The following is a 142687-nucleotide window of genomic DNA, read 5'->3' as shown; positions in this document are numbered from 1 at the left end:
CACATTCATCATCATAACAAAATCGGTTTGAGACCAGATACAAGTTGAGTTACTTAAGGCTGCTATGTTGCACTTTGCCCTGTGAACTAAAACTAGCAAGGTGTAGGTGACAGTTTATAGAGGAAAATGAAATTTTATGCCATAACAGCAATGAATCATTGAGATCTGAGCTTCCTGTTCTTAAAACAGAGAAGATCAGAGTGCAGAGGGGTAAGCAAGGACTTCCAGAAATCTGCAGCAGTAGGAAGGGGCACCAGGCCCGGATCAGGGGCTCGGAGATCTGTCCAAGGGCAAGCAGGATCAGGAGCAGGGGGGAGGCTGGCCTCTGGGGAGAAAGGGAGCCGCCGCCTCCCTTCCCGGGCAGGTGCACCTGCTGCCTGTCCAGCCAGAGGCAGACCCCAGGGGCAGAGGTGAGAGAGCTCTGCTGGTGAGAGATGCAGCCAGGGGCTGGTGAAAGGCAGTAGCAATGGGGTTTATTCCGTGCTAGTGCAGTGGGAGGGAGGTTTTAGTAACATTTCGCTCAGTCCCAGACACAGCCACGCTAGGACTCCTAGCCAGGTGGCAGGGTATGTGTTCAGGGGATAGAGAAGTACAAGGCGAGGGGTCCTTGTTGAGGGCAGGTCGGGGGCCTGGAAGCCAGGGCTGAGGGCTGAGAAATGCTGTCAGGCGGCCAGGCTGGGGGCAGGTTTCTCCAGCTGACTCGGTACAGTTCTTGGTAAAACCACGCCAGGGAGCCGGAGGGAGAAGAGGGCCCGGAGGAACCTGACTGGGGATTGGTCAAGGGGAGTCCCTTGGTCCTCTGGTCAGGACTGACCAGGGAGCCAAGAAACACTCAGCACCCTGTCCCGCTGCAGGTGTGGTCTCCGCCTGGGGCTTGCTGTGGCTCCAGCCCCTGCTCCTGGGCCCCTCTGAGCAAGTGCTCCCCGTCCCCCAGGCAAGGCCTGGATTGCAGCCTCGGCCCAGGCCTCCTTGCTGGGCTCCAATCAGGGGCTCTTGGCCCAGTGAGGGGCACAGCGGGTACTATGGGGCCAGACAGACCCTGCTGCCCTGAGACCCCCTGGGGTCTACTCCCTCTCCCGTGCTGCTGTCTCTCTCCCCGGGACCCTCATCTGAGCCTGGACTACTGCTCTCCCCGACCATGCCACCTCCCAGGATTCTCTGCTAGAGAGGCTTCTGGGTCTCTCCCCAGGAGCCCTGTCTGCTGGGCACACTGGAGACTGCACTGACCTCCACGAGGAGGAGCAAGGTCCTCCTACAGTCCTGATGCCCTGGAAGACAGGGGCAGCCTGGGAAGAGGCCAGGCTGGGAGGAGTGGGGGTGAGTGACTTGGACCTCAGCTCCCAGAGAACGTTGCTGACTCGGGCGTGATGGCTCCCACAGGGGTCCCTGCCGTGGTCTGTTGGGGAGAGGGACCCAGTCCTGGGGGCAGCTCGGGTGGCCAGGGCAGCTCAGGTGTGCTGGAACGTCCTCTAGGAAGTTGTGGGTCTGCCCGAGGTTTAGTTGCCAGTGGGAAGGATGGATTTGCGTAGCTCCAGCTCCTGGTCCCTGCTGATGAGGGCACGGAGCCTCCAAGGGGGCTGTGAAATGCGTCCGGGTGCACAGAGGGCTGCAGGCAATGTTCAGAAACCCGGATGCTGTTTCTTGTCACTGATGTACTGAACCACTGTTGGCTGACAGCTGCCCACCAGGGAGAGGATGCCTGTGGGCGTCTGCCCGCGGTGCCGTTGAAATGCAGGGAGAACTTGTTTTTGAGAACCTTGCCCTCCTGCGTGCAGGCAGAACTCCCTGGACGCGCTCAGAGGCGCCCTGTTTGTGCCGGTCTGCCTTGACATGGCTCCCGGGCCGTGGGTTCTCTGCCCACTGTGGAGCCCCCCGGGCTGTACTTTCCTTTCTGGTCTGGAAGGGATGTGCATTGGTCCTGCTGGGCCCCTGTGCGACCCGTGCCGGCGTCCGGAATGGCCGCTTTGCTGCGCCCTGACCGTCGGCCTGAGTCGCCCGCTCACTTCCGAGCTGAGCCTCTGCCGCTTTGGCTTTGAGGGGCACGCGCTCGCTCTCTTCTGCGACAGGAAGCGCTGCCGGGGACCATGCGTTGTCCAACACAGGAACCTCCGTCCTTCCAGCTGGAGCCCTCGCGCTCCCGTCTCCTTTTCTGCCCGCTGTGTGCAGCCCGGCTGGTGCAGCCTGGGGACCTGCTCAGAGTGTGCGTGAGAGGGTTGTGTGTAGGCGTCTGTGTGCCTCCTCAGAGTCTCAGAGGCCCTGACCCCTCCACGGCCGGGGCCCGGGCGCGTCCTTCCCTGGGCTGCTGTAGAGCTGGGCGCGGTGCAGGGCGGTCCTGCGCAGTGACCGGCACTGGGGGCAAAGCTCGTTTCCTGCCATGCTCCCCGGGGAGGAGAGTCGGCCGTCTGCGTCCTCCTTCTCCTCCTCCGTCACCCCAAGCCCCTTCCATTCCCGGGCACTTCATGGAGAAACGCCTGTGTTCCGTGCTCCGGGCACACCCTCAGCGCTTCTTCACGGTTCATTTAATTCCATAAACTCGAACACGGGGGTCTGCTCTCCTTCTGTGCTGGCTGAGTTTTGGGGGGGTTTGAGAGGGACTGCGGGGTGTATCTCGCTCTCCTGCTGTGGTCTGTGTGCCTTCCACACGGCAGGCTTTCCCACAGGGAGCGTTCTGTCGGTGCTGCTGCTGTTCTGTAGGGAGTGTGGGAAGTGTAGGCTTCGCTGGAGTTGTTTTGTGTCCGGTAGAACTTTCCGGGCAGCTGGGGGTGCCCCCCACCCTCTGTGTCCGGGGGTGGGCCCTGGCAATGTGGCTGCTGCAGCGGAACTTGGGGAGGCAGCCTAGTGCCCCCCCAAGATGTCCACGTTCTAATGCCTGGACATGCAAGCAGGAACCTCCGCTTGTGCCGGGGGACGAGGGTAGCAGAGGGGATTCCCGTCGCTGATGAGCAGGTCTGAGCCATGTGAGCCAGACGGCAGCAGAGGAGAGCGGGTGAGGCCTGGAGGAACTCTGGAGATGGAGGAGTGGCCATGGCCACGCAACAAGGGATGTGACCGGCCCCTAAGGGCTGGAAATGCAGATTCTCTCTCGTGCCCTCTAGATGGAAGCAGTCCTGCCAGTGATCGCCCTGCGACGGGACAGGCATGGCACTTCCGGCCTCCAGATCTGTAAGCTAGTGCATCTGCACTATTTTAGGCCAACCCGTGACGATGACTCACTCAGCAGCAGCACGGGACGCGTTGCATTTCACTGTAAATATTTGAATGGGAGGCCCCGCGTGGCTCGTGGCTCCTGCAGGGCGTGGGAGGCAGCCGGGCACAGGAAGTGGGGGCCGTGCCACTGAGTTTCCTGTCACCCTTGTGTCGGCTCTCTCTCTCATCCAGCACTTCCTGCCCTGCGGAGAAGCAGAGAAGCTGACTTCCTGGTGGGTGGGACGGAGCCTAGAACTTGCTGTCCGCCACCGTTACCTCTGCCTGCCCCTGAGCCTTCCATCCAGGGCCTTGGGTCAGCCCTGGCCGGGGTCACAGGGGCCGACGTGCACAGGGGCGTCCTTCCCAGGGATGCAGCGCACCATGGGAAAGCCTTCGGGGTGAACCTGAGGATGCACCTGAGGCTGACGGGTGCCCGAGGGCTGGCCTTCCTGGAAGTGAATCACACAGGATACAATAACACCTGGAGAGGTGGCCAGGGAGCACAGTCAGCACCGTGGGCGGTGGGTGCAGAGCCGTGCTGAAGGGCCGGGGCCCTGCCTCCACCTGAGTGAGCGGAGCTGGAGTCACCAGGTCCGGGAGCATCCAGGTTTGCCTGGGAGGCAGGTGCCACACAGTTCCCACGGCCGCCTCTTGATGTGCCCTTCCAACAAAGTCCTGCTAAGGCTGAACGGAGAGGCTGTTGTTTTGTCTTTCCATTGAAATGTGATTAAGTGATGAAATATCCTGTCTCCCCCGAAGTAGCTCATACCAAATGCTTTATTTAACGGACGTCCACGTTACCTGATGCTAAAAGCAATGGCTACAAAGCGCGTTGTGGAAAAGGTGTAAACCAGGTGATGACACACAGCGGGGAGTCTGTTCAGCAGGAGCAGGGAAGCGACCAGCTGGTTAGCGGTCCACTGCGGTAACCACCATTGTTCCTGCCAGAAACGTTGGGAAGCCACTTGGGGGCCTGCGATGTCCCGGGGCCAGGTCAGCCAGGGCCACCAGCCCGAGTTCAAGGGCTCAGTCTTGGCTTGAGGCCTCGCCTGTGGCTGTGAAAGGCAGGTGGTGATTGGGTGCTGTGTGGGAGTGGCCCCTGTGGCTCCCGGGGCGGCACAGCCGGACGCGGGCAGAGACGAGGGTGGTGAGCTGGGAGGGAGCTACGGCAGCGCCGAGGAGGTGGTGGTGGTGCTGGAGTCTCGTCAGCACACAGGCAGGTGCTGGGTGCGTGGTTTGCGGAGCGAGGAGAAGCCACGCCCTCGCGTGGCGTGAACGATGCCATGGAGCAGGTGCTGTGGACAGGCTGTCTGCAACCCAGCTCCTCTCCACCTTCCTAGGGAACTTCCGAAAGAGGAATTGCTGAGGTCACAGAGAAGGGTGGGCTCTGAGCGTCCCGCGCACTGCGGTTCAACACCGAGAGGCTCAGAGTGAGGGGGCAGTTCTGACGCCGGTCCTGGGCTGCTGCCATCTCCCAGGTGGAGGGCGGGAGGTGGAGCCGCCCCCAGTGCCTGCGCAGCACCTGTGGCTCAGCCAGAGTCTAGGGAGCAGAGCAGCAGGCATGCCTCCTACCCCGGTCCCGCTCCAAGAGAAGGCGGAGAAAGGCAGCACCTGACCCCGCACTCAGCCGTGTCCCACCTGCCAGGGGAGGAGTGAGGTGGGGCAGTAGGTGAGGACACATAGGTCCTCGCGGAAGCTAGGGTGACAGGGAGAGAGCTGCTCCCCCATGAAGGGAGAGGAGCTTGAAGCCCACAGCCAATCTGGTATCTTCAGAGGCGAGGGAAAGCCTCCAAGACCTCAGACTCAAGGGACGCACCTCCCAAGAAGGGAAGAGGGAAAGGGGTCACTTCAGGGTGGAGACACCTGTCTGCGCCCCTGACCCCTGACCAGGAAGACCCTGTGGACTTCACAGCCCCAGGTACCAAGGGCTGAGGACGGCACCACTCTGCTGTCCCTCCCAGAAACCCCTCCCCTTGCACCCTTGGGTGTTGGGGGCGGGGAACACCCTGCAGGTGTCAGGCCCTGGAGGACCAGGAAGACAGAGAAACCCCCCAGAGCCGGGGAGGCCTGGGAGGCCGGCTGGGTTCCCAGGCATGGGAGACGGAGTGGGAGCTCAGCTCGGGGGAGGGGCATTGATGGCAAAGCTGACGAATCTTAGAAGTCTGCAGCTTGGTTAGCAACGGTGTGCTGGGGTTGACTGTGAGAAACTGACAGGTGCCCCCTGGCCACCTCAGGTGCTAGTCACGGAGACAGTGGGTGAGGGGCGCACTCTCTACTCTTCGTGGCTTTTCTGGGAATCTGCAATTAAACCCCAGTGAAACGTTTCGCACAAAAAAGCATCCAGCGTAGAAAACACGTAGCAGCAAGCCTGCAATGCAGCAAGCGCTGAGTCTCCGCTGTCTTTGTAAGAACACGCGATGATGTGCAGCCCTCACTTGGGGCTGGCTGCTGACTGGCGTGGGGGGGCCCCCTGTGTGTGTCGGGGGCAGGCCATGCTGAGGCGTGCGGGGAGGAAATAACCCGGAAGGAGAGGGGATTCTCTAGGAGTTGGGTGGAGATGTGGCCCATTTACATTTCAGCAAGATGGCTTTGGCCGGCGCCTCCACTCACTTGGCTAATCCTCCACCTGCAGCACCAGTACTCCAGGTTCTAGCCCCGGTTGGGGCACTGGTTCTAGTCCTGGTTGCTCCTCTTCCAGTCCAGCTCTCTGCTGTGGCCTGGGAGTGCAGTGGAGGATGGCCCAAGTGCTTGGACTCCTGCACCCCCATGGGAGACCAAGAAGAAGCACCTGGCTCCTGGCTTTGGATCAGCGCAGCGCGCCGGCCGTAGCGACCATTTGGGGAGTGAACCAACGGAAGGAAGACCTTTCTCTCTGTCTCTCTCTCTCACTGTCTAACTCTGCCTGTCAAGAAAAAAATAAAAAGATGGCTTTGGTGTCCATTTACAGGGGAAGCGAGGCCTGGCATCTGTCTGAGGCCAGTGCATGAATTAAAGCCACACATTACAAACATCTGATCTAAAGCTGTGACCGTGACATTGGGACCAAAGGCGGAAAAGCCGAGGGAGGCAGCTGCCAGGACCTGGAAACCCACTCAGTGTGGGAGAGGGCTGAGTTGAAGCGGACGGTCGTCCACCTAGTGCACAGGGACAGCTGGGCTGCCTCCGGCCTGCGGGACAGCAGGGCACACTGCCACGTGGGGTGGGTGGGATCAGCGTTCCTGATGTCAGGAATATTCACAGGCGGAGGGCAAAGGGAGGCCTCGCTGTTCAAGCGACAGCCGTGCCTCGGTGGGCTGTACGTGGACGGGGAGCATAGACCCTAAAGCTTGGGTTTCCTTGCTCTGAGAGCCTGCAGGGAACAGAAGAGAGAGCGCTGTTCTCGAGTGAGGCTGGGGGCAGGGGGAGTGGTGCTCGGGAGGTGCCGGGGGAGAAGACCCGAGAGGAGAGGCCGCGCACACGGCCCACGCTGGCGGTCCTCACTTTCAGGCCCCTGGCCAGGACAGCTTAGTCAGCAGGGAGTGCTGGGAGGGGGGACAGGTGGCTCTCCGGCCCCCAGCCCGTGGGCCCGCGCGAGCACAGCTTTCACTCGCTTGTTCTCTTCTGGCGCGTTACCCCTTAGCCTGATGCCAGTGGATCAGGGCTGGGCTTTCGCAGGTCCAAGGTCACCCCCTGTCACTCAGGCTCCTGTTGGCTTTGACAAAGCCAGTGGAGGGGAGGGGGTGCGTAGAGGGCACGGGCGGTGGCCGGTGGCCTTGAGGCTGCCTCTGCAGTGGGCAGACGTGGTGCGGAAGCCATCAGAGGTCCCCAGAGCCCAGTCCCTGAGCACGGTCTGGACGAAAGGACAGTGCTGGCCGGAACCCATGCTGGAGTGGAGGCGAGGCTCATGGAAGTGCAGGACGGGCTCGTGGGTGAGCCTCTGCACAGAGCTGCAGCTGTGGGCCTTGGGCCCGGAGAACAGAACAGCAGGCCACTAAGTGTAACCACCCGAATCCAGCACCAGGGCCCTGGGCCAGCAGAGCAGGCAGCGTCGCTCCTTCACAGACAGTCCCAGCAGCCGCTCAGGGTGCTGCTGATTCCGCACCGTGGGCTGCTGATGTGTTTGCAACAGCATCCAGGAAGAACTCGGGTCGAGCCCTGGGAGGAGGGCGAAGCCTGCCCTGGGACGCAGCTGTGAGGAGCTGTAGGAGGCACGGGGAAGAGGCATGGCTGACAGCGACAGATTTCCAAGCGGATGGTAACGACGGCACCTGATGTCGGGTGTAGTTTGGTTCAGTGAATTTGGTCCCCATCACGGCGGCACTGGACCGGTATTGCTGCAGCCGGTTGAGCATTGCTGATGACCGGGAAGCCATCTGGGTCAGGCGCTGGGGTGCTGGGCGCGCCCTCCGTCAGTGTGCTCCAGTCCAGTCCCAAGCTGTGCAAGCGCATTTGCCTGCGTGAAGTGAGCCGGGTTTCCAGGGAGCTCACGGCTGCAGAGCGTGCATGGCTACGGGGAGCATGTGGCCTACTTTCTGCCGTTTAAATGTGTCTTCGCCTTCTCTTGCACTCATAGATAAGGAGCTGGGAAGCTCCCGGTGTTGAAATTGCCCAGTACACCATTTCTGCCTGTTTTGGGCCCCATCTCAGGTCACCCCCTGTTGTCACTGCGCAGCCCACACTGTGGAGAGCGGCCACAGACGCACAAGGCATTTCTGTTCTCTTTGCCAAGTAGCCACTCGGAGAAGCCTGGTGTAGCCCTGTGACGGTTGTGTAAGTACCCAGTCTAATTCACCTTCCACAAAGGATTCAGTGAGGTAGTTAAATGAGCTCTCAGCCAGAGCAGAATAATCCAAAATGGGAAAAAAGAATCCACTTTTTTTTTTCTGGGCGTCCCCCGTAGTGGCAGAAGACACCCAGCTGGATGGCCACGGGGCCTGCTTCCTTCTGCCCAGTTGCAGGACCCGGGTCTGCATCCAGCTGGGGATGGCAGGGAACGGGGCAGGTACATGCATCTGGGCACCAGCACCAGGAAAACCACCCTTCCCGGGAGGTGCAAGCACACACGTGGTGCACGCCTGCCGGCCGCGTCTGGAGGCTGCAGATGCTGAGCCAGCTGAGGCACAACCTGGCCCCGTCTTTCCTCCACTGACGGCCAGGCCAGTGGAGGACGCCACCCGGCCAGGAAGACACAGCCTGGCTGCGTGGAGCTGGGCAGAAGACCCGTCAGGTGGGTTGGCTCTCCAGTGGCACCCCTGCCCCATGTCAAAGGCTGGGGCACCCACCTGAGCCCTTGCAGGCTCCCACCCCGAGCCAGCTTCATTCCCCATTCCCAGGAGGAGGAGGTAGTGCAAGGCCTCCCTGCTGCGCTGGTTAGCTGTGGGCAGACAACGGCTTCCTGTCCTCTCTGTACCTCCCCTGCCCCAGTGCCTCTTGTGCACGTCACAGGCAAGGCATCAGGTGTGACTGGGTAGTGTCACACGCAGAGACACTGAAGTTACGTGACCGTGGCTGCTCAGGCTGTAAGATACACGCATGCACGCCACGCCGACCCAGGTTCTCCACCCTCCAGGCCGGCATCCCACATCGGAGTGCTGGTCAGAGTCCAGGCTGCCCTGCTTCCAGTGCATCTCCCTGGTGATGTGCCTGAGAAGGCAGCAGAGGATGGCCCACGTGCTTGGCCCCTGCCATCCACATTGGAGACCAGGGTGGAGCTCTGGGCTCCTGTCGTCAGCCTGGACCAGCAGTGAGTGTTGCAGCCATAACACTCTCTCTCTCTTCATCCTCCCACAAATAAATACATCTTTTGTTTGAAAAGGACCCACTGTGCTGCCTCCTGCAGGAAGCCCCTGGAGGGGAGTCCCTGGTGCCCCGGTCAGTCTCCACTGAGAACGCTGGCCTGTCTTCTAGATGACGTGCCAAGGCAGCAGGTGCAGCAGGTGCTGTGTCAGAGCCCGACTCACTTGCCCTTTCTGTCTCCAGCCACCCCTTGCCTGCCTCTGCCTGGCACCAGATCGAAGACACCACACCAGTGTTGAGTGCGTGTCTTTGAGGGGACCAGGGGTGGTGGAGCCTGCCCCCTCCCCACCAGAGGCAGGTGCTTTACTCGAGGGAGACTGGAGTGCTTCCATGTCAGGTAAGGTCAGGTCTAAGGCATGAGATTCAGAAGAAATAGCCCCGGAGCCAGTTAGCACCTCTGCTGTGGCCTTGACGTTAATTTCTTTGTGTGCCCTTGCTGTGTCTTTGTGTTCCCTTCAGAGGGATCAATTATCACTTTCTCCTGTTCCTACGAAGGTCACAGGGACCTGAAGGAAATGAGGGGGCCTGGCCTTGTCTGCTGGGCAGCAGACACCTGTGGCCGAGCAGCAGGGGGCCTTTATGGGAGCGAGGCCAGGGAGAACTACAACTAGATCCCAAACTGTTTTGGGCACACAGTAAGGAGCTCTGGAAAAGTAGCTGACTTTCCTGAACGCCCCCCCGGTTCTGTTTTATTGGGCCTATGCTGGCATTTGAAAGTCAAATACTGGGTCAGAGATAAGGGCCTACATGTGCGAGGAGCCAGCAAGAACATGCGTTGCTAAGTCTCTTCTCAAACTCTTCAGTGAAACTGGCAGAATTCGGAGCAGACATCAGACACGCTCAAGAGCCAGCTTTGCGCCACACCAACACTTTGCTCTGGCTCCGGGAGTAAGGCGTGGTCTAACAATATCTGTTTTAATCCCCTTCGTGGCTTGTCTCTGGTCAAACTTCTCTGTAGGCTGTGAGGACAGGGTTTTCTGATACGGCTCAGCAGGAGGCGGAGCAGGGCTGTGTCCCGCCTTCCCCAGGCCTTCCAGTAGACCACAGCCACGAGGCTGAATAACCTGGCTTACACACGCAGCCCCTCACGTGGCACACTCGTGTAAATGCTCTGGGAAGGGGGGTGACCCTCCCTAATAAACAAGATGGAGGCCTCATCTAACGCCACATAGTACTGATTTTTGGTACCGATGACCTGTACGTTGAACCAAATATTTGTTTTTGACCCAGATTCAAGCAGTTGCCTGTGTCTAGGTTGTGAACTTCCTTTGAAGTGAGTTCACTGGATCCTGACACACTACTGTTAATTACCCAAGAAAATGAGAATTTGCTCACTGCCCCCGGAATCAGCAGAGGTCCCTGGCCAGGGAATGTCCTCCAGATAGTTTTCGACGGCCAGGGTTTAAGATGTGACCCCATAGCAAGTTCCCGTTGTACGGGAAGCCCGAGTGCTGGAGGCTGAGTGCCATCGGGGTGCTCAGAGCGAGACGTGCACGCTCTGTAGAACGCTGCTCTTTTCACATAGAGCATTTCCTGAGTCCCGGATTGTGAGAGAGGGGGCTTCTGGGAGGAGCTGGGCTCGCTTGGGTGGGATCCCGAGGCAGGGACCCATAGAGGCCATGGTGGGAGGAACTGCAGCTGGGGCTCCTTTGACCTAAGCTGCAGGGTCCTCCCCAGGAAGCAGCTGTCCCTTCCCGCTGACGGTGCAGCTGGAGACACAGCGCCAGGGAGCACGTGCCTGTCCCCGAGGGAGTGGCGGGGGCGCGGAAGGCGGTGCTGCAACCCGTCTGAGACGCGGGGAAGCAGCCCAGCGCTGGCGCTCATGGGCCCCCTCTGAAGCTGCTGTTTAGCCCCTTTCATTGTGTGTTTATGTGGTGTTTCATGGGTTACAGATTGTATGTGTATAAAACCCGGATGGGTGATGAAATCTGTCCTTACGCTGAAACACACACCCCTCTGTTTTGAGCAGGGTTACCTCCCAGAAACAGGGGAGCCCTCTGGCACGCGGCCTGCCTCCCTGGGTGAGCTGGGCTGGCCGAGCGTGGCTGAAAGCAGAGCTGGCTCCGCGTCCCAGGCCCGTGTTGTGCTCGCGGGTCCCTTATCGGGCGTCGTCACTTCCGGAGCTTTGTCAGCATGTGCTGGGTTTCCTGACAGCCCACACTTGGGAGGCGGCCAGGACTTCCGGGATGCAGGAGAGTGTCTGATGTGCACACGGGCCCTGCTGGGCACACATCTCCGCCTTGCCCAAGCGGCTTTGTCTTCACTCTTACTGGAACTAATGGATCGACAGCAAGACCTAGACCCTGGTCCAACTTGTGTGCTTGCCCTTGGTGGACCCTGGGTCAGCTCAGCTTTCACATTGACTCTCTCCGCTAATTGGAGGACGGTACGTCCCTTCCCCTCTGACAGCCTCTCTGACGTCTCCTCCCTCTGACTGCCTCTCTGACCACCTGTCTCCCATTGCTCATGCATCCTTGGCTCTTTCCTAAGAACTGGGAGTGAGAAGCAGCCAAGAGGCGGATAACCTCAGCCAGGGAGTGGACTGCGGATGTGGACTGGATTCCTCTGCACGCTGGAGCCATTTTCCACGTGATGGTGCATGTCCTCACGCCAAAGAGCGCAGTTCATTTCATCAGTTCGCTTTCTTGCAGCTGCCTTGGCAGTGGAGGCTGGCAGATGCGAGGGTGCAGATGGCTGCAGGGTGCGTGTGGGTTTCCCTGGGCTCCTGGTGCTGTGGTCTCCATGAGAACATGCCCGGGCCCTGCCAGATGAAGCCCATGGAGCAGCACGGGGTGACCAGTTGTCCCGGCCAAGGCCCTCCCACACCAGCTGACTTGTTAGTCATGTAATTAGTCATGTAGAGTGGAGCCAGCCCGGCCATGGTCAGAACTTCCCAGTAGAATTTATATATATGTATATATATATATTTAAGATTTATTTTGTTTATTTGAAAGAATTACAGAGAGAAGTAGAGACAGAGAGGGAGAGAGATTTTTCCATCTGCCGGTTCACACCCCAAATAGCGGCAGTGGCTGGAGTTGAGTTGATCCGGAGCCAGGAGCCAGGAGCTTCTTCCAGATCTCCCACATAGGTGCAGGGGCCCAAGGACTTGGGCCATTCTCCACTGCCTTCCCAGGCCATAGCGGAGAGCTGGATGGGAAGTGGAGCAGCGGGGACTCGAGCCGGCGCTCATGTGGGATGCCGGGGCTTTAACCCGCTGTGCCCCCCAGCAGCAGTTCTAACTCACTAGCCCACACACTCAGGAGCTAGTCAGCGTCTCCGCCGGACGTCCCTGAGTCTCTGGGATTGTTTCCCACGTGGTGTCAGTGTGTCACTGCTGAACACGTGGAGAGACTGCCGGTGCTCCGTGGGAAAGCTGGAGCCAGTGGCCTGTATGCCCAGTGGGTGAGCGGGCGTTGGTGTTTTCAGCGTGGCCGCTCCCATGGACACCCGCAGGCAGGTGGTTTCTCTGTGTTGGATGTTCCTTCTCAGCTCTCCTGAGCTCAGCGGCCGCGTGGGCTACGCGCATGGCCTCCCCTTCCCTGGCCTCCTCTTCCCCTGGAATCCAGCTGGCTTTGGGCAGTGCAGCCCCGGGGAGCAGGAGGGGAAGGCTGGGAGTGTCCTCCGTGCTCCAGCCCAGCCGCGGCGCCGGGTCTCCTAAGGTGGGTAACCACAGTGATGACCTCTGACTCCCCGGAGGCCCCACGCAGGGCGCCCGCTTCCCCAGGCTCTGGGAAGTCACTTCCGCTGGTCACCGGACTCCGAGGGTCCCAGCGTCCACGTTGGTTTGTCTGGACCTGCTCGTTGCTCTGTAGAGAGCCCCTGCCGCTGCCTCTCTGTATCCAGACCGCGTCAGAGGAACCTGCTTGCTGCCCAGGCTCCCACTCCCAGCAAGGAGTTCAGACTCCGGTGGGTGAACCCGTGCCCCTCCTCTGCCAGCTCCACGCAGAAGGACTTGTTCAGTCTCTGCACGGCATTCAGACCCGGCTCTGGGTGTGCGTTTCTACGTCCTCTTCCCACAGAACACAAGCTCCTTGGGAACTAAGGTCTAATCTGATTTTCCTAATCTGGGCTCCCTCTCTCTGCCTGGAGGAGCACGTGGCCCAGAGCTGACGTAGGTGAATATCAATATACCTCCCTTGATTGAAATCATTTTGTGGAGAACAGATAAAATATTTTTTTCTAACTTCAAACTATACATTCTAGGACCCAGCAGGTTTACATCTCATTGACAAATACAGACACTTAAATGCTGAATTACTAAGAGTGTTTGAATATGCATTGAAAGAGTCATTAAAAGACTCCGTCCGGGTCTCCCTGTGTTGGCGGCAGGTGCTTGAGCCGTGATCTGCTGCCTCCCAGGGTGTGTGCATTAGCTGGAAGCTGCATCAGGAGCGGAGCAGCTGGGAATGGAACCGGCACTCTAACACAGAACGCACACACCCCAAGTGGCGCTTACCCCACTGTGCCCTGAGCCCACCCCGTGGTAAGATTAAGATCCTGGTGTGACCTGGAACATGGATGCACAGTAGCAGGGCAGGACAGCACCTGAGGCTGGCAAGTTGGAAGACGCTTTCCCCTTGAACTTGAAGCCAGATTCTCTCTCCAGAATCCCAAAGCCATGAGGCCCACCGCTTTGGCAGGATACACTTCCTGGGCAAACGTATCTTATGAGCCTGGAAGGTGGGAGAACGCACAGCTGATCCCTGGATGTTCTTCTGCCGATCACAGGCTGCAAACTGGACGTGAGAGGAGAGGGCACGTGGGTCCCAGCGACTCACCCTGTCATTCAGGCAGCCGACACTTCTCTCGGGAAGTGACGATGAAGACCTCCGACTCGGAGTCGGGGCAGGAAGTAACTTCCACCAGAAGAGACAAACAAGGTCTTAACTCTGTCCTTGACATAGAGACAGACGTTGGACACACACTGTCTTGTCTGTACCTGAGTCCCAGCCAGAATTTCCTGCCAAGGGCTCCCTGCCTGCCACTTCTCAGAGATTCCTGGTTCGAGTGTGACATTGCGTGTGGACAGTCTGCTCTCAAACCAGGAGTGCGGTACGCGGCAGTGGGGCACACTGACTGGCCTTAGGCTTCTCTCCAGGGGGCCGTTTTCCTTCCAGAACCAGCTTTAGTGTAGTTGAAGGACTTGTGAGGCACAGAAGGGTTTTGATTCCACGCCTGGGTGTGCGCGGTGGTGAGTTCTCTCGGTGGAAACAGCCTTTGGTGGTTTGCACCCGCCGTGCAGTGGGTAGCGCCACTGCACCCGGGCTTGGTGATTACCTGGTGACTTCATTGGTGTCACACGCCGAGCTCTCACAGGACCTTCCTAGCGGTCTCCTAGATGTGTTCCGTGTCCTGGGGCACCTAGGGAGAAGGGACACGAACCCCAGAGGGTGCATCAGTGCAGGCAAGGGGTCCTTGGTTCCAGTGGAGAGCGGACCCTGCTCGGGGAGCCCGCCAGGAAGAGGGGAAAGGGAAAGGCTACTGGGCACGAGGTCCCTGGGTCTTCGGCTGCTGGACGCTGTGTCCCTCCTCCCTCTCCACCTCTCCGCTCACGCAGGCTTCCTGCACTCTCACCTGGACGGCTCCACGTCCTCCACACCTGGGCTCACTCCGGCTGCTGGAGTCAATGATTTTGATCTGTGCCACTTTTTTTTTTTTTTATTTGACAGAGTTAGACAGTGAGAGAGAGAGACAGAGAGAAAGGTCTTCCTTTGCCATTGGTTCACCCCCCAATGGCCACTATGGCTGGAGCTACGCTGATCCAAAGCCAGAAGCCAGGTGCTTCTCCTGGTCTCCCATGGGGTGCAGGGCCCAAGCACTTGGGTCATCCTCCACTGCACTCCCGGGCCACAGCAGAGAGCTGGACTGGAAGAGGAGCAACCGGGACTAGAACCCAGTGCCCATATGGGATGCCGGCACTGCAAACGGAGGATTAGCCAAGTGAGCCACGGCACAGGCCCGATCTGTTCCACTTTGCCGCAACCACCCGGGGGTTGAGCTGCAATGGCAATACCCAGACTGCAGATTCGAAGGAGAATGCAACGGAGCCATGAATACAAAAGTGCTTTGTCAATGGCAAGTGGCGACTAACACGCAGGGTGTGTGTTCATGAACTTTGCCGTTCAACCAGGCTTTCATTTTCTGTTCATTATTCTGAGACGAGTTCTCCTGAGTGCTCACGATGCAGTGTGTGTTCTCTGCACAGCAGGAGTGTAAGTTCCGACTGAAGGACTCGGTAAATTAAGTGACTGGATCCCCATTGCAGGCGAGAAGCTGTTCCAGCACTTTCACTAGGATCCTGAATTAATTAATAAACCTAAGCCTCATCAGGGTCCCATTTAATCCCCTCCATGAGATGGCATAGATCATCTGCCTACCCTGGGGCCTTTGCATGACTCCCTTGTGAGGGACACCCAATTCCTCTCCCTTCTTGGGGATGTCCCAGTTCTGCCCTTTTCTTTTTTTAAAGATTTTGTTTATTTATTTGAGAGGTAGAGTTACAGGCAGTGACAGGGAGAGGTAGAGACAGAGAGAAAGGCCTTCCTTCCATTGTTTCACTCCCCAAATGGCTGCAACGGCCAGAGCTATGCTGATCTGAAGCCAGGAGCCAGGTGCTTCTTTCTGGTCTCCCATGTAGGTGCAGGGACCCAAGAACTTGGGCCATCTTCCACTGCTTTCCCAGGCCACAGCAGAGAGCTGGACTGGAAGAGGAGCAGCCAGGACTAGAACCGATGCCCATATGGGATGCCGGCACCACAGGCAGAGGATTAACCCACTGTGCCGCAGCACCTGCTCTTCTGCCCTTTTCTTACCTACTGTGGGTCCTCATGTCTGCTCTGTCCAGTGGTGGCCTCTTCTCCCATGGGATCTTCTCAGAGGGTCCTCAGGCAGAAGCAAAGCAGAACCCCCAAAGCTAAACGGCAGGCAGGCAAAAGAAGGATTTAGCATCTTCCATCATCAGGAAACACAAACCGCAGCTACAACGAGGGGTGGGCATTTGGCACAGTGGCTGAGACACCTTAGGATGCCCGTGTCCCAGCTCTGCTCCTGAGCCAGCCCCCTGCTCCTGCACACGCTGAAGCAGTGGGCTGAGGGCTCACAGGGTTGGGTCCCTGTCACCCGTGTGGGAGACCCAGGCTGAGTTCTTGGCTCCTGACTTTGGTCTCGTCCAGCCCTGGCTGTTGCCAATATTTGGGGGTGAACCAGCAAATTACAGGCACCTCTCTATTTTTCTGCGTCTCAAACAAAACAATTAAATAAACTAGCAAATGAAAACTACAATAAAGCAACTACATACTCACTAGAATAACAAAGTTTCAAAGACCACGAAAAGAAACTGTTGATGAAAACACAGAGCAACAAAACCCCTCAGACTTTGATGATGAGGGGAAAGTGGCTCAACTACTTTAGCAGCAGTTCTGGTTATTTTCTCATGAAACTAAACATCCCATGCCACTCATAGCTGGGTACCTATCCAAGGGACAAGAAGATTCACAAAAACACCTGCACGAGAAAGCTCATCACAGCTTTGTTCAAAAGAAACAAATCCTGGAAATGATGTATGTGGCCGTCACCAGAGGAAGGAATCCACAGTGTCTGGAACGTTCACACGTTGGGATCCTACTCAGCAAACACGAAACGCCATTGGCACAATGCAACAACACAGGTTGATCGCAAACGACACTGCCCAGAGCGGAACGAGGCTCACACAAGACTGTGTGCCCTGTGAGTGTCTACAGCAGACAAGCCAGTCTGTGCTGGAGAAGTCAGAACAGGAGCTGCACCTGCGGGCATGCGGGTGACGGTAGACCGAGGAGCAACATAGGGCCTTCTGGGGTGATGGGGAGGTTCTGTAGCACTGGGGGCTTGGATTACAAAGTGCATCCTCTCATCAGAACTCACCAAATGGGAGCAGCTTTGTGCCCTAGTGGGCTAAGCTACCACCAGCGGTGCCAGAATTCTGTATGGGCAAACAGTTTGATTGGCTGCTCCACTTTGGATACAGTGCCCTGCTAATGCGTCTGGGAAAGCAGTGGAAGATGGCCCAAGTGCTCGGGCCCCTGCACATGTGGGACACCTGCAAGAAGCTCCTGGCTTCTGGTTTTGGTCTGGCCCGGCCCTGCCTGTTGCAGCCATTTGGAGAGTGAACCAGCAGACGGAAGATCTCTCTCGCTCTCTTCCCCTACCTTGTGCCCTCATAACTCTGCCTTTCAAATAAATAAGATAAACCTTTAGAAAACAAAACCCACTGAATGTAGCTTAGCCTTGTGTATTTTATTATGTGTAAATTTACGTCAAAGTAAAAAGCGTGTACACACGTAAGCCCAGTTAGTGCTGTAGATGAGGATTTTAGCGGGAAAGGTGTTGACAGCTGCATCACCAAGGTGTTGATGGCCGTAGAGAGGGGCAGATGGGTTGCCGGCTGGAAATGAGGCAAAGCAAGTAGAGCAAAAGGTTAGCATGGACTCCAGATGGCCGGTTTATGAGCATTCGTGGTAACATCCAACCTTGCTGTCTGTTTGAAAATTTCGGTGATAAAATGCTGGGACGCAGAATCCCACAGCAATCTTCCTCCCCTACTTTTGAGCTGTTTCGTGTCTCTCTACTTCCCCTTCGCTCCCAGCGTGTGGTGCCTTGGACACTGCAACCGTAAACCACGAGGAGCTACAAAATGTGGCCCAGAGGCTCACAGCGACCCTGCGACCTTCCCAGGACACCTGCAAGGTCAAAGTCATCTGCCTACTAATACCAGCATGCAAGTTGTGTTTAAAAACTCATTCTTTGCACGAGTGTTTTTGAAGGCTGCATGATTTGTGAGACCTCTGAAGATTCAATCCAGAAGCGGCTTGCAAATCACCATGCCATTTATTGAGCCAGGCCAAAGGGGTTTTTATGTGAATACAAGTTGCATCTTCTGACCATTTTTTGTTGTTTTAGATAATGTAATTTAAAAGAATTATTTAAGTTATACAAGTTTTGTATATTTCATATATATGCAGATGTAGGAACATAGTGGGACTACCCCCCCCCCCCGACACACACACACACTCTGACTCTTCCTCCTCCTCCCTCTCGGATTCCTGTTCTTGATTTTTACAGTGATCTGTTTCAGTTTACTTAATGATCGTATAGTTAGCCCTACTCTAAGTGAGGAGTTCAACAGATAGTCTGAGGAGGAAGAGAACAAGACAGAACAGAACCTTGTTCCTCAGTGGAGGAGACTAGGGCTGAACCATCATCCATTCTCGAAATGTCTATTTCACTCCAATGTGTTACATTTCTAATATGTTACATTACTTTTATTGGATCAGGGAAAACCTGATATTTCTTTTTGGGGCTGGCTTATTTCATTGAGTATAATGGTTTCCAGTTGTAACCATCTTGCTGCAAAAGAGAGGATTTCATTTTTTTAATAGCTGAGTAGTACTCCATAGCGTATGTACACCATAATTTTTTTATCCAGTCACCAGTTGACATCTGGGTTGATTCCATATCTTAGCTATTGTAAATTGTGCTGCTGTGAACATGGGGGTACAGATAATTCTTTCATATGCTGATTTCTGTTAGTTTGGGTAAATTCCCAGGCGTGGGATGAGTGGGTCAGCTGGCAGGTCTATATTCAGGTATCTGAGGCATCTCCACACTGTCTTCCACAGTGGCTGCAGCAGTTTACATTCCCACCAGCAGTGGATCAGGGTGCCTTTTCTCCCACATTCTCGCCAGCATTTGTCATTTGCTGATTTCTGTATGGGAGCCATTTATCTAACTGGAGGGGGCAGAACCTGCTTGTGGTTTTGATTTGCATTCCCCCAATGGCCAGTGATCCTGAGCATTTTCACAAGTGTCTGTTGGCCATTTGAATTTTTTCTCTTGAAAAATGCCTGTTTAAGTCATTGGCCCATTTCTTCAGTGGATTATTCGTTTTGTTGTCATTGAGTTTGTTGGGCTCTTTATATATTCTGGATACTAACCCTTTATCAATTGTGTAGCTTGCAAATATTTTCTCCTGGTCTGTCGGTTGTCTTCACTTCGCTATGTGTTTCTTTTGCAGTGCGGAAGCTCCCCAGCCTGATTCAATCCCATCTGTTGATTCTGGCTTTGATTACCTGTGCTTCCGGGCTCCTTTCCAAGAAGTCCTAGCCTATGCCAGTGTCTTGCAGAGTTTCCTTCATGTTCTCTGTTGATGTGATGGTATCGGGTCCAATCTCTTTAACAAATGGTATCGAGGAAGCTGGATCTCCATGCGCAGAAGTATGAAACTAGACTCCTACTTGTACCTTACACAAAAATCCACTCAAGGGGCCGGCGCTGTTCTGTAGCAGGTAAAGCTGCCGCCTGCAGTGCTGGCATCCCATGTGGGCGTTGGTTTGAGTCCTGGCTGCTCCACTTCTGATCCAGCTCTGCTATGGCCTGGGATAGCAGTGGAAGATGGCCCAAGTGCTTGGGGCCCTGCACCCACGTGGGAGACCTGGAAGAAGCTCCTGGCTCCTGGCTTCAGGTTTGTTCAGCTCTGGCTGTTGCAGTCATTTTGGGAGTAAACCAGCTGATGGAAGACTTCTGTCTTTCTCTCTCTCTGCCTCTGCCTCTCTGTAACTCTGCCTTTCAGATAAATAAATCTTTAAAAAATCCACTCAAAATGAAAATATGATTTTTAAAATAGTATTTTATGTTAGCATGTGATAGTCTTACGTTGCAGTTTTTAAATGTATAAATACGTATGCTTTACAAGTTAAATAAGTTTATTGTTAGGAACTAAATAAACTTAAAATGCCATAGTTTTAGTTATTGAAGTGGTAAATTCTTAGCAGTAGTGGTTAAAGACCGAGGTTAGCTTTGAACGCAGGCGTTTTCTCGTTGAAGTTTAGCTCAGTTGTATGTGCATGGCTGAATTCAGGGGCCCTCAGCATGTGCTAAGGGGACAACAAGTCCCAGTGTGGATCTGAGAACCCCTGCGGTTCCCACTTGTCCCACAAGGAGGACTCCCGAGGAGGCTCCGGGCGTCTGGGGTGGAGCCCGGCTCCCTTCTGAAACTCTGTGGTGTCAGGTGCCTTCTGCCGGAAAGCATACACTGGGCCCGCCCTCTCCCTGACTGTGAAAGGCCCACAGCATCCGCGGGCCGGGAGGACCCAGAACATAGTGGGCACCGCATCAGTATTTGCCAAAAACACCGCAAAGCGCCTATCGGAATCTGCACAGGCGCCTTTCTCTGTGCTGGCAGCGGCTGGGGTGGGGAGATGGTTTGCTGTGTCCCCTGAGGCGCTGGGTGTGGCCAGGTTGGGAGCTGGAGGGACCTTTCCGAGGTGGGACTTGGAGCAGCGTCGCTGCGTCAGCGGGGACACGGCCCTTAGGAGGGGCTGAGGCAGTCTCCAGGGAGCCGGAGTTCCTTCTTGCAAGGGTGAGCTGTGCTGGCAGAGGGCGCCTGAGCCTTTGTCAGCAGTGGCTTCCTGTCTCGCCTGGTCTCCCCCTCACACGTTCCCACAGCCAGCGCTGCCCCAGCATGTGGTAGGGTCAGGGGGCCCTCGCCAGAGCAGGTGCCGTGCTGTTTGGACTTCCAGCCTCCACGCCTGTGAGCCCAATAAGCGCCTTCTCTTTGTCGGTGTCCCGGTCTCAGGCATTTTGTTAGAGGAGCAGAACCTGCCCAGTATTTCCTTGTGGATCCCAGCCTTCTCCCCGAAGCTCTCCTCCCTGCAGACCCCCTGGGCCCCCTTGTGTTTTCTCCACGTCATTCCCTCGCTCTGCTGAGGTCGCGGAGTCCATCTGCTGGCTCAGCCCCCAGAAACAGCAGATCTGCTACGAGCGAGGATGGGATGAGTGGCAGACACTTGCTCGGCGCCCCCGCTCTATCCAGCTGGAAGTTGAGTCATGGAAAATCCCAGGGAGGCTTCTGGGAATACTCCCCCGGGGGCGTGGATTAAACAGAGCCCACTTGAAACAATTTGCCCGAAAGAGGTTCAGAGAACCGTCCTTAATAAAGAAAGAAGAGTGACTTTCAATTAGTGTGTCAAGTGTTTGTAAGTAAATAGATGCTTCCAGACACTTCAAGGCCCTTGAGACAGTATGTTCCTGCAAGTCATTTTAGTATTTGCTGAAAATATTGTGTCTAATACAGATGGCTCTGTCGACGCTCCTCGAATGGAGCATGAGATTAAACCGGAGTTTTAGCTTTGACTCAACCAGTGCGTTCAGATGAACACAAAGGTTCTCACCGTGGAAGGATGGCACGGAAACTACACGTGCACCTTGCAGGGTGATAACGGTGCCTCGTGCAAGGAGCGTACCTGAGGATGCTCGCTCGTTGGTGTGAAGGCAAAGCTGTATCGGGCTCATTCAGAATCAGAGCAGGTGCCTCAAATGTGTGTTCCACCAGCCGGGAAAGTGAGGGAGAGGGCGGGGCTACGGCGTCACGTCCCTTTCTTCAGCTCTGTAAACAACAGAGCTTTCCTGAGAAACGGTGGGTTATGGGAATGCATCTGGCCTCCCGTGACCGCGGTGCAGAATTGCCTATTAATATGCTCATGCTATGGTGGCAAATTCACTGAGAATCTTTAATCCCAGACAGAGCTGGCAAAAATAAATTACAGACCGAACATGCATTAATACAAATTGCTTTCATTTACCACGCATTAGCTGCAGAATGAAAAGATACCCAAGAAAGCAAAATATTTTCAGGTCTGTCTCTGGGTGCAGTTATCTGGGCCCGTTTGACAAAGTGCGGGAGCGAACGTGAAGCCACTGCGGAGATATCCCGCGAAGGGATGCCCGGCGCTACTGCTCAGCGTCAGGGGTGCCTGCCGGCCTCAGGGCTTTTCTGCTGATTTTTCTCAGAAATTATTTCAGCCGCTAGAGATCCGTGTGTTGCACGGCGCGCTTTCCCTCCCCTCTGCTCTGCTTGCTGAAATCTAGGGTCTCCGTGTAGTTACTCAGGCTGTATTCACTTTCTTGTAAGGTTAAGTAATAAGGCACCCTGCCCCTTGCCTTCTGTCGTGGTGACACACCCTCTTCCTTTTTAGATGCTGGGAATCACTCTGCTTATCCTGAGCATGACTTCCGTGATGGGAATTTTTGCCACACACCCACCCCCCCACCCCCGCCGTCCCAGCGTTCTGTGGTTTGGACTCCGCCCCCAGGCAGGCCTCCAAGGGCGTTTTTGCAAGTTGTTCTCTGCTCAGCAGCCTCCACTCCCACCACCCACTGCTGCCTGGACCTTCCACAAGGGCACCTGTCTCTGTCCCAACCTCAGCCAAGCACTCCCAGGGAGCTGCTCCTTCTCTGTCGGAGTCAAGGTCAGCCTTGCAGACTTGCCTTCCTGCCTCAGCGGGAGACAGCCCAAGCCTGGTGTGCAGGGCGGCAGGCGTTGCCACTGTGCAGACGGTGCGCACGTGGCCTGCTGCCCATGGCCCTGCCCGCTTTCTCCCGGAGCTTCCGACCTTCCTCTGCCTTGCCGCCTGCGAGCCTTTGAGTCCTGAGGGGTCGGTAGAGCAGGTTTGCCGCCTAACTTTCACTTGGTACTTGCCCTGGCCCCAGTGAGCCCGTGCATTCTGGCTCATCCAATTCTGACCTTGGACCTCGGTTAATTTAATCCCAGTCCTCTCTCAATTCCCGGACTCCTTACCTTGCCTCTCCAACGCCACCCTCTCTTGTTTCATCTCATTCCATTCCCTCGAACACTGCTGAGGGTCTCCCCCTTTCACGAGGGTCTCCCCCTTCCATCCCAAATTGCCCTCCAGTAGGAAACAGGTTTCTATCACATAGTCCTGGTCCTTGTGTGTTCTGTTACCAAACACCGTAGATGGATGGGAATTTATTTCTCAGGCACTAGAGACTGGGGCAGGCAGGATCCTGGGACTGGCAGTCGTACGTCTGGGGAGGACCACTTTCCGGCTCAGACATGGTGAAGGGGCGAGCGCCCTCGCTCCGCTCTCTCCAGCCGTAATCTCATTAGAAGGGCTCTGCCCTGGTGACCGAACCATTTCCTGAAGGCACCACCTGCTAATCCCATGGCTCTGAGGGTCAGGGTTCAGCATAGGGATTCGGGGGACACTAACACTCGGCCCATAGCGATATGTGGTCCCTCTCCCTCTCTATCGCTCTCTCCTTAGCCTTCTCCTCATCTCTCTCCCTCTCTGTCCCCTACACACTCCTCTAGCCTTGAACACCTCTGGCAAACATGAATTGCTCCTTTATGTTTTCTACAGTTCAATGTTTTCAAATTGCGCTTTGGTCCGTGGAGGAGAGCAGGGAGGCTGGTAGAACTGGACATGATGAGAGATATGCAACATATGGTGTGCTGTTTGCAAGTGACTTTGTAAAACGATAAAGTGATGATAATAAATACCACCAGCTGTTTATTCTTTAGAAGTAAATTATAACCTGTGCTCCTTCCATTTGGCTTACATCTCCTTTATTCATAGTCGAGACCAGGAGATGTTATTGTGTTTTGCTAACAATTTTCCCCATGAGTTACTCCACTCCTCAATCCATTCCATCCCCCCTAATTAAATTCCCGTCAGCCAATATGTATTGATCACCCTTCTGTGGATCTCACTGCGGCCAGCACAGCACGCTGGGCAGGGCAGTGTCTGCCCCCGCAGCGCAGAGACGAGAGGGGACGGGGAAGTTGGGCGCCAGGGATGCACCGCAGGGAGACGCTGTCCATAGGCCGGGTCCAGCTGTGCTGTGGGCTGGGCCTCTGGCCCCCGAGGTGATGGGCAGGCACTAGACGGGGCGGAGCCTTCGTGGATGGCCTCTGTGCTCTAACGAAGGAAGCCCAGTCCTTGCACCCCGTGAGGCTGCTGGAGGTGACGCCCTTCGGAACCAGCAGTGGTCCTCAGTGTACTCTGCGCAGGCCCCTGGTCTTGGACTCCCGGCTTCAGTGCGTGAAAAACAAATGATGGTTGTTCGCAAGCCACCGGGCGGCTGGGGGCAGTTTGTGACAGCCTCCAGAGGGGCTGTGGACCAGCCACCATTGGATGTGTCCAGGTGTCCTTGGGAGGGGGCAGAGTGTCAGCAGGGCCCCCGTTCCCAAGAGAACACCTTTGCCTACCCTCTGCCTTCCAGCCCACTGCTAGGCCTCCCTGGATCCTTAAGCATTTTATTCAGGTGTGGAAGGAGGGGAGAGAGCGCGCAGGCTCACATCTGCTGGTTCACGCCCCCAAGGACAACGGCCAGCACTTGGCCAGGGAAGCAGGAGTTAGGAACTCAAGCCAGGTGGCCCTGTGGGTGACAGGAGTGCAGTTACTTGAGCTGCACTGTTAGGTGGCTGCAGTCGGGAACTGGAGCGGGGTATTGAACAAATCCGGGTGCTGTGATATGGGACAAGAGCATCATGGCCGGCGCCGCGGCTCACTAGGCTAATCCTCCGCCTGCGATGCTGGCACACCAGGTTCTAGTCCCGGTCGGGGTACCGGATTCTGTCCCGGTTGCTCCTCTTCCAGGCCAGCTCTCTGCTGTGGCCCGGGAGTGCAGTGGAGGATGGCCCAAGTGCTTGGGCCCTGCACCCACATGGGAGACCAGGAGAAGCACCTGGCTCCTGACTGCGGATCGGTGCAGCGCGCTGGCCGTGGCGGCCATTTTGGGGGTGAACCAATGGAAAAGGAAGACCTTTCTCTCTGTCTCTCTCTCTCACTAACTTTGCCTGTCCAAAAAAAAAAAAAAAAGAGCTTATCTTAACCCACTGCGAGTCCCCCATCCCCCTCCTGTTTCCACTCATCTGTTATTAACAGCAGCTCAATTGCCCACTTGGTCCTTTCATGTCCCAGTCTCTCTGCAGCTATATAAACACACCCTTAATTTTGCTGCCCAGTTCGGGATGCTAGGCCACTTACTTTCCCATGGATGAGAGGTGAATTCTCTGTTTGCTTGTGGGAATGTAAAGGAAGCAGCATTTAATAACAGGCCATGGGGGGCACACTACAACAGTTCCCCATCACATCTGCAGCCAGTTAGCACAAAGTCGGTGATTTACAACAACACTCATGGTCTCGCAGCTCTGGGGGCCAGGAGTCTCGCCGGACTCCAGGCCGGGGCTGACAGTGGCGTCCCTTCTGGAAGCCGAGGGAGATCTGCCCCCTGGCCCTCCCGGCTCCTGCACACGGCCTCCATGTCCGGGCTCATGGCCGGGGCTGGCAGAGCCAAGCCCCTCCTGGAAGCCTGTGGGGAGCAACCCGGACTAGACTAAGTTACTGGAATTAAGACTTATTCTATGCATCTGCTCTCCCACAATATGGCGCTGAGAAGGGAGAAACAGCTTCTACACAGCTGCCTCCAGTTCAACCAATAAACTGTAGGACCTGCTCCTGATTGGAGGAGAGCAGCGTACTCGGCGTGTGGGTAGCAGAGTTGGGATTGGTGGAAGAGGACTATAAAGGAGGAGAGAGACAATATGCACCAGGAACATCTAAGGGGAACATCTGAGGGAACACCTGTGCAGCCCCCGAGAGAGCCGGCCGGTGGTGTGCCGCTCCCCTGCGGAAGTGGGGAAAGTGGCAGGGGGAACCGCCCTTCCACGGAGGTGGAGGGACGGCAGCCAACCCGGGAAGAACCAGCAGCAAACCCGGGGAGGGCCGAGCAGACGAAAGAACAGCGCAGGGTCCTGTGTCGTTCCTCCGCAAAGAGGGGGAGCGACAGAAGCCGAGGGAGATCTGCCCCCTGGCCCTCCCGGCTCCTGCACACGGCCTCCACGCCCGGGCTCATGGCCTTCCCTCTGCAGCTGCAAGGCCAGCAGTGTAGCATCTGCTCACCTCTGCTGCCTCCAGCTTCGCTCCTGACTCTGTCTCCCACTTACAAATACATTTTGGATTGGATTGGCTCATTGACTAATTCAAGTTAGTGTCCCTACTTTCATGTTACCTAATTAGCAAGCTTCATTCCATCTGGTACCGTAATTCCCCCTACCATAGTCACAAGTGGTCACGAGTGGGATTAGGCTGTGGACATCTGGGGTGGAGGTGGGAGGCATGGAGGGCTCCCGGCTCTGCTACTTAGCATGAAAGTCCCTTCTGTCTGAATGCCCTGCGTGTGGTCTGGTTTAAACACTGTTATAGGTCTGCTTCCCATGCAGGTGTAACAGCCTCACGCAGATCACTTATCTTCCGAGAGCAACCAGGAACTCTTGAGAAAAACTTTCTGATTTAAGTGCATCACAGAAGTATTTAGGTAGCTGGAAATTATAATGTGAAGGCAATTTTACAGGTGTATGGAAGATGGAAAATGGAATTAAAATGTGTATTTTGGTACAAAAACATATCCATGCATTTTTTCATAATGCACATAAATCATGAACTTCTTAAAAGGCTCTTCATTGTTGTCAATGCTTTTTATACCAAAATAAGCATATCTTTTTAATTCCATATTCCACAAACCTCTTACAGTCCCATCATGTTGTAATGTTAATAGTGATGTTATTTGTAAGATCCTCAAACTGGAGAAAGCAGCACAGTGGATAAATAGATTGTATTGTATTCATAACAGAGGATACCACAGAGCAACACAAATGAATAGTGGACTGCTACACGCCAGGAAAGGCCTGACGTCTCAGATACGGCATTGCGTGAAGAAGCCAATTATATGAAGTTAAAGCCACGCGCCACTGACCTATGGTGATAGGAGGGGGGACGGTGGCGTGGCCCCTGTCGAGGGGGGGGGCGTGGGGGCACTTCCAGAACGCTAGGAGGCTTGGTTTCTTCATCAAGGTACCAGCTGAAAAATCCCTGATTTCTGTGACTTTTTTTTTTTTAGAAAAGTCCTATAGTGTTCTGATATACTTACGGCAGTGGTATTGAAATACAGATAAGTAAGTGCATGTCGGAATATTCAGGATAGGAGTAGGGAGTGAGCATTTGGACTAACAGGATGCCAGCTAAGAAGCCTGCATCTGCGTTTAAGTGTTGGCTCCGGATTCCGATTCCAATTTTCTACTAATGCAGGTGATGGCCCAAGGTGCAGGGTCCCTGCCTCCCACGTGAAAGACCTGGAGGACTGAGTTCCCAGCCGTCAGCAAATCCAGTTCTGCCCTGGCTCGGAACCAGGGTTCTGCCCTGGGTCTGGGCTTCTGAAGAGCAGGATCCAATCACAGGGATTTCACTCTGAAAATCACAAGACAGCTCCAGCCCTGGGCTGATGACAAGAACTCCAACCCAGAATGACTCTGTCTGCTCTGGGGGTAAACCGGGTTGCCTGAGCTTCATTGTGCTCTGCTTCCACAAAGTCAGTCTCTCGTAGATTCTTTGTGCTCTTAAAAGTCACACAACAACAGTTGCTTGTCCTCCGCGAGGCTAATGCAATTGTACTAATCAAGACGAATGCGGAGACTCCCTCCTTGCTGAACACACGCGGCTCCACCAACTGCAATAAACACGCAGGTCCATTAACTCACAGCCATTTCTTCTAGGAAAAAGCAAAAGGAAAACTCTAGAGGAAATTGATTTTGTCAACTGCAGCATCAGTGTTTCTCTTGAGTGCAGCTGTGTGACAACAACTAGAACTTTGTTTTGTTTCTGGTGCTGTTGCTATTAGCATCCATCATTTTTCCAGACAGCGAAACTTCCGCTTTGAGTTCTGACTTTGAATCCCAGCCCGTGAGAAGGCGCCCTGGAGGCACAATCTGAGTCTAACTGATTGGTCGCTCCTGTGAAATGCGGCAGCTGCCTCTGTGGGAGTGTCTGTTCTCACGTCTCGGACCGTGGTGGGCACGGAGGGCCTTCTGCTGGCCACACGGAGTCACAGGCAGATCTTCCGAAGGCCAGACGCCTTTCTTTGTGTCTCTGTTCCTGACTCGAGTTCATTGGGAAAGTGAGTTTTAAAAACAGGACTTTACAGACTGACTCAAAAGGAACAATCCAAGGACTTGTCAGTTCCATGCAACACGCGTTGAGCGGCTGCCTCCTGTGGCCAGGAAGTGCACTGCAGCGGCCGCGGTGAATCAGAGGCGGGCATCGCGGCACGGGACACAGAAAGGTGCAGGCTTTGCAGGACTGGGCAAGCTTTACGTGGTGAATGGTCCTGTGCACACACATGCACACACACATGCACACACATACATGTACATATACACACACACACACACACATGCAGGCACACACAGAATGAGCCAGCCAAGGCGCCACCACATCATGAGTGAGCCACTTGCCACCTTGGAATGTCCCCTTCTGAAAATGACCTTTGCTTTTCCTAAATCAAATAACAGTCTTCTCTTACGGCTCCCCAGGCAGAGACACACGCGTGTGTGTCTGCACACGCAGACTCACTGGAGTCTTCACAGACAGCAGACACACAGTGCGCACAGCAGGCACGTGTACACGCATGCACGCACATGGTCCATCAGTCACACAGAGTCACAGTGCGTTCAGGTGGCCAGTGATGAGGAAGCACTTAGGGCTGACGCCGCTCCCTGTTGTAACATGAAATTGTTTGCCTCTTTCTCTGTTTATAGCAGTTAAGAAGCAGTTGTGTTGAATCAGGAAGGATTACTTATCAAAACCAAGGTCGCATATTCTGTTTTATAAGATTTATTTATTTATTTGGAACTCAGTGTTACACAGAGAGGGAAAAGGGAGACAGAGAGGAGGAGGGGGAGGGGGAGAGGTAGAGGAAGAAGGAGAGAGAGAGGGAGGGAGGGAAGGGAGAAGGGAGGAAGGGAGGGAGAGAGGTCTTCCATCTGCTGGTTCACTCCCCAATTGGCTGATCCAAAGCCAGGAGCCAGGAGCTTCTTCCTGGTCTCCCACGCGGGTGCAGGGGCCCAAGCACTTGGGCCATCTTCTACTGCTTTCCCAGGCCACAGCAGAGAGCTGGATCAGAAGTGGAGCAGCCGGGACTAGAACTGGCGCCCATCTGGATGCTGGCACTGCAGGCCAGGGCGTTACCCCGCTGCGCCACAGCACTGGCACAGTCACATATTCTTATCTGTGTAACGTGTTTATGAACGTACCATAACTTGAAGAGTCTTCCGTCCTAAATAGACCCCATAATCTAGGTATTCTCACAGACATCATTGGGCTCTAATTGATCCTAGAGAAGTGGAGAGTAGCTGTTGTGTGGTCCTCTTTGAGGACGCCGTGGTAATGCGCCTCCAATGGAATCCTGTGGACTGAGTAGAGTGAGCAGAAACGCATTTGCTCACAAGTCTGGAGTCGCGGAGCTCAACGTGGTGGGTCCAGCTTCTGGGGCAGATCTTCCTTTTCTCTTCTTAAAAAAGAATTTATTTATTTGAAAGGCAGAGTTGAGAGAGAGAGACATATCTTCCAGCCACTGCTTTACTCCTCAAAGTGGCCACAACAGCCTGGGCTGATCCAGGCCAAAGCCAGGAGCCCAGAGCTCCATCCCTGTCTCCCACGGGGGCGCAGGGGCCCACGCACTCGGGCCATCTTCTGTTGGTTTCCCAGGTGCGTTCGCAGGGAGCTGGATCAGAAGTGGAGCAGCGGCACTAGATCTGGAGTTCTTGTGGGATGCTGGCATGAGCACTGCAGGAGACGGCTTAATCCACCGTGCCACAGCGTTGGCCCTCCACCCAGCAGATTAGCAAAGTCCAGCAAACACAGGAGCTTCTGTTAGAGACAGACAGGGGCAAGAGTCCTCTGAAACGCCACACCCCGTCCACACCTGCCCCCTGCACTGTTCCTGCCACTCCTGGTGGAGATCAGCATTGCTGTAGCTTTTTGAAGTCTGAGAGCATGACATATCCTTTCAAACAGTGCTTCAAGAGTCTCTCCCATTACAGTAAAAGCACCCTGGGTACAAAATTATCTGCACAGTAGTACTGTGACACATTTCTAGAGTATCTCAGACCTGGACGTATTCCACTGTATGTTCGTGGCAGGTGTTTTCTGCCCCTCCGTCCACGGATGGATGGCTCGCTGGTCCCTGGTCTCGGTTACTGTGCGCAGCACAGCAGTGACTATGGGAATGGACAACCATGTTAATTAGCCAGAACTGTGATTGTGAGATTGTGATTGTGAGATTTGTGATAATCATTTCGCAGTGCACAGGAGCGTAGGACTCACAACGCACTCCTTAAATTCGTCCAGTGTCTTCCAGCAAGGTAAACTTCCTTCTCGTTCCCATTTCGTCCCAGGCCGGACTTATTCTGGACCCACGTGTCTTGGAGGTTCTGAGTTGCTTTAAGCACATATAGTGGAAAAAATGGAATTAGCTTTTAGAATGTTTCAGGTTGTCAAGGAAACAGACAAAAGCTTTCTCACTGAGCCAGGGTTCCAGCTTCTGGACAAACAGGCCTCCCAGCCGTGGCCACGAAGGGGAATTCTCTGAGGCTCTGCTGGGGTAGCAGTGGGCAGGGAGTGGGGACAGGACAAGGAGGAATGGGTCTTAGTGCCTTCAAGTCGGAGATGCTGCTGTCTCAATTTACGGTTGACACGATATTTACATCCAAGTGAAAAGCACAATAACCTGGCTGGAATTCCCAGGCCAGCATCCCAAAAGAATAGAGCCTAGAGCCCTGCATGTTGTGAAAGCTGCCTTTTATTTGGAAAGAAGCCTTTGGAGATGGATGGAGTAAGAAGGTTCCAGGGGAAGAACACAGCTGTGAATATGTCACCGAGAGCGACAGCGGACGGGAGAAGGACCTGGCCGTGCGGTTGCTTTGCCGTGAAGCTAAGCTGGATGCCTCGTGTTTGTTTCCGCGAGACTGAAGAATTAGATTCTAGAGTCCTGCCTGTGGAGTTCTCAGGCGAACATCTGACTGTGCAACAGAGGAGCAATGTAGCTGACTCTTGGAAGTGAGTACATTTCTTTTCAAGACACTCACGTCAAAGGCATCAGTCTCTCCCACCTGATTTTAACTGACTGCCTAGCGGCATGAGCCGGGGGGTGAGTGCCACCCAGAGGAGGGCAGGTGGCAGGTGTGACATTTCCGAGGGCTCTCGGCTTGGTTTAATAACAGGTGTTTTGCTTTTGCTTATTATTTAAGTTTGACTTTTTAAAAATATATAACAAATTATCAAATTACTATCAAAAATATTTTTAAAATATTTTTTAAATATTTGTTTATTCAAAAGGCAGAGTGATGGAGAGAGAGAGAGACAGACAGACAGACAGGACTGAGCCAGGCCAAGCCAGGGCCCAGGAACTCCATCTTGATCTCCCACATGAGTAGCAGGGGCCCAAGCACTCAGGCCATCGTCTGCTGCCTCCCGTGCCTATCAGCAGGGAGCTGGGTTGGAAGCAGCAGCCGGGCTTGAGGCGCACTCTGATATGGGCTGCCTGCTGCACCACCACACCCGTCCTCAGAGCTTTCTTAAGGAGAAGCTCCCTTGCCCAAAGCATGCCCAAGGCCCCGCCTCCCTGACCCAGGCAGGAACGCACCTGGTGACCTTGCCTGCTCTTCAGCTCTGTCCTTTTCAAACCCGTCTTCCATCACCGTGCAGGTGCGCGTGCCCCCGCCCCGTTCCCTGCACCTGCCGACAGGTCTTTGCTGTCACTGGGTGATGATCACCCACATTGGGAGAAAACGGAAATGAGCTCTGACCAGTGAAGGGGTCCTTTGTCCCCTGGCTGGTGTGTGGTCTGCCCCTGTACACTTGCCAAAGGGAACACGTGGGGAATTCTAAGCCAGCAAAGCGGAGTGAATTCTCCGTAAGGGAATGAGACATCGAGCTACTCCAACGCCCGGGGAAGGGCCTTTCCTGCAGCCTCTGCCCCGCTGGCAGCCGCGCCTGGGGCAGGTTTGGGAGAGTGAGCACCCCCTCGAGCCCTCCCTCTCGCAGTCTTTCCTTAGCTGGCGCCTTGCTACCTGTCTGGTGGCATCAAAGCAGTGTCCAGGTGTCCAGCCAGGCTTCCCTGGTCTGGACCTCGTGCTGCAGATGAGGGGACACTCCCCCGCCCTCCTCTTTGGTTGAACTCCTCCGTCCTTGTGCTAGAAGCCTACTGCATTGCCGTCACTGCGCCTGGCTTCTTACTGGGGTCTGTCTTATGGGCCTTTGACATGCTTTGACATGTGTGTGGCTGTATGTCCAATCGCGGGGACCGTTCCGACAGGGAGCCCAGCAGGGTGCTGTGGGGGTGGGCAGTGACAGGCCACAGAAGCAGGGAGGGAGGGAAGCAGTCAGGGGCCAAGGCAGGCCAGGGCCTCCAGAAGCTGTCCCCGGTGTCCTGTGACCAGTGTTAGCCCTGTTAAGAGGCAGGGCCCCGTGGATCTCCACGGCCCCCAGAGGCTGATACTGCATTTCTGACGCCCGTTGCCCCAAGACAACACATTTGCATTGTCCTAAGCCACTGGGTGCCGGGTGATTTGTGAGCGAAGTCCCAGGAAGCAGGAAGAACGTCACTCACGGGAGGGCGCGGCCGCCTGCACTTGGACACCCGGGCGTGCGCCCAAGGAGGTGCCGCTGCCTTCTAAACCCAGGTCGCCTGCTGCAGCGCCCGGGGGGGCCCTGCACCCTGCAGATGTTTCCCTCCCAGAATCTCTGCCCCTCCCCCTCCCGTCAGCACTGTCACCTGGTGAGGCTCACGTTCAGCCTCTGTCTCCCTACACAAGGACTGTGCCTGCCACAGCGTGTGATCTGATCTCCGCTCGCCGCGGACCACAGCCCCACCCCCCTTCCTGAGGCAAGGAAGGCGGGAGCTCCGTGTTGGGGTTGAGGAGGCAGCCGTCACCTGTTCAGGTCACAGAAACCTGAGACGTGGAACACGCAGGTGCTCTCTGATGAAGTCGTCTTGCTGCCTTCGCAGCTCCTCTCAGAACGCGCACAGCTCGCCCTTCCCTGGGCAACCTCCCCTCACGACCGCCACGCGTGGGGAAGACGCATCGCGAGGCTCTTGGGACCCAAAGCACTGACACAGAGCTTTTGCCCTTCCCGTATGCGGCCCCGTCTATCTCATGTCAGGTAGGTGGTCGGCGTTTGGGACATGGAGAGTAGCGGTCCTTCCGGGTCTTCCACGTGCAGATCCCAGGACGCGCACAGCTGTGTCACTGCGCACCTCTGCCCCATCCCCTGGGTCTCCGAGGCAGAAGCCACTGCTCAGAAGGTCCAAGACGAGGCCTGCAGGGAGGGCAGGAGGGTCTGAACCTGTTGCTGGCTGTGCAGGTGGGGCGGGGGTGAGCCGAGGAGCCCAGAACACAGACCACCTCTAGGACCCAGGCGACCCTCAGCTGACGGCCAGCGAGGGCCCGGAGCCCTCCGTTCTGTCCCAGGGAGCTGACTGCTGTCATCGAGGCAGGGGACAGAAAATGGATCCTCCCTGGGAGTCCCCAGGAAGGCACGGCCCTGCCGGCATTCTGCTTTTAGCCTGGGAGTCGAGTGACACATCTGACTTGGGTGTCTTCAGTCCCTGGGTTGGCAGTTTGCCACAGGACGCAGACCCTGGGGCGTGGTTCAGCGCCTCGCCCGTGGGCCACGCGGCGCAGATAGACGCAGGCCAGGGCTTCACATTCCAGGCACGGTGTTCCCATCGGAGGCGTTCAGAAGGCTTGGATTCAGGGCTTTGTCACAGCTGTTTGCTAACACAAAACCGAAGTTGCTGGGAATGGGATCTTTGGGTAAACCCTCCTGCCGCGGCCGACTGACCGTGCGATGAGCAGCAGCGTCCACTCGGCCGGGATGAACAGCTCCCCGGCCTCACTGTCGCCTTCTGCCATTTCCCGATGTCACTGCGACTCTTCAATAAACGCGCTGCTTCAGGACAGCGACGCAGCCAGTGTAGCTGCCACGCCTCGCGTCGTGCCGCGGGGCTGGGTGTCTGGAAAGCATTCTTCTCTCTCTTCCTCAGCCACAGTTCTCTGAATTGCTAAATTGCTGCGATTTTTCAGGCCCAGCAGGGCGTCCAGGGCTGACTGAGCGTCTGGCATGCACTCCTGATTTCCTGTGTAATCCGCCCGCCTGCCGGTGCCCGTGTTCCCACGCTCTGTACCCGTTGTCTGGCACACGGCAGGCTACCTGGCTCCATAGAGACACCATGCACTTCTCTGGCTGGGAAAGCAATTACCTTCAGGGACAATCAAGGCCCGCTGCAGAGAGCCTGGGAGCAGGCAGTCAGGAGGGAGTCCCCCCCAAAGACCTGACACAGCCAGAGGTGCTGCTCATGCGCTCAGCTGTGGCTCCCCTCGCCGGCCCGGGGTACCCTGCCCTTTCTCGCTGACAGCAGCTCCCTCCTTCACTCCCTTCTTCCCTTCCCCTGTAATCCTACAAGCGTCCCGGCACCTTTTGACCTAAACTGGCCACACACTCACAGTGATGCCATTTGAAAACCATTGGCTGGAGCCGGCGCCGGGGCTCACTTGGCTAATCCTCTACCTGTGGCGCTGGCATCCCATATGGGCACCGGGTTTTAGTCCCAGTTGCTCCTCTGTGGGGAGCAACTGAGACTAGACTAAGTTACTGGAATTAAGACTTATTCTATGCATCTGCTCTCCCACAATATGGTGCTGGGAGAAAGAGACCAAACAACCTCTACGCAGCTGCCTCATCAGTTTGATAAGCTGCAGGAGCTGATCCTGCTCCTGATTGGAGGAGAGCAGCGTGCTCGGCATGTGGGCAGCAGAGTTGGGATTGGTGGAAGAGGACTATAAAGGAGAGAGACAACATGCACCAGGAACATCTGGGGGAACATCCTGAAGGAACATCTGAGCAGCCCCCGAGAGAGCCAGCCGGCGGTGTGCCGCTTCTCTGCGGAAGCGGGGAAAGTGGCAGGGGGAGCCGCCCCTCCACGGAGGTGGAGGGGTCGGCAGCCAACCCGGGAAGGACCAGCAGCAAACCCGGGAAGGGCCGAGCAGACGAAAGAACAGCGCAGGGTCTAGTGTCGTTCCTCCGCGAATGGGGGAGCGACACTCCTCTTCCAGGCCAGCTCTCTGCTGTGGCCCGGGAGGGCAGTGGAGGATGGCCCAAGTGCTTGGGCGCCTGCACCTGCATCAGAGACCAGGAAGAAGTACCTGATTTCTGGCTTCGGATCGGCACAGCTCTGGCTCTGGCGGCCATTTAGGGGGTGAACCAGCAGAAGGAAGACCTTTCTCTCTGTCTCTCTCTCTCTCTCACTGTCTATAACTCTACCTGTCAAAAAAATTAAAAAAAAAAAAAGCCATTGGCTTGAGCGTTGCCTCACTGAAAGATGGAAGTCCCCACAGCTGTGACTAGTGGCACCGCCAGAGCCGTCCTCTGGCCTGATGAAGAGCAGTCTCAGTTGCGTGGTGATTTCTTGCTGGTGTGCTCAGGGCACCCTGAGGGACACTGTGTCCATTTCCTGAGCCTCCCCAGGGCAGACGCTCACTTCTGCCCCCTGCTGGCTGGGCTTGGACCCCTCACTCAAAGGCTGGGTCTCCAGCCAGTGGCCTCTGCTGCCCCGCCCAGCACTGCGATCTCGGTGCCAACCGGGGAGACCAGGGAAACCGTTCGTGAAGCTTCCAGTGGTGTTGGAGGGCCAGGGTCGCTGCTCCACACACTTTGCACGTGGTGTCCTGCCGGCTGCGCCCACGTCCCAGCCCCCCACTGTGATGCCAGCCAAGTGGACTGCAGTTTTCTGTCCCACCTTCTGTCCTCCTTAGAGTGCAGGCCTACACTCAGTAGCTCAATAATAATGTGGGCCGTGCCTTGTCCCACCTAGATTGTGCCATGGTTCTGAGAATCTGGGCTCTCCCCCGGGGGCGGTGTCATTGTGAGTGACCCCAGGCTCTCCCTGTCTGTGAACAAATGGACTTCTGCCTCAGTGGGGGTCGTGCCTGCCTCCCAGGAGAGTCATTCTCACAGGGAGAACAGTTCCCACTCCGCACCCCTCAAATGGCTCTCGTTTGCAAGCTCCCTCAGTATGGGACACATGGCAACCTCTGCTGGGCCAGGGTGACCAGGAACCCAGAACTCCCTCCTAGTCGCCCACGTGAGTAGCAGGGGTCCAAGCACTTGAGCCGTCACCTGTTGCCTCCAAGGGTAGCTGAGCAAGAAGCTGGATTAGAAGTGGAGCAGCTGGGACATGAACCAGCACTTGAATTTTCTTAGCTGTAACCAGAATCGTCAAAATGCTTCGCAGAATTTGGTGTGTTGGGTAAGGCTGGGCTTTCACGGGTCAGAGCCCCAGGGACAGGCGTGTGCTCGCTTCTGCATCGAGTTGAAACTGGCATGCGACACACAGCAGTTACTCAGTGATCTTTTCAAATGAATTCTTATGAAATATTAGACCAAACTGTCAAATGCAGATAATGGAGTATTTTGATCCTCATGGGTATTTGTCTGATTTCATTCTTCGCCTTGGTTTTCATTATTTATTGAGTCATATGTCACTCATAAGGATAGCGACTCATTCTGAGAAATATGTCTGGGTGATTTTATGATCAATGTGTACTTACATAAACCAAATACGTGCACACCCTTCCAAATATAAATGAATGGTATTGTCTACTGCTTCTCTCTATATGTAAATGGTATAGCCTATTGCCTGTCTCTGTGTCTTTCTATACATACATACGACTATATGGTATAGCCTGTCGCTTCTCTCTCTATATATATATGTGTGTGTGTGTGTGTGTATACACATACATGTATATGTATATATATGTATGTATGTGTATATATATGTATGTGTATACACACACACACGGTATAGCCCATGCCTCTGTGTACATCCATGCATACATACTGTTGCTTCTCTCTCTCTCTCTATATATATATATGTGTGTGTGTGTATATATGTATGTATATGTATGTATATATATATACACACATACACACACACATGGTACAGCCCATGCCTCTCTGTGTATATCCATGCATACATATGGTATAGCCTGTTGCTTCTCTCTCTCTCTCTGTATATATATATATGTGTGTGTGTGTATATGTATATATATGTATGTATGTATATATACACACATACACACACACGTGGTACAGCCCATGCCTCTCTGTGTGCATCCATGCATACATATGGTATAGCCTGTTGCTTCTCTCTCTCTCTATATATATATATATATGCGTGTGTGTGTGTGTGTATGTATATATATATACACACACATACACACACACACACGTGGTACAGCCCATGCCTCTCTGTGTGCATCCATGCATACATATGGTATAGCCTGTTGCTTCTCTCTCTCTCTATATATATATATGTGTGTGTGTGTGTGTATGTATATATATACACACACATACACACACACACACGTGGTACAGCCCATGCCTCTCTGTGTGCATCCATGCATATGGTATAGCCTGTTGCTTCTCCCTACATATTTAAATGGTACAGCCTAGTGCTCCTAGGACCATGCTGAAGCAAAGGACACAAGGTTAGGTCAAGTGCAGAAAAAATGATAGCAATCAAGGGTGCAGCTGCTGCTGGCCCTGCCTGGCAGACTGAAACAGTGAACGTTTTTGGAGTGAGTGCAGGGGTACACTCTAAAATAACGGTAAGAAGGGCAGCATAGCACAGAGAGAAATCACGGCCCACTTGTTCATTCTGGTCCTCAGAGGTTTCCTTGTACGCAGCAGCGCAGTCAGGGGCGTAAGCAGCCTCACCACACACAGGAGGAATGAGTTGAGCTACGGCCTTGTGACAGCCACGACGCTGCTAGGTGATGGGGCCTTCGGCATCCCATATGGGCGCTGATTCCAGTCCTGGCCACTCCTCTTCTGATCCAGCTCTCTGCTATGGCCTGGGAAAGCAGTAGAAGATGACCCAAGTCCTTGGGCCCCTGCACCCACATGGGAGACCTGGAAGAAGCTCCTGACTCCGGATCAGCACAGCTCCAGCCATTGCGGCCATTTGGGGGGTGAACCTGCGGAAGGAAGACCTTTCTCTCTCTCCCTCTCATTGTCAGTAACTCTGCCTCTCAAATAAATAAATCTTTAAAAAAAATTAGTAGACTTGCTTGTTTAGGGCCATTTGAGGTTTACCAAAAGTCAGTGAGGAGGTAAACAGAGAGCCCCCTCGCCTGCCGCCCCTCGCTGTCTGTTCAGATGAGTCGTTAGGGGTGAGCAGTCAGCCAGCTTCCTGCCTTCGCAAGGTTACACAGATCCCCGTTTTCAGTAATGACAATGTTAGACAGCTTCCCTCGTTCTAAAAGTCATCATTTTGAGGATTGCATCAGATACCTGAACAGCGAGTGCATTTCATTGCAATCAAATTGCAGGACATAAAAATGACCACATACCATGAAGACAGCATACCGGGCAGCACAGGATGGCCCTGGGCTGTGACAAAGGCTGCAGGTGCCACGTGGTGCCCGGCACTGAAAATCCATCCACCATGTTTGTATCAAAGATGTAACAGTAAAAGAACAGGAGTCTGTGTGTTGTCAGAGCCCCCCCCCCCCAGCGCCCACATACCCAAATCATGGCTCGCAAAAACGGGGCGCTCGGCCAGAAGTGGCTCCAGCTGCCCCAGGTGCTTAGATTCTGTTAGTCGTCTCACATTAGCTTCCCCGTAAGATTTCATGTCACTCTTGGGGGTCCTGGCTCACAAGGAATCAGGCACCAGGGCCAGGCCATGTGGTGCAGTGCGTTCAGCCGCTGCCTGGGATGCTCATGTCCCACATCCAAGTGCCTGGGACCAAGTCCCAGCTCTGCCTCTGGCTCAGCTCCCTGCTAAGGCACCTCGGAGGTAGCAGATGATGGCGCCAGTGCCTGAGCCCCTGCCTCTCGTGTGAGGGACCCTGATAAAATTCCTGCCTCCGGGCCTCACACTGGCCCAGTCCCTGCTGCTGCAGGCATTGGGAACGTGAACAAATGGATGGAAGATCTCTCTCTGTCTTTCCCCCTTTCTTGTCACTCTGCTTTTCAAATAATCGGATAAATCTTTAAAAAAAGAAACCGGGCATCATGAGAGCCTCTCCGGCGACTCTCAATGTCCCATTTTTGAGGCCTCAAGAACTGCTGATAGCGATTACTGTCCGAGGAGGACTTCATTGCTCTGGTGGAAGCCGGGCCTGGTTTGCTGACACGGCCTCCCGTCACTTCCCAGGCAGACACCAACTGCACTTGACGCACGGAGGCTGCCTGCACCATTCACCTGTAGCATTCTGTCAGCACCCATAACCTCGTTTCTCCTTCTGTCCTCGCGGGTGTAGACGTGTCACATGCTGTTCTGTCTTCAGCAGGGTTTCCTCCGATGGAGGGAGAAAGGGACTACCTATATATGGATGAATCTACTCAAAACAATTCTAGTTTCCTAACATAATGGGAAGACGGTTGCCAAGACTTGCATTAGAAGCAGTGTCACTGGGTACTGAATCTCCGCTCACCAAGTCCCAGTTTAGTCACCGGACACCATCCTGGGAGTCCCTTGGCAGCTGAGGGCACCCGGTGGCCTGATTCTGGAGTCCTGGCCTGCATGCCCAGTTCTTGGGGAACCCCAGGGTGTTGCTTCCACTTGGCTCCCTGAAAGTGCGAGGCCGTCTGGCTGCATCGGGACCTCCCACCCCCAGAACGGCTGCATTTCACTGCAAGTCCCCCTTCCTCTCACTGCCTGCCTAGGTGGGGGTGGGCTCCGCAGCTGGCACCAGACTGGGGCTCAGCACAGTCAGGATTCTGACTTCACTGATGTTTCCCCCTCACAGTGAGCCAGCCCTCACAGAGGCCACACCCGTTTCTACAGCTCCCAGATGGTCGGTCATGGCCACTGCCTCTGAGTGAGCTGGCTTCAGCCGGGGGGCGCGCAGTGTGCCCAGCCTGAGAGGAGCGGTGATGAGACGGGCAGGGAGACATCACCAGCACTGGGATCGTGAGGGTCACGTGTGGAGCTGGAGCTGGGGTGAGGGCCGCGAGAGCCGTCCGCCCTCTGTGCCCCAGGGATTGGGGAGGGGCTCCTACAGGAGCTGAGCCCAGGAAGGAAATGCCTTCTCCCTTCCTCTCGCTGTCCAGTCCCCTCCCAGCGTTGTCATCCACAGACCCTAACCGGGAGTGCACGGGCAAGGGCAGGAGGTGTTTTCTTTATTCTTTTTTTTAATATTTATTTATTTATTTGAAAGTCAGTTACACAGAGAGAGGAGAGGCAGAGAGAGAGAGAGAGAGAGAGAGAGAGAGGTCTTCCATCTGCTGGTTCACTCCCTAATTGGCCGCAATGGCTGGAGTTGAGCCCATCTGAAGCCAGGAGGCAGGGGCTTCTTCCGGGTCTCCCATGTGGGTGCAGGGACCCAAGGACTTGGGCCATGTTGTACTGCTATCCTGGGCCATAGCAGAGAGCTGGATCAGAAGAGGAGTGACCGGGTCTCGAACCAGCACCCATATGGGCCGCCAGCACTGCAGGCAGAGGCTTTATCTGCTACACCACAGCGCCAGCCCCAGGAGGTGTTTTCAGTCTTAGCCCCAACCTCGCCTGGTCAGGAGCTGAAAGACAACAGAAGCTGAACAGTGCCCTTCCCCGCTGTAGGCTCCTCAGCCCCAGGCACACCTACCCTGTCACTGGCAGACCCCTGGCTCAGCAAACACAGCAGACGTGAAGGTGAGCTCATTGCCAAGGGCACGGTCAGCGCCCTGGAAGTCATGCGCTTCCTTCCTGCCCATCGTGACCTTTCAGGAACATTCTGTCACCCCACGATGGGGTTGTGAGGTTCATCACCACCCATAGCTCCTATGCAAAACGCAGAAGAGGATGGAGGAGGGCGAGCCCAGATGTGCGAGTCCTAGAACAGAAACGCGCGTGGCCGCCCCACCCCATTTCTCCAGCTGTGATTCCTGTCTTCTGCCATGATCCACCAGCCTGCCCCACGCTTGCTCAGGGTTCTTGTCCTGATGAGTTAGGGTGACTCAAACTGTGATTTTTTTAGGTGACCCAAACCTGTATGTCTTAAGTGACTCCATCTTTCCAAGTGGGCAGCTATGGTTTTCCATGTGCATTTACCACGGGGCATGAGGATACTTGAATGAACCATTGACACACTGGGCTGTAATGTGGACTTCGTCCCCACACTGTTGTGTAGCAGTGTCAGGCAGGATGGCAGGCACAGCCTATGTGTGCGAGAGGGGGCAAAGGAAAAGAGTTGGGAAACTTGTGTGGGAAAGAACGTAGGAGTCCCTCGGAGCCTGCCTTGACCACAGCTCACCATTTACATTGAGAAGTCCTGTCCACGTCTGGTAACCTTGGAGGGCGGTTCCTGCTCGGGCCATCCAGGGGGCTTCTTCCTGGCCTGGCACCAAAGGGGCTGTTGGGTCTGTTAAGTGTGTGATAAAGCCCGGGAGTAATTCTGCAGACCCAGAATGCCCTTTGCCCAGGAACACCCCCAGAGCAGAGGCAGGGGGCAGGGAGATGGTGGGAGACTGTGCACCCTGACAGTGAACCCCAGCCTCAACGCAGACTCTGTTCTCGGCGCTTGGCTGAGATGCCCGCTTGGCCTGGCAGGTGCATTTGTTCAGTGAACATCGCTAGGTTGCTTAGTGCCAATCTCCGCCTGCCGTCTGAAATCCTCTTCTTCCGGGAAGACGAGGGCCTCCTCCTGACGTCTGTGGTCACGGCGGCATCGCCGGATCCGGGTGAGGAGCGCGCACTGCAGCGAATGCGGAACAGGAGACGTCGCCACGGTCACGGCCTCCCCTCGGCCTCCCCTCGGCCTCCCCTCGGCCTCAGTGCCGTCCTTGCTGTGTGGCTTGAAGCGGTGGCTTCCGGGAAGCTGGTTTTGTGCTGGCTGGACTGGGCGTGGATTTGCCCAAGCCTGTGCTTGCCGGGAGTGTGTTTCTGGGTCCTCACTGTGGGTGAGCTCACCTGTCCCCTGAAGGCCCCATAGTACAAAGCAGCAGAGAGCAGGGAAGCTGCTCTCCCGGCCTGTCTCCCGCGTGCACCTCTGTCTCTCGGGCCTTGGGCCCAGCTGAAGGGAAGGCGCTCTGTGGCCTTGGGCCTCTTGTCTTCCAGGCTGGAACCCACACGCCCGGCTCCCCTGGTTCTCAGATCCACATCCTGGGACTCGTGTGGGCCAATGCCGTGTAGCGAATCTCTCTCCTCTCTCCACACACCAACATGTGCACACACACACAGACACAGGGACTCCATTGGTTCTGATTCTCTGGAGAACCTCAGCTAACAGGAACCAAGGTCCAGGATTGGGATTAGGGCCGGTAAAGGAAACATTTGCGTTAGGGCACTAAGTATACCTCAATCAAGACCAACAGCATTCCAGTGCAACATTCTAAAAAATAAAGTCAATGCAAGAAACCCATGTTGAGCAAAATATCAACATTTTAACTAAAGATCCATCATAAACCACGTTGTGTTGGAGCCCAGCGAAAGGAGAAGTATGTGTCCATCCACGCACAATTTCTCATGCTCCATTTTCATTGCTCTTTTCATCACAACATTAAAGTAGCTCAGAATTATTTAAAAATTAAAAGTAGATGTGTTCAAATGCGCAACATAAAGTTTTAATGTCTTGTTTCCCCCAGAAGCAGAGTTAATGGTGATGTCGTCTCCTGGGCTTTGGTGCAAGCGAAGTTTTCCGTAATTGTTTCCAAGCCAGCTTTGATCACCTGGCTTCCAACGGGGAGAATCACAGCTGGGCAATCCACGTCTCCAGTGACGACCCTGAAGGTTAATCACCCTCATTTACCCATGCTGTCTTAACTTAAACCTCTGCTCGTTAGAGATCGAGTATGAAACTCTAGATAATATTTACATTTCACACATGCTGCCAACTTTTCTCCTGTCATCTGCCTGTGGGTTCCAGATGAGAGCCAGGGAGCTCCCAGAGGCACGAGTGCACTGCTGCGTGGCTTTCTCAGGAGCCAGGACAGTCACGGAGGCGTGGGGTCGGAGCGTGGCACAGTCTCGTGGTGTTGGGCCTTCCACATACCCGCAGATGTTTCTGCTGACGGAATTTCAAGGCAGAAGGCGAAGTCTGATTGAAGTCCACGTCTTCTCCAGGGAGGACAAGGCATTGCTCCTTTCCTGAAGAAGGGGTTCCTTGTGACCACCTGAGCACCGGCCCGTGTGTGTCCCCTCCAGGCTGGGTGGCTCTGTCAGGGCACAGGGCTTGACAGGGCGGGATCAGCAGTGACGGGAGCCAGTCTCTCCACCTAGAGAAGTCCATGAGCCCATGCTGCCTCACAGCAGGTGCCGTGGCGTGGGCAAGGATGACGGCAGACAACTGACAGACCAGGTCATCCTGCCCTCCTTGGTTCGACAACATCCTGTGCAGGGGTCGCCTCTGCAGGCACTCGCAGATGCACAAACACGTCCACAGCCTCTGCTATCCAGGGATCCCTGTGTGCCTGTCCCCACTCTTTCAACCTTTTCCCCCCAAATCCCTGCCCATGCAGCCACCCCAGTGTCCACAGCCGTGAGTTGGGTTAGAGCTGTTTCTGCTGTGTCCTTTAGTCCAGGAAAAGTCAAAAACAAGCCGTGCTGCTTGGCGCCTGGCCCCCAGGGCGTTCCCCTCCCCTGTCACTGACGAGCATGATGCCGAGGTGTTGCACCTCCCGGCCTCTGACGGAGGCCAGCGTTTTGTAAAAATCGTCCGTATTTCAGCCCTGGCTGCTCTTTTTCTTCTTCAGCTGTCTAATCCCAGGGACCTCTAACCGTGGCCCGGGGTGTGAGCCGAGGGAAAGGCGGTAAGAGAAGGAGTGAGTCCCGGAGACTCCGCCCCACGGTCATGCTATTTGCTTGTTCTTTGGGGATGGGTCCAGCCCTTTATCTTCCGTGCACTGCCTCTTGATAATGGGTGTGCTGCGGCTCGCACTCTGTCTTATGGATTGCTGACGATGAGCGTTCAACAGCAAGATAGGAGATGTGTCTCTAACGTGGCATGTTTATCCAGTGTTTTCTTCCAGAAACCTTCAGCTCTGTGTGGCGATTCCTTTGTTGTGGGGTAGCATTGTCTCTGTTAGGCAGCCTTACTGCCTTTATCTCACCACGAGAGGTCCAAGACATCAACCTTTTTATTTTTAAAGATTTGTTTCTTTATTTGAAAGGCAGAGTTACAGGGCAGAACGGGGTAGGGTGGGGTGTCGGTCTTTCATCTGCTGGCTCACTCCCCACATGGCTGCAGCTGGAGCTGAGTCGGTCCAAAGCCAGGAGCCAGGAGCCTCTTCCAGGTCTCCCACGTGGACAGCGGGAGCCGAGCACTTGGGCCAGCTTCCGCTGCCTTCCCAGGGATGTTAGCAGGGAGCTGCATCGGAGGTGGAGCAGCCGAACTCAAACTGGTACACACCCGGAATGCCGGCGGTGTAGGCCGAGCTTTACTCACTATGCCAAATGTTGGCCTGGTCCAAGACATTTTCAACCCTCATGTAGTGATTTCTCCTCACTATCAATGGTTTACAATGCCAGTTCCCTGGGCCAGAGCTGTGGCACAGTGGGTAAAGCCACTGCTTGTGGCACTGGCATCCCTTACGGGTGCCAGTTCGAGTTTCAGCGGCTCCACTTCTGGTCCAGCTCTCTGCTGTGGCCTGGGAAAGCAGCAGAGGATGGCCCGAGTGCTTGGGGCCCTGCACCCACGTGGGAGACCCGGATGAAGCGCCTGGCTCCTGGCTTTGGCCTGTTTCAGCTCTGCTGTTGTGGCCATTTGGGGAGTGAACTGGTGGATGGATCTCTCTGTCTTTCCCTCTCTCTGTAACTCAGCCTTTCAAATAAATAAAAAGTCTTTTAAAAATGCCAGTTCCCTAGTCATTTATCACTTAATGCACTCATTAAATTGTGCATTTGTTTGCCGTCTGACTTTGCAGATCAAAACACAAATGATATTTTCCTTCTACACGGAAATGAACGAGTAATGGAGCACAAATAAATAATGAAATAATATAGTGCGCATACATGATTAATGCAAAAAGACTTTGCAAAGCAAAATGCACCAACAAGGTGATATTATTAAAGCAAAACATTTTACCGCAGAATAAAAGTTGCTTTCGTGGGATTCGGTGCAGGAAGGGGTAAGGGTCTCTCATCGCTGCACTGTTTGGCGGAAAGTGACGAAATGAGTGAGACTGGCCCTCCGCTGAATTTGCAACAGTGTGGCGGCCTCTCTTCTGGGTAGCTGATGTCCCAGCACACGTGAGGCATGTGCAGAGCGATGGACAAAACAGCACCTGAAAGGAAGAGAAGAGAGAAAGGTCATGTGGGTGTTAACGTGCAGTGCGCGGGTGCCCCTCTGCACCCATGGGTTCTGCATCCATGGATTCAATCAAACTTGCATCAAAAATGTTCCAAAAAAGAGTGTGTGCACTGAGCATGGGCATACCCACAAGGAGGAAAGACGCAGAGAATTCTCTGGACTACCTCGTAAAAAGACCCTGGTCCCGTTCTCAAGGGCTCTGCCCTCATGGTGCAGTCACCTCCCTGAGGACTCACTTCCTGCCGCCATCACCTTGCAGGGCAGTTTGATGTATGAATCTTGCAAGTGTGCAACATTGCCTCCGTAACATCGCACCAGTGAGTGGGTGGTGTGTGTGTGTGTGTGTGCATGCGTGTGTGTGTGTGTGCTTTGACTACTCCCCTACGATACGCACTGTCAGATACCCTGGCTCATCTTGTGTAATTTCTGCCCAGGCCAAAAATCAGCCATTTTTCCCCCAAAGAATCACTGTTCCTTTCATTGCAGAATAGTAGTAGAAACCAATATGTGAGTTTTTGATGTACTCTCTGCTCCAAGGTTGGTTTGTTTCTATATCCTATCAGCTGACAGATCAGGCAAATACACAGATGTGTATACCAGCCATGTATATGCATATATCCATGAATACTTCTGTATTTTGCCATACATCTGTGTTAAGCTCAATGCAGTTTTTTAAAGATTTATTTATTTGTTTGAAAGTCAGAGTTACACAGAGAGAGAAGGAGAGGCAGAGAGAGAGAGAGAGAGAGAGAGAGAGAGAGAGAGGTCTTCCATCCGCTGGCTCACTCCACAGATGGCCATATTGGCTGGAGCTCTGCCATTCTGAAGGCAAGAGCCAGGAGCTCCCATGCAGGTGCAGGGGCCCAAGGACTTGGGCTGTCTTCTGCTGCTTAGAGAGCTGGGTTGGAAGTGAGGCAGCCAGGACTTGAACCAGTGCCCATATGGGATGCTGGCACTGCAGGCAGCAGCTTTACCCACTATGCCACAGCGCCGGCCCCTCAATGCAGTTTTATATTGATGTCCTCAAGTCTAACCTATTACCCGATGGATCGTGACTTCTTCCTCTTGCTTATTTGCAAACTCTAAGCATCAGTGAGGAATTGGCTCCCAACATTCACTTACTTAGTTGTCCACTTTCAGCTCATGGCATCAGAATGGCTAACCATGACCCCAAGCAGCAGCTTTATTAATGGAATACAGCTCTTGAGTTTCTTGCACCCTTGGTCTTCGAGAATCTACGCCTCCTCAAGTCACTGAGATCAGCACTCCCCCTGTACCCTTCAGTGAGGCGATGTCTGACATTGCAGTATGGTTATATTCTCATCACAGACTGAAATCCTTCCCAGGACCCCCCAGACTCCAAAATGATTCCTTTTTTTTAAGTTTGCATGCATTAAAATTTACTCTTTGTGCAGTAAAATTCTGAGTTTTGATAGACGCATTAGCTTCATTGATCTTAAGCATCAGGCGTGCTTCACTGACTGCTCCCTCCTCCTGAACCCCCAGAAGTCTCTGCTCTTCTTATCATTACTACGAGGTCGCCTTTTCCACGTTGTCATGGATGGACCTCAAGTTGTCTTTCTCAGAGTCTCATGCTTGGAGTCAGATGGCTTCTTCCACTAGGAAAGATGCGGTTAAGATTCATCTGGCTTCGTGGCTCACTCTTGTCACTGATTAATATTCCATTGTATAGATGTGCCCATTTACTGACCTATCCGTCTATTATAGGGCATCTTATCCCATCTAGGTTTCGGCAATTATGAATGAGACCACTATAAATATGTTGAGGTGTGTGTGTGGGCCTAAGTCTTCCGGTTTGTTGGTTAAATACCCAGGGGTATGATTTCTGGGTTGTATGCAGAGACTATGTTGAATTTGCAGCAAATTGACTTTCACGGTGGCACTCCCACCCGGACTGGTGAGAGCTGCCGTTACCACCGCTACCACGCATCATTGCCGCAGTTAGTACCGTGAGCTTTTTGGATTTTCACCAATCTGATAGGTGAATGGTGGCTCTGGCGATTTCTAGATGTAGATTTCTTTGAGAGAGAGACTGATCACTTAGTTCCTTCTTGATGTCAAAACCCTCTCATCAGTTCTTCTTCAAGCACCATTACCTGCATCAATACCCCACACCAGCCACTCCATCACCAACCACACAAAATAAGCCTTGGAGAGCTTTTATAGCTCTTGATTTCATTAGCTCCAAAGAGCAAGAAGATCGCTGATGCATTTGCATAAAAGATGTGTTGGAGCAGTACAAGGTGAAGGTCGATGTCAGCGACCGGCAGTGGGAGTAACAGGGCTGTCCAGCCCTGCTATGGCAAGTGGGCAACTACAGCCACGGTGGGTCCTGCTGCCAGCAGACTGCCCTGGAGTGGCCCCTGTTACCCTTCTTAGAGTGGGAAATTGCTGAACTACGGAAAAAAGAAGTAACGTGCCAGCAATATGGAAACGGGTACCCAGTGGGTTCTCTGGGCAATAAATTCTGAATGTCTCAGAACCTCTGGCTGCTCTATAATCTATATTTCAGCACTGCTTTGAAAGCCTCAGGTGTGATGGGAAGGTCTGTAGTGCCCCGTGCGCGAGTGCAAACATGCATCTGAATAGTTTCATTTTCCAGATTTTTAGGATTCAAAACCGGGCTGTTCTGTCTGAAGTCAAGTGTTTCTTGTAGGGTCTTGTCAACCAGAATGACAGGGAGCTCACAGGGCCACAGTCTGCCCTGTGATTTCTTTGCCCACCATTTCCACTTATTACACAATTCATTGACTTGAAATTGTCGAAAGAGAACAGTTTGACAGCTATCTCGTCGCTCAGTGCTGCAGCCTGTGTCTTGCGATAGCTGCATTTATGAGGGTGATATTCCACTTCCGGTGCCAGTCCCTGCACTGCCGTGGTAAGGCTGCGCAGCGTCCTGCCTCAGACCTAAGGGAATTCCAGCGTCAGCATCGGTGCTCATCCGCGGGTCTGTGAGATGCTGGGACAGCTTATCTGGAGCGGAGGTCAGGTTCGGATCTGCTCAGATCCCTGCCGTGTACTTACAGGCATTAGTGATTTTCTTCAGCTTGTCAATGACAGCAGTTTTCTGTGGGTTTGCAGCGGAATGAACTCTCCATGGGGCAGGAGGAAACACCCTTGCTTGGCAAGGAGCTCTGAACTGAGACGGAACCTGTTGAGTAACACTTGTGAATGTCAGCCTTGCAGGCTGCTCCACAGGTGGCACGATGATGGGCACTGCGCTGGCCCAAGTGTCTTGACGTCTGTTATCTCACTGCAACATAACACTTTATACAGCAGGGACTCGGTCCCTTCTACAAACGAGGAAGGCCAGAGTAGTGTTTTGATGCCTGGGTCGCGGGAACAAAGCTTGATGGTAGAGTTGCAGTTGATCACGCGCCTGTGCTGTCCCCACTCCACACCTGTTTTTTTTTTTTTTCCCTAGAAAACCACTTGCAGAGAACTCACCTTCACAGGGGGGATAGTAGAAGGACAGGGACAATCCAGCCGGTTCATCTGGGAACATCTAGGACACAGCAGTCCTGTTTCCTGAGTGCCTGGATCTGAGTAGGACCTCCTGCTGCAGACAGAATCCCTTGATTCTGTGTGGCTGCTGTTGACCATCCCGCCCTGGAGCTCTCCGGGGTCTGCGATCCTGCGGCTGAAACGTTTGTGGATGAACAGAGCTGCCGCCTGCCCATGCAAGCTGACGCCGATGTTACTCACCACAGCAGTATCAAAGGAGCACAGAGCCCTCCAGAAATGACTCTAGGTTTCCAAATTCAGCTAGTGCAGCAAAGCTGGGTGTGGATTTCAAACGGGAATACTTTTCCCCAGGAGATGCTTGCTACGGCAAACAGCAGTGAACTCTGTGGCGCCCAGACACTCACGCATTCATCCACGTTCCTCACGTTGACCTTTGGGAGAAGTTGTGTCCAAAGTCTCCCTCTGCCGCTGCACAGCTTGGCGTCTGGAAGAGCAATCTACTGGGAGTTGGATGCTCGTCCTCCTTAGAGCAGTCTAAGCCACAAGGTTCAGACTCAGCATTTCTGAGCTCTGATTGTGTTGGCTCATTAACATCTGCGTTGCTTGTTTAAATGTTTTATAATGGTTCCTCACATAAATAGATGCAAATTCTGAGTCATGTCTTTAAGGAAGGGCAATTGCATTGCTTATCACTTGTAAACCCAAACAATGGCTTGGCTCCTGTAGGTTTTGTGAAAATCTTTCACCCAGTGCTTCCTGTCATTTCTCAGTCCTGTGGCATTGAATGGCTGAATGCTTCTCCCATGTGCTGGGATACAGTGGGAAGACTTCAGAGAGCCACGGGCTCAGGCAGATGCCCAAGGAGGACCCACAGCTGCCAACCACAGGAGGACCCCAGGCCAGGGGGTACATTGGCAGCAGATTTAATGGGAGTTCACCAATGAAGGGTGCCATGGCGAGGCTGTGGGAGGTAACCGAGGAGGTGGCGTTGCAGGGCTCTGAGTCAGACACGGATGGAGAGTGGCGAGTCCCCAGGTTTCACTGTGGGCGTGCTGGCTGAGCAGGCGCTGTACGGCAGGTTACCCTTGGGGGACTTCAGAGGTAAAAACCTAGACTCAGAGGCTCGGTTAAGAAGATTTGGCACATGGTGTTAACAAAACAAAACAAAAAAACCCTGGACTTAAGAGAGACCCTGTTCAATAGGAAAAGAGGAAACGTTGGTATGGGGAGGGCGCTCCAGCCGTCAGATCTGCACAGGGCTCCGGGGTCACGGGAACACAGGGGTTTTAGTTCATGGGGAGGAGTGACCATGTCTCCCCTTGGGGCTTCCTCCCCTTTCTCCAGTGGGGCTGGTAGGGAGGGCGGTGCACTGGCTCAACATCGGAGGTCGGAGGACTGGGAGAAGGAGCGGTGTCTGGACAGGCGGGCACTTTGTTCAGATTGGTCAGCAGGTGCAGTTTGGCTAATCACGTGTTTCGTCCTGAGTGGTCAGCAGGTGCAGCCAGTTTGCTTCATCATGTGGGAAGCAAGTAACATAAATGTGGAGGTCCCCTTGTGGCCTTTTGTAGGTAAACTAGGGAGATATCCGTGAGTCGTATCTCAGTCATGTGGGGGAGAGGGGTTCTGTGTAGCAGACTGTTTCCAGAAACAGGGGGAAGGGGGAGCCCCTGTAACCATCACCATTGTGCAGGAAATAGCGTTGTCAGAGTGCCCACAGCCTCCTGTCATTCCAAACCGCAGGTGTACGTCAGCAGTGAACCCTGGCAGGCAGACTGAATTGTTTTCCCATTCAAATCCCTGATGGTCTTGCTAGCTAGAGTTGTGCGGATGGATATTTGCTGTGGGGGAGGAATGGCACAGGCTAGGATGGGGCAGCCCTGTCCCGAAGCAATGGGCAGAACTGGGCACCCCAGGGACCCGCTGGCACGGGGCTCCCCAGCCCCCTCTCAGGGCTGGACCCTCGGGAGAGCTTTCTGTGGCCGTTCCCTGTACTGGTACGCAGGGAGCACACTGCGTTAATATGCCTCAGTGGCAGTGTGGCTTGCTGGAAGCGGCACGTATTTCTAGATTGAAGACCAGTGTCTGTTTTCCCACCCCAACGTCCCCGTCTGTATGAAAGCAGAGACCGCACCTGTGGTAACAGGAGCATCAGGAGGAGGTGCTGCTTTGTCTGGGAAAGCGTGCTCTCTGCCCGTCGGGACTGTCTACACTGCAGAGTGGGTAAATGGTAGAAAATTGACAGGACGCTGATATATGTATGGAAATGAGCATTCTCCTGAGAATTTCAAATGAGCGTGAAATAGATGTGTTTTCTACTTAGTTATAAATAGAATATTTTCCTGTTGAGACTTCTTCCTGCTGTTATAATGCATACCTCTGCTACTCAAATGTTAACGGGCTGGCCATTTTTTTTGAAATAAGTGATACGGGCTGTGCATGAATCTCTGCTTTCCCTATGTGAGTGTTCCCCTTGCCATCAGGTTTAGAAGTGAGGCAACATCGGGCTCTCCGGCTGTGTCAGAGAAGGCCTGCTGTGCACAGCCTCGCCTTTCGCATTTTTAGGACTTTTGCGAACATAGGATTAGAATTTTTCCTTAATTTTGTGGCAGTATGCACTGTTCACACCACATATTTCTATTTGTGGAAAAGCCTATGGCTGCCCAAAATCTACACTGCTTACCAGTTCTGTGCTCAGAGTTGGGAATCAGCAAGGGCTGCTGTTTGGCCTGGTGGTTAGGATGCGGGGGTCTGACACTGGAGGACCTGGGTTGGGCCTGGTGGTTAGGATGCGGGGGTCTGACACTGGAGGACCTGGGTTGGGCCTGGTGGTTAGGATGCGGGGGTCTAACATTGGAGGACCTGGGTTGGGCCTGGTGGTTAGGATGCGGGGGTCTGACACTGGAGGACCTGGGTTGGATACCTGGTTCTGGCTCCTCCAGCTTCCTGCTGATGAAGACTCTGGGAACAGCACTGAACGCTCAAACCCTTGGGTTTCTCCCTCCCACGTGAGGGATCCAACTTCCAGCTCTGACCCAGTCCAGGTTACTGCAGCCTCTGGGGAATGAACCAATGGATGGGAACATTTCTCTCTCTCTCTCTCTCTCTCTCAATCCCCCCCCCCCCGAAATTAACAAACAAATAACAGTCATGACAAAGGAATAGTAGTAATGGTAACATTTGGGATAAGAGCAGCATTAAAATCAATATGCACACAGGTACAGTTTTGGAGGTTCACAGTCCGAGATCAGGTGGCACTGTTTGTTTGGGTGCCAGGTGAAGCCAGAGCATGGTGGAGGGATGATCCTATGGTGGGCCAGGAAGCAAGTAGGGAGCTTCACTCCTCAGAAAATCAGCAGGATCCACCCTGGGGGCTCCACCCCCACAACCTGATCCAACCCAATCCCTTCCCAAAGGCTCACCTCCAGATTAAGTAACTGGATCGAGCCTCTACCCTGTAAGTACAGTCGACCAATCCACGACTCGGGACTCGAATGTCTGAGTATGGGAGCCAAGTCCGCTTCAAACTGTAGCAATACCATTGAAAACATGTGTTACACAAACAGTTCCCAAGGTAACAAGAAGTCTGACCTACACTGAGACAGAGTATTGATGGTTCTCAGAAACTCTGAGGCCAGGAATTAACGGAGCGAGCGGTCCTCCCGGCAACACTTCCAGGCACCCAGTGTTGGCTCTGGGTGTGAGGGCACAGGGCAGAGGGACCCTGCTGGAGGCTGGAGCTGACTTCTCAGATCAGCCCACCTTGGCCAAGCAGTCTTCTTCCAACATGAAACTGAGACATACACACAGGTTGGTGTTAGTGGGTGTGGGGAGCAACCCGGACTAGACTAAGTTACTGGAATTAAGACTTATTCTATGCATCTGCTCTCCCACAATATGGCGCTGGGAGAGGAGGAAACAGCTTCTACGCAGCTGCCTCTTGCCAACTTGAGTGATGACCTGCAGGAGCTGATCCTGCTCCTGATTGGAGGAGAGCAGCGTACTCGGCGTGTGGGCAGCCGAGTTGGGATTGGTGGAAGAGGACTATAAAGGAGGAGAGAGACAACATGCACCAGGAACATCTAAGGGGAACATCTATCTGAAGGAACACCCGTGCAGCCCCCAAGAGAGCCGGCCGGCGGTGTGCCGCTCCCCCGCGGAAGTGGGGAAAGTGGCCAGGGGGAACTGCCCTTCCACGGAGGTGGAAGGGACGGTAGCCAACCCGGGAAGAACCAGCAGCAAACCCGGGGAGGGCCGAGCAGACGAAAGAACAGCGCAGGGTCCTGTGTCGTTCTTCCATGAAGAGGGGGAGTGACATAATGGTGCCGTGACTCGGATATGAAGCCTAGGCAGGATTCAGTGTCGCTCCTCCACGAAGACGGGGAGCGATAAGTGGGAGTGACCCCTGACCCCTCCTCAGTGTGAAACATAGGCATTGGTTCTGCGCTCTCTGGTTCTGCTACTATCATTTGGAGCCATGCATCCTTGCACCAAGTAAAAGCTGTGTGTGTGTGAGTGTGTGTGTGTGTGTGTGTGTGTGTGGCGTGTGTGTGAATCCATGCCTTACTTTACTGATGACGGCAGCATCAATCTCTTCCGATCATTTCTTTCTTGTGTCTCTTTTCACATTTGTTTTTTGCTTCGCTCTGTTTTGTGTCTGACGGGTTGACTGTGGAGACCGTCTCCGTTCTGTTACGCTGAGTCATGGTGAGCACCTCACCCAGGTGAAGGTGGGGCTCCTGTCTTTTCCCAGCCAAGCTTCTCAGCAGACGCAGGAAGTTTGATGACTGGCATTTGGATTTCGGGTTGCACAGACCAGCTATTCCCACTTGAGAAAAGATCAGTGTCTTTGGAATTGAAATGAGTTCCAGAGGGCTCCATTGTGCCAGCCTGCCGCACAATGAACTGGGTTTTCCTGAAACAGAGTGGGAATGTGGGGACAAGGCCGCAAAGAATGGAGCCAAGACAAGTCCTGATCAAGGCTCCTTTATTGAACAAATCCAGTAGTATTTAAACATGACCAGTTGTTTACAAGAAGGAGCACAAAAGATTTACATATCAAAAAGGCTTTTAAGGTTACAATAAAACACTTAGGTGATAAATGCAGGTTTCAGGTGTGACTGATTATCTATATTATCTCTTGTGAGAGGTTTAGGTTCTTCCTGCCTCTTCCTGGAATCTCCCTAGCCTAACTGTCTGTGCCCGGGAAGTCTCCATTCATATGTTTAAGTGTAAACAAAGGGAGTGACTGCCCGTGGCTGCCCACACTCCATGATTCTGGCCCTTGGGGCTTGGGTTTTGGGGTCACCCTTGAAGAGCAATGGGGTGACTTTGTCAACTCAGCCTCCGCTGTAGATGCTAAGTCTTCCCTGCAGAGCTGTGTCTTCATACCTTATTTTTACTATTCCTGTTTCAAGTTAGAAGTGAGAAACTAATCCCATTGTACTCTGATCAAGCCATGAGACAGATACCCTTCAATGTACGATTCTTAATCATTTCTAGTAGTTTTCTTCCATTTCTCTTGCTTACAACCTAGAATTTTAAAAATCAGCTCCATATCCTCACACATACATATATACAAACTTGAACTCCATGTGTATGCTTATTTTTGTAAAGTATTTGCTTATTTGAAAGGCAGAGTGACAGAGAGGGACACACACACACACACACACACACACACGCAGGGGTGGGGGAGAGATCGTCTATCCGCTGGTTCACTTCCCGAATGCTCTCACAACTGGGGCAGAGACAGCCAGACACCGGGAACTCCATCTGGGTCTCCTGTGTGAGCAGCCAGGACTCAAATACACTTGAACCTTGTCAACATCTTTACTCACAGTGTGTATATGCCAAGGCTCCCTGTGAGTCAGGTAAGCTGAACACTGAAGTCATAACATGAAACCCAGGAAGCCCCAGGAAGTGGAGTACTTCAGCTTTTAATTTCATTAGCAGTCTTGAGTGATTTCCCTGTGAAATGACCTCGTAGGTGTGTAGACTGAACAGCAACCCCACCCTACATGAGAGTTCTCCAGGACGTGACATTTTATATTCAACTGAAAATACAATGCCAACTTTATAAATCAAAGCTTTCAAAGTTTTGTCTAGTTAAAGCCTTTAAAAATTAAAGTATGTCTTAAATATTTAAATGGAATACCCAAAGTAAAATAATTTGTGGGAAGCAAATAACCGCTTCACTGTGGAGCTAGAAGTGGGTGTTGGGTCTGGCTGCCCTCCTGGGCGGCCATGAAGAGTGGCCCTTGTACCTTCAGGAGAGCCTGCCGGGCGATGATGGGGGAGCAGAGCTGACTGACGGTCCGTGGCCTCCTCTGCTCTGCTCACACCCAGGGCTGTCCCCACCAGCAGCGGCAAGCACTTGGCTGTCTCCCCTCACGGAGCTCTCTGCGTGGGGCCCTCCCCATGGCCTGGCCAGGCTTCCTCGGATCTGAGTTGAGGTGGGGTCAAGCCTGCCTCGTCTCACAGGTCACAATCCCACAGCATGTGAAGGCCCCTCTTGCCCACTTAGGCCTCTTCCCTCCCCTTCCTCCCAGGCGCCTGGTGGGTTTCCAGTCTCAGGTTTGCACACACACACACACACACACCCAGTGCACTTGCTCAGGTTCCCTGTGAGCTGTATTCGTGCCTTGTTCTCATGGGAATGTTCCCATCACTTAAAGGAGGAGATGCGTCTTCACAAATCAGAGAGAGCAGAGTGTCTGTTTCTGAGTAACGAGAAACAGGAGATAACAAGAACACGGAAATAAGCCCCAGCCTTCCTTTCCGAGATCTACAGGTATTTAGAAAATAAACCAGCACTCCCATGAGTGCCCTCTCTCGCAGTGACTAGAAGGTCTGCTGATTTTGCAGCTCGGGATGGAACCGCACGTGCTCCTGATCTCTACATGCAGCCCAGTCTTTTCTGCACCCCTGGCGCGGACTCCTGCCTGTCCACTTAGATGTCACCTGGACAGCCCAGCCCACACCTCCTAGGCAGCCTTAGTTACCTCCTCCCTTAGCAGCCTCCTGCACCTCAGCTTTGTATGGAGGAGAGTGGCGGCACTGCTCCCCCCTGAGTGGATAGGACCCCCCCATGCTTGCAGACTGTCTCCTCGGTGCTCACGTGTGATCTGTCTCCAGCCCAGTGGAGGTTGCCTCGCACACGTTTTCTCACTCATGCCGTTCTCTTCCTGCTCCCCCTGGGCACTGTGCTCTGGGGCACTGTCCCCTCCTGCCTCACCGTCGCACGGTGTGTGCACAGCCTCGCTCTATTTCAGCCTTCACTGTACAGCCACCCCTGCTGTTCTCCCTCTTGCGCGATGTGGAAAGAGGTCCTGAGAACCCTCAGGTTAGGATCCAGCGTCCCTCCTTCACATATCCTGGATCTTCCAGACCTTGCCCATCAGCGTCTGTCTCCCCAGTCCACCCCATGTTGGGTTCATGGTCCCTCAAACCTTGCCTTGTCACCAGACCCTCGCACCTGCTGTCAGATGTCCTTAACCTACAATACGACCCATACCCCCTCTTTGCCCAACTCCCAGTGCACCCATCAGGACCTACCCTAATCGTCACTTCCTCCAGGATGCACCCTGTACCACCTTGTCACCCTTATCCTTGGGTAGAGATGCCAGTAGTACTTCATGCAGAACTGTGGGTCTGTGTCACATCACCTCACACTTGCCGCCACCGCCTCCCTGCTGGAGTGTCTCCGTGGGGTCTGGGGAGTGCGTTTGTCCACCAGAGCATCCCACGGCCAGCGCTCAATGACTGCAGGTTGGATACAGCAAGGGCGTGGGGCCCAGGAGGCACTGGGCTGCCTCGGGTGTGTGGTGAGCTTAGGCAGATAGATAGACGCTGGGATTTGGCACGCGCGACTTCAGCAGTGTTTGCAGACGCACACGTGACTGCAATGCCATGTGATGTCAGCGGACAGGAGGTTAGCCCCGTAGAATGCTCCTCTTAAAGGACTTCATCTCCGTTTGAACCACTGTGTGCACTTGGGTTTTTCTTTTGGGAAGTCAGTAGCTGTGACAATTAGGACTCGTCTCTGTAATTAGTATGTCAGGGAGATTTTACTGCAGGTTAATTCCACATTAATTGTATGCTTCGCCCCTGCCCTCGACGAGGGAATCGTAGGTTTTCGTCAGCCTCTTTGCTAAGTCTGCTGTGTCTGAGTATTTTCAGCCATGTGCACACCCTGGGGGGAAGGCTACCTGAGATGCTGGCCGGTCACCCCCTTGGGCTAAGCATGTGTGTGCTGTCAGCATAGCATTGGTTTACATTTATGAATATAGGATCTGTAGGAGCACCCCCACACGTAATACGTGTTCAAACATGTTTTTATTCCGTGCCCATAGCACATCCATGTGCTCACAGCTGCATACGGCTCTACTATTGACTCGTGGTGGGAGTTCTGAATCACTTCATCTACACAGAGGCCTGGCTACTCTTGGGAAGATTTAGTCACTTGTCCTCAGTAAACAGGAAGCCCAGTTGGGCGCTAGATGCTGTTGTGAATTTGTTCTGAGAGGAGGAGCGTGGTGGGGTCAAGAGGTGCTGAGTCACCACACAGACCCTGGGAGTCGGGTGAAAGCAGGCCAGAGGCGAGCAGCCCGCAGACTCGTTTATTTCAGTTGGTACAGCAGCTTATATAGCCGAGGCAGCCAATCTGGTCAAGGGGCAGTTTATGCCCCAACCAATCACAGCCTGTTGCCAGGCAGTATCTGAAGCCATCCCATCACCCTGTTGCCAGGCAGGCTCCATTGCCAGGTGGGTTTCTAAGCCATTTCTGAGTAACTGATGCTTGCTTGCCAACGGCCATCTTGGCACGGCCTTCTCATTCCACCATAAGCCTGTTTTTGTTGTTTTTGTTTTTTCATTTTTAAAATCTTTTACTTGTTTAAACTTAATATATTATATATTTTTTGAGATATTTTAAATTTACATTACAGTCAAAGGCTTGATGCTCCACTAAATAAAGAACTCAACAAATAAAAAGTAAAAAGTCTGTAGTTCAGCAGAAAGATAGGCAAGGCCTCTAAGCAGTAATCAAATGAAAAGATGTTCAGCTTCACTCTTAGAAGGTAAACCCTAGAATAGCACAGATCATTAGAACTGCAGCAGTATCCAATGCACTGTAGCACAAAATTCTCGACAATTTGTTAGACAAAGACTGAAAACAAAGTTTGACAAAGCACTATATTTACAGCAAACTGATACACTGAAGCACTTCTTAATTTTATTTTTTAATTTTAGCTCTTACATAGAAGTGAGAACATGTGATATTTGGCGGGCTATTTTAAGCTCCATTTTTCCAAAAAAGCATTTCATTTTAGGTCAACTTAAATGGAAGCCTAACGTGACGCATGGTTATACCTGCATACAATATTAATAACACCTGTCATAATGCACTGAGTGAGGTGTGTGCATGTGCGTGAGGCCTGGCCGCCTGCTTATTTTAATTAATAGACTCCCAGCTGGAAGGCGTCTGGTACCCGTTTTCTCCACTTTCAGGAAACCACGCAGAGCAGGAGGTGGTGCTGCCGGCAGGAGGCAGGGGGTCTTGGCGGGGGTCTCTGGGAGCCAGGTTTTAGGGGCAGCCCTTACCTCCTGCAGTCAGCAGTCATATCCCGGAGCACGGGCGGGGCCTGTGCCTGGATTCTCACTGGCCGAACCCTGCTGAGTGGGTGCAGAGAGAGACCCCCCCACCCCGCCAGACCTCCATGGCCCCACAGCTCTCTCTGCCGGAGTCCTCGGCTACTCCTGTCCACTTCTGCCGTGAGAAATGGTCCCTCTGGGAGACACTCCTCAAGCCACCTCCTTGGCGGGCGTGTCTGCCCGGGCCAGGGCCCTGGCTACAGACACCCAGTGCCCACGACCTCACGGCTCCCACAGAGGAGCCAGGAGGGAGGAAGGCCTTCCATGTCTTTCTGAGAAATGCAGAACAAGGCCAACTTGACCGGGGCCACAGCGCTGGCCGTGGATGGACGCTGGCTGGTGAGGCAGGCCCCTCCCCCGCTCTTTGTTCCCAGCACTCTCCTCTGTGTGACCCACCTTCCACGTTCCGATCAGAGCTGGAAGCTGCCTTCGTGGCTCCTTCATTTAAAAAACAACAACTGTGGATGCCAAGAACGTTCCAACATGATGAACTTACGTTTATTCTCTTATTAGAAAGCACCTCCAGATCACTGACAAAGGGCAGAGCAGTAATTCAGAATTAATGGGGAGCGCCATGGAAATCGGAAGTCTGAGCTACAGCGAGTGTGATTAATTGTTCGAGTCAGGACTGGAATGCAAATCTATGCTAATCAGACCAGCGAGCATGCTCTCGCTGCATTGTTTAATAGGCACCGCAGATGGTGCATCTCCTAAGTGGCTCAGAGCATCCGCAGGTGCTGCAGGCTGTGGAAGTCCAGGGCAGCCCTGCAGAGCTGGGGCCTGCCACGTTGGCTCCTGAGCCAGGCGGGTGGAGGAATGCCCGTATCTGGGGCCTCATTATCGGCTTGGCTCTCCTCGTCCACGAGTTGCTCTGAGAAATGGAAACGATGCGTCTCTCCACAGTGAAGGTTTTAAGAGCAAGCCCTGCCAGCTCTCTGCTGTGGCCCGGGAGTGCAGTGGAGGATGACCCAAGTGCTTGGGCCCTGGACCCCATGAGAGACCAGGAGAAGCACCTGGCTCCTGCCATCGGATCAGCGCGGTGCGCCGGCAGCAGCGGCCATTGGAGGGTGAACCAATGGCAATGGAAGACCTTTCTCTGTCTCTCACTCTCACTGTCCACTCTGCCTGCAAAAAAAAAAAAAAAAAAAAAAAAAAAAGAGTAAGCCCTGAATTAAACTGACGGCATAAAATGCACTTCGGGATGTGCTGAAGGCGCTGCGTCAGGTCAGGAGGCACAGCACAGCACGGCAGGGGAACCGCCTGCACAGCCCTTGATCACCTGCTATGTGCTTGGGAAACGCAGGTGCATTCTGGATAGAGACCCAGGCCGCAAGCAAGTGGCCCCTTCTGGACGGTGCGCTCACTGAGGAGAGAGCCGTAGCGTGCCAGGGGACACATGGGCAGCCCGTGCTGACCTCGCAGTTGTCGTCACCGGCACTGAACGCTGGCACTGGGAGAACTTGCTTCCCCCTCCTGCCCTCGGGCCCTCAGGGTGCCAGCCTCTCGCCCTTGGTTGAGCCAGCCCCTCCAAAATAGGTCCCAGCCCAATCACCATGCCTCTCACAGCCCTGCCTCCGCCAGGAGTCCACCGGGAATGCAGACTGTCGAAAGAGCAAACCAAGGCTCACCTTGAGGGTGCTCCGGGCCAGGGGCAGGCAAGGCTGAGCAGGCCCAGGTCGGGATGGAGCGACCTGGTGAGACCAGCGTGTTTAAGCCCTGGGTGGACTGGGCAAGAGTGGGAGTGGGAGATGCAGAGCTGTCCCTGGTCTCAGGCGGCAGTGGTCAGGGCAGGGACTGAGCCAGTACAGGATGGGGACCGTGCCGGGGCGTCTTGGCCAGCACTGCCCGGTGCTGGATGGTGCCGAAGGTTCACCGTGTACTTTCTCTGGTTAGAATAGAGGTGTTGTGTGTTCTGCCAACTGTGGTTTCCATGGCAACTCTCTGGCCTCTTCGCTTCCCAATCAGCGATACGTGCATGGGAAGGACCCTGAGCTGGGCGCCTCTTTGTAAGGAAAAGGCTTTCCAAGTGGTGAAAACACATTGTGCAGGCGGTTCACCCCGTCCCACCTGCAGAATGCGGGAGAGATTAGAGAAAGCTCACTGAATGCTGGTGGTCCAGCGTTAGCCCCGCCCCCTGCTGGATCTGGACTTCTGAATCCTAAAACAAAGGGTGTCATGGCACTGGGTGTCTGTGGTTGGACGTCCGGCTGCTCCCTGTTTCTGTGCACTAGGTGTTGAGTCAGCCACAGTGTTAAGCCCTTTCTTTAGAAGAGAATGGGCAGATAGTAGTTCAGTATGGTCTTACCCTTCCAAAACTTACTATGCAGCTCTTTAAAGGCAGAGTGACAGAGAAAAGGAGGGAGAAGGAGAGGGAGAGGGGGAGGGGGAGGGGGAGAGGGAGAGGGGGAGAGAGAGAGGGAGAGGGAGAGGGGGAGAGAGAGAGGGAGAGGGGGAGAGGGAGAGGGAGAGGGGGAGAGAGAGGGGGAGGGGGAGAGGGGGAGGGGGAGAAGGAGAGGGAGAGGGGGAGAGAGAGAGGGAGAGGGAGAGGGAGAGGGAGAGGGAGAGGGAGAGGGGGAGAGAGAGAGGGAGAGGGAGAGGGAGAGGGAGAGAGAATGAATCTTGGATCTGCTGGATCTTAAATGATTGTTAACAGCCAGGGCTGGGCCAGGACAAAGCCAGGAGACAAGAACTCCATCCTGGTTTCCCACATGGGCATCAGGGACCAAAGCACTTGGGTGATGTGCCATTGCCTTCCCAGGTGCAACTGGGCCGTGGGCGTGCAGCAAGGCAGACGAGGGAGGCACTGGGCAGGACCCTGGGTTGGCCCTGGGGACTCATTGGCAGTGCGGAGGAGGTAGGTCAGGACACTACCAGCAGGAAGGAGAATTGACAAATACACACACGAGCTTGCACCTGTAAAAGATGGAGGGAACAGCCTGACGGGCAGCTGTGCGGGGGCCAGGCTCCGTCCTGGGTGTGACGCCGACGACGCCATCCCTGGGTGAGGCAGAAGACAGCCTTCTCTTCCAGCCCTACAACTCTTCCTGCTTCCTGCTGGTGATTTCGCCCACACGACTCTTCTCCGAACGAATGATGAGGAAAGCGGTTTGCTTGACGGCATTTCTTAGAAGCGCGACGCGGTGATGGCGTGGAGCAGGCTGCTCCTGGGCACATGCATGTGGCGTGTATTCCTCTGTGCTCAGCCTGATGGGCGGGCAGCTCTCCAGGATGAGATAAGCGTATGGTGACGGCCATTTCCCAGGTTACATCCCACACTCGGCCCAACCATCGCCGTCCCCAAGTAGGACCCTCGCTGGGGCTGTGACCTGAGTGTCCCTCTCCTCCCTGAGGGCCTCTGCTTCCCAGGACCAGGGCGGGGAACCGGGAGCTGTCTCCGCCATGCAGCTGCACGGGGAGACCGCAGGGCAAGAGGGAGAGGAAGGCTCCATGTTTTAAAGGCAGATGAAGGGTGGGCACTTGGCATAGCAGCTAGAATGCCACTTAGGACGCCTGCGTACCTGGGTTCAAGCCTGGCTGTGCACCCAGCCACACCCTGGGAGACAGCAGCTCATGGCTCAAGTAGCCGGGCCTCTGCCACTATGTGGGAGACCCTGATGGAGCTCCTGGCCCATCCTGGCTGTTGCTAGCATTTGGGGAGTGAACCAGTGGATGAGGGATTTCTCTGTCAGTCTTTCTCTCTGCCTTTCAAATAAAGAAATATTTGAACAGGAAGATAGAGGTCAATGGGCTCATATTATATGTCATTTTCTTTTTTTTTAAAGATTTATTTTATTTGTTTGACAGTTACAGAGTGAGGTAGAGCCAGAGAGAGAGAGAGAGAGAGAGAGAGAGGTCTTCTATCCGCTGGTTCACTCCCCAAACGACTGCAACAGCCAGAGCTGAGCTGATCCAAAGCCAGGAGCCAGGAGCTTCCTCCGGGTCTCCCATGTGGGTACAGGTGCCCAAGGACTTGGGCCATCTTCTACTGCCTACCCAGGCCATAGCAGAGAGCTGGATTGGAAGTGGAGCAGCTGGGACTCGAACCGGCTCCCATATGGGATGCTGTCATTGCAGGCCATGGCTTTAACACGCTGCTCCATAGCGCAGGCCCCACATATGCCATTTTCTAAGGGACACCTTTAGCATGTAAGAGAGCAAAGCAAAAATACTGAACATGTGCAAAGTAACAGGACAAGAGAAGCTCTTAAATAGTCGTTGAGAGTAAGTTGTGCAGGAGTGAGGCTGGTTTGAGCCCTGGGCGTTTGGAGGGCGGGGGCTGGGATGGAGCTGCAGAGGTGGCACTGAGCTGTGCTGCAGGGACTGTGTCTCCCTGGGGACGCCGGGGCAGGCCCGATGCAGAGCTGGCGCTGGTGGCTGGGAGCTGCAAACAACGGCACTGCCCTCTGGGGAAGTGCAGTAGGAGCCTCCGGCGCTGGTGGGCAAGAGCTGCAAGGCTGAGACGCAGCGAGGCCAAGCCCAGAGCGTGCACGTGGCCACGTCCCTGCCTTTGGAAAGGCTGTGTCTGCCGAGGGGCAGGTGCGGCGGTGGGGCAGGAGCAAGGGCGGGGGAGCCGAGAAGGAGCACTGCCCAGGTGGAGTGTGAGGGAGGCCTAGTGCAGGGGCAGGATCTCAGCGGCTGAAGAGTGGAGGAAGGGTGCAGGGGCCCATGGGAAGCTGGTGACAGGGCTGGAAGGTGTGACGGGCCAGGCCAGCTCTCACGGGGACGGGCACGGGGCAGGGATGACTGGAGAGAGACAATACCCAGGACAAGGGTATTTGGGATTGATTTCCAGGCCAGCAGGTGCCAACCCTGAGACAGAGGTGAGGGCAGATGACCATCAGTGAAGGAAGTTGGAAATCTACACTTGGGAAAGAGCCTGGGGTGGGGCCTGGGGGCCCAGGGGAGGTCCAGGTCCAGGCCCAGGGGAGGTCCAGGTCCGGGCCCAGGTGGCCCCCACCTGCTGTAAAGAAACAAAGAAGCCTGGGGAAGAGGACCCGGCAGCTGTGGGCAACAGGTGCTGCCACAACCTGGAGTCGCCCACATCCATCCTGGAAGACCTGGGGCTGGTGACAAAGTGTCTCAGGCCCCAGCTCAGTGGAGGCTGGCCCACCTCGCCCCACACCGGGGGGAGGGGAAATGGCCACCCTTGGCCAACAGGGGAGGGCCCCTCCCCCCGCTCCTGTCCCCTGGTGAGGCAGCAGGACCGGGTTCTGCTCTGGGAGCAGGGCAGGTGGCGCTGCAGCGTTTGCTTCCTAAGCGTTGACGGCAGAGGAATGGCTGCAGGGGCTCAGCCCTGACCACAGTCCTCCTCGTCCCTCATCCCTGAGGGCTCCTCAGAGACAGCACTAGGCTCTCCAGCTGGACACTGGACTTGAACAGCTACAGGGCTACAGGATGCCCAAGGATACTTCAACGCTGTGGTCTGGACAGCAGATGTCACCAGTCAGAGCCAGAGAAACCTCCTCCTCTCGTCCTGACGCCCCCCTTAGTGGCTGTCACCTGGGTCAGTTAACTTCTCTGCACCACAATGCCGTTATCTGTAAAAGCAGGTGGAGCAGTCCTTAATTTCACAGTCCTTAAACGGTCAGACAGTCTATTGGTGGAATTCATTACATGAACACATTCAAATAGGAAAATATATGCTTGTGGTTGTCTCAGATCCCGAAACAGCACAGGATAAAAAGTCCCTACTGTTCTTGCAGCGATGACTGGCACAGTAGCCCGGGAAGGGAAGCCCTTGGCGCTGGATGGAGCTGTCTCCTGGAGTCCCACACGAGCGTTCGAGGAGTGTAATGAGACGTGTTTCCATCAGAGTCCCGAGTGAGCCACGCTTTCTGCTCTTGCTGCTAATGGCCATCCCTGACCCGGATGTTAAAAATAAAAACAAATATGAAGTTACAGGAAACAGGCATCTACCAGCCTTGTAGTTAGATGCCTGGAAAAGCTGGGGTGGGTGAAGTGCGCGAGCGAAGCAGCCAGTTGCGGGGATCCGTGAGCAGTGACTTTCCTCTGCACGGTGATAAGCAATTGGGACATTTTACAGCAGAAACTTCACGGTGAGAACTCTGAGGAAAAGCCCCACCAAAGTCAAAGTCAGGAGCCCCTCCCGCAGTGCGTGGGAAATGCCGGTGGCCTCTGCAGCGACTTTGAAGGGGACGTGAATCAAGGCGCATGCGAGATCGGGGAAGGCGTTTGGTCTGCGGCCGTGCCGGGCTCTGAAGTCAGGCGCCACAGTGGCGCTATGCCTGGCAAGGCAGCAGAAGGCGCTTTAGGAAATCAGACGACGGATCACAAAATTTGCAAGGAAAAAAAAGACATCATTATAACACTTGAGGTAAATATGACAATTCAGAACTAAGGAGAAGTGATCGCTCTTCTGGTGAGTGCTGCATATGATGGAAGTGTCATTTCAGTAAAGCAGGAAGTACGTGGACTATGTCGTATCTTGGCGCAACATGACCAATTTGGGAAAAAATGAAGTTTGATGCCCTCTGACTTTATGCTATGCATATAGTTAGTACACGTGGATTAGCCTAACATAAGGGGATGATGACTGTTAGAAGATGTAGAATAGTATTACTAACATAGTACTATATAATAACACATCTTTCCATGCAGGATAGAAAGGAGAGTCCCAAAGGAGACCATTACTGAATTAGGCATCTAAAATTGTAAGTCTCATACTGGAAGTTCCCATAAACAAAATAAGACAAGCAATAGTTTGCAAGGTTGCAGCACACAAAGTGCACAAGGGATGAGTGTTTGTAAGATGTGAAGTGTCCCCAAGTTCCTGTAGGCAGCAGCTCGGTAGATCTGCGTGGATATAGTCACTGATCCTTGAAACAGAAGCACAGGCAACAGACAGGGGGAAGACAGGCTCTTCAACAGCAGTGCTGGAACCAGCGGACATCGCATGCAACAAATTAAATAAATAATAATAAACCCCACCAAAACACTGACATTACCCTTATATCCTTCACCACATTCACTCAAAATAGATCACACATCTAGATGTATAATGCAGAACTACAAAACTGGGACGACAGCATAGGAGAAAATCCACCGGGCAAAATGCATGATCCGTAAATGAAAGAACTGACACACTTAACATTAAACTTGAGACTTTCTACTCTATGAAAGACTCAATGAAGAGACAAAGAAGACAAGCCATAGACTGGGAGGAGGAAATATTTGCAAAGACACATCTGGCAAAGCACCGTTCTCTAAAACAGGCAAAGAAAACCGTGCAGTTCAGCAATAAGGAAATAAACAAAATGGGAGGGCTCAGAGGCCTCGTCAAAGAACTGTATAGACGTGAGCAAGCCTACGCAAGGTGCGCTAGACAGACGGTGCGTCGTCAGGAAATTGCACTGAGAATGGTGGTGGCGCAGCACCGCCCTCCTGTTCAAATGGCCAAGATGGCCAGCACCGACGACACCAAATGCCGGCGAGCGTGTGGAGCAACTGGAACGCTCATCCCTGCCACCGAGAACGCGGTGCATCTCAGCCCCTTTCTAAGCCAGTTTGGTAGTTTCTCCCAGATCTACTGTACTCTCACCGTACCATTCCGCAAGTGTACATTTTGGTGCTCACCCCAAAGGGCTGAACCCACACCAAAACCTGCACCCGGGCAGTTAGGATAATTTTATTTGTAACAGAGAAAGCTTGGGAGCAACCAAGGTGTTCTCCAAGAGGTGAGTGGATGTAGAAACTAGAACACATCCAGGCAATGGACTGTTCCCCAGTGCTACAAAGAAGCGAGCTGTCAAGCTATGAAGAGAGAAGAAAAGAGAGCCATTCTGGAAAACATGCACTCACCCTTGCGATTCCAACCACAGCTTCCTGGAAAAGCAAAATGACGGAGATGTGGAAGGATCGCCAGTGGGCAGGCCCTGGAGGAGGGGTGACCTGGCGGGGCCCGGGGTTCCTCTGCGGGGCCCTGTAACGTGGATGCCCCGCAGGAGGGAATTCTAGTGTGAAGTGGGCTTCAGGGGAGAGTGCGGTATCGCTGCTCTACTGAGGGTCACTGATCAGGAGGCACCCTGAGTGAGGGGGAGGGGATGTGGGTGTGCTCCTCCTGCATCTCTAAGCGCGTGCGCCTCCTTGGGCTGTGCTCGGGATCCAGCTAAGTCACTTTGTGAGTGCTGGTCTCCAATCACGGAATGTGTCCAGAAGGTAGCGGTCATTTCCGTTATTTAAATGGAGAAGATTGGACCCCTCTGGCCCCTGGGAACAGAGCAAAGCACGTAGGTGGCAATACCGGGAAACCATGTCCAGATGGACAATGCCCTTACACGGGAGAATGTCCAGTGGGGATGGAATTCAAGCAACAATGACATATTTTTTTCAGCTAGCAAGTGGATTAAAAAAAACCATCTGGGGCAGGCATTGTAGCACAGGAGGTTACGCTGCCTCTGGGAAGCCTGTATCCTGTGTCAGTTACCCACAGCAGAGTGTCAGTCCAGTTCTGTTCCTGGCTGCTCCTCCCATCCAGCTCCCTGTTGATGCGTCCCGAGAGGCAGCAGGTGACGTGGGTGCAGGCTTGGGTGCCTGCCACACACGTGGAGACCGATGGAGTTTGGTCCTCCTGCTTTGGTGGGGCTCAGCTCTGGCTGTTGTGGGCATCTGAGGAATACAGCAGTGCATAGAAGATTCCCTCTCTCTGCACACCCCCTCTGCCTTTCAAATAGTTAAAATAAAGAAACAACCATTACAGAAACTAGAAGGACTATTTATATTAGACATTGCAGGGTGTGGGGAGCAGGGGCTGTATGCTGACGGGAGGGTGCATGGCCTGTGTTTGGAGATGCTTAGAGGGTGACGCTCCTATAAGATGGTCGTGCGTGCTGTGTTCCTGGGGGCCCTTGGCCGGTGGCATTCCGTGTGGTGGGTATTCATTAAGTTCCTGTCTACAGTAGCCCTGTCAGCTGTTCTACACACAAGGACACGCAGACGAGGGCAACCAGAGGGCTGGGAGCAGCAATTTTGCAAGTTCCAAGGCCCAGCTTTTCCTTGGCTGCCTTTTGAGCCTTGTTGCTTTGGTGGGGGGCACTGCCCCAGCAGTTGCTCTAGCCCTCGATCGCTGTGCTCCGCCCCCTTGGCGAGTTGTGGGGCAGCACCTGTGGGGCAGCTGCTGCGACGTCCAGGGGCTGCTCCTGAGCATCCGCTGGGCAGCTCAAGAGCCCCAAGGTCTGGCCCAGCAGCCCCAGCCGGTCAGAAAAGAACGCAATTGTATGTAAAAAGGATCCACAGAAATACAGAACCCCGAGGGGGCGTAGAGCAGGTGCCTGACACAGCAGGGGCATCGTACCTCTTTCTGGGCCGTGGAAACCGTGCTCGCGGCGCCAGGGACTGACATCCTCCTGTCCAGGCTGCAGAGCTGACCTTGAGAGCCGATGTCCTTGTGCTCACAGTCACACAGCGGAACACAGGCTTAGACAGGCTTCGCTTCCAAAGCCTCAGTCTGTACACGTGGATACTTGTCAAGGTTCATGGAGAAACAGAATGAAAACGTAAGTGTATTTCTGGTCCAAAACGTGTGAAATCCTCACATAATATTTTCATCATATACACTTTTCCTGAACTTTTTGAAGACCTGTTTTACAGATACACACACATACATGTGCGTGTGTGTGTGTGCATATTTGCATAAAAAGGCACAGGTAGGAAATGCACCAAGTCATCTGTATCTGGGTATTGAGTTATACATAAATCTTACCTTTCTCCTTTCTAATTTTCTAGAGTGAATCTGTAGTGGCTTTACAATAATAACACGATAGTGAGTTTTCCTGTGATGTTCAGGGTAACGTACGGACAAATGCCCCTTGGAGGGGACTGAGTCACTCAGCAGCCTCCCTGTGGGTCCGTCCTGGGGCCCTCGAGGGCTCTGCTGCCTGTCCGTCTGGGCAGTGAATGTGTTCAGCTGTCTGAGCTGTGTTGGAGTGACATCTGCGGGGGTAGGCGTGGTGTCCAGCCTAGGGACCCACTGTCTTCCGTGCCCGCTGCGCGGGGACTGAGGAGCAGAACTGTGGTTTCGAGTTTACAAACAGAATCCACAGCCATTTTCCTTCAGTCCTCTTCAGTTTAAGACAAAATCTGGGTAACAGTTCAGTACCACGTCAACATGTAAATTCCAGTTGATTCCCAAGTTATAATTTGACCAGGCTGAAGTTTTTCTTTGTTAAAAAGATTCTTTATTCAATGATAATATAGAATAATGGGATAGTTTTTCACTTCAGTGAAATTTCATGAGTAAGTGAAATTCAGAGAGTAAATGTTTTAGTCACTTAGAATAAACCACTCAAAATAATTTAATAAGACAGCCAAATGCTATAAAAGTATTCATGTCTCATTTGGATTATATATCGCTACTACTAGCTTTCCAGAACCATAATCCATTAGACTTAGGCACAGCCATACAGCTGTGTAAATGACCTCCGTGTCTAGCCACTGATGAGCGGATAAAGAAAATATGGCACATATGCAAGTGAAATATTCCTCTACCATGAAACAGAATGTAGACCTCCATCTTGTCAGACACTCAGATGCGTTTTTATCCAATTCCTTTATCAAGGAACAGATGTAATGCTAACAGTTTGCATCTACCAGATCATGAGGGACTCAATGTCGTGTGTGTTTGAATTCATCATACAACTGTACTCTTTTTAAATAAAAAATTTATTTATTTGAAAGTCAGAGGTACAGAGGGAGAGAGAGAGATCTTCCACCTGCTGGGTCACTCCCCAGATGGTTGCAATACCCAGGGCAGGACCAGGCCAAAGCCAGGAGTCAGGAGCTTCCTCCAGGTCTCCCACATGAGTGGCAGGGCCCAAGGACTTGGGTCGTCTTCTGCTGCTTCTGCCAGGCCATTAGCAAGGAGTTGGATCAGAGGAGAAGCAGCTGAGGCTTCGACCGGGGTCCACGTGGGATGCTGACATGGCAAGCAGTGGCTTTACCTGCTATGCCATAGCTCTGGCCCCAACAACTCTGTTCTTTAATAAGCAGAAATCGGGACCTAAAATGGAGAATCTGACAACCGAGAACTGTGTCTGCATTAGCAGCCTTGCCCACGTTCAGGCCACAGATACATGCCTTCCCCTGGGGGCAGCAGCAGGGGAGAAGTCAGCCCTCCCAGAGGCCATCCGTGCTCCGCGTGACACCTCTGTGCCCAACTACACCCTCCCCAGCGCCGATGAAGGGACGTTGGAGGGACGGAGCGTGGTCTTGCAGTTATTTTTTAGGAACACAAGGTCCATTGGAAGCAAAGTCCTCCTGATTCCTTCCGCATTTTCTTCCCTCCGGTGCCGAATCTGCCATCCTATTATGCAATCGTGTGCCAAATTTGCTTGGTTCCCTTCTCTGATGTATTTTTCAGCTTCATCCTCTTAGCAAAGGGAAGCTGCAAAGAGCAGCCCTGGAAGTTTCGGGGCTGTGCGGGAAGCTTGCTGGGAGTTTATCAAAGGACACTCGGGGGCTGGGGGCAGAGTTCGCCGAGCCTCAGGCTGAGACCGAGCTGCGTCTTTATTATTCTGATTTCGTGGAGGTGAGGCGAGGACTCGGAAACAAATGCTCGCACTCAGTGTGGGTGGGAAAAAAGAAAACTTTTTTAACACAGGGATTATTAAAATTCCGAGACACCAGATGCCTGCAGCGCACTTCATCAGGGGAATTCTGGGGAGAGGGCTTTCATTTTTAGCACTTTAAACAACTGAAATTTCCATTTTCCATTTTAGTAGGGAAATATAAAATGCCTATTTCTCAACATGACAAGGAGATATTTATGAATATATACGTACACATGCACATTGGAAACTATGTTATTTCAGAAGCCTTACAATGACTATTAGCTAACTGTTCTATAAATGGAAAAAGAAAAGATCTCCCTTGTTTCCTTATTCATCAGACCCCAAGGAAATGGAACAGTATTCCCCACTAGAGAAACACAATTTGATAAACCCGACTGGAGGTCTTGATACTCTTCATTATCCCCCCAAGGAAAAGCCGTGTGGGCTGTATGAAGAATAAATGCATAAATACCAAGATCTGGATGAATAGGGCAGTATTGGGTATACATTTTTTCTTGATGCATGTATTGTTAGATGAGGAGTGTACGTACACATTTTTCTCAAAATGGTTACTGTTGCACATTACTTATGTCAAACTACTAAGTCATCACCATTATCATCATCATAGCCATTATCTCAAGTGCCATCCTCCTAGTTCAAGTCTATCAGAAGAGAATTGTGTTCCATGCGAAGCTTTTGATCTCCCTTCCCAGAGGGGGGAAAAGCTTGGTTCCCAAAAGAATGTGCAAGTCAGCTGATTCTATCTTATAAAGAATTCAGGAAGCGGCACCGTGAAGATCTAGGCTTGGATGTGAAGGTGCAGGTTTGAGTCCCTTCAGCCACGCGCCAGCTGTGTGCCTCGAGGGTCTCTGCCTGAATTTCTCCTCTGTAAAGGGAGGGATAATGAGTGCTGTATGCTAAGCTAACGACCGCATGGGAAAAGTGGCCAAGTTCATTTCCACTTACGGGGCAGCCAGGAGTGAAATCACAGATGGTGACGACAGACACGTTAGGCAGAGATCCGGCTCCAGGTGAGAGGAGGCAAGCACCTAGCTAGACTGGCTCCAGGATTGCAGCTGCGGACCGGACAGGGATCAGGGGGCTCGGGGAGGCGAGCAGTACCAGGTGCGGTGGGGCAGAGCTCAGACTGGTGAGTTGGCTGTTGCTCCTGACACAGATACAGGCGCCAGTGAGGACAGAGAAAGCTCTGGGAGAAACCCTCTAGTTTAGGTTTTAGAAACAACAAAATCACCCAGAGAACAAGTCAGCAGGACCCACAGGTGCTTCAGTCTAAGGAGGGAAACCTGGTATTGGAGTTCAGTCGTAGAAGGGGCAGTGAATTCCTCCCTCCCTCCCTCCCTCCCTCCCTTCCTCCTCCTCCTCCTCCTCCTCTTCCTCCTCCTCCTCCTCCTTCTTCTTCTTCTTCTCTCTCTCTCTCTCTCTCTCTCTCTCATTCTCACATGATTTGACCCTCATTGCTGGGAAGACTACAACAGAGTGGGATAAATCAGGCCCTGGCTTTTCTATGTAGAGGTCCAAAAGGGGGAACGCTACGAAATTTAAACGTGCTGGGCAGATGGTGGTGTGAGCAGAACGTGGAACAGCAATCTCATGAAATAGCTTGCTGGTTCTTGGGTTCAAGGCACACATGCACAGAGCTGATTTGAAACAGCGTACCGAAGCATTTGAGAGTTAAGCTAAAGGCTAGACTACTGCTGGGGTTCAGATTCCTGCCGCAATGGCTTTGACCACGAGTGGTGGCATTCAAAGTGCAGACCACAGCAGGTGCACAGCACTCACAGCCTGGGCCCAGTGTTTGTCTCCTAAAACAGGAGATCCCAGCCTTCTCCACAAAACCTACAAGACCTGGAAGTCTCATAACACTCAAGTGTGCAAGAACAATCCCAAATTGTTCAGGGTGTGAAGAGCCGGGAAAATAGTAACTTACCTAGGAAAAAGCATTCAAGGGATGGATGTTAATGCCAAGTCGACAGAAATATTAGAAATATGGTAGAAATTTTAGCTTTAAAATGCTTTTATTTAGTTAGTTATTTGAAAGGCAAAGTTATGGGAGGAAGGAAGAAAGAGACAGAGACAGAGAGACAGAGAGCAAGATCTTCCATCCACTGGTGCCCTCCCCACATGACTGTCACAGCCAGGGTTGGGCCAGGCAGAAGCTAGGAGCCAGGAATCCCATTTGGGTCTCCCATGTGGATGCAGGGGCCCACGTACTTGGTCCATCTTCTGCTGCTTTCCCAGGTGCATTAGCAAGGAGCTGGATTGGAAGCGGAGCAGTGGGACTCAAACAAAGCAAATATTATAAAAGGTTCAAGAAGAAGTAACACACCATTCAAGCAGATAGAAAGACAGAAAAGTCGGGAAAGAAAGGGAAGACGTGAAAAAGAGACAAATAGGCAAGAAGCATGTTGTGATCCTTCTCTGGGTCCTCACTGTATTAACCAGAGAGAACTTTCACACAGGCTCACTGGTAACGTGAAAGAAGCAGGAGGCAGCCTGGCCCCTCTGAACTCACGGCCTCCTGGTGGGCACTGCCCTCCCTGCCGTGAGCCCGAACTGCTGGGGAGAACTCAGGACCACCTCACCGTGTGACTGTGAGAGCAGCCCGTCCCCCTCGCTCCCGGGTGGGGACTCGCGGACAGCACGGGACACAACCGCGTGCAGTAGGGTGTTCCCAGGGTGGGAACCGCTGGAGCTAATTTTGATTTTGTGTCGATTTTTACTGCATGTTCCTGCTGTGGACGGATCTCTCCCTTCCTTCTCTGTGTCTTGCGCTGCTTTGCTTCTCCCTTCACTGGGTCCTCCGAGGAGTAGCTGGGAGGAGTAGCTGGGAGGCGTAGCTGGAGGCTATGGCGGCCGCTGTCTGCGTGGGGCTGGATTCCGCCTCATTCCCGCTCCACTCACTTCTTCAGAGGGTTAGGAAAGCCCGTCCGAGCTGTGCTTCCATTTGAGACGTCCCGTGGGTTAGAGCTTCAGCATGCCCCAAATTATTTGTTTTGTAAAAAATACATATTTTATTGAAATACAGTACACAGACCAAGAAATGTGCATAATGTACAGATAAATGAGGTTTTGGCCCTCTGAACACACCCATATCAACACCCAAATTAATAAAATATTACTGGGACCCAGGGTCCTCACTGTTCCCTCCCTCTCCACTTTTTTTTTAAACATGGGGAATGAGAGATTTTTGTCATTTACATGGTATGAGTCAGTGAAACAATATTTATAACTATATACCATAGGATATGACATCAACACAATTTTTATACTCTGTCTATATATCAGCTACCACAAATAAGAGAAAGCATGGTGTTTGTATTTTGGGGCCTGGCTTACTACATTTAGCATAACGATCTCTAGTTGCATCCGTTTAGTTATAAATGTCAGGATTTCATTCTTTTCTATGGCTGAGTAAGAGTCTGTCAAGTATATCTGCCACGCTTCCTTTATTCAGTCCTCACTTGATAGGCATCTAGGTTGAGTCCATATCGTAGTTATTGCAGATAGAGCTGCCGTAAACTTGGAGAGCAGGTAACGTTCATATACTGATTTCACTTCCTTTGGATATATTCCCAAGAGCGGGGTAGCTGGATCATATGGTAGATCTATCTTTGATTTTCTGAGGAATCTCCATACTGTTTTCCATATGACTGTGTTAATTTGCATTCCCACCAGCAATGTATTAGGGCACCTTTTTCTCTATACCCTCACTGGTATATATATGTTTTATTTTTCAATAATGTCCTTTCTGAGATGAGTTGAAAGCTCATGCTTGTTTTAATTTGTGTTTTCATGATGGCTAGTGATCCTGAGTGTATTTTCATGTGTCTGTTGGCCATTTGTATTTCATCCTTTGAAAAATGCCTGTCTGGGGGCTGGTTCTATGATGCAGTAGGTTAAAGCCCAGGCCTGCAGCACCGGCATCCCATATGGCTGCTGGTTCAAGTCCTGGCTGCTCCACTTCCAATCCAGCTCCCTGCTAATGTGCCTGGGAAAGGAGCAGATGATGGCCCAAGTCTTTGGGTCCATGCACCTATGTGGGAGACCTTTCAAATAAATTTCAAAAAAGAAAAAGAAAAATGCCTGTTCACATCTTTTGCCCATTTCTTAACTGGACGTTTGTTTTGTTCTTGTTGAGTTTATTGAGCTCCTTATGTATTCTAAATATTAATCCCTATCGTATGCAAAGTTTGCACGTATTTTCTCCCATTCTGTTTCACTTGGTTAGTAACTTCCTTTGCTTTGCAGAAGCTTCTTAGCTCGATGTTTCCAGTTTGTCTCTTCTTGCTGTGATTGTCTGTGCTTCTGGGGTCTTTTCCAGGAAGGCTTTGCCAAGGCCAATGTCTTGCAGAGCCCCCTGTGATTTTTTTCCCTAATTGATTGTTGGTTTCAGGTTTTATGTTTAGGTTCTGGATCTGCTGTGAATTGATTTTTGGGTCTTCTTTCAAATTTCTGCATGTGGAAATCCAGACTTCCCACCACCATTTGTTGAAGAGACTCTTTATCCAGGAAATGATTTTAGCTCTCTTGTCAAAGATTAGTTGGTTGCAGACATATGAACTGATTTCTGGGATTTCTATGCTCCTTAGTCTGCATGTTTTTTTTTTTTTTTTGTTTGTTTGTTTGTTTTTGCCAGTGGCATGATGTTTTGAGTATAATTGCCCTGTAGTATGTCTTGAAATCTGGGACTTGTTTTTATTTCTTAAATTGTTTTAACTATTTGGGGTCCTTTGTGTTTCCATTAGAATTTTAGGGTTGGTTTTTCTAGATTGGTGAAGAGTGTCCTTGGTATTTTCTTTTTTTTGACAGGTAGAGTCAGACAGTGAGAGAGACAGAGAGAAAGTTCTTCCTTTTTCCGTTGGTTCACCCCCCAAATGGCTACTACAGCCAGCGTGCTGCACCGATCCAAAGCCAGGAGCCAGGTGCTTCTCCTGGTCTCCCATGGGGTGCAGGGCCCAAGGACTTGGGCCATCCTCCACTGCACTCCCGGGCCACAGCAGAGAGCTGGACTGGAAGAGGAGCGACTGGGACAGAATCTGGCACCCCAACCCGGACTAGAACCCGAGGTGCTGGTGCTGCAGGCGGAGGATTAGCCTACTGAGCCGCGGCGCCGGCCCGTCCTAGGTATTTTGATTGGAGCTGCTTTGCATCTGTAAATGGCTTTAGACAATATGGACATTTCGATGCTGTTCATTCTTCCAAACTATGTGCATGGAATATTTTTGCATTGTTTTTGTGTCTTCTTCTATTTCTTTCATTTATCTTTTATAATTTTCATCGTAGAGATCTTCGACAACCTTGGTTACATTTATCCCAAGGTAAATTTTTATAGCTGTTGTGAATGGGACTGATCTATAACTTCTTTTCCATCCAGAGTATACAGTTGCTATTGATTATGTGTGTTAATTTCATATCTTGTAACTTGGATTTTCTTATGGGTCCTAACAGTCGTGTGTGTGTGTGTGTGTGTGTGACAGAGAGGGCACCATCCATCCGGGTGTTTGTGTGTGTGTGTGTGTGTCACAGAGAGGGCACCATCCATCCGGGTGTTTGTGTGTGTGTGTGTGTGTGTGTGTCACAGAGAGGGCACCATCCATCCGGGTGTGTGTGTGTGCGTGTGTGTGTGTCACAGACAGGGCACCATCCCTCTGGGCGTGTGTGTGTGAGTGTGTGTCAGACAGGGCACTATCCATTCGGGTGTGTGTGTGTGTGACAGACAGGGCACCATCCATCGGAGTGTGTGTGTGTGTGTGTGTGTCAGACAGGGCACCATCCATCTGTGTGTGTGTGTGTGTGTCAGGGCACCATCCATCTGTGTGTGTGTGTGCATGTGTGTATGGATCATGTTATCTGCATACACCTGTGATTTGACTTCCTCCTTTCTAGTCTGTAATGTTGGTTTCTTTTTCTTGCCTAATGGTTCTGGCTAAATCTTCCACAATATACTGACTAATAGTGGTGAGAGTGGGTATTCTTGTCTGGTTCTGGATCTTGATGGAAATTCTTCTGACTTTTCTCCATTTAAAATGATGCTGGCTATGACTTTGCCATATATCGGCTAAACTGTGTTGTGGTACTTTGCGCTTATACCCACTTTTTTAAGTTGGTTTTTAATATCATGAATGGATGTTGTATTTTGTTCGATGCTTCTCTGCATCTATTGAGATAAAAATATGATTTTATGCTTCATTTTGGTGACGTGTGTCATGTTTGTTGATTTGCATATGTTGAACTATCCCTGCATCTCTGAGCTAATTCCCACTTGTTCTGGGTGGATGATCTTTTTGATATGTTGTAGAAGTGGATTGGCTATTTTTGATGATTTTGTATCTACACTCAGCAGGGATATTGGTCTATAGTTCTCTTTCTTGTTGTGTCTTCCTCTGGTTTTGGAATTAAGGTAGTGCTGGTCTTACTGAGTTTGGGAGGGGGGTCTCTCGTTCAGTCGCTTGGAAATGTTTCAGAACTGCCATTTGCTCTTTCCTGAGAGTGACTGCAGCAGGGAGCGTCTGTTTCCTGGCTGGGAGGCTCTTTATCACCGATTCAGTCTCAGTCTTGGTTATTGGTTTATTCAGGTTTTCTGTTCTTGTGCCTCAGTTTTGGTGAATTATTTTTCCACAAGTCTGTTCATTTTGTCTAGATTTTTTTCAAGATTTATTTTCATTTATTTAAAAAGCAGTTACAGAGAGAGGAAGGGAGAATGAGAGAGAGAGAGAGAGAGAGAGCGAGAGAGCGCTCTTCTATCTACTGGCTCACCAACCCCCCCTGCTTTGTGCCCCCTCCATGAGGTCTGTCCCCATTGGGCAGACTGGGCAGGTGCCCTGGAACCCGGCCACAGCCATGACCCCCTCGGCTCCGTGACCCATGCCCAGAGCTCCCGCCGTCACAGGGGCAGGAGGTGAGCCCTCTGCTCTGCGGGCTGTTCCACCCCTGGCTCCTGCAGCTCCTGGCGGCCATGGGACTGCCGGCTGTTCCCCGTGTCAGGACGGCGGTCAGCTGCAGCTCCGCCACCGCAGACCAGGTCTGGCGCTTTTTTGGGGGAAGGGAAGCGTGGCACTGTGGCACCCCTTCACAGAGCACAGCGCTGGCCCAGACCCCTGCCAGATGCCCAGGCTGGGCTCGAAGCCAGTGAGAACTGTGGAATCCACCGTCAAATCCACCAGAGGCGTGTTCTGCGGCAGCCTCCTCTCCCTGACCCTGGCGAGGTGGTGCTTCTCAGCCAGGAGCCAGCGTGGAGAGGCAGGCGTGATGGCGGCAGGGCTGGCGGCAGAGTTTCTGACTTCTCTGCTCAAAGCCCCACAGACTCTGCTCTGTCCCCCGGGAACCTGGCCCTCCTTTGTTTTCCTGGTGTCCTTCTGTGGCTGAGGTCGGTGCTGCTTCTCACTGCTCAGCCATCTTGGAACCACCATATTTCCTTTTTAAAAAATATCTATTTGTTTGAAAGGCAGGAGAGTTACAGAGGGGAAGACAGAGAGAGTCCTCCATCTGCTGGTTCACTTTCCAGACTGCTGCAAAGGTCGGAGCTGGGCCAGCAAAAGCCAAGAACCAGGAACTCCGCCCACTTCTCCCTGTGCGGGGCGGGGCCCAAGCACTCGGGTCATCTTCCGCTGCTTTCCCAACAGCTTTTGGTGCGGAGCTGGATCAGAAGTGGAGCCACTGGAATGTGAACTGACATCCATGTGGGGTGTGGTACAGCTTAACCTGCTATACCACAATGCAGAACAGTGCCCACCCCCCTCCCTCCCGGAGAGGGAGAGAGAGAGAGAGAGAGAGAGAGAGAGAGAGGTCTTCCATTCGGTGGTTCACTCCCCAAATGAACACAATAGCTGGAGCTGGGCCGATCCAAAGCCAGGAGCCAGGAACTTCTTCCAGGCCTTCCTTTACGGGTACAGGGGCCCAAGCACTTGGGCCATCTTCGTCTGCTTTCCCTAGGCCATAGCAGAGAGCAGGATTGGAAGTGGAGCAGCTGGAACTCGAATAAGCGCCCATATGGGATGCCAGCGCTACAGGCAGCAGGCTTACCCACTGTGCCACAGCGCCGGCCCTGATAACATGCATTTTGCATGAACTTCTTAGAGACCCTTGCACATCCCAAGGGTGATAACGTGCTGGTGAGCTAGGGCTGCCACGTGGAATCCCACCCAGCACACCAGCACAGAAATGCCCTCACACTCTTGGTGATGAAAGCCCCAGTTCAGGGAGTCCGCAGGCCCGTTTCTAGTGAGGCCTCTCTTCCTGGACTGTAGATGCCACCTTGCATGGTGTCCTCGCTTGGCCCTGCCTGGTGTCAAAGCACTGACAAAGAAAGAGCAAGCAAGCAGGCACGTCCATGTCTTTTCCTCTTTTTAGAGGACACGCTGGCCCTGTGGTCTCATCACTTACTTCCCCGATGTCCCCATCGCCACACACAGCGACAGTGCCCGGGCATTGTGGCACAGAGGGCTTAGCCGCCAATTGCAACTCCAGCATGCCACACCTGAGCCCTGGTGCTCCACTTCCGATCCAGCTTCCTGCTGGTGCAGGGGAAGGCAGCAGACGACAGCCCAAGTGCTTGGGTCCTGCCATCCGTGTGGGCACCTGCGTGGGGTTTCTGGGTCCTGGCTTCAGCCTGGCCCAGACCCAGCCACTGTGGCCATCTGGGGAGTAAATCAGCAGATGGAAGGTAGGTAGTACTCTCTCCTCTCCTCTTCTCTCTCCGTCCCTCTCTCTCCCTCCCTCTCTCTCTTCATCTCTCTCTCCCTCCCTCCCTCTCTCTCCCTCCCTCTCCCTCCCTCCCTCTCTCTTCATCTCTCTCCCTCCCTCTCTCTCCCTCCCTGCCTTCCTCCCTCTCCCTCTCTCTCCCTCTCTTTCCTTCTCCCCTCTCCCTGTCCCTCTCCCTCTCTCCCCCACTCCTTCTCCCTCTCCCTCTCTCTTCATCTCCCTCTCTCCCTCTCTCTCCCTCCCTCCCTCTCTCTCCCTACCTCCCTCTCTCTACCTCTCTCTCTCCCTCCCTCCCTCCCTCTCTCTTCTTCTCTTTCTCTCCCTTCCTCCCTCTCTCTCCCTCTCTCTCTCTCCTTCTCCCTCTCCCTCTCTCCCTCTCCCCTCTCCCCCGCTTCTTCTACCTCTCCCTCTCTCTCCCTCCCTCCCTCCCTCTCTCTCCCTGTCTCTCTTCATCTCTCTCTCCCTCTCCCTCCCTCCCTCTCTCTCCCTCCCTCCCTCCCTCTCTCTCCCTCTCTCTCCCTCTCTCTCCCTCTCTCTCCCTACCTCCCTCTCCCTCTCTCCCTCTCTGTCTCTCCCTCTCTCTCCCTCTCTCTCCCTCTCCCCTCTCCCTTTCCCTCTCCCCTCTCCCTCTCTCTCTCTCCCCCCAGCTCCTTCTCCCTCTCCCTCCCTCCCTCTCTCTCCCTCTCTCTCCCTCCCTCTCTCTCTCTGTCTCTCAGTCATATTGGGGAGAGGGCTTCCACACGTGAGTTTGGGTGAGGAGGTGCAATTCAGCCATCGTAGAAGGGAACCAAGAGGAAAGACGCGTGCCAGCCTTCATGTTCCCCAGTGCTTCATGTAAAACAAACGATCAGGCGGAAGTGTCCCAAGCGAGCTTACAGTTCCCAGCTCCCACAACAATGCTGCCGTTGTGAACATCGTAAGTTATCTAAAACGGAGAGAATCATGGTGATTTAACGCATAAATCATCACAGCCATAAACATTGGGTTTCCTGGGCGTCCACTCCTGGGCTACCTCAGAAGATGATAAAATGCGAAATTAAGCAGAGCTCATGAAGATCAGCCATTTTTACTGTGTGACCTTTTCATTGCAAAACGTAGATGTGCCCAGTGAGTAAGTGTGTGTCTGCTCAGAGTTCCACTACCAGCTAATCAGACACGAAATACCCGCTGCAGAGCCATCGCAGCCCGACGAGATAACACCCGGTGACTCGGTACATTTTCATAATTTAGGATTTAGGCAAATCTGAAGGTTGCGTCTAAAGCGTGGGTTCAGAAATCGCAGTTGAGCCTGGTCCTAAAGCGCAGTGCACAGAGCGCTATCATAACGTCTTCTCTGTTTGCTAATCCGCACGAAGGAACGGCTTTCGCCTGCTAGATTTGGGTGTCTCTGTACCCCCTCCTCTCTGGCTTGGGCAAAGCAGAGCAGGCTTTCTCTTTTACGTTGACCTGGCACAATTCTATGCTGAATCCTAGGAGCCCCAACTTCAGGAAGGTCGGGGCGTCCGCTGTGGGCTGGCGCGGCCTCCGTGAGCCGTGTGTTGGCAATCACGGTCCCCCCGTGAACAGCTGAGGAACCTTCATCTACTTCTGTGAATTCGTCCTAAGACTAAGACGAGAGCTGGGCACCCGTGGGCGATTTACAGTGAAGGAGAGCGAGGCAGGGAAGCAGAGGAACCAGCACCAGGCCAGGGTCTCTGCGGGGAGCACGCAGATGCCCTCCGAGAGGGGAACGCTGCAGGGTGGGCCAAGGCTGTGCCAGAGTTCCCTCTCCACCTTCCCAGGCTGCTCCCCTCCAGCTGAGACAGCCACACTAGCTTCCCGTAATTCAGACAAAAACACACACAGACACACAAACACAGACACACACACAGACACACACACACAGATACACAGACACACAGAGACACACACAGACACACAGAGACACACAGACACTCATGCACAGACACTGACACACACACAGAAACACACAGACACACAGACATACACAGATACACACAGACATACACAGATACACACACAGACATACACAGACACAGATACACAGACACACAGACACACAGAGACACACACAGAGACACACACACAGAAATGCACAGACATGCACAGACACACACAGACATACATGCACACAGACACACACAGATACACATGCACAGACACACACACAGATGCACACAGATACACAAACGCACACACACAGATACACACACAGAAACGCACACACACAGATACGCACACAGACACACACAGACACACATGCACACACAGACACGCACATACACACAGACACACATGCACACACAGACACGCACAGACACACAGACACATACACAGACATACATGCACACAGACACAAGCAGACACACATGCACACACAGACACACACAGGCATACACAGACACACATAGAAACAGACATACACACAGACACACACACTGAGGACACGGGGTGAGGCTGGCTCTTGAGGTGGGGAACCGTCCATTGGCTGTACCTGAAACCTGTGCACCATCACAATAGTACGGTGCAGGGCACCCAAACCACAGACCCCACTCCACTCGGATCAGGTGGAATCCACTCCCTCTCAGTCAAGGTGGCTGCTGGTGCTGACCGTGAACAAAGACATTAAATATTTCAGCGGCCCCACTTGGAGAACCCATACCCCCAAAATTAAAAGCAGGGACCCAAGCGGGTATCGGCACAGTCATGTTCGAAGGAGCATCATTTCCAATAGCCAAGAGGGAAAGCCACCCAAGTGTCTACTGACAGATGAACGGACAAAGAGAGTGTGGCCCGTCAGTCCACGGGAATATTATTTGACTTAAAATGAAGGGATGCGTGCTAGGACGTGGAAGAACTGTGAATCCATTATGCTGAACGAAACAGGCCAGCCACAAAAAGACAAGTCTTACTGCTTCCTAAATGCCTGACCTACAGTAGGCAAATCCCTACAGAAAGCAGAAAGGGGTTTGCCTTGGGGAGGGGGCGGGGGGTTGGTGTTTAGTGGAGACCATTTCTGTTGGGGAGGGCCAGAGTGGTGGGGGTGGGCGGTGGTGCTGGCACGCTGTATGTGAACGCTGTTGCTGCCACTGAACTACTCTGTTAAGAGGACTAAAAGTGACAATCGCATGCTGTGTATATGACATCGAAGAGAGTACTTGTGAGCGAAGCCACATCTCTGCAGCTGTGGTTGGTGTCGGCCGTAACTGGGATCTGTCTAACGCCCGGTCACGTTTCCGTCTTGGGCCGTGAGTGCTCTAAGTGCCCTTGCGTTGCTGTCTCGGGGCACGGAGGCTCCTGTGGCACCTCGGTGACTCCCTGACCGCAGGTGCTTTCCCTGGCTGCCTCCTGAGTGGGGCCGGAGGCCACATTCTCATCACCGCGATCCCGCTTGCCTTTGCCAATATGGCTGCTCCCCTCTTTGACTCACACTCCTTACAGTGTCACGGCAGCTGGCCACTGTGCTTGCGTTTTCCGTCCTCACCCGCAGATGATGTGATTGGTAGAGGTCAGGGAAGGCGACGTGCCCGTGACCAGTCTGGGTGTTTCAGGTCCCTCTCTGTAGGACCCTTGAGTCTGGACACTCTTAGGACGGCAATGCACAGGTGCAGAGTCTGTGGACCAGGAAATATGGGAACTGTGTGCCGTGTGGGTCGTAATTGTGCGGACATCGGACACTGGTGTAGCAGAAACCATCAGGAGAAGGAGGGGATGGGCCAAAAGCAGGCGTGCAAGTGGGAAGGGGAGGCAGGTGTGGGTCTGCCCATTTCTTCCTGCTCGTACCCCAGGTGTCTTTTTGGAGGCCACGCTGGAGTGAAAACTCACTTGGAGGACTCCTCACTTCCAACTCCCCACCCCAGTCCTCAGCAAACTTGAGATGTTGTTTCCAGGTTTGCTCGCAGCTTCCACTCAATCTTGTTTATGTCCAGTAACTCTCAAAGTTACTCATACCACTCTAATACCAGCTTGTTTTTCTGATTTGTTTTGTAAAATTATGCTCTCCGGGGAGATGTGCATGGGCGAACAAAGTAGTAGAAACCTAAAACGAAGTCAGGGTCAAGGCTGCAGACTCAGAGGGGCTCGCAAGGTCTCATGCGGTGCAAAGGGTGCGTCTGCAACTGCGTGCCCTGTTTGTGCAAGGTGCAGCATCACCACTGAGGCTCCACAGACCCCAGCCTCGGGCGGGGGGGGGGGTGTAACCAAGCAACCTTCAGTACACGGAGACGAGATGGAGGGAAGTCCTCACAGCGCTTGGAAAGACAAACTCTCCCAAAGACCCTATCTGATGGGCCTTCTGCACTCACCTGGCGCAGGGTGGGCTCCACCATCCATCCTGCAGGCCCCTTGTCACAGAAAGACACACCCCAGACCCCTGAGCGCCAGAGTACGAGACGGTTAGAAGGCGGGCCTACCAGAGCACGAGGAATCCAAACATCCGGAACCAAAATAAACCCCAACCGAGGAGCTCAGCGCAGTACAGGAGCTCATGGGTAGTAGAAGACTGAGCTTAGCACTGTGGACAACGCTGCCTGGACCCGGCCCCTTCAAATAGTCAGATATGCCACGGGGACTGAGTGGAGGGTTTGGCCAATGGCAGCGAGGAACTTGGCCATATCTCAGGACACCCCGCTTGGGGAAGCCACAGACCAAAGCTGCAGGAGCTCCCCTGGAGTCGAGAAGGTGGGGCGGATTGAGCTTTTCGAGGAGTCAGAAAGGGGAGGCTGAAGGCCGAAGCTTGCTCTGGGTGCTTCTGAGCTGGGTGGAGGGCGGCGGGGTGGAGCTCGGGACTGGGAGCTGTCAGGGCGCTGGGGCGCTGGGGGTCTGGCGTGGTGGCAGGGAGGCTGCAGTTTTCCGTGGCGTGGGTGCATGGTGAGGCTGCTCGTGGGGGAGTGGGGGAGGGGGCTGGCATCTGTCTCACCGCGTTCCCTGCGTGGTATGGAATGTCCACCTGTAGTCTCTGAGCCTGGCTCATGGTCACCCGGGAGTTCCGGGGCTCAGCTGGCGCGAGGAGGCATTTTCTCTCCTCCTTGGGATCTGTACCACCTTAGTTTTATCGAACACGGGGGAAAGTTGGCTCCAGAAGCCCCTGGTGGCGCAGGCTTCTTCCTCAAGTCGTCTGGAGGATTTTCCTCTCCATAACCCAGCCATCCATGTGAGGTGGAACCTCATCCAGAGGATGTGTCAAAGACACCGTGGAGCAGAAAAGATGTTTGCAAAAGACCGCGTCGCGTTGCAAAGAAACTGAGCCCGTGTGCCTTCGCGTTTTAGTCTTCCTGTGTGCACAGAGAGCTGGCGTCCTCAGTGAACAGGATGCAGGTGACAAAGACCAGGGATGGACGAGGCCCGGCCAGTGCTGTCCAGAAACACACCTCAGTTTCTCAGCACCACGCATGGACCCGACTCAAGATGGGGCGAGCCTGTGAGATTTTTCCAAGCTAAATAATTCTGCTCACCGCCTCACCCTCTCCTCCCTCTCCCTGAAGGCAATCTTTGACCATGGCTTTCCTGTACATTCATTCACAATTTTGTTTTGGGAATCTTATTTCTCCAGATGGCATCTTTGGGCCACAGACTCTGTGCGTCCTGAGCATTTGTGTTGAAGGCACACGCTTCGGCCTTTCCCAGCGCTGTTAGGTCACAGACTCTCGGATGGGGTCTTGCAGGCGCTGGGAGCCCCTCCAGGTAGTTGGAAGGTGTGCCAGAAGCTGGGCTGGGCCCCTGATACCACACAGCTGGCACAGAGCTCGCCTTTCTCAGACGTGTCCTGGAGAAGCGGAATTTGAAGTTCAAATTTCAGTCCATCTGTTTGCAAAGGGCTCCTGGCACACTCGATGTCGTGGACGTCCCCATCCGATCTCCACCCGCACCTGCTTTCTCCTGGACACCACCAGCGTCCTCTTTGCCACCAAATGCCACCGCTTTTTTGTGTCCTGCGTCCAGGGACAAGTGACTGTGGCGACTGCTTCATCTGACGATGGCCACTTTCAACTAAGCACCGGGAAGGAAGCAGATGTCGCCTCAGGTCGATCCCATAGAATCCCGAGACAGGGATTTCTAACAGGGGAACTTTCCAGAACATTGACTTGCTGGTGTGGGGAACAGGTAACTTGCCGTTGTGTCTAGATGGTTCCGCGCCACCTTCCTGGCTGCAGGGGGGCCGTGTGCTGTCTGGCTTGGACCTTGGAGATAACCTGTGGCTGTAACCTCAGCTGGGGGGACCCCATCCCAGTCTGCTTACAGACCAGGGCCGGGGAGGCCTACAGATGGGCTCATGAAGGCACAAAGCCACGTGTGGGAGCCACCTACAGGACAGCCCGGTCCACAGTGAGCCCTGCCCCTGGCACGCACCCCCTGGTGAAGACCCCTCCCTCACTGACCAGGGTTGCCCGGGTGACCCATAGCGCTCTCTCTCCCTCTTTCTCTCTCTCGATCACCACTTCTGGGGAAACCCAGCAGCCCTGCAGTGAGCAGCCCCGGGAAGGGAACAGAAGCCTGGGACCCTCACCAGCAGGAACCGAGTCCTGCCTTGGAAGCAGATCCTTCAGCCCCACCGACCCCCAGACAGCTGCACCCACGCCAGTGATGGACTGCAGCCGCTGGCATGGCCTTCCCCCAGGACCACAGGGCTCACCCACACACACTGCAAGGTGGCACCTGCTCGCACCTCTGAATTTGGGGGTAATCTGTCCAAGGGATGAGTCACTAACACCCCGAGGCGCCCGCCCTGTCTCAGGTCTCCCCTTGTTCAGGGCCCAGTTGTTCAGAGACCTGTCTGTCAGGGTCTTGTTGCCGTACCTGCTATTTCTGAATCCCGCCATGCGTGAGATACTGCACCAGGAACTGCACATGCAGGTGGTGCCTTGTCGCTCCCCCTCTTTGCGGAGGAACGACACTAAACCCTGCCTAGGCCTCCTATCCGAGTCACGGCACCATTATGTCGCTCCCCCTCTTCGTGGAGGAACGACACAGGACCCTGCGCTGTTCTTTTGTCTGCTCGGCCCTTCCCGGGTTTGCTGCTGGTTCTTCCCGGGTTGGCTACCGACCCTTCCATCTCCGTGGAAGGGCGGCTCCCCCTGCCACTTCCCCCACTTCCGCGGGGGAGCGGCACACCGCCGGCCGGCTCTCTCGGGGGCTGCACAGGTGTTCCTCAGGTGTTCCTGGTGCATGTTGTCTCTCTCCTCCTTTATAGTCCTCTTCCACCAATCCCAACTCCTGCTACCCACACGCCGAGTACGCTGCTCTCCTCCAATCAGGAGCAGGTCCTGCTGTTTATTGGTTGAACTGGAGGCAGCTGCGTAGAAGCTGTTTCTCCCTTCTCAGCGCCATATTGTGGGAGAGCAGATGCACAGAATAAGTCTTAATTCCAGTAACTTAGTCTAGTCCGAGTTGCTCCCAGTTGCTCCCCACAGTGCCTGGCACCAGGAGGCGCCCAATAAGTGTGGAATGAATGACACTGAGAACCTGGGTATTAAGATTTCAAGGTCAAACCTCCAAGTCGATCCCCCAGAAATCACTCAGCCAACAAAAACGTGGACCGGAATGTGGGTACAGAACCCTGGTCGAAGCCAAAAGCAAGCCAGCGCTGGGTGTTCCATGGCCAGGACAGCAAAACCCCCGCCCTCCTGAGGCCCCCAGAGCCACGTCCTGCAGTGCACCCCTTCCTGAGGCCCCGTCACGGAGCCGGCGCAGGCCCCCCTCGGCCAGCCCTGTCCTCAGCGGGGGCTGCTCACAGCCCCAGGCAGCGTCTTCCTCTCTTTCCCCCGTCTCCCCGGGAAGCCTCAGGTTCTGTGACTCGGCTTCTGCAGTGCCACTTGCGGTGGCTCTTGCTGGCCCTCGATAAGCCATGGCAGAGACTCTTGTCCGCATTCCTGACGCGTTTATCACCCGCGTTCTCACTGCACGACGTCAGCCCTCACCGCCAACTCAGACATCCAGCTTCTCCCTGGGCTTCAGCAAAGTCGTCAGTGGCTCTGTGGATAGACGGCAGCGTGGGGACCTCACCCCTGCCCTGCAGGTGGATGGCAGCGTGGGGACCTCACCCCTGCCCTGCAGGTGGGTGGCAGCGTGGGGACCTCACCCCTGCCCTGCAGGTGGGTGGCAGCGTGGGGACCTCACCCCTGCCCTGCAAGTGGGTGGCAGCGTGGGGACCTCACCCCTGCCCTGCAGGTGGGTGGCAGCATGGGGACCTCACCCCTGCCCTGCAGGTGGAGGGCAGCATGGGGACCTCACCCCTGCCCTGCAGGTGGATGACAGCATGGGGAACTCACCCCTCCCTGCCATGCAGGTGCGTGGCAGTGTGGGGACCTCACCCCTGCCCTGCAGATAGATGGCAGCGTGGGGACCTCACCCCTGCCCTGCAGGTAGATGGCAGCGTGGGGACCTCACCCCTGCCCTGCAGGTAGATGGCAGCGTGGGGACCTCACCCCTGCCCTGCAGGTAGATGGCAGCGTGGGGACCTCACCCCTGCCCTGCAGGTAGATGGCAGCGTGGGGACCTCACCCCTGCCCTGCAGGTGGGTGGCAGCATGGGGACCTCACCCCTGCCCTGCAGGTGGGTGGCAGCATGGGGACCTCACCTCTGCCCTGCAGGTGGAAGGAAGCATGGGAACCTCCCCTCAGCGCTCACCTCTTGCATCTACAGAGAGGGTGGCTTCTTTCTCTCTCCCTGTGTCCGGGGCTTGGTGCTCGGGGGCGGGCTTGGTGACACAGGACCCTGCCGGTTTATCAGTTGCCCACGTCTGCGTCTTTCAGCCACCAGGGAGCTGAGGAATTGCAGCAGAGCTGAATGAAGATCGTTCACTGGGCCTGCCCTCTCTCTCCATTTGTGAAAGCTGGAAGTTTACATTTCATAGAACTATTACCAAAATGAATCCAGCCAGGATGACTACGACAAAAATCACAAAAGAACAAACAGACCACGCTTAACACCACAGGGGGATGCATTCATTTAGTAGTGTTTCCAAAAAAAAAAAAAAAAAGAAAACAAAAAGGAAGAATACATTTACTTAGCAGTCTAGCAGAGAGGCCTGCATTTTCTCTGAGTTATTGTTTCCAACCAATAAAAACATCGCCCAAGCCCGGTACTGGTGTGCCCCAAACAGTCTTTTTGTGCTTTAATTGAAATCCCCGAGGGTGAGTGCAGTGTTTCCCCTTTGGGCTGGGGGCTCCACCGCTGGCGTTCGCCCCGACCCCAGGAGGAGGCGAACCTGTGGTCTTCTGGCCATCCGGGCGCTGCTGTATGTTCACTTTCCCCCTTCTGTGGAGCAGGCAGACTGAGGCTCAGAGAGCTGCATCCACAGGCCCCCCGCAGTGATGGACAGGGCTCCACGGGGACCGGATGTGGCTCCGGCCACTCGCCATCCGTACTGCCTCCTGCGCTGTCCTTGGCACGCCGGGTCACTGGCAGCCCTTCACCTGACAGCCAGGGGAGAAATGGAACACAGTCACCTGGCCCCACCTGTCATGTGACGATGGGGAGTGCCCAGGCCAGCGAGCACGAGGGTGGCTGGGGGGGCAGCTGCGTGGCTGAGGGAGCTGGGGAGACCCCGCCTGGCGGGTGGAGCTGTAGCATGGTGCAGCTGCCAGCAGGTCCTCCCCTCCAGGCGCTCACGGGGAGCCGCCTTTGGGGTGCAGGGAGTCTCTGCTGTGCACCCTGCCGCCCCTCCCCAGGCAGAGAGCGGTTGGTCTCATGTACACGCGGGGCTGACACACAGTAGCTCCCACACGCGTTCTCTGTGTCCTCTCGTAGGTACTTGTCAGCACAACGTAGCAAACGGTGATTATGAAAATCAGAGCTGAACCCTGAAACGGAGTCCCCCGCCAGCGTCTCCCTTGGGTGCTGCGCTGTGGCTGGGGGTGTACAGGGGTGTGTGTGTTGGGGGGGAGCCCAGCAGGGGCCCTGGGTCCCAGGCGCCCCGCCAGGGGCCTGGAGGTCAGGAGTCTCTCTCCTGGTCTCTCCGCCCTCGACGAAATGTTCTGTAAATAATTAGACACCAAAGGCTTGGCCATAACAAAGCGACCGTATTCCTTGGGCAGAGCTAATTAGCAGAGCTCCGTCTTCCTGCTGGTCATTAAATCCTGGCGTCTGACAGCCTGGCGGGGGCGGGGGCGGGGAGCTGCGATGGTGTCTCGTGTGGATATTTATGGGCCTTTGTTTTCGGGGGCACGGACGGCTTCCATTTTGGCTTTCGCTTCACATTCAGATCCAGCAGATGTTTCCACGGAAAGCTCCTTACTAACCAGTAGTAGGTCTAAAAAAAGAAAGGAGGGAGGGAGAGGGAGAGGAGGGAGGGAGAGGGAGAGAGGGAGAGGGAGAGAGGGAGGGGAGGAAGGAAAGAAAAAGGACAAGAACCGTTCACAGAGAATTTTAGAAAAAGCCAGGCTGCTGCTGGTGGTGATGGCACAAATTGGATAACTCTAGCTCTGAGGGTCAGAGGCCACATCTCATGAATATTCCTGAAGCAAACACAGGGCTCACCCTGTAGAGAGGACCTGGCGCGTGGACCCGGTCAGCCCCGGAACCCTGCCTGCCTGGGTCCTAGCCTCAGTCGCGGTCTCTCAGAAAGTCAGGCGGGGCCTGTTTCTGCCTTCTTCCCCCAGGGTTTTTATGCAGATCGATAAGATCAATACCTGTGTCGTGTGTGGGCCTCCCGGGACGAGGCCCAAGATTAATATCAGCGATTGTGATTTTAAAGACCTGTCTCCCGGTGATGGAGGAGCCTGCCTAATGGCTGCACACTCAGCCCGGCCCGACTGCTTCCTCTAAGAGCAAATCGAAATCCATTTTGGCTGCACACATATCTGACAATTGGGTGACATTTTGGCTAAACACGTATGTGACAAACTGGCGTAGCTTTTAAAGTCGCTAGAAATGCCCTGGGGATAAAAAAAAAAAGTTGGCAAAAAGTTTACCTGCCCCACAGTGACTGTCTGGCCAGAGACCCCTGTCCTGGGCGCCCTGCATAGCCAGGAACAAGGCTGTAGCGGTGGCCCTGCCCTGCCCAGTTTCTCCACAGCCAGCTTTCCCATCGGAGGAGTGGGCTCTGCACATTCTGATTTATCTTGATTTTTGAGATGCAGATGCTATGATAGGAACACTTCACACTGGCGGAGACATCTACAGTTCTAATTTATTCTTACGTGGTTACTCCTCAACCCGTATCCGACTGCTTGGGAGCATGGCATCGTTGGCTCAGGAGCGCGACATCAGCTTGGGAATGGGACGTCATCAGCTCGGAGTGTGACGTCATCAGCTCGGAGTGTGACGTCATCAGCTCGGAGTGTGACGTCATCCCTAGATCAGGGAGAAGGAGCCAGAACCTAGAGCCCGAGACCTCATCAGTGCCACCCCAGAGTGCTACCAGCACCTCATGGAAAAGCTCACGGTGAGAACACCGTGCGTGCCCTTCAGTTTTCCTTGCACCAAGATAAACATCACTTAACTCCATCTCCCTGTGAACACTGGGAAATGTCCTTGTCCAGGGGCGCCAGCACTGGAGCCGGTGTCCAGCCCTCTGGCCCTCACTGAGCGCCGTGAGATCCCTGGGCTGGTCAGCGCCGGGGCCTGAGCCACGTGACCAGACCTTGGCTTTGCCATCTCTGGGCATCTCAGCACAGGGTGTGGCCGACATCTCCATGGGGTTGCTTCCTGTCACCCAGCACACAGAGGATGGAAACGAAGGAACACCTGGCCCTCTTCGGGCGTGCCGAACAGGTCGGGACAGGCCAGCCTGGGGCCGTGAGGTCTCCTCTCCGGCTCACAGCCTGGCGTCCCGTGCTCCTGGGCGCTGCGTTTGCCATCCGGCGCTGACTTTCACAGCAGCTTCACAGGGACGTGGGGCCCAGGAAGACCTCCCAGGGCCAGATGCGCGCTGGGTGCCACGGTGGAAGTGGTGCTGGTTCCTTTCTCCCAGTGGCCGTGGCCTCCACGGTGCCGCCCGCTGAGAGGGGCTCCTGCGGTCCCTTATCTACGGCCGCCTCTGATTTGTCTTTCCTCTCTGCACAGTCACACAGATCGGATGGCTAATCTACCGTGGATGAATATGCTCACACGCCCTGGGGGGGCACGGAGGCAGATGGGGTTCAGGGTGGAGAATGGCAGGGTCCTGGTTTCATCATAAAGTGCCCTGAGTCTCCCGAGAGACGGTGGCCGGGACAGAACATCTCTACCGCAGCGCGTTTGCTAGTTTGGTTGAGAGTTCTGGTCCCGTCGGCAGGACTTAATATGGAAACATGATGAACCGGAGTGGCTGCAGGTACTCAGTGCCGTCTTCTGTGAGGGTTAACTGTTGTCTCTACATATCTGTGCCATACACATGACTTCATGTATGTGCACGTGTGAAATGCTGACACGCAAGCACACACTGGTCCTCACAGTTCAATACCTTCCCAACCCCCCACCCCATGACTGCTTCTGACGTTGGAGAGAGACGCACACGGTGCTCCATGTTTAAAGGGCAAACACTTTGTTTTGAAAGCGTGTGTTGCAATTCAACATCGTAAGCCTTGAACTTCAGGCAGACAGCAGTGTGAAACGAATATTTTAAATCGAGGAAGTCAGCGTTGAAGACCTATCCCAGTGCTTCCGGCTTGTCATCAGGCAAGGGCTAATGGACCCCGTGCCAAGGAGCCGGGCCATGTGCTCTGGGCAGCGCCCGGCATGGAGGCGGTGCAGGCACACAGCTTGTATGGGGCCTGCATCCCTAGACCAGCACTCCGCAGGCTCCTGCTGTCCTGTTTGCCCGCTTCTCTTCCAGCCCTGGTGGAACTCAGACGCAGGAGCAGCCTGGGCGGGAGAGGCTGGGCAGGGGTTCGCAGATGCTTCCCCCGGTGTGTGTACACGAGGGCAAGCCTTGCTCCTAAACCCGCGTCCAATGCGCGTTCATCCCTGGCTTGTCGCTGCTGTGCGTCGCCTGGTGTGTGCAGTCATGGAGCTGTCATCCTGGTGTCTGAGTTTCTTTGGGCTGTAAACAGAGATCAGGCGTTGGGCCTGCTGCCGCTGTGTTTAGTCTGGTGGGTCAGAGCGCAGGCCCACAGGGGAGCACGCTGTGGACATAAGAGCTGAGTGACACAGGGAATGTGCTCTGAGAAGCACCAGGGACGCTCAAGGTTTGCAGCCCGGGGCGAAGTGCCAGCACAGTGCACCTGTGGGGACGACAGTACAGCAACGAAGCTCTGCAGCGCCCTTCCCGGGAACCAACTGGGGAGCTCCCTGCCCTGAATGGCATTCCTCTGATGCTTTGATAAGCAATGCTGTCCCATCCTTGATGGATGGAGAGAGCACCGGATACCAGGGAAGTGAATGGCTAATCCCACGGCCAAGTCAGCCATGTCGCCCGGGGGCAAGGGTTTCCCCGGTGGCTGTGAGGAAGCCACAGACTGCACGGCTGGCATCCCGCGGCTGCATCATCTCTGTCTGGCGGCCAGGACCACGTCTTCCTGGGCCGAAGCCGAGGTGCCGCCTCTTGCTGCGCTTTCCTGGGGAGACCTGGAGGGCGTGCACTGGGAGAACAGTGTCCCCTAAATTTATCTCCAGCTCCCATGTCAAACTGTGGCCTTGTTTAGAATAGCAGATACAGTCAATCCAGTTCCGGTGCGGGCGTGCTTGCTTAGGTTGGGCTGTAATGCAGTGACTGGCCCCTTAAGAAGAGGCAGAGACACAGGAGCAGGGGGTGCCGGGCGATGAAGCAGGCTGAGATTGGCATGAGGCACGTGGCAGCGCTGTGGCCTAGTGGGTAAAGCCGCTGCCTGCAGTGCCCACATCCCATATGTGCTCTGGCTCAAGTCCCAGCTGCTCTACTTCCGGTCCAGCTCTCTGCTGTGGCCTGGGAAAGCAGTAGAAGATGGGCCAAGTCCTTGGGCCCCTGCACCCACGTGGGAGACCCGGAAGAAGCTCCTGGCTCCTGGCTTCGGATCAGAGCAGCTCCAGCCATTGTGGCCATTTGGGGAGTGAACCAGTGGATAGAAGACCTCTCTTTCTCTCTGCCTCTCTGTAACTCTGCCTTCCAAATAAATAAATAAATCTTTAAAAAAAAAACACAACTGAGATTGGTGCATGGCGGCTCAGAGCCGAGGAGCATCAGCATCTGCCAAGAGTGGAAGAGGCAAAGACGGAGCCTCACCTGGGAGTCTGGAGAGAGTGCGGCTCCGCTGCCCCTTGAATTTGGCCTTCTGGCCTCTGGAACCACAAGACAAGGCGTTCTGTGGTTGATGCCCACCCCCACCCCACCCCCATGTCAGTGGGACACCCTCTGAGAGCCCAGGGAGCGCCCTCCCTGGTCCTCTCCAGCTTCGGGGGTGGCCTGCATCTCTTGGCTTCTGGCGTTTCGGCTGTCTTCAAATCATGCGGGCCAGGTCACGTCCTCCCCGGTGTTGCGTCTCTGGCCGGCTTCTGCTGTCCTGGCTGCCTCTGAGCAGAGCCAGCAGGGCTTTCGGAGTGTCAGGACTGAGCCCCACAGGCTAAGCCAGGATAATCTCCCTTGTCAAGGCTGTGACTTAACCACACCTACTAAGCCCCGTTGGCCTCCGTGGTTCCAAGGTTAGGTCATGGGCATCTTTGCAGGAGGGGGAGTTATTCCACCTCCTCGGAAGACCTGGCAGAAAATAATTCCTGGTATTAAAAGGAAAACGTTAGAGGAGCTGAGACATCAATAATTATTGAACACCTGCTACCTTCAAGGATGAATATGTGGTGGGGGGAGAATAAAAGGCCCAGAGCGGAAGCAGGCGTGGGATAACAGCACAAAGTCACTCAGCACTTGATTCCAACAGCAAGCCACGAGACCTCGGAACATCAGCCGCCTGGCCCTGTTGTTCCCGTGGAGAGCGGAGACCTGCACGTGGCATCGTGGACGCAGGGTGTGCTGTGTCCATCCTCCCAGATGCCTCTGGGGCACTGAGCAGAGAGAGCTCAGACCGCAGCTGGGTGACCTGGACTAATGGGTGTCATTGAAACAGGAGAGAAACTGAGGCAGCTAGCAGCCGAGACAGCACGCACACCGGCACTGAGCGTGGACGTTCTGTGAACAGCAAGGAGACCCAGAGGGGTTTCTCAGATTTTACTCAGCCTAGGACGCGGGTGGAAGGAAGCCACTGTGCTTGCCTGGGTCCTGCCCCTGGTGTCAGTTGTGTAGGTGTTCCGTTCGCCTTTCCGTCATTTACTGTTGAGTAACAAAGATGATGGCAGAGTGCACAAAATTATTTCCCGAGACAAAGCCCAGCATGTTTTCTTCTTTTTTAAAAAACTTGTGGCCGGACTGTGGTGCAGCAGGTTAACCCGCCATCTGCAGTGCTGGCATCCCACGTGCACCTGTTGGAGTCCAGGCTGCTCCACTTTCTATCTGGCTCCCTAATGCACCTGGGAAAGCAGTGGAAGATGGCCCAAGTCCTTGGGCCCCTGCACTCACGTGGGAGACCTGAAGAAGCTCCTGGCTCCTGGCTTCCGCCTGGCCCACCCCTTGCTGTTGAGGCCATTTGGGGAGTGAACCAGCAAATGGAAGATCTCTCTCTCTCTCTCTCTCTCTCTCTCTCTCTGTGTGTGTGTGTGTGTTTGTGTCTCCCTCTCTCTGTAATCCTGACTTTCAAATGAATGAGTAAATATTTAAAAAATTGATTTTATTTATTTGAAAGGCACTATTACAGAGAGATAGATATATATAGAGAGAGAGAGAGAGGGAGAGAGAGAGAGGGAGAGAGAGAGAGAGGTGGGTCTTCCATTTGCTGGGTCACTCTCCAGATGGCCCAGTGTCAAGGGCTGGGCCAGCCTAAAGCCAAAAGCCAGGACTTCATCCAGGTCTCCCAGTGGGTGCAGGCACCCAAGCACTTGGGCCATCTTCTGCCAGGTGCATTAACAGGGAGCTGGATCAGAAGTGGAGCAGCCAGGATATAACCAGCATATGGGATGCCAGTGTCACAGCTCTTCATGCTATGCCACAATGCTGGTCCCCTGTTATCTTATTAATTGTTTTTTTTTATGCATCTTAAAAACAGAATTTAGAGAATGGTAATAAATAACATCTATGGCTGATGAAGCTTAAAAAATACCAGTACCTTTGAGTGTTCGGTTTGTGAGCAGATTGAAAAAGAATGAGCTTGAGATGGTAGAGGGTCAGCTTTGACATAGGTGAAAATGACACTTCGGTTTCGTGTTTGTGTTGGTGACTGTGAGTGTTTGGGGGACATCTTCCCCTGGGCAGGTGCGTCCTCAAGTCTGAACATGAGTGGGAAGAGGGGATCTGTAGAGCGTGCTGAATGTGGAGACTGAATGCCCCCTCAGTTCCCTCCCCTCGTGGCCCTAACCAGGGCTCAGAAACCAGCACAGCTGGTCTCACTGGGCACCCCCATCAGTGGAGTTAGAACATCCTGGGTGCTGTGTACGCACCGCCTCGTCCCTGCCCAGACAGGTGTGTGAGTCACAACAGAAGCCTTGAGAGGGTGGGCAGGGCAGGTGCACTTCCCAGCAGTACATGGTACCCCCGTGGAAGTCCAGGCTTCCGCTGCCTTCTGTGGAGCAGGTGCCGCGGGTTTCTCCAACGTGGGGCATTGTTTCTTTGTTCCAGAATTGGACTCCCAGAGGGGCCCCACACTGCAGCCTAAGCCACATGGCGGGTATTTGAGTTCATGGCACTGGGTGAACTCATCTCAAGCTTACGTCATCATTTAGGTGTGCAGAAAACCCACTGCGGGTTATAAGCTCTGGAGTCTTGTTTCTGCATTAGCAGGGAACCTGGAGAAAACTGCTGGGAGTTGAAAAGTGTTTGTTGAATCCACTTCTTACAAGGATTTTTCTAGCTGCTGTGTGCAGTGGGCTGGACTGTCTGGTTTACTTTAGCCAGAGGAAAGCTGGCACTGATGGTTCCATGTCGCCTCCCAGCTAGAAGACTCCGCAGACCTCATTTCCCCGAGGTGGGTGGAGGATGCTAGACAGGCAGAGAATTAGAAGAATTAGAAGAATTAGGAAGACATGGAGGGGGCTTCAGGCTGGCGGTCCCCTCCCCCACCAGCCCCGGAGCCTCAGTCCTCCCCACACTGCCAGTGCGTGATGCATGGCGCCTGCACTCGTCACAGGTTTCTGGGAAGTGCTGACCACTTCATCTGCACGCTGGCCGTCTGCCAGTGCATCTGCAAGGGCCCCGGCCTCGCCTGTGCCGCTCTCCGGGGACGTGGGGCAGGAGCAGCGGCCTGAGCCACAGCAGCCCTCGGGGGTCTTCCAGGCATCGGGGCGGGGAGCACTTATGGACCCTCTGCCAGCTGCCCCCTGTTGTGTCCCTTGCTCTCTGCTGGCAGCACAGCCGCCCCCGATCCCCGCCACTGCCACGGCCAAGCCAGAATCGGCAGCCGCTGTGTTTGCATTCTCTCTTCTGTAGCCTCGTACCCAGGTCCCTCTAGCTCTAGGCGTCTCTTGTCTGTTGTCTTGCCAAGTTCTGCTGCCTCACCGGCACACGTCCCCAGGTCTGCCGTCCTCACCACGTGTGTCGGTTGTTGCTGTCCCATGAGTGGCCTGGCCTGGTCAGCCCGCGGGGACAGGGAAGAGGGCACGCTGCATCCCTGGGCCCAGGTGGGGACAGACTCCAGCTGTTCCAGGTCTGCACAAGACAGTGACCACGGACGGCCCTTCCCGGCCTCACACTGGGCAGGCGTCCATTCCCAGCACAGCAGTGAGCTTGCATGGAGATGCGGGCCTGCCCTGGCACCTGTGTGTGCTTTGGTTGAGAGGGGAGAACAAGGAGCCCTCAGGCAGGCTGCTCTGGGTCTCACATCCGAGGGGAAGAGGGCATTGGAGCTGGCAGAGCAGGCAGTGCTGTCCAACCCCCGGCCCCATTGAATATCAAGGAGCCACTTCCGGTGTCTGTTTCCGCAGCTGGCTGAGCTCCCAGGACAGGCGTCTCGCGGTACCTGCCCCAGGGAGACAGAGGCTGAGCGGGAGCTGCAGCCACCAGCACAAGGAAACCACGCCTGGGGCCGGGGCACTGCAGCTGTGTGACCACTGCAGGAGGATGGGTGACATTTCTCCAGGCCAGAGGTGGGCTGGTCCTCAGCTGTGGTTCCCCAATTCATGTTTTCCAAGGCTTTCAGCATCGCTCTCTGGGCTCTTATCCCTGCTGCTTGGTCTGATCTAAAAATGAACTTCACAGCAACCTCTAGACTACTGTTTGACCTGGAATCTGGTGCCACATCCCAGCCACACAGGCACATCCCGTAACCATCACAGCCCCACCCCACCATCCTCAGACAAGTGCAAGTGAGCTTGCAACACACTGGCAGGTGCAGCCGGGCGGCACTCGGAGCAGGACTGGGCATGAGCGGCGTGAGCAGAGGCTTGGTGCAGGTGTGATGGCCGGGCCTCCAGCCACATGCCTCACCCCCGTGGTGGTTCTCAAGGTTTCCAGACTGTGCCTGAAGGAAAGAGCCCGCTAAGGAGGCTATGAGGGCTGGGCTATATAAAACGAAAAGTGATGAATAAGAGGTGTCAGACATGCTGCTTAGACGCTCGGTCACTGATTTTCAGAGTGAGCCCGCGTGGGTAGTCAGACGCCCCGCACGCTCAGACGCACTTGCCGACTGCAAGATGCTGACTCAGGTACTCTCAGCTCGTCTCTCTGCAGCATGTGTTCCTGTGCACAGACACGGACACATCCCCCCACGTCACCCCCACAACAATCCCCCACCACCAACAGACACTGGGAGTCCCGTCCCGGAGCTCGCCACCTCCACAGGCTCGGAGTCGGGAGCAGTTCTCCAGTCCCTGCCTTCCTGTTCCCAGTTTGCAGGTCCCGGCTCAGTCATGCACCGGCAAGGGACAGTGCTTTGCTCTCCCCAAACCCAGAAGCTGCCAGGAGGGTGAATTACTGACAGATGTCGCCAGGTGACTGCCACGTGTGTATTTAACGATGTTCTCAGCAGGCTTTCCTTGAGAACAGATCCTCAGCCACCAGGAAATAGAACAAGAGTCCCCGAAACTGACAGCAGCTGAGCCCCCAAGACCGGATGTGTTCCCAGTACTTTCCTTCCTTCGCGACCACTGAATCGCGTCCCCTCAACCACACATGGAAGCTCCAGCCCCCAAACCTCAGGATGCGACCTCCTTCAGAAACGGGGTCCTTGATGTTTAGTTAGATAGCAGGTGTCGTATTTGCTTGGGTGGGACCTTCCTCCTAAGCTACATTGTCTTTATAAGAAGTAGAGGGTAGGGGCTGGGTGGTTCAGCTGCAAGCCAAGGAACCCCACAGACAAATGGCCATGCCCAGGAGCTAAGAAGGGGCCCAAAGGGGGCTCCGCTCGAGCCCAGTGCGGGAGGGGAGTTGGGGTGAGGCCGGGCAGGGGCATCCCAGGGCTTCCTGACCCCTCGGTTTGTGGCACTTGTTACAGCAGCTGCAGGAGCCCGAGGCCGGCAGGGTCTGCGAGGGGCCTTCTCCCGCCCACCTGCGAGGGAGAGAATTAGTTGAATTTCATCCTTTCTGGGAAGGATGATAATTTGCTCTGAGAGCTTGAACTTCGACCATGCCTGTTGTCTTACAGTCCGCGAAAATGTTCAATCAGCATTTGCCTCGAGTCCTCCCACTTACAGTCCTAGTGACTTGCCCCAGTTTCCTCACTGACTGTTACTCATGTCTCCTGCATTCACAGTGGCCGTGTCCTTATCGTGGTCCTGGTTCCTGAAGTCCATTAATTGGGGCTACTTCGATGGTGGCTCCTGGGCATCCGTGAAACGTCTGATTCCTCTCAGCTAGGGCCAGGCTACGTGAGGCCCCGGGGCTGACAGCAGAGGTGAGAACTGCAGAGAGTGCTTGCTCACGGTTAGGGAGCAAGGATGCCGTCCCTCCCCGGGAGCCTCGCTCCACACCGCTTCCCCGATTCCTAACACCAACCGAGCCAAATCCCACTGCCGGATCTCTCCTGAACGCAAGGGTGCTCTCCTTGCTGGGCGGGCACAAGCCGAGACGGCTCTCTTGATGCCCATTTAATCCTGGCTGAGCAGGAAGTCTGCCAGCACAGCACATGGCTCCCTTGTAAGTCGCTGGAGCTGACCGTATTCTCATTTAAAAGGAGCCACGGCCACCCTGTTCAGAAGAAGCGAGCTGTGGAATGAGTCCGCCCTCATTAGCTGGCTAAGCCGCCTTGCGGAGAGCTCAGGACAAAACCTGGGGTCCAGGCTGGTTGGGAGCTGGTGAGCAGGAGCACTTTACTTCCTGGTGTTTTATTTCCTGGCTTCAGGGCTCCTTCTGATGAAACAATGAGTCTCCTGCCGGGAAGGCAGACTTTGAAGACTCTGCTTCTATCTGTGGGCTTCTCCCCGGCTTCCCTGAGCGCCAACTGCTCTTTCTCTTCTATTGCTCCTTTCCCACCAAAGCCTAAGCAGTGTGAAAGAGCGCATGGTCTGTATCGGCTACAAAGTATCTGGACACAAAGCCAGCCCCTCTGTGCCCTGCTCAGAAGACCCATTCCTGCTATCCGAAGTCTGGCTGATTTCTCTCTCCACTGTTAATTCTCGTGCCTAGATTCGTTCATGGACACATTTCCACCCAGGTGAGCATTCACAAACACATTGTCAAATATATTTAAATGAGATCTAACTCTGGCAACCCTGCATGTTTTGATTTGAACAGGATTTGGTTGCCCAAGCCCTCCAAGATGCTTAAACCCCAAACTCTAACATTCACAGTTAACACATTAATACTAGTGCCTGATGCAGTAGGATGGAAGTTTGCTCCAGTTATGGCGTCTGCAGGTTGGGGACCTTGGAAGGACTGGGTAGGACTGCATCGCTTTGGGTTAAGTGCTAGGGAGGAGCCCTGAGATGCTCTCGTGGTCGCGTTACAGGGAGAGACCACAAGGAGGCACACACAGAGTGTGCTCCGGTGTGTCTGCTTCCTCCATCCCCCACCTCCCCAGATGCCTGAACCATCTTGGACTGGGAAACTCCAAAAAAGCCACATTCCTTCCCAAGAAGGGGTTTTAGTTAAAGTGACACAGCGCTGGCTAATAAAGTGGACGAGTCATTAACTTATATGCGTCCCCATTCTGTCACCTGGCAGGAAGCAGATGATCTGTAAAGACCAATGCCACCCTCACCAGCGTAGGACACGACAATGGATAATGACAAAAAACACCTGCCTCAGAGACACGAACAGAAACCGTCGCTGGGATTCGTTCCATCACTATAGATTTCTCTTGACCTAAGGTTCCCAAGATAGCACTATAGATATGATCTTAACATTCAGAAGCAAGATAGCTATGAAAATGTCATGAGTTGTGTCCAGGGACAGGGGTGTACATTGCAAAAACAGACAGAGCCCCAGAATTTAAGGGCACGGTCAGGAATCTTCCCTCTGAGAGCTAAGACACAAATCTCTATAAAACGATGAGCTTTGTCACCTGTGGAATCGGTTTCCGGTGAGAGCGGTTGGGAGATGCCTCTCTGCTGAGACCTGAGCTCTTCTCGGGGTCACACACAGAGGTGCGCGTGTCCTCATCACCCTCAGATGACTTCAGGTCTCTGAAGGTGCCTTTAACTCCCTCTCTGGGGAGGCACCTGCTGAGGGTGCTGGGTGATTTGGTGCCTCATCTTCACAGGATGGTGGACAATGAGGGCACAGGTGTACACCAGCTCCGTGCCAGGGAGAAAGCCTGGGGTCTTCATGTCCCTGTTAGGTGAGCCCAGGAAGGAGGGGCTGGGCTCCTGGTTTCTTAAGTCCCTTCCTGAGTGCCTCTCAGAGGGCACCTGCTGAGACCCAGGCCTCCTGATGGTTCTAGGAACATTTCAACAAGAGTAAGGCAGTCTGAGCAGATCCCATGCTGAGAACAGCCATGAACGTGCTGCCTGCCTCAGCGCGTCCCATCCTGACTCGGCTTCTAGAATGCAGCCCTACTGCTGGTCTCCACGCAAAGGAGGAAGTCTGGGCACAGGGGCCCTGAGGGAGGGGTCCGCCCAGACCACACACTGCCGCACTGTGCTGAAACCAGAGCCAGAGCCCCATCAGGAAGCCACTCAAAGTGGGCAACGGTGTCAGTGCCCGAGGGAGCTCCGTATACACTCAGAAGCTCGGGGGTGACTCCGGGTCCTGTGTGTCTTGGAACAGCTGGAGCCTGCACGGTCACGGGGTCCCGGCTGATCCGGGTGTGCCCTGGACACACTGAGAGGCACGGCATTCAGTCAGGCGCACGCGGCAAAGCTCACAAACCGGCTCCTCTGCAATTCAGCCACAGCGATTAGCACTGGGGTGGTGACATTTACGTAAGCACCTGCTTTGAAATTTATGCAATTTTTTAAATTCAGCAGAGTGGTTACTGTGGCTTGCGTTTAGCTAAAGGCAAGGGCTTCAGCGAGCCAGGACACCGAGCACCCTGGCTGGGAGTCACCTTTCATGCCTGTTCTCCCTGATTCACTGCAGCTGGGGCACCAGAATCTTCCGTCCACCCCCTCGGCCAGGTCCACTAGCACCTCCGGCCACTCACTGTACTTCCTGTGCCCCTAGCTGCGGTCAGTCTTCTCTGAGGCTCTGAATCTCTTGTGGAAGACTCAGCCGTGCTTCCGTCCCGGTGTTCCGGAGCTCCAAGGAGAGAGACTCGGGGGATTCCTGAAGCTGGAGGATCTGCCCCTGTCCTTAGTGTCCCGGGCTGAACTGAGGTTCATGTCAGTCCTGGGACCTCCCCTCCCCATTTGGTCTTTCTCCCTCTGTCTCTGACCTCGCCCCCCCCGCCCCCGCCTCGCTCTTTCACTCTCTTTTCCCCTCTCTCCCTCCTCATCCCTCCCCAGGGCACTTGCAGAGATGTCCCTGTGTATGGAGCCAAGCTGGACCTGAAACATTTGGGCAGAGAACACAGGCCCTGCTCCCAGGCGGCTTGGGTGCACGGAAGACGTCTCTAGCCAGAGGGGCGAGGGTTGCACAGCCCGCTGATGGCCTGTGTGGCTGGGACACGCTGTATACAGGCATGGATAGGTCACACCACCCTATAAACATGCACTCTTATTACGGATTAAATAAAAAATTAATAGGGCTGCCTATGTCTTCTCTTAAATTGTATTCATTTCATTTTTATTTTGTGTTTTATGTTTAATCGACCAATAGTAATTGCATATCTTATACGTTTGTGGGGAACCCCGCGGTTTTCTGATAGACTTTTCTGAGCACATTGCGGAACACTTCCATCGAGGTGACGGCACTCCCGCTGTGCAGCTCCAAGGCGGGGGCAGTGCGGGGGCAGTGCGGGGGCTGGGACACGCTTCAGTCCACAGGCCAAGTGGCTTCTCGGGTTTTAACATCTCTGCAGCATTCCAGTCTCCGCTGTGAGGGAGACTTGGGGGATCCTGGGGATGTCTTTGGCAGTCAGCTGCACCATATGCAAAAATTAGCATTAACACGAAGAGGAGGAACAGGCATTTAAAGTCGCGTCACCGAAATGGAATTGTCTAGCAACATAAAGGTGTTGTCAGGCAGCGAATGTGATGCCCTGTTTTAGCTTCCCTGGACATAAGACTTGGGAGACATAATGTTTGCCACAAGAGGGACCCACGCAGCTGCCCGCCAGCCAACACCACCCCCAGCAGAAAAAGCAGAAGCCTCCCTTATCTGGATGTAGACGGGGGTGCCACACTCCCAGAACCGGCTTCAAACTCGGCAGCATTCACAGTGTCAGCGTGGGGTGCTGCACACACGGCTGTCAAGCTGCCCGCAACCCCAACAGGGATGCTTAAGGGCCACCCTCTTAGGTGTCTCTGATATCGAAAGTGACAGGCTTATCAATAAAATATTCGCGACATCCCGGGGATCTCGGCGGTTCTTGGTATGCTGAGCCACCTTGTGTGCCTTGTCTGCCAACATTTTGCCTCTGAGTTGTAAGAGACAATATTAGTTTGAAGTGGAAGAATAACACAGGCCCTCCTGGGAGCTGCAAAGACAGTAGGAAGGGCTGGGAGATGAAATTATCCAGGAGGTGGTAGATTTGCAATGGGCTTATCACAATCCTTTTTGATAATTCACGTTGCTGTTGCATTAGTCTGCATTAAGAATACCCGGCAGATCCGTCCCCAGACGCCCCTGTGAACTGCACAGTGCACACAGCAATTATTTATGTGGTGGAGTCTGCGTTCTACATGACATGAATTATTTCCTCTTCAGGCCCAGAAAGCATCCTAAATCAAGATTATGGAGGCCGAGTTTAAACCCTGGGTTTGTTCCACTGAGGAAGGTATCGACGGACTTAGAACAATGGGTGCACTCCTCATGCTGCCATCTCGTCTCTGCTCTCACTATGAATTTTTTTTCCAAACAAATGGAGTCCTCGTCCTGAGACCCTGTGCGTGGTGCACAGAGCGTGGGGAGATTTGCAAGTGTTTGTCTGACATCATGAAAGAATCATGGCCGCAGTGAGCGGCTCCAAGTGAGGGCTGAGTCGGGTTTTCAAATGTCCACTTCTAGCTGCAGAGGACCTCGGAGGTCGAGTCGGAGATTTCAACCACAAGGCCAACTGGTTAGGACAGAAGGGGTGGACAGCAAGCTGTCGACTGGTCGTTGGGTTGATGGACAGCATGGAGGGGTCAGGAAGGGGGCTCCATCTGTGCTGCCCTCTGCGTGCCCGTGCGGGGCACGTGCAGCCCAGCCTTGGCTGCAGTTCTCACTCAGGGCCCTTGGTGCTGGAGACCACGGGGAGGCAGGTTCTCCTTGCCCTGGCAGGGAGGGTGGGGCCCCCGGGAGGGTGGGACCCCCTTAGCCATGGGCCCCCGGGCAGTTCGTCTGCACCCTCAGCCTTGGCGGTAGGAGCAGTCAGCTTCGGCGCTCGCTCTATCCGGTAAGGATGTGCAGTGTTTGCAGGAAACTGAGCCGCGTCTGCCTGTGACGGCTGAGTCAGGGTTCATGGGTGGGTGGTTTCCCGCGGGCAGCTCCCAACAGTTCTGGTTCACCCATCAGGGCCACGTTGTGCTCTGCACGCCTCTCTCACTTCCTACAGTGGTAGTGAGGGTGACCCTTCTCCCTGTGGTCCTCGTGGATGAGCGGACGCCCCACAGCCCACGCTCAGGGAAAACACAAACCCGAACAGAGCCAGCACTGCCGGAGGAGGTGTCTCGCTGGTCGTCCTGTCTGGTCTGGGTGCGGTCGCGTTTCCCCGGCACTCCTGGAGGGCTGCCTGTCCCTGACTCTGCCGACTGGCTGTGCGGAGGTGTGGCACCGCCTCTGAGGGCCTGATGACCCGGCCAGGGAACGGCTGTCTTCCCACCGTGGGAAGGTTTGCTGTGGGCTTGTGGCCTGAGTGACTGGGGCTCTGTGTTTCCATTCCAGGCTGGCAGCTACCCCGCTGTCACCCTTGCACAAGCAGCGGCTCCTAAAGCCGCGTCTCCTGGTGTGTGTGTGTGTGTGTGCAGCTGCTTTCCTGAAGGTCCCACCAGGATTGTCTGCGGTGGGGTCGCCCGCGAGATCGCAGTGAGCGGCTCCAGAAGAGCGCTGGGCGGCCCCAGCCCGTGAGCTTGTATGTGGCTGTGGGGAGCTTTCATGTCTGCCTGTCTGTCTGTCTGCCTGTCTTCCGCTGCCCCTCGCTCTCTGTGTGTTCTCTGCTCCGAGTCAGGGCCTGCACCAGGTTCTCTTTCTGAACACAGCCGCTGCCATCACCCGCTGGGAGCACAGCTGGGCTCCAGGGGCCCCCGTCCATCCGGTGGTCCCCGAGCAGTGCACGCTGCGGCGTTTGGTGGTGGCACGTGTGTGCTGGTGGTGTGTGTATCTGATGGTGTGTGTGGTGGCAGTGGTGGCACGTGTGTACTGGCGGTGTGTGTGTCTGATGGTTTGTGTGGTGGTGGTGGTGGCACGTGTGTGGTGGTGGTGTGTGTGTGACGGGGGCGTGTGGGTGTGGTGGTGGCATGTGTGTGTGTGTGTGTGTCTGTGCACATATGCAACTGACTTTTTGGCTCCCTTGTGTTAGAGACCCGTAAACCTTCTGGAATTTAAGACAGGTTTCTGCTTGTCAACAGGCTACAGGCTGTTTTTGAAGACGACGGAAGTCACTTTTGTCATCTCCCACATCACTGATTCGCTGTCTGGCCTTCTGACAGCTGTGAAAATAGCCTCAGCATTGCTCGTCTTCGTAGCTGAATTTCCAAGAACACTTGGTTCCCCCGGAGAGGAGACTGCTGCGTGGATTCTGTAATTGTGGTCAGTCGGTCATCGTGTCTCCTTTTGGCCTGTGGCTGGAGAAATTCACGCTGGACTTCCCGCTCTCCTTTTGATTGAGTAAATGGCGGGTAAAGGGATTGGACACCCCCTTCCCCCTTTGCTATGTTAAGTTTAAGTGTCCGCGTCCTCCCCAAAACTCATACTTTGGGCCCCTGGCCTGCAAGGTGAAGGTGTCAGGAGACGGGGCCCTTGTGGGTGATCAGGTCATGAGGGTGGGTTCCCCTGAGTGGGATGGGTGCCCCCACAGCAGAGGCCCTGGAGAGCCGCTTTGCCCCGCCCGCCACGTGCGGCACGGAGGGAAGGCTCCAGTGCAGGAGCCCAGGAGCCGGGAAGCAGGCCCCAGGCAGCACAGGAGCTGGCAGCACCATGGCCTTGCAGTTCCTCTCCAGACTGCGAGGAGGAGGAAATGTCTGCGATGCGTAAGCTGCCCAGCCTAGGGCACTCTAGTTAGCACCTGGAACACACTAAACGATTTGTCTGTAGCCTTAACGCTGTCTGCATTGTGGGTCAACGCCTCACCCACCTCCGTGTACACACACATGGCCTGTGGGGAGTGGTCACAGGAATCTATCACCCCAAGCCATTGCTCTGTGGATGCCTACTTCAGGCAGGCACATTCACCAAAATAATAATAATAATAATAAATAAGGCAAGGAAAAGTGTAGCTAGAAGAGAAAGATTTTGTTTCTTTTTTTAACATTTATTTATTTGAAAGGAAGAGTTAGAGAGAGCTTCCATCCACTGGTTTACTCCTCATATGACTGGGTGTTCCAAAGCAAGGAACCAGGCACTTCCTCTGTGTCTCCCACATGAGTACCGGGGCCCAGGCACTTGGGCCGTCTTCTGTTGCTTTCCCAGGTACTTTAGCAGGGAGCTGGATCGGAAGTGGAGCAGCCTGGGACGTGGACTGGCGCCCATATGGATGCCAGCATCCAGGCAGTGACTCCGCCTGCTACTCTATAATGTTGGCCCCAGGAAAAGGTTTGGCAACGGGCTTTTGTGGGGCTGGTGAGCAAGAGCAGACAGGTGAAGGAGACACGCCTTGGTTTAATGTGCCTGTGTTGGGAGGGAGACAGCTTCCGGTCCACGTGGAGCTCTGAGCCCTCCTAAGACATTCACAGGGTGTGAGTGAGTGGCCATCTCCCCTGCCCACCAAGAAAGCTCACGGACGAGCCAGGCCGTCTGTGGAGAGGAGCTGCAAGGGCTGACAGCAAGCTGTGGAGAAACTCTGAATCTGCACGGTGAACTTAAACCACAGTCTGCTTGACAAGGGTCAAAACTGCGTCATGACAGGTTTATGCATCAGTACCTCTTAAGTTTCCTGGCCTGCCCAAGATTTTATTGAGTTCTTTGAATTTGTATGAAACATCACCAACGCTTTGATATATTTTCCTGGCTCAAGGGGAAAAAGTAGATAATAACATTTCTGAAGTTCATCAGCGATTCTGCTTTGATTGTCTTAGAATTTATATAAAGTTTTATGACCTCGAGAGTTTCTAGACACTCAAAGAAAAAAAAGTTGAACTTGGAATGCTTCAAAACTGTCGATTTTGTTTTTGATCATCAGGAGTCTTTAAAAAGTTCATGGATATTGTATTTTATGAATTTCAAAGTCCATTTGCACAAAACAAATATCTTTCAATTCTGTTTCCCAGAGGCCAGCAGAGGAGAGTGCCAGGCCAACGGCTTTGTCCCGTGGTGGAGGCACTGCGGCGTTGCGCGTCGTCACCAGGAGGGAAACGGTGGGTGCAGCTCAGTTAGGGAGTCTGAGCGAGGGGCCGTAGCCACAGTTTCCTGACAGTGCTTGGTCGTCAGTTCCTGTTTGACTGCTGCTTCCTGCCGGGTCTATTACTTGCCTAATGCATCCATTGAGCTTTGTCCTAGATACGTGTATATAGGAAGAAACAGCGCATATTAGGTTAGGTTTCAGGCGCTCGCTGGAGCTCTTACAGATTATCCCCCAAAACATAACCCCTGGGAGATCCAAACCGCGGGGCTGCTTCGCGGGTCAGCTAGGAGTAGATGAAGCCATCAGGAACCTGAGGTGCTGCGGCCGTTGTGTGTTTCACAGTGCTGTTACAGCTTGCCTTTGCTGCGTGGTGCAGACTGCACGGGGGCTGGGGGGCTGGGGGGCTGGGAGTGGTGGCGGTGGTGGTACCCCAAGCTAACTTGCTCTGGACAGGGTGAGCTACAGCCGCCCTCCGTCGATCCTCCACCTGAGATGTGCTCTGGCTTCAATCACGCTCACTGATGCCCTGGCTCCAGAGGACGACCCCAGAGTCTTGGTATTGTCATGTGCTCACTGGCCGTCCACCTGTCTCGGCCTTGCGGCTGGGGCTCACTCACCACCCTCACATTTGCCCCGAGTCCTGGGTGGCCCCTCAGACGTCATCTTCTGAAGAAATGACAAAAGAAGCCCAGGGAGTGGCGGAAGGAGGCCCTCCCCACCGTGGATCCTGCAGACTCCACTGGGACATTCGCTTTGCTGCTGCCAAGGCACCTGTTGTGCTGTGTCAGAGTAACTAAGGGAGAATTCCCAGGGCTTACTCCAGGAGCAGATGATTCGGTGAACAAAAAAAAAAATCCTCAAAAGAAATTACAGAGGGTGAAGCAGACTAAAAGCACGGGTTTAATTGTGATTAAAGTTCTGTGTTTAATGAGCATAGGAGGAACCTTCTTCCGTTGTTTAATCTCTCCCTAACACCCAATTTAACAGACAGTAGTTGTAGAAGCTGAAACGAAGCATTCTTTAAATAATATATCATTCTAATTAATCCCTTTGAATTGAGAAAAATATTAAAGTTCTTAATGTAGATTATAAGCTAATAAATTCTAAGAAAACTTGAAGAGAGTGAGTCCAATAGAAAATGAATGCCTTTTCAAATGAGCTTTGCCCACGGATCTTTGCAAAAATGGCACCGATGGTTAAGTACTATCCAAGCGCTGGACTAGATCTGCTCACTTTTTGTGGCCAACTAGTTTTATAGGGTCAATGAGAACCTTCTCTCCCTCCTGTCGGGATGGGACCCTAACCCTGACCATGCCGGAAGTCGGGATGGGACCCTAACCCTGACCTTGCCAGAAGTCTCATTTCACCGATCACGGCACGCATGCAACGGCTGAGCCAGCACCTCCCCCACCTGTGCAAGTGATGTATGTAACCCAGGACTTGCCGAGAACAAGTCCAGGTCCTGCCTCAGGGCCTACGGAATCTTAACAGCAGGTGTGGGGATTTGTGATCTCAAGGAGAGAAGGCAACCTTCACTATAAAGGTATTAGAAGGAGACAGCAGCCTGGGTTAGATACTATGTGTCCAGCTGCAGCAGGTTAACCAATCCATGCAATGAAGTAATTCTTGCAGGTACCCACAAGGCCTGAGCTCTCAAAGCTGCAGGAGGGCGTTAAATTTCAGTCTTATGTGTACAGTTGTAGCTTTTACGATCATGCTTTAAGGGAAATTTGTATACACGAACACTTCTCTTCTAACACTTAAGTCAACAACAGTGGTGACTGAAGTAAACCATAAATGGAATTACTCCCAGTGGGAGATCGGCAGCCGCAGCTCCGAATTCCAACCCCCTCCACTGCGTTCTCGCCCTGCGAGGACTTGTCCTGGGCAGGTGCATTTTCCCAATCCTTCATTTTGGACTTGGCCATGGCCCCTAACCTATCAGCAGAGGTGGCAGAGTGACAGCTCTAAGCCCTAGCCAGCCTTTCACTGCCTCAAGTCTCTGCCAGCGCCAGGAGAGGGGCTTCCTGTGGTCGCTGCTGGTCCTTGAGTCTGTGCCTCAGAGAAGGGGTTGGGGGTGCACCTGCACCATGAAGTGCTGTGTGCACATCTGGAAGCAGATCCACCCCTGAGAAGCCTGGCCCTGGCCAGCAGGATCCTGGGTGCCCCAGAGCCACATGCTCAATGCCAGCTCAATGACTGCTTTTCTAAGGCTCTGGGCGTGGGGCTGGCCGCAGGCAAGTCACAGAGAGGGCTTAGGTGGGATCTGGCGCCAGGGAGCCTGTGGAACATGTCCCGTGCTGTGCCCTCAGCAATCCTGCATGCAGACAAGAGCACCAAGAGCTTCAGGAAACTCCTGGAAAATTCTCTTTTCATTCCGTTATCCATGGACTGTTGGACAGCCTTTTGACCTTGGCACCCACGGGTAAAAACAACAGAACTGCACCCATGCTGGGCGTGTCTCCAAAATACATAATATTCTGGTCCTTTCCTATAAGTTTCTGCCTCTGTAGCGAAAATAATTTCAGTCCTAACAATTGTAAAACCGACGTCTAACGATGTCCCACAGTCATGGATATGTGGCCATCGGGGCTAAAGTTGCCACTCTGCACCGTGACCACCTGACAGTAAAATCAAGCATCTTAGCAGGTTTGAGTTTTTCACAAGCGCCCGTGTTCTTCGTTTCTGAGTGAGGACCCCTAACACCCTGGACCCTTTGAGCTGCGTAGCAAGTGCAGGTGTCGTCTTTTCCATCATGCTTCGTGCTTTGTCTCCAGTTCTCCCTTAGAGCCGAGAGCCCGGCCTCTGCCCTCTGCCTCTCTGAGCTGCTCCACGCGGCAGCCCCTGCCTCCCTCTTGCTCCGTCCCTTCTCCCTCCGGGACCCCCCACAGGGCGTGAGCCTCTCTTAGCTGTGGACATCACGGCCATCAGGTTCCTTGTGTTGGAAGCCCTATACTTCATCTCTGTGTGAGAGCCCAGGCTCACAGGGGCGCCCAGGGCTGTTCCCCAATCACAAGCATGAGCCAGCCTCACGCTCGCCCTTTCTTAGCACCTCTTGGCAAGGTCGCATGTGGACAATCCTGTGAAAAGAGCCCTGTCTGAGCTGCAAGGCGAGGGCCACAAGCTTTGCGAGGTGATGAGATGCTGGCTCTGACCCACGGGGGTGCATCCAGACAGAACCGCGTTCTCCCCGGGGTGGGGGAGACCTTCCTGGGTGGATGAACGCCTTGGGGGCTCACCCTCTGGTTCTGCAAGGGCTTGCTAATGACACTGCTATACCTTCTGCATTGCAAAAGTGGAACAAAACCACACCTGTAAGGAGTCCGGCACTCCCGAGGCTGCTTAGTCAGGGTTTGCTAGCGTTATTAGCCGTCCCTGAGCATGGGCGGTTTTCTCTGGCTGCAGGACAGGGCATAAAACGTTAGTAGTTGGCATCTTGGATTCTAATGTTCTTTAACGGTAGTCAGGAAACAGCAGCACCATTCACCATTCCTAATAAGGGGCCGTGCACATTTTTTTTTTTAAAAGAAGACACCATTTTCTTTGTTTTCCATCATGAGAACATCTTATTTTCAAAACAGGAAGGTCCAGTTTGGGAATTTAGAGTTTTGCTTTCATTCCAAATCTGCCTGAAACGTCCAGAGGCCATTCCACAGGACGGGTGTGGGGAGCAACCGGACTAGACTGAGTTACTGGAATTAAGACTTATTCTATGCATCTGCTCTCCCACAATATGGCGCTGGGAGAGAAGTAAACAGCTTCCGCACAGCTGCCTCCAGTTCAACTAATAAACTGTAGGACTTGCTCCTGATTGGAGGAGAGCAGCGTACTCGGCGTGTGGGCAGCCGAGTTGGGATTGGCGGAGGAGGACTATAAAGGAGGAGAGAGACGGCATGCACCAGGAACATCTATGGGGAACATCTAAGGGGAACATCTAGCTGAAGGAACACCCGTGCAGCCCCCGAGAAGAGCCGGCCGGCGGTGTGCCGCTCCCCTGCGGAAGTGGGGAAAGTGGCCAGGGGGAACTGCCCTTCCACGGAGGTGGAAGGGATAGTAGCCAACCCGGGAAGAACCAGCAGCAAACCCGGGGAGGGCCGAGCAGACGAAAGAACAGCGCAGGGTCCTGTGTCGTTCCCCCACGAAGACGGGGAGCGACATAATGGTGCCGTGACTCGGATAGGAAACTTAGGAGGGAAGAAACGGGAAGAAGTGGGAAAATACCGGAGAGAGAGACTAGCAAAGAGCCTAGGTGCCGGAAGAAGCTATTGAAAGCCTAGGCATAGACTCGGATATGGACTGTGGGAAAGAAGTTAGGATTGAAAGCGAAAGTGAAAGCTTTCATAGACTCGGATGCGGACTATGGCGGGGAAGCTAGGAGATTGAAAGCGAAAGTGAAACCTGGAGGAGGCTTGGACTCGGATACGGACTGTGGGAAAGAAGTTAGGATTTAAAGTGAAAGCAAGAAGAAACTTAGACTTAGATACGGACTGCAGGTTGAAAGTGAAAGTGAAACCTATAAGAAACTTAGACTTGGATACGGACTGTGGGGAGAAGCCAGGAGAAATGAGAGGAATATTGTTGGAAGAAAACTTAGGGAAACATACCGGGTAGAGAAAAATGTTAGGGAGGATGAAGCTGCGAGTGCAGGCCGAGGCGAAGACTTAAGCCACCTTGGAATTCTTCAAGTCACCCCGGGGAGCAAGAGGCGAAGATCTGGAACCAGAGGTAGAGATGTGGGCCGCCAGGATTCGCCAGGTTAGTCCGGGGAACTTGGACTGAATGCCGGTGGTGGCGGAAACATTCGCGGAAGCCGCCGCGTGCAGAGAGAGCACGGGGCGTGAATAGATAGGGAACGCGGGGCTGGTGCGAGGCCGTGGTGCGGGCGCGAAGTGCGTGGAGACCGCGGAGCGTGCGCGCAGAGCCGGGAACCCGCCGGCGGGGCGAGGCGCCGGGAAGCCGCGCAGAGCCGTGAAGCTGCCGCGGGGCGAGCCGCCGAGAAGCAGCCTCGGGGCGGAGCCCGCCAGCGGGGTGAGGCGCCGGGAAGCCGCGCGGAGCCGTGAAGCTGCCGGCAGGGCGAGGCACCGGGAAGCCGCAGGGATAAGAGAAATAGAAGTTTAGAAGCAAAGTGAGAGAAATAGGAATGCTGGAAGATAGAAGTAAAATGGGAGAAATAGGAATGCCCGGAGATAGAGAAATAGAGAAATAGAAAGGCCTCCCTACAACACTGCAATGTGAAAGCTTGGATTCGGTCTGCCTGATTAAGTGAGGCGATGAGCACGATGAGCACCTGCGGCGGCTAGCAGCTTATGCGCCGCAGGTCACCGAAGACAGGCACGAATTAACATCAGTAAGGCCTCCCCACAAAAAGGCAATGAGAAGGCTTGGATTCGGTTTGCCTGATAGGGCTTGTAAGCCCCTGCAGGCTTGACCAGAGCATGCGCTGCAGGGCACCGAACACAGGCACGCATCAGCGCCTAAAAACCTCCTCACAACATGGCGAAGAGAGGACCCGGATTCGGTTTGCCTGATTGATAGGACTTGTAAGAGCCTGTGGCAACTCTAGCAAGTAGAGCAGAGTGTGTGCCGCGGGACACCGAAGACAGGCGCGTATCAACGCCAAAAAATAAAAAGAAAGGGGGATCTGTGGGGAGCAACCGGACTAGACTGAGTTACTGGAATTAAGACTTATTCTATGCATCTGCTCTCCCACAATATGGCGCTGGGAGAGAAGTAAACAGCTTCCGCACAGCTGCCTCCAGTTCAACTAATAAACTGTAGGACTTGCTCCTGATTGGAGGAGAGCAGCGTACTCGGCGTGTGGGCAGCCGAGTTGGGATTGGCGGAGGAGGACTATAAAGGAGGAGAGAGACGGCATGCACCAGGAACACCTATGGGGAACATCTAGCTGAAGGAACACCCGTGCAGCCCCCGAGAAGAGCCGGCCGGCGGTGTGCCGCTCCCCTGCGGAAGTGGGGAATGTGGCCAGGGGGAACTGCCCTTCCACGGAGGTGGAAGGGATAGTAGCCAACCCGGGAAGAACCAGCAGCAAACCCGGGGAGGGCCGAGCAGACGAAAGAACAGCGCAGGGTCCTGTGTCGTTCCCCCACGAAGACGGGGAGCGACAGACGGGTGTGCCCAGGTGACTTTTATTGTTAGGTTGCGACTGCGTGGACCTGACTCCGGCTCCCCGAGCCTGCGAGGGGCCCATGCGGGAAGAGGCAGAGCAGCGGCCAGGGCAGGAGCCGCACCCGATGGCTCAGGGTCTCCATGTGGCTGCGCCCTGTTGGGTCCGCCCTTTCCGGGGACTGCAGAGGAGAGGCCCACAGGTCTCTGCCTGCCCTGCGGGGTGCTGGGAAGCTCCCCCTGCAGGCGTGGAGGCAGCTCCCCCAGCGCCTCCTTTCTCACTAGCAGCTCTCACGCTAGGCTGCTGTGGTCAAGCGGCCCCTCTGACGCTATGCAAAGCATTGCCAGGTGCAGCTCCCAGTCAGGTATCTGACCACCCACAGGGAGGCCAGAGGCCGGGAGCTGGTGTGGGCAGAGAGGCCCTGCAGGCTTCCCCGTCCCCTCCAGAGCCTCCTCCGTCTCCAGCTGCTTTGTTCGCTTCTCCCCTCCCAGGAATGCCTGCGCTCCCCGATCTGCAGGCCCTGCCAGAGCTGAGGGGGCGGGGCAAGGACACGAGGGTCCCCGGGGACTCCTCCTTCTGCACAGGCCTGCAGGTGCTGCTACAGGAAGTGATGGCGTAGGACTGGGAATGATCAGAGATGGGAGAGAGTGAGCGGGGACAGGGAGGACCCCTCGCTGTCTGTAAAGATGTCAGACCCCGTGCTGAGCCCGTGCGGGTCTTTTCTGGGGAGGGAGCAGCTGCATTTGTAACTTGAGGACAAACTCAGGTCCTTGCATTTTTCTTTTCTTTTTTTAAAGATGTACTTATTTATTTGAAAGGCAGCTAAGAGAGGGAGAGACAGAGATCTTCCACCCACTTGGTTCACTCCCCGAATGGCTGCAAAAGGCCAAAGCCAGGAACCTGGAGCTCCTTCCAGGTTTCCCACGTGGGTGGCCCGTCTTCTGCTGATTTCCCAGGCACATTAGCAAGAAATTGAATCAGAAGTGGAGCAGCTGGGGCTCAAACTGGCAGCTAAACCCACTGTGCCACAACACCAGCCCCAAATTCAGGTCCTTTTTAGTCTTCCAAAATGTTAAATTAAGCCAAGACTTGTGAAAAAACCTGGCTAATTCAAATCAACGTGTTGAAGACTTACAAATTGCCAAGCGGCGTGCTTGGACTGTTGGCTGCTGCAATGGAAGCGGGCTCACCTGACCCACCTTTGTCTGTGATGGAAAAGAGCCAAGCGGAGATGGGCGCCCAGTCCTTGCCGTCCCAGGCCACTCTGGGACTAACAGGCTTTGCCATTTGGTGCCAGGGACCATACACCCCACCTCGGGCCTGCGGGGAGCAAGGACACACCTCCTGTGGGTTCCTGAGAGCCCTGGAGGTGATGGGAGAACAGCGACCCACCCATGGGCTCACAGGGTCAACGGATGACTGGCAGACCCAGGCCAACGACCAGGCGCTGTGTCCCACAGGGCACAGCGGGGAAAAGCCTGGCTGTTCCCAGGACACCACAGCTTGTCTGGTCCAGGGCTGCCTCAGAGGTCACACACAGCCCCCGTAGATCCTTTCCTGGGACTTCCTCCTCTCCCGGGGTCCCTTGGCCCACCAGTTCCAGAGTGGGACTGTGTCCAGCAGGGGGCGTGGAGGAGCGGAGCAGTTACCCGCCCCCTCTGTGTCTGCTTCCTGCACACGGAGCCGCTGGGCAATCGTGTCCTAGTCATCACTTCTCTCAGATCAGAATTCCATGGTGCCACTTTTTATCAGCTTAATTTAAGTGTTAATCATGCTGCATTAAGAAAAAATTTCTCTTATTAGGAAGATAATATTCCAATTAAAATTTAAACCAGCCTTATAATAATTAATCAGATAAAATTAAACGCGTTTCATTTGTTGCATGAAGAAATCAGCAATTCCTCAGAGTTTGGATTTAGGAAAATGCGCATTTTACACAGACAGTGGCCTGAACTGTTCAGTGGAGATGTTTAACTCACCACGTTTGTTCCTGGAGACGCCTCTTTGGTGTTGTATCGATGATATTGGTCCATGCTTCTGTCCTTGTGATTAACCTCTTTGACAATGCTTATTGTCATGAGCACGTGGCCCACTGCTGTTTGTAGGTGGATTGAGATAACCCAAGGATGCTTTGTCAAACCAGCAGTGCTGCCTTGTGCTATGCACTTCCTGTCACTTTAAAGACGGGCGCCACGGCTGAACATCAGGGACTGGGGACCTGAGTTTGAGCCCCGGGTCCATCCTCGTCACACTGGGACTCCCTGTGGCTCAGAACAGGAGGCTGTGAGTGAGATCTGCAGCGACATCATTCGCAGAGGACGGGGGACATCTGGTCATGAAGCGAAACCAGTTTCTCTGCAGATAGCTCGTGGCATCACCTCCATGACAAGCCAGCAGCCACCACTCATGTATCCTGTTTCTGGATCTGCCTTTTCCTAGAGAATCCTAGACAATTGGGTGCCCCCTGCTGTGGTGGAATGAGAAGGCCATGCCAAGGTGGCCACTGGCAAGCCAGTGTCAGTTACTCAGGAATGGCTTTGAAACCCACCTGGCAACAGAGCCTGCCCGGCAACAGGCTGTGATTGGTTGGGGCATAGACCGCCCCTTGACCAGATTGGCTGGTCTTGACTATATAAGATGTGGTTCCAACTGAAATAAACGAGTCTGTGGGCTGCTCGCCTCAGGCCTGCTCTCACCCGACTCCCCCCAGGGTCTGTGTGGTGACTCCGCGCCTCTTGCCCCCCACCAGGCTGCTCCTCTCAGAAAGGAATCCACTGCAACATTGTTGAGAAATCAACGGCAACACCCTGCTAAAAACAAGCCCCAGACACGGACTTACAAGGGGCTAAGACATCCTAAGTCTTGCCAGAAGGCCTGTCAGTGACTTGCATTTGCAAGAGGATTTGGTTGTTTGCCCGCCCCCTCTCTGTCTGTCTGTCCATTGATCAGTTGCTCTGTCAATCCACTCAAACATCCACCCACCAGCATATGAATATCTCTGCTTGTGTTTCCATCCATCTACAGCGCATGGGCGAGAGAAGCCTTCAAGAGGTCTTGGACCTCATTGGGACAAATTGGAGATCTTCCACTGAGTGAATATGATTCTTTTTTAGTACATGAAGCTTCCTGGGAGGAGCTACATGGGCCAGAGACAGTGTTTAACTAGGCACACGACTGGGGCGCGTCTGGCCCTTGGTGTAGATAGCTGGGGGCAGGACCACGGGCTTTCCGGGCTACACTGAGTCAAGCTCTGGCTTGTGGCCAGCACCTGTAAGCACTCCCTTGCTGCCAATGGTTCACCACCCCTCCCGTCGAGACCAGGGCCTGCCTGACCCTGTGGGGGCTCCTGTGATCTCTGGGCCAGGGTCCCCCGCCCAAGCCGGCTGCCTCTCCTGCTTCTGATTTGAGAGACCACGCAGAGGGTCCTTGCCGCGTGGTGGCAGTGAGGAGCCATGTGGTTGTCCCCACAGTGCGAAAGCCGCTCCGTCTGGCTTCCCCACAGCAGGAGGCCCTGTGAGGAGGCGTGTGGCTGCCTCTCCAGAACTCAGTAAAACCTCTGTCGGAAGCTCCTATCTGTTCACAAGTAGAGAAATACAGTCTAGAGACTTAATGAGATAGGGTGAATCTACCACATGCCTGGAAGCCTGTCCCGACGTTGTTAGACACCCTGAGTGTCCCGTCCGATGCACGGGTGCAAAGAAGGGGCCCATCATGTGGACCCTGTGGGCTCAAAGCCAGCGTGCTGTTTAGCGATCACAGCTTTCATTGTAGACCTGGGAAGACAAGGGACTGGGGCGTGTCGAGTTGATTTGTTCTGCGCGGCGAGCGGCTGCGCCACCTGTAGCTTTGGTTGGGCAATGCTTGCTCTGCGTTTACTCAATGGCATGTGATGACTTAGTAAGAAGGCCCTAATCCATCCTGCAACTTCAAGCCTGTGGCTTTAATCAGTCCTCGCTGGCCACCTTGCGTTCTGGTTGTGAATGAGGCTGTGAGATGCTCCGGCAGCTGCAGCAGGAGCCACTGTTGGGGTGCCGTTTAGACGATTCCACTGTTCCCTGGGTCAGCCATCTCCCGCACACACGGGGGGGGGGGGGTGGTCACTGTAAGTAATTGCTTTCTCTGCTCCGAAACGCTGGTCGTTGTGTGCTTTGGGGAGAAAGTACAAGGATACCAAGCTTAGCATCACCTCCTATCTAGGGTTTCTGTCCGGGTTGTTGTGACAAAGTGCTATCAGTCGAAGTTGGGGTGGCGTGGGGAAACACAGAGGCTTACCCCCAACAGCCTTGGGGCTGGTGACCCAAGATCCAGGTCCCCACAGACTTCGTGTCTGGGAACTTCCTGGTTGGTACGATGGCCCTCCCTGACTTCCAGAGAAAGGTGCTCCTCCCATCCAGGAGGGCTCTGCCCCAGTCACCTCGTCACCTCCCAGAGGCCCCATCTCCTAACACTGCCACCTTGGAAGTGGAGATGTCAACACACGAGTTTGGGGGGTCAATACCCAGGCCATAGCAGTTTCCAATCCCAGTTAGGCCTCCGTGTTTTTTCTTCCTCTTTGACCAACCCTGGCCACCTCCTTTTGTGTTTCCCCAGAGATTAAGCCCACCTTTCTCTGCCTGGGAAGCCCCTCCCTCTTCTTTCCTCCTTCGTTCCCATTTCACGGTCCAACCCCTACCCTTCACCAGTGTGCATCACAGACTGCTGGCCCCAACCCACAAGACAGATGGGCCTGGTGTCAGGGCCACAGCTGCGCAGCCCCAGCCTCCTGATCCCCTGGGGCCTCCTCCTCAGCCGAAGAGATGTGCTAGTCTCTTGTTGAGCAAAGTCTTCCCGCGCCCTGCCTTTCCTGCTGCACGTCACCAGTTTTCTCGTCTTTCCACCCAAGTCAAACATCCTGGGGAGCTGGGAAGTGTCTCCCTCTTTGCTCTTTTCCTTTGCCCCACAGCCTGAAGCCCAACTCTTGTCTCCAGGCCCCACGTCTTTCAGCTGCCATGGAGAAGATTTCCTGTCCTGTGGGAATGACTTCCTACCCTGATGGCATGACTTCCTGTCCTGATGGGATTACTTCCTGTCCTGATGGGGATGATTTCCTGTCCTGATGAGATGACTTCCTGTTCTGATGAGGATGACTTCCTGTCATGACGGTGATGACTTCCTGTTCTGATGGGGATGACTTCCAGTCATGATGGGGATGACTTCCTGCCCAGTGGAGATGACATCCTGTCCTGATGGGGATGACTTCCTGTCCTGATGAGATGACTTCCTGTCATGATGGGGATGAGTTCCTGTCATGATGGGGGTGACTTCCTGTCCTGATGGGATGACTTCCTGTCCTGATGGGGATGACTTCCTGTTCTGATGGGATGACTTCCTGTTCTGATGGGATGACTTCCTGTCCTGATGGGGATGATTTCCTGCCCTGATGGGATGACTTCCTGCCCTGATGGGATGACTTCCTGTCCTGATGAGGATGACTTCCTGCCCTGATGAGATGACTTCCTGCCCTGATGGGATGACTTCCTGTTCTGATGGGGATGACTTCCTGCCCTGATGGGATGACTTCCTGTCCTGATGAGATGACTTCCTGTCCTGTGGGGATGACTTCCTGTCCTGATGGGGATGACTTCCTGTCCTGATGAGATGACTTCCTGCCCTGATGGGATGACTTCCTGCCCTGATGGGATGACTTCCTGTCCTGATGCACACACCTGTGGAGACTGGGATATTTCTTGTCTCATTTTCCTCAGTGATGAACCCTAGTGGCTGTTCCACTGGGTCTCTCCCTCCCCTGTGATCCTGTCTGTGCCTCTCAGGCACCTCCCACTACGCACACACAACTTGTCCCTGTGAGTCACCCAGCCTCTGCGCTCCAGAGCACAGCACCTCGCCTGCGTGATGGCAGTTCCATTGTACTGCCATCCTCTCCGTGTGCTCTAAGCCCTCGGCTGCCAGCTTGCAGACACGAGGCTTTCCCCGTGCTTGCGCACGGTTGCTGCCGGCAGAACAACGCGTGTTTAATTAAAGTGTGTGTGCGGCTGTGGCTGTGTGCCAGTGTGTGTGTGTGCTGAACAGTTGCATTAGCCACCAGGTGGCTTCTTCCTGCTGCCAACAAAAGCCCACTTTCCACACGCGTTTTCCCCAGGTGAACTGGATCCTGGCCTGATCCGTCAGCAAACCTTGACTCACCACAGAGCCTGAGGGCTCCTTGGAAGACATCCTTTAAGGCGGCGTGGTGCTCGGGTGAGCAACAGAGACCAGAGCAGGCATGGGGAGCCTTCCTCCAGGGCACGGCCCTGAACTGGGACTCCGCGTGGCCGCAGAGGCGAGGTCTGCAGGCCCGGAGGGTGGACGCTCTGCTGTCAAAGGGTCCAAGGCAGGGCAGCCCAGAGGCAGAGCCGAGAGAGGAGCGTGTCCAGGACCAAGTCAGAGGAGGAGGGGCCTGGGAGAGCCTGGGAGTGAGGGTGCTTCTCACTGTGGGTGGGGCCTGGTGGTCTTCTCATGTCCCCTCCTCACCACCATCACAGCCATGCCTGGCCCCTGTGCCACCAACGCGGCCCGTCTTCTGCGCTGGTCCTCGGTCTGCGCGTGCCCACCCTCCCTCCAGTGCCCCTCTCCGCACGCCCTTGATGCCTTCATTTTCTCAAGGAGCTCCCCTGCTTTCCCCAGACAGAATCCTCACCTCCTTCCTGCCAGGTTGTTCTCTCTTCCTGGAGTATGGCAACCATGACCACAGGTGACAGTCACTGTGCAAAGTTAGGGACAGCACATAAGACCACGCACACGGCCGTGCACCCACTGTCATCACTGTGCATCGTCACATCCACCCACTGTGTGCGTGCCCTGGAGACAGCACGTGGGACCATCTGATGCTGACCCTGTGTGCTGTGTCTCGCTGGGTACCACCCCTTTTTAGCATGTAGCTCATCTCCTTTTCTGCCTTCACCCACCGACACCGGATGGCGTGCGCCACGCTGGCTGCCGGGAGTACGAGGCTGCTTCGTTCATAGGGAAAGGAAAGAAGTGGTAAGTGTGTGAGCACTGGAGGCCGGGCTTGTCTGGCGTCTTTTTTGCCTAATGTCTAACATCTACCGTGCTTTGGACTCCCCTGGGGCTGCACCTAGAAGTAGAACTGCTATGCAAACGAAAATGGCCAGACGCAGAATGCACACATGGTGTGTACGAGGCATCTGGAACAGACAGATCGTGGGTACAGGAGACAAAGTGCTGTTGCCAGCGTGGGGGACGGAGGGGAGGGCAGTGACTGACGGATGGGTTAGCGTCTCCCCTTTGGGTGGCGAACAAGCTCTGGGGCAGCTGGCACTGGCGGCGGCACCGCTTTGGGAATTCATGCCTGTAGCTGCCCTGAGCACGCTACGCTCTGTAGGAAGGCAAATTGTATGATGTATGCATTGGACCACAATAGGTAAGTGCACCCAAGAAAAGAGAGTTTGTTTCTTTTCGGTGTAGGGAATAAGCTTTTAAGAGAATTGGCAATAGTCTGTCAAGTTTAAATCTTGCTGACTGTATGTAAACCAGCAGATAAAGTCATAGACTGAAACCAATGACTTGGGATGCGGTCAACCCTCTCCTCTTGGCCACAGGTATAACAGAAAGTACTTTTCGGCTCAGTCCATGTCCCTTTCCCGTAAGTTCTTGATTGGCATGATAAACACGAAAACGTTGTTTGCATAAAGTACATTTTATGTGACACTGTTGTTTTCTTACCTTTGCTGTTAGGAAGGTCACACACGGATAGGAATGAGTGTGGCTAGGTAGTAACGAAACAGAACCAATTAAAAGAGCATCTGCCTCGCTTTTATTGTGACTTTTGCCGAGAAAAGGAAAATGATATTTTCTTTCTCGCCCTGTTGAATGTGTACAGGCCTGAAAACGGATGTCATTCCATCAGAACCTGGAGCTGCTGGTGGTGACATAAAAGCCATTCTTCCCCTGGGACAGGACCTTAGACCACTTTCCAGCGTGCACGCACCATACAAGGGCTGCAGCCGTCAAAACAGAATGCAGCATGAACGGGCAGCATGGCAGGAGCCACAGCCATCCATCCCGACCCTGGATCTTTAGCTGTAACTGTAAAACTCACGTGCAAAGTGTCTTCCTCATTTAGGAGCCATATAAATGCGAGGGCACGGCTGCAGGATGCGCTTCTGGCCGCGCCACGCTGAGCCTGGTGGGGCTCCCTCCTCCTGGGTCGGTAAATAGATCAGCGCATTGACGTTACTTCAGCGGCGCTTGGTTTTATGGTTCCTAGAACCCAGCGTGATTAGTTTCAAAAAACACAATTAAAATTATTTGAAAGCCGAGATAAAACTTGCTGAGAGGTCCATTTTTTTTTATAGCGCTTATCCAAACTTTGCAAGATCTACGGCTCTCGTGAGCGTTCTATGTGGTACGAATCCCATTCTTTCCGTGAGAGCCAGGGCAAGCCCCCCAGGCTCTGCTCTTGCCCCAGTGAGCACCCCAGCTGCGTTCAGAGCCCCCTGCCTTGAGGAAGATGCCTGGTGAGGAGGTGCTGACCGCGACTTGCTGGGCGCAGCCGAGGGAGGGTTTGAGTGGCCACAGCCTGGTGTGTGCTCTGACGGGGTCTGCTTTTTCCTGGAGTGGCTTCTCCGCGCTGTCCATCCATGAACTTGAATTTCCCTTCATCCTGTAGGACCCATCCAGGCTTGGAAATCCTGCCCATCTCCCCCTGAGCTCTTGTTCAAGTTGCTCCGCAGGGCTCCATCTTCCCCGGAGAAGCGGGGTCTGTGGGTTCCCCTTGCGCTCCCCGCTCACCGAGCCCAGCAGGACAGGTTTGGTCCTGCCGAGTTCATGCCTGAGCAAGTGGATGGAGGAGCAAATGGCCTTTAATTATGTGATGCTTTAAAATGCCACTGTGGCCACCAAGATACACTTCTGTGTCGTGCTGCTGTCTGACGTGTCACTTTCTATGTTTCTTTTGGGGACTGAACTTCCTGTGGCCCAGCGACCATCTTCCAGCAGGAAATGAAAGCGAAGAGTGGGAGTGTCCATCAGCTCCCTGCCAGGGACCGCTCAGCGTCTGTCTGTCCATCTATGCAATCATCATCTGTCTCCATCTGTCTGTCTGTCTGTCTATCTATCATCTACCTATCTGTCTCTATTTCTAGCCATCTTTTATCTATCATCTATCAATCAATCACCTGTCATCTATTTCTATCCATCATTTATCTTTCTATCCTCTATTCACCTGTCTGCATCTATATGTGTCTCTGTCTGTATTGATAGCCACATCTATGTCCATAGCTGTGTATCTGATTTAAATGGTGCTAGGGTCAAGTATTATGTGTGTGAGTATAAGAATGTGTGTCAGTGAGTGTGTTTGCCTGTGTGTGTGAGAATCCGAGTGTGTTGGCTGGCGCTGGAGAGCTCGTTTAAACAAAGGAGTGTTTCTCACCTGAGCTGACTGTAGACCAGACCATTGTGATGAACCCAAGTTTAACAACTCCTACACGAGCTGCGGACACAGCCTCTTGTGAGTGGCCCGAAGGCCAAGGCTTGGTGCTGGCTGATTTTTGGTGTCAACTTGACTGACCTGAGGCATCTCTCTAGATGCGTCTATGCGGGCATTCCTGGGAAAGATGTGACTCCATCCTCACCAGTGGGAGTGGAGTCGTCCAGTCCACTGAGGGCCCACGGAGAGCGACGCGGCCGAGGAAGGCTGATTCCTTCTCTCCTTGAGCTGGGCGAACCGCTCCCCTGCCCTGGGCATCCCAGCCTGGGCTCGGGTCCAGGGCTGGAGCTGCATTACCCTGTCGGCGTCCCGCTCTCCAGGTTGGTTGCAGAGGGTGTACTGGGACTTCTGGCCTGCATGATTGGACGACCCAGTTTCCACAATAAATAGGATAGGAATCCAGACACACATAAATAGGATGGGATCTACGGTGATATAAAGGAAGCTGGATCAGAAGCAGAGCAAGGAGAGCTGGAACTGACTCTGATACGGGAGGCTGGTGCCGTAGGCTGCGGCTTAACCCGCCATGCCACAGCCCTGGCCCGATTCCGAGCTCATTGTCTCAGCCATAGACTCATCGCTTGGTACAAACATTCGGCTACTTTACCGAGTGGTGATCTTATTTCCAAAGAAGCCTCCTCATCCTCATCTTCCCAAAGCCCGCGATGAGACTTCATCGTCCGTGTCACTGTCCAGGGCACGCGCAAACCGGAACAGAGAGGCAATCCCGGCGCTCAGGGCTGTGAGGGGCCGTCACACTGAAGCGAAAGGAAACACACACACCCAGGAACCCCCAGGCTGGCTGTGACGGGTGAAGGTCGCGTCCTGGTCCCCGAGGGAGACACTGGGAGGAAGGGAACAGGCCACACGGAGCACTGCCCGCGCCGGCCTCCTGACCCCACCTCAGCCGATGCGGGAGGTGAAGATGCGTAAAGCCTACAACACACACACTCACACACAAACACACACTCACACACACACTCAGTCACACACACTCACCTACACTCACACACTCACACCCACCCACTCACACACACACACTCACACACACACTCACGGTCACAAACACACCCACATACTCTCACACACACACACACTCATACACACACACTCACCTATGCTCACACTCACACACACCCTCACACATACACACACCCACTCTCACACACACATACACTCAGTCACACACACCCTTACACACACACCCTCCCACATATACACACTCACACTCACAAACACACGCACACACACACTCAGTCACACACACTCACCTACACTCACACACCCACCCACTCACACACACACACTCACACACAGACTCACGGTCACAAACACACTCATACAGACACACACACACTCTCACACAGATTCACACTCACACAAGACTCTCACACGTTCACATACACTCACACACTCTCGCACACTCATACACCCACACACACTCACATACACACTCAGACACAGATTCACACTCACACACAAACACACACTCAGTCACACACACTCACCTACACTCACACACACCCTCACAATACTCACACCGACCCTCACGGTCACAAACACACTCACACACTCACACACACAAACACACACACACACCCTCACACACTCACACATATACACACTCACACTCACACTCACTCACACACCCACACACTCTCATACTCACACACACTCACAAACTCACACACACCCTCACATATAGTCACACCCACCACTCACACACACACTCACGGTCACAAACACACTCACACAAACACACACGCACACACTCAGTCACACACACACCTACACTCACACACACACATATTCACACACACCCACACACCCTCACACATATACACCCTCACAAACACACACACTCACAAACACACACACTCACACACATACACTCAGTCACACACACACATACACACTCACACACACCCTCACACATATACACACTCACACACACTCACACACACATACACACACTCTCACTGATTCACACTCACACACACTCATACACACAAACATACACACACACTCACACATACACACACACTCACGGTCACAAACACACACACTCTCTCACACAGATTCACACTCACACACCCACACACACTCACACACACACTCACGGTCACAAACACACACACTCACACAAACACACACATACACACTCTCACACAGATTCACACTCACACACCCACACACACTCACACACACACTCACGGCCACAAACACACACACTCACACAAACACACACATACACACTCTCACACAGATTCACACTCACACACATACTCTCACACATTCACACACACTCACACACACACTCATGGTCACAAACACACACACTCACACAAACACACATACACACTCACATACACATATACACTCTCACACAGATTCACACTCTCACACACTCACATATATACATAAACTCACACACACACTCACACACACTCACACACACTCACACACTCTTGCACACACACTCACACCCCCACACACTCACACACTCACATACACACACTCACCCACTCACACACAGTCACACACACACTCACACACACAGACACAAACATACACACTCACACACACATATACACACTCACACTCTCTCACACATACTGAAACACATATACACACATTCACATACACTCACATACACCCACACACACTCACACACCCACACACACTCACACACACTCTCACACATTCACATACACTCACCCACTCACCCACTCACACACGCACACTCACACCACGAGAAAGGAAGGGGGCCTGGGCATGTAGCTCAGCGTTGGGACGCCCAAGTCCCACGCTGGAGCCCGGCGTCAGTACCCAGCCCCAGCTCCCAACGCCAGCTTCCTGCAGGGTCCGCCGTGGGAGGCAGCTGGGACAGCGCAGAAACGGCTCTGCCTCTCGTGGGGGGCCTGCACGGAGTCCCCATCCCTGACTCTGGTCTCTAGGGGTATCACAGCCACAGATGCCGAGCACAGGCCCAGCACACACAGGGGCGTGACCACGCTCGGCCGGGCTCGCTTCCTCCCTCCTCTTCTGCAGCCTTCCTCGCCCCGCCCACCGCACCCTCTGCCACGCCCTCCCCCCCAGGTCTCAGCCTGGGGCTTCCCTCGCTGTGGACCCTGCGGTCTCCCCTGCCTGCTACTCCCGCTCTGCCCCGCCCCCTCTTCCCTCCCTGCACGAGGGGGCCGGGTTCACCCGGTGTCTCCGCCAAGGCTTTGTCAGTCAGCACCCCCAATGCCGCCAGCACCCTCCGTCTTCCCCGCGTCTTGCCTGTGCCTGCGCGCGGTGCCCTGCTGTCTTCCCTCCCTAAGGACCCCCGGTGCCCTGCTGTCTTCCTTCCCTAAGGACCCCCGGAGCCCTGGCTCTGGCTGCACCACTGCCCCGCGTGCCTGAGCTCTTGGCCGACCCCCCCAGCTGCCTGCCGCCATCCTCCACCCCTTCCCCAGCTCCGGTGCCTGGCACTCTGCACCCAGCCCGGCCTCCCACGTGTCCCAGGCCACCCAGGCCGCAGCCTTCAAGGCCAACCCCAGCGCTGCCGTGGTCAGAGCCCTCATTCCTTCCCCTCCCACGGCGCGGCCCCCCGCATTGTCTGCAGAGAAGGACCTCTCTCTGCCTCGGTGACCCTACCTGACCAGAGCCCTGCAGACCGAGGGGCGCCCCCTTGCCTCCTCCTCCCACCCTTTGTCCTCTGAGCGCCCCCTAGCGTTGACTCTCCAAATTGCCACATTTCTGCAAATGACATCGCCACTCACCATCACTCACTTCTGATCGCATCTTCTCTCTCCCCATTCCCCGTATCCCGTGGCCACCAAATTAAATCAGCTTCCCTCTCAAGTTGCGCCTTAAACCCCCGCACTTCTCCGAGTCTCCGCTGCTTACACCTCACTCATCCTAACTCGACCCATCCCGAGAAACTCCTGCCGCGGAATCTTCTCGAACTTCCTTCCCTCTGCTCTCTGCTCAGCAGGCAACCTTCCTGCAGCCCGAATCCGATCGTCCTCCTTCCCTGTCCAAACACTGCAGGGTTCACACTGGGCCTGCAGTGAAGTTGTAGAAAGGTGCGCCATCTGCTTCCTACCCACTTTTTCTATTCATACACCGGGCCTCCTTGTTCAGTGCGGCACATAAATACCTACATGGGACGTGGCCTTCTCTGTTTTGACCACACCCTGGGCCCCGGTCTGGCTCACAGCCTCCTTCCCGGAGTCACAGCTGAAAACCATCTGCGGTCCTCTTGGTGGCTCCAGCCTTGCAAAGTCGGAAGAGTTCAGTTCCACGTTCCTTTATCATCTTTCTGGCAGCCCTGTGGGGTGCTGCACACAGGGAGCCTGTTCCACCGTTCGAGGGGCCGCCCTGGCTGAAGGGAACCAGGTCTAACTCACCGGGCCTCCGGAGCTTTGGTAACGGTCTCCACCACCCCCACACCGAGACAGACAAGCTTCACCATGGGCATTTTTGTGACAGGCAGAGTGGACGGTGAGAGAGAGAGAGAAAGGTCTTCCTTCCGTTGGTTCACCCCCAAAATGACCACTACCACCGGCGCTGCGCCGATCCAAAGCCAGGAGCCAGGTGCTTCCTCCTGGTCTCCCATGGGGTGCAGGGCCCAAGCACCTGGGCCATCCTCCACTGCACTCCCGGGCCACAGCAGAGAGCTGGACTGGAAGAGGAGCAACCGGGACAGAATCTGGTGCCCCGACCGGGACTAGAACCCGGTGTGCCGGCGCCGCAGGCAGAGGATTAACCTATTGAGCCACGGCGCTGGCCACCATTGGCATTTAAGCCAGATCCTAGACAGATATTTTATGATTTTACTTTACCCCTGCAAAAACATTGCTTACTTCTATAACTCCATGTGGATCGGGTCCTGCTCTGTCTCAGAAAGCCTGGTGGTAACGTGCCCTATCGGTTAAAGAAGCAAATTCTGCACCGCAAGGCTGTGAATGCTGGCGCACGTCGGGACAGCGGTGTGCTCACGGCCACAGTTCTTTCGTCTCAGGATGAGACGTTCCAGCCAAGTCCGACGTGACTGTTTCCCGTGTGAACACAGCCGATGGAGTCAGAGCTGCCACCTGCTCCTTAGCCACGTTGAGAGGCAGGAGCTTAATACATCAGATGTTATTTGCTATTTAGTCTCAGGTGGGAGCCCAGGATCAATAGCCTTAAATCAAGACTCTCTGTAGTCAGCAACAGCAGGGGCGTTTATGAGAATTCTGGCCCTTCCCTGTTAGCACATGGAACAGGCGCCAGGCGCCAGCTTCCAAGGGCTTTGTGCTGTTTCTCCACACTCACATTCTCTCTGAACTGTAAAGAATCTAACACAGGCTTACTCTAACAGATATTAGCCAGAATCCTTGGGCTATTTGTAAAGATTAAATATTAAAAAGGACCTCATGGCACTTGTTTTGAGGATTATAGGTTGAAATTAATCATCAGTACACATTGAAGACAGCACACATGCAAAACCATGACAATAACTCCCCTGCCGGGAACCCCGAGTGCAGGAAGCGGGCGTGTCCGGCAGGTGTGCTTCTGCCTCTCCCTGACTTAGCCAACGAGCATGATTTTAGGGTCATCACTGATTTTAAGGGCATTGCCGGTTCAGCAAAATCTTTTTAAAAACCTAACAACGTGTTCCTTGGCCTCGCGCTCCTGGGGAACTTGTCAGAGGATGCTAGTGTGAAGACTGTCCCGGCTAACAGTTCCACGTGAAGTCTGAAGCCCTCCCCACGGCTGTCTCTTGCGCAGTCCTGGGGGAGTCTGGCTTCCGCCAAGGGTGGCTCTGCTGAAGACAGCTCTCCGGGGAAGCAGATGGGTGGCCGTCCACGCAGCCTGGTGGGCCTGGGTGTCCCTGGGACTTCTCTGTTAAGTGATAAGTTAAAGACTAGAAAATATGCTACTCAACCAGGCCAGATGTGGGATGAGGCAGGGCACAAAAGTCACATTCATTCTGGGGTGCAGGCTCTCGTTATCAGAGGGTGCAAATGCGGCGTGCCAAAAGGTGGTCTCATAAAAACCAAAACGTTTAGATAGGGGTTTGTCTACCCACAAGGCTCTTTCTACTTTTGTTTAAAAAAAAAAAAGAAAAATGATTTATTTATTTAAAAGGCAGAGTTACACAGAGAGAGGGAGAGAGAGAGAGAGAGAGAGAGAGAGAGAGAGAGAGAGAGGTCTTCCATCTGCTGGTTCACTCACCAGATGGTCACAACCACTGGGGCTGGGCCAGGCAGAAGCCAGGAGCCAGGAGCTTCTTCCAGGTCTCCCACATGGGTGCAGGGGCCCAAGCACTCGGGCATCTTCCACTGCTTTCCCAGGCAGATCATCAGGGAGCTGGGTCGCAAGTGGAGCAATCAGGACGCAAACCAGCACCCACATGGGATGCCTGCGTCACAGGCTGCAGCCTAGCCCGCTGCACCACGACACCAGCCCGTCTTTCTGCTTCTGAATATCTCTCAGTAGCACTCTGATGACGATTTAAAGGACATTTAAAATACCTCGGATCTATACTGCTATCATGCAACCCGACTCGCAAATAAATGTTTCCTGTCTGAATCTGAGAGCTGCTAGAATCACTAGGCTCATAGTCAGGTTGCACACAGCACATAGTAGGACCCCTTGGCTTCATCCACCAAGCCTGCACGTGGCTTGCATGTCATACCTTAAGGAAATGCAGGCACCACAGAGCGGGCACTTCCAGGGCTGCGTGGTCGGAGGGACAGGGGTCAGATCCAGACCCACGGGGCCACGCTCTCAGCTGCTGCGCCAAAGCACTGGAGCCGTCACCTCCCGGGGGCACAGTAGCAGGAAGCTGGAATCAGGCGCCGAGACGCCGACCCGGGGGGCTTCATCTGGTGTGTGCCGAGGGCGTCCTCCCCTGACCATCCATTTGTGACGACACAGCACAAACACTGAAGTCCATTGCATGTTTTTCTCCTGTAAGATATGTGACTGGAAAACCCACATCTCCATTGAAACAGTGAGAAAATGCACAGGGAAACTCCAGAAGTAGCCAACAGGATGTTTAGGTTGCAACTGAGAGTCCAGGTGGGGTTTTGTCTATTCCTGTGACAAGGGTTAGACGTGAACTGCTGTGGTGCGCTCTCCAGTGTAGACCTGAGCAAACATCCGGGGCTCCCGGTGCAGAGGAACGAGGTGACTCAGCAGAAACGTCCCTGTTGCTGTCACGGCAACGTGGTGTCCCAGAACGGATCATGACAATGCATGAACACCAGCCCCTACGGCTTCTCAGTGCCTGTGCAGGCCGGGCTGCCCAGGGAGCCTGTCTCCCAGGATTCCGTCAGCCTCCCGAATTCAGAGAGCCAGACGCCCCCAGTCTCCTCCAGCTCCAGCCCCGAGGCCTTTGGCCATGAGGACTGGCGATGCTGCACATAAAAAGGGGACAGAACCCGACTGCAGATCAAATGTGAGGATTCACAGCTTACGGATTCCGTCATCATCGGAACGTTCACTTTGCGAAATCCAGCCACCCCTTGCTGAGCACTTGTGTGGGGCGTGTGAACCACGAGTGGCAGCGGGCAGAAGTGCACAAGACTCACTGCTCACGGAGTGGCCGCTTCACTCGGGAAAACCGGAATGAAACAGGTGGGACAAGGGGCTCGTTCCCACTGGGATGGCCGGAGAAACAGTCACAGAGGCCAAATCCAAAAGGTTGACCTTTAAGACTGAGTAGTTTTGGGGCCAGTACTGTGGCATAGGGGGTAAAGCGCCACCTGCAGCGCCAACATCCCATATGGGTGCTGGTTGGAGTCCTGACTGCTCCTCTTCCGACCCAGCTCTCTGCTATGGCCTGGGAGGGCAGTAGAAGATGGCCCAGTCCTCTGGACCCTGTACCCACATGGGAACCTGGAAGAAGCTCCTGTCCCCTGGCTTCGGATCAGCACGGCTCTGGCCATTACGTCCATCTGGGGAGTGAACCAGCAGATGGAAGACCTCTCTCTCTCTCTGCCTCTCTGTAACTCTGCCTTTCCAATAAATAAATAAATCTAAAAAAAAAAACTCTGAGTAGGATTGCCTGAGCAGGGGAGGAAGTGCAGCAGGTCAGGGGAGAGCAGAGCAGAGCCTCGGAGGCAGGGGAGAATTCTACGCGGGTAATGAAGTTTGGGCCGCGATGGAGAGGCCTCTGTAAGTCACCTCGAACCCAGGTAGTGTTGCTCCTGCTGCTGGCCTTCATGAAGCGTCTTGCAAACGAGATGACAAGACACCGCCCTGCTCTGCCGCATTCAAGACAAGAATTCAATGAAATCGCAGAGCAGATAGAGGGACCAAAAGCACCAAACTCAGATTTGGTGGCTGCGAAGGTTAACTGTGTGGAAGTAATGGCTGCGGCATCAACACGCAGCTCCCTTTGTGATGAGGGCACGTTGAAAGGGGCTTTTGAACCGTGTGCTTAACCCTGTTGTGCAGGGCGCTGAATAAACGCTGCTCTGTGCCCATCACCCTCTGCCTTAACCGTGGGTGTTCACCCACTCCAGCACAGAAGCGCTTTCACAGAATGTCTTTCTCTCCGCTCTTTAAATATTTACATCGGCTCATTAATAATGCAGAGTTGGCATTCGCGGCTCAGACTCCTGAATAATTGACGCGTTCATTTAGGATTTGCAACTGTTGGCTGTCAGATAAAGAGCGGTGTTTCAACAGGGAGAGGCTGCGGTGCAATTCGGCTTTCTTTGGTCTTACAGGGGCGGCAGAGGAAAACCACAAGCAAAGAAGGCGGCATACTAAGTGCGTGTGGCACACGGTCTCTCTGTTCAGAAAAGGAAGGACACGCATGCAGGCAGGCACAGTCGTCATCCCAACACAGGGCGGGTTTTACTGGTGCCATCCAGTTGAGGGGAAGGGAGTCAGGAAACCAGATTAAGTTCCGTGTTGCTCCTCTCTCCTAGTAAGGCTATTCAGTAATAGTTAGTTATAAAACTATGATATGGATGTGTGTATGTGTCCATACATGTGCAAGTATACACACAGTGCATGCATATACCACACATGCACGCACACATGGACACGGGGTGTGGGGACGGCCAAAGGGTCCAAGGAAAATGCCTATTAGGAACACCAAGTGTAGATTTCCAATTTTTTTGCACCGAAAAAAGCACTTTTCATTCCATTTTCTGTGAGCTTTCTGAAGCTCGCCCCTGCATATGTCTGTGTATTCCAATCACCACCAGCTTAATTACTATGACAGTTTTTTCCAAAAAGATGAAATTGGTTAAAAAGGAGAAAGTTAGTTCACGTTTTTGCATGACTCCCATCTCAACTGTCAAAGAGGCGACACCACAATTAATTTTTAACCCCGCTTTCTTCAGAGGATTTAATGTTAGTTATCACCAGTTTAAGGTCAAAATAATCCTTCCATTTGAAAAGAGGAATGTCCCAGCTGGCCCTGTTAGCCCATCTCCACCTTGCAAACAAGGGGAGGAAGAACATTGACACGAGGTTGATCGGATTGCTTTTCTTCCTTGGCGTCCACGGCAGGGGTGGCTTTGTCCCCTGCGTGGATCGCCGGCCGCGAGTGACATCACGGAGGTGCATTCGCTCTCTCTAACCTCCTGTGTGGACTCTGCTGTTTCTCTTCTTCATGAACTTGCACTTGGAGGGAAATAATCTTTTCCATGTGATTCCTGGCTCTTCCACTGGAAAATCTTTCTCAGTTTCACTCTGTTCCTTTTCGTGGACAAAGTGGCTTTCCAGCTCTTGTCAAGGGGATACCTGCTGAGGTTTTCACAAGGGCACGAGACACCACCTCGTCGGGTCCACTCGGGGGTCTTGTGATTCCGAAGGGGAAATATTGCAAGCGCAGTGACAAGGAATGGACAAGGCAGCTTCCCACCGACGCGCTCACTCCCCGCCCTCCGAGTGGCACCCACTTCCCCCCGATCCAGAATATACTTGACCTTCTGCCCAGGATGCACCGTAAGTGAGTGCCTGGTGGCCCGTGTCTGCTGGGGTCTCTGCAGCCCCGGCAGCCGGCTAAGCCGCCGCTGCTCCTGCAGGCAAACAGGCAATCACTCCTGTGCCTCGTGCCCTGATGTTTCTCAGTCTTGCCTTCCTGGGCAGCGTGGAAAACCTCCTCTGCTTCCGACTTCAAGATGTGCTCTTCGTAGAGTGCTCCTGGCTCACGGGAAGCCTGAAGAGACCCCTCCCCCTCCCACCCACCCCCCCGGAACACCCACATCCAGGCCCGCTCTATTCCCTGTGGGGACGGGACGGGGGCTCGATCAGGGTCTCACTGCAGAAATGGAAGCCACACCATGGTCACAACTCAGGCCGTTAATCTGGGGAAATTCTCACTCAGTGGGCGAACGGTGAAGGAGCGAACCGGGCATGGTGGTGTCAGGGCGAGCACGTACGCGGGTTCTCAAGGCCGAATGCCGGGAGCAGGTGGAGTGCCCGGGGCCAAGGCTGAGCTGAAGAGGACACGAGCCAACCGAGACCCTGCCCCAGGTGGACAGGGCCGGGCAGACACCTTGTTTCTTCTGTTCTCCTCACCTTTGACATACGTCCAGCATGGGCCACTGGCCGGATCCAGGAGGAGTCAGCTGACATGAACCTGGGTGTGTGCCTGTGCCACAGAAAGGGTGGGTGTCCAAAAGCCCTCCCCCCAACCCCACCATGTGCTCCTACCACCCCCCACCCTATGGGGGGAGGCTCCGACACTTTCCTAGGGCCCCTTCTGGAATGACTGAGCTCTTGTCTTGTTTGTAAGTCAAGGTAACCAGGTAGAGCTTCTAATTTGCACTATTTAGGTATCACGACATGAAGCGTATTTGAGTATGGTCTCAAAACCCACAGAAATCTTTTATAGGAGAAGTTGATTTAAACCGTAACACTCCCTGAGACTGGTGGAAACTTGCTTTGGGATTCAATTGAAGAACCTTAAAAATCAAACCAAGATGGAGTGACTTAAGCTAACACTATTAAAAACAAGAAGTCACCTTTGCCCCAAATAAAAAATTAAAGTTTAAAATTACAGCCCTAAACTTTTTCCCCCAAAGCTAAAATTAGGTGCAGCTATAAAATAAGGGACCCTATGCTTAGCTAGCTGAGACACTTGTGCCTGGCTGTGCTAAGACCTAACCCAGTTTGTATACCTCCTAATACTCAAATAACGGTGTGGGAAGTGGGACGCTGCTCTCCCACCAGGGGAACGAAGGGAGTGAGACGTCGTCCCCCTCAGGGTGAACAAGATGGCGCTGGCAGGGAAAGGAACTGCTAAAGAAGTAAACAACAAAATGGCAACGAGGTGCATGCCTCCCGTGTGATCTCGTAGCTGATTGGACAGAAGACGCATGCCCTTCACATGATCAGCTCGCTGATTGGACTGCTGTGTGCATGGACTCTATAGTGCTTCTGATTGGTTGCTGCGGGTATATAAACCGTGTGGCTCTGTGCTGGGGGCGCTCTCTGGACTCCCGAGTTCAGGAGGCCCGTCTGCACAGACGCCGAATAAATCCTCTTGCTTTTGCATCAGCTGGTCTGGAGTCTGAGTCTCTGGGGTGTGCCTCTCGACATGTTAGCATTCTCACTCCGAGGGTCTAACACAATGAAAATTCAAGTGCGATGGGACAGAAGACTCTCACAAGGCACTGATCCATGGGGGCCGTGTGTTCCCAAGTCACCGCACCCTTAGATGTAATCACGTCCTAGCTAATTCAAGGCAGAGGTTTTGTGTGTCACCTCCATGGAAATACGGGTGGCAACAGGAAGGACGCAAACACTGAGAAGGGGACGCGGGCACCTGATCTTCGGGGGACATGGGCTCTGCTCTGCCCACTGCGGACCTCGACCGCGGAGCGGCTGAATCGCTGCGCGGCGAGACAACTGCAGGAGGCTCAGGGTTGGGGTGGCCCCGGCTGATGGCCGCCCGGACCCAGCTCCCTCTCCACTTCACCCTTAGCCGAACGAAAGCGACTTTCTCATGCCCAGGTACTGAGTGGCCGCACTCTCATGGACTCTGGGTCTCCCGTCCTGGCTCTGGGCACGAGCAGTCATGACGATGCCAACGACTGTGTCGCAGTCAGGGTGCACGGCAGGAAACCGCATCCTGGAACGTCAGCTCACTCGGGAACAAAGTGGCCTTGACCGTCACGGCGAGCGCTGGAGGAGAGGGTGTGAGGCATCGGCGGAGGGACTCAGGACACGGAGTGCCGGGAGCAGCTGCTTCTTCCCTTCCGGGCACCGCCGGGAGCAGTGCACCCCCACAGCTGCCGCGTGGCCCCCGAGATGTGGATTCCACCTCTGAGCCCACAGGCACCGGCACAGTGGCGCCTGCCACAGCTGGGTCCGTGACACTTCCAGCAGTGGACAGAGTTCCTCCAAGCAGTCCCTGGAAAAGGAAGCAAAGATGTTTATTTCAGCACAGGACATTGCAAATCCGTGCGTAGGAGGAGCCTTCAAACAATCTGTGGGAAATGTGTATCATGAAAACTCTGCATGCGTTTCATTCATCTGGTAGCAAAATAAACTTATTTTCCTTTCCATTTTCCCTGAGCCTTTTGAGGGGCCCTTTGTCTTGCGATGGTTGATCATCTACAACTCTGGCTATGAGGAAGTCACAGAAATTTAGCTGTTATTTCTTTAAAGTTAATTAAGTTTCTAAAAAAAAAGAACAAGTGAAATTAACTAAAAGATGCAATGACTTTGAACAGCCCTTGTCTCCACTGTTGAGGAACAGTTGTGTTGTGCTTTGCTTTGTTTTGTTTTTGTGCAAATTGTTGAACTCTTTACTTAGCACAGAGTTGGTCTTTTGTGTATCAAGTTAATTGAAAATGGATCTTAGTGGAGAATGGGACTGGGGATGGGAGCGGGAGGAGGAGGGTGGGAGGGTGGGTATGGTGGGAGGAATCACTATATTCCCAAAGTTGTACTTATGAAATGCATGAAGTTTGTATTCCTTAAATAAATGTTTTTTTTGGGGAGGGAATGCAAATAAATAAAAGAAAGAAAGAAAGAGAGAAAGGAAGAAAGAGAGAAAGGAAGAAAGAGAGAAAGTAGGAAAGAAAGAAAGAAGAGAGATTCAGCTGTTAGACCCTCAGTTCTGTCTAAACCTACAAGAGGGGTGAATGGTGGCTGAACTCCAAAGTATTATCCCAATATTTGACTTTGGAAGATTAACATCATTTTTGATTGACGAATCATAATCAGACACACTCCTGGGGTACCATGGGAGGTTTTGCTGGGTTCAGTGGGCTGCCGTGTCACCATCTCACGTCCCAGGCCTGACGTTGAAGTGTGTGTGTGAGACTTCGAGGAAACACTCAACCTCATACACAGACCAGACGGGCTTGCGAGGGACTCCCCGCCCCTTTCTCTCTCTCTCTCTCTTTTTTTTTTTTTTTTGACAGGCAGAGTGGACAGTGAGAGAGAGAGACAGAGAGAAAGGTCTTCCTTTACCGTTGGTTCACCCTCCAGTGGTCGCCCTGGCCAGCGCACCGCGCTGATCCGAAGCCAGGAGCCAGGTGCTTCTCCTGGTCTCCCATGGGGTGCAGGGCCCAAGCACTTGGGCCATCCTCCACTGCCTTCCTGGGCCACAGCAGAGAGCTGGCCTGGAAGAGGGGCAACTGGGACAGAATCCGGCGCCCCGACCGGGACTAGAACCCGGTGTGCCGGCGCCGCTAGGCGGAGGATTAGCCTAGTGAGCCGCGGCGCCGGCAGAGCCATGGTTTCCTCTTACAGTCCTGCAGCTTCGACAGTCAGGGTGGAGCCCAGAGGCCGGCGGGGCGGAAATGGCCTTGGTCTTTGGAGATGCAGAAGTGTCCCTGAGGTGCCTGCTCACTCCCAGTCGATGGACACCCAGTCTTTCTCTTTGTCGGTCAGGTCATCTTCAACATGCAGCCGAAAACTGACTTTTAACGTGTATATTTTACTGAGAGAGTTTGCAGAAGCAGTGCTCCGAAACTCAAAATAAATAGGCAACAAAGTCCGGCAACGGTAGTGGGTATCTCCGGGAAGTGGGGCAAGCCCGTTTCCAGGAATCACTGTGTGCAACCCAGTCTTTCCAAAGATGCAGAAAATTCCTTGGAAGCAGCAGGGCCTCCACAGGGCTGGCACTTCCAGTTCCGACTGCACCGCTAACGTAATGCAGAACCTTTTCATCCCAGAGCCATTCTTCCGAGACCAATATGTGTATGTGCTAAGAGCTCTGCGCTATCCCAATGTTTAATATCAGGCAGTTGATATTACTCCTTCTGACTCAAAATTGCTCATGCCAGGTGTTAATAGAGCCTGCGTGCCCAGTTCCCCAGCAGGAATGTGGGTCCTGTTTAACACATCTGCATCGCCAGCTGTCATTACGCCCACTGGGCAAAGCTCAGAATCCAGCAAAGCTCGCCCCTCTCCTCTTGGGCGGAGGTTGGTTTAGACGGACGTATCTGTCTCCCTGTCTGTCCACTCAGAATAGATTTTCTATCCATTTCAATGTTTGCCACGTGCTGTTTGTATGTTAAAACAGATTGGAGAACAGTGACAGTTCAGAAACACTAGCTGTTCACAGATGGCTTGTTGGTGGGTTTTGGGGATCGTTCCCTGAGCTGGGCACGGGGGTGCAGCGTGGGTGCCACACACTCTCAGGGAAACAGGCGCCACCGGGAGAGGCCTGTGTGTGACCGGGGCGTGGCTCTTGTCTGGCTCCATGCCTTGGTGGGGAAGGGAACTGACTTGGGATATTTGCCATCCCTACAAGAGTGGTCCTGTTCTTGTGGAGAGTCCTACCTGGACTTCTCCCTCCCATTCTCCAAAACAGCATCTGGATCCCTCACCTACACGGGGACTGTTTGCAGATCGCCTATCCTACATGAATTTTCATGGCTGAAATTGGGTATGGGAAGTAAGAAATGAAATCCCAGAGGATCAAAGGGCCGCTGACTCTGCTGCTGAGTCCCTCAACAGAGAGCCCAGCCCAGGCATCAGCCGTGGGCGCAGAACATCCCACGACATCGCATAGGGAGCCCTTGATGGCCAGAGAACCCACGGTAGACGCAGCAGCTGTGCCAGACTGGAGAGCCGTGTTACTGCTCCGCAGGAACCATGGGAGCCACCAGCCACGCTACACACCAGTGCTCCTGTCCTCCCCCAAGGCCCACATCGAAGCCCAACTCCCAGCGAGATGGCCTTGGGAGGCGGCTGGTCCTGCGGGTGGACGTCTTCCCCGTCCCCCCTGCTAGCAGGTGCCTGTCACGGGGCTCCCAGCTGAGCGCAGTAATTAATTGGGCAGGATGGTGCGGCAGAAAGATGGCCAGATGGGCCTGCGTGTCTGGTGCAGACTCTTCAACTCTTCAGAGGACAGCAAAAAAACGCAACCAAACGCTATAAAAAATACTGTTGTATGCATTTTCGTCTCTGCCAAAGCTTTTGTCACACCTGCTGTAGGCTGTAAAATTACTTGTCAAATCACATCTCAAATTATTAAAGAGTTTCCAACGTTCAAGACGGAAAACGTGCTTCGTGAGAACGTGAGGGCTTTGGGGCGTCCTGGTAACCGTCCGGCCTTGCCCATCCCTCCTGCTTGGACAACTTGAGCTCCACAACCACCCATCGGCTGCCCCGGCTTATGGGGCCACTTCCTTCCACAAGTTCACGTTCAGCAACCCCCGACTCTCCTCTTCCTTCTCTCAGCCTTGGCTTCTCCGCCAGGAGCTTTTCTCCATCTCTGTTTCTCGTGAACTTGAACTTGCAGCTCTCCTATTTAGTTCCAGAGAATCTCCCTGCTTCTCTGACGCTCTTCTCTCGTGGCGAGTGGTTCCGTTTTGCACATGGACGACCAGGGCTGCTTAACTGTGTGTCCTCCTTGGCCATGCATGGTCTCTGTTGGTCAGGGCTCTATTTTCCTGCTGGTTTTGTTTTCTCTCTTTGTAGGCCTTCCCCACTTGGCCTTCACCATCTATTTGTATTTAAAAGTAAGGCAAGAAGCCGGCGCTGTGGCTCACTAGGCTAATCCTCTGCCTGTGGCGCCGGCACCCCGGGTTCTAGTCCCAGTTGGGGCGCCGGGACCCTGCACCCGCATGGGAGACCAGGAGGAAGCGCCTGGCTCCTGGCTTCAGATCGGCACAGCGCACTGGCCGTAGAGGCCATTTCGGGGGTGAACCGATGGAAGGAAGACCTTTCTCTCTGTCTCTCTCTCTCTCACTGTCTAACTCCGTCTGTCAAAAAAATTAAAAAAAGAAAAAATACAAAGCAGTAAACTAGAAGCCCCACTTTCTCTTGCACATTGTGGGTGTGCAGGACGGGGCCCGGGTGCGGTGGCTCGCGAGCTGTTCCCTGGTACTGTAGGAAGCCAGGCTTCCCGCAGGCACCCAACAGCAGCAGCGTTTTTCCTCTGTGTGTCTGAGTTCAGGAGTTATCCCGTCCCACCGGCCGTGGTTCCAGGAGCCCATCTTTCTAGTACAGGCTCATTCAATGAGCCCTGGCCTCCGATATTCGATATTTTACTAAAGTTCCCGTTTCAGCTCTTGTCTATGCCTGGCCTACACAGTTCTAGTTCTTTCTCTGCACAGATGGAAATCCCCCTGCCTTGCTCGAGGCTGGGGGCACCTGTGTCCTGAGGAAGGAGGGGGCATCTCTCTCCAGAGGCCTCAGTCAGCCCCACCATTTCCAGCCCAGGGCTTCTCCCCCACCCCCATTCCCCATCACTGGTGCCCGAAGGCATGTGTGCGCCTCTCTGAGTTCTGTAGGGATCCGGCTGCCCTGGTTCACTGGCATTTGTGCATCCTGTGGGCTGACAAGGAGGGCTCTCCTCCAAGCCCTCTCAGATCGTGTGTGCCACTGTCTTCAGTGGTCTTTTCCTTGTGGGCTTACAGGTGTCTATCAATTTTTATTTTATTTATCTCTTGAAAGGCAGAGTTACAGAGAGACAGGGAGGGAGAGAAACAGAGATCTTCCATCAGCTGGTTCACTCTCCAAATGGGCACAACGGCCAGGGCTGAGCCAGGCTGAAGCCAGGAGCCGGGAGCTATGTCCGGGTCTCGCACACTGGTGCAGGGCCCCAAGCATCTTCCTCTGTCTTCCCAGGTGCATAAGCAGGGAGCTGGATAGGAAGTGGAGCACCCAGGACTCGAACAGGCACTCATGTGGGATGCCAGCACCACAGATGGCAGCTTTACCCACTACGCTACAGCACCGGCCCTGAGGACCATATCTGAGCATCATTAATTCCCTCATGTCTATTCCTCTTTTAAACAAAAAAGGCAGGAGGGGTCCTGCTGCTCTTGGAAACCCAGCAACGAGTCTGGCATCCTGGCATCCGACACAGGACGCCGAGTGAGCCACGACTGGGTTGCTCACTGGCTCGTTCTCTAGAACGCACCTTGAGAAATGGGGGAACCAACTAGAACCTCAAGAATGTCGCAGAGCTGAGGCACAGGCCAGATTGCCACCGGGACAGTTCTGTGTAGAACTGTTTCGCAGTGAAGGTTGTATTTCTCCATCGTAAAGGAGATCAGAGCTAAACGCCAAATCAGTTTAGTGGCTGCTATCTTCCTCCAACAACTGGTGCCCTTACGTCCCCTACCGGACTCCTGGGACAGACATTGTAAGCCTCTAGCTGCAGATGTACCGAGCTGATAGGATCAGAGAGACAATGGTTTAGCTGGGATAAAAGAAAGGTCGGGATTTCCCAGCTGTTTTGCTGTGTTTCCGTCTAACCTTGTAGCTCACCTTGCATTTCTCGCTGCGCCAGGAACTGACTTAACTTGGAGGAGCCCTCTCACGTGGGCAAAGAAACGTTCGATTGGGAATCCCATGGTCTTCCGTGGTCCATTTCCAACAGTGGGGCTGGAAACCTCCTGTGGGATAATGCACAGTTGAAAAGCCCATGACCTTATAGAAGCAATTAAGTTGGCTGCAGGCTGGGGTCTGAGTCCATGCACTTTGGGAAGTGTTAAATCTATTTTTTTTCAGCGAAAGAAAACAAGACATTGCAGACACTGAATAAATGTATTACACATGACATGGTGTGCAGCCTAATTATACAAAGAGAGACTATGCTCTGTGTGTTCATCCCGTGTTACTTCCCAGAAAAAAACCCTTCTGGGCTGGGCATGCGGGGTGGGGGTTACGCTGCAGCCTGGGAAACCTGCACCCCGTGTCCGAGCCTGGGTTTGAGTCCTGGGTCCGCCTTCAATTCCAGCTTCCTGCTAACGTGCACCCTGGGAGGCAGCAGGCAATGGCCTAAGTAGTTGCGATCCTGCCACCACATGGGAGACCGGGGCTGTGTTCTGGGTTCCTGGTGTCAGCCTGGCCCAGCCCTGGCTGTTGGGGGCACTGGGGGAGTGCACCAGCAAATGGAAGATCCTTCTCTCTCTCTCCCTCTCTCTTGGTCTCTCTGCATTTCAAAAAATGTTAAAAACACAAGAAAGCGTCCTTTTCTCTCCGCGTGGGAGGGAAGGCTTGCACACGGGTGTTTTGTACTCGTGCTCTCGTGGGAAGCACTTTCGCCGTGCCTGCCCGTCATCCCGGTACTTAATGCCTCTCCGAACGTGTCTGCCACGTGACGACTCTCACACTGGCTCCTGCTCATGACAGTGCCGCAGTTCCCAACTGGAGAGGTCAGACTAGGACCAAAGGCCGCCACATGTCCCGAACCTCAGCCGGGATGCACTTGGTGATGCCTCGGGCTGGGATCTGGCCTCGGGATCACCTTCTGAGGGTCACACCGAGGAGGTCCGGCCCTTCGTAGCCACACCGTCACAAGCACAGCCCTGGAGACTGACGTGTAACACCCGGAGAGGTGGTTCAGTCTACAACAGGGACAAGCAAACTGCGGCTCAGGATGAGACACGCCCACGGGCTGGGCGTGTGCGCCTTCTCCCTTTGGTAGACCCGCGTAGGCAGCGCGCCCTGTGGTTCGTGGAGGGGTGAGCTCAGAGTGCGCACCAGCGCAGTTGGAAACGCAGCCCTCCCCACAGGGGACGGTCCCAGCCCCGGAGCACCGCGTGCTTGGTCTCAGTCAGAGGCGTCCTCTCCTCCAGGGAGCAGACAGCCGGACGGGCGGGCGTGAGCGTCTGTTCCGTCCTCCCTGGGGCTTCCCGGGGCAAGGCCGGCCCTGGGAGGCGGAGACTGCGGCCAAGTCTGCTCTCCGGGCAGAGCTTTGTCTCCCCCCACTTCTTCACTCTTGCCCTCGCACTGCTGCGTGTTGTGCCCTGGAAGCTTTGCGGTCCCCTCCCCAGCATTGTCCTACCTAACCTCTGGCTTAATCAGACTTCCCAGCAGAAGTGCGGCCAGAGCCCCCTCGCTGGCCTGCTGGTCCCAGCCCGGGTCAGATCAGTGCAGTGTTAAACCTATTTCACCAGGTTCGTAAAGGTCGCTCCCCATCTTTTATGGCCTCTGTGTCTGCGGGACAGGCTCAGGCCTCGGCACCCACGTCCAAGCAGCTGCTTGTTCTCATCACCGAAACCTGCACCCGAGACCCAGAGTGCTGTGTTCATGCCCAGTGTGACCATTGAAAGTGCGCGGATCAGCTCGTCACTTGCTGCGGTATCCCAGCAGCCGTCCACCCAGCGGGCAGAGGAAGGATGGTCAGTGGGCGTGCTTAGCCTTCGGCACAGCGCGGCCGGGACCACAGAACTCCGGCTGCTCCCTGCAGCGGTTTTCCCAGGAGTGCTTCCCCTTCCTGGGATCTGATGTGCAGGTAACGGATCCCCAGGCTGGATCCCCAGGCTGGGACGACTCCTGAGCCCCTTCCAGGGATCTGATGTGCAGGTGATGGATCCCCGGGCTGGGACGACTCATGAGCCCCTTCCTGGGATCTGATGTGCACGTAATGGATCCCTGGGCTGGATCCCTGGGCTGGGACGACTCCTGAGCCCCTTCCTGGGATCTGATGTGCAGGTAATGGATCCCTGGGCTGGGATGACTCCAGAGCCCCTTCCTGGGATCTGATGTGCAGGTAACGGATCCCCAGGCTGGATCCCCAAGCTGGGATGACTCCAGAGCCCCTTCCTGGGATCTGATGTGCAGGTGATGGGTCCCCGGGCTGGATCCCCGGGCTGGGATGACTCCAGAGAGAGGCAAACGGAGACAGGCCGCCTCTCAGCACCTGGAGAGAGCCCCGCGGGGAAACACCCGCTCCGCTGCACCCCACGTTACTTCCCGCCCTCGGACACCCTCCCAGCACCCCCGACGATCCACCTTCAGCCCTGAAGAACGGCTTTTGCTGACCAGGGAATCCTAGAGATATTTGGAAAATAAGGTCACCGCATTGTCTCCGTCTGCCTTTGTTTCTACTGGAAGATCAGCTGCTGTTCAGTTGTCACTCCCCCGGCGACTCTAACGCTTCCTCACTCCGTCTCACTTCGGGGCCGTGTGCACTCGCCGTGGGGGTTCAGGCCTCCTGCCTCTGTTGCCTGCTGTCTTCGTGAGGTTGGGAAACACGCGGGCCAGCATCTCTTCACAGAGCACGCGCTCCCGGCTCCTGTTCTCGGCTCTGGCACCCCCACCGCCCCTGTAGTAGACACGCCCACCACCCCCCTGCACCCTTGGCCCTCCCCCGCCTCCGCGCACCTGCGCTGCCCCACCCACCCGCTTCTTTCTGTGCGCTCCGCACGGGGCCTCACCTTCTCTGTATTCAAAAGCACAGAACTTCCTACTCATATGTGTCTACTCTACATTTTTATTTTCATTATTTTTTTTCAGACTAAGACATCCCGCTCACTTCTGTTTTACAGTTCTCATTTTTTAACCAAAATGTTCAGTCTTGCATTTATATAGTGAACATACTAAACATATTTATTCTAAGTGCTGAGTCAGACCATTGTATTACCTAAATCCCTGGGTCTGTTTCTATTGTCAGTCACCGTTAAAAATGTGTTATTTTCCCTTTAC

At 54.1% G+C, this 142687-nt stretch overlaps 1 long non-coding RNA gene across 1 annotated transcript; it reads left to right on the top strand.

Annotated features, from left to right (window-relative positions):
* The first annotated feature begins 29783 nt into the window (after positions 1 to 29783).
* LOC127492724 (uncharacterized) lies at positions 29784 to 119230 on the top strand. The gene is made up of 6 exons (XR_011382081.1): positions 29784 to 30692; positions 97971 to 98111; positions 98559 to 98870; positions 104305 to 104563; positions 106162 to 106248; positions 118499 to 119230. It is a non-coding gene; the product is annotated as an uncharacterized lncRNA (long non-coding RNA).
* Positions 119231 to 142687: the final 23457 nt, after the last annotated feature.

The sequence above is a fragment of the Oryctolagus cuniculus genome, chromosome 14 (assembly GCF_964237555.1).
Source record: "Oryctolagus cuniculus chromosome 14, mOryCun1.1, whole genome shotgun sequence".
Classification (NCBI taxonomy): Eukaryota; Metazoa; Chordata; class Mammalia; order Lagomorpha; family Leporidae; genus Oryctolagus; species Oryctolagus cuniculus.
The sequence above is the reverse complement of the archived record's forward strand: the minus strand, read 5'-3'. Positions and strand labels throughout refer to the sequence as shown.